Source organism: Phyllobates terribilis, unplaced genomic scaffold (genome assembly GCF_046119375.1).
Source record: "Phyllobates terribilis strain yellow unplaced genomic scaffold, ASM4611937v1 Scaffold_1__5_contigs__length_1240528914, whole genome shotgun sequence".
Classification (NCBI taxonomy): domain Eukaryota; kingdom Metazoa; phylum Chordata; class Amphibia; order Anura; family Dendrobatidae; genus Phyllobates; species Phyllobates terribilis.
In genome coordinates, this window is record NW_027362761.1 from 191,152,506 (window position 1) to 191,296,684 (window position 144,179).

Genomic DNA, 144,179 nt, shown 5'->3' on the forward strand with positions numbered 1-144,179 from the left:
ACAGACATGGGCATGTGGACAAGAATTTGTCTTAGATAGTAGCATACAAAACTATTATTAAGCCTGAAATTCTGAAATGGGGTAAAATGTATTTTACTGATAATACTTTTTTAATTACTTGTTCCATAAAAATTCCCATCTCTTGGGTCCCATAAAACAAAAATCTAAATATTAACTATTTGAAAAAAAGACCCTACCCCACAATTTTTTTTTTTTAAATTGTAATTTTTATTGAAATAAATTTTTACATTTTTACAGGAAAAGAAATAAAATAATTAGCCATCTTAGATTTTTCACCATCATTTATAGATTATCAACCAATCTTATACTATAGTAATACTTTACCATTCAGTTAAACATTTTCAAGTACTGTATATAAAGAGTAAAAGCTTACAAACAGACAAACACACAGATTCAGACAAAAGGAAAGGGGAGGAAATGATGTGGAATGTTATGACCTATTTATATCCATCTCATAGAGGTCATATATTTTACATGGCCCAAAAGGAATCCCAAGGAGACCAAATAAGGTTAAATCTCTCTACAGTATTGTCATTAAGGGCTGCCGGGTACTCAAAGTTCCTGATATCCTTGATACGAAAATATAGATCTAGTTGGGAAGGTGGAGAGGTTTGCTTCCAATGGTAGGCAATCAAACAGTGTGAAATCTAATTATTCTCTTAGATATGGACTCAGGGAAAATATTTAATAGAAAGACCTGAGGATCTAGTGGGACATCTACTCTAAAAACTTGCTTAGTGAGGAGTTGGACTTTCACTCAAAACTGTTTAATCAGAGGGCAGTCCCAAGAAATGTGAAAAATAGAACCTAAAGACAGGACGCAGTGCCATTAAAGGAAAGGAATAGATGGGTCTATTTCATGTAAAAATTCAGGTGTGTGGTACCAGAGATGAATAATTTTGTACTGATTTTCTTTGTATGAAATACAAGATGCAGTCTTAGCTGCTCTGGTCCAAACATTTCTCCAATCTACCACGCTTAGGGTTTTACCCAGATATTCCTCCCACTTGAGCTTATAAGAGTGTCTAGTTAAGGAATCTGTGTCCGAAGCCTGTAGAATATTGTAAATACTAGATATTAAACCTCTTGTTGTTGAACTACTCTTGCACAGTCTTTCGAAGGAGGTAGGAATGGAGGTCTGCAGACTGTGGAATAATGATGAGGCAAAGTGCCTAATCTTAATATATTGAAATAATGTAAGAGAATGGAGAGAGAACTGTGTTTTCAGCTCATCATAGGAATGTAAAATTTGCGTTTTATGGTTGATTATGTCAGTGAAGTTAAACAAGCCAGATTGGGTCCATAACCCTGTCAGTGAGTGGGTTAAACTTTCAGGGAAATTCGGATGGAAAAGAAAGTAAGTAAGAGCGTAATTCGCTGATGCCAGATTGAATTTTTTAGCGCAGACCCTCCATATATTTCTGGTGTGCATCATTAGACCTAATAGGTCTATTGAAGGGAGATTGTACGCCTTATTCCAGATTAGGGAGTTGGGGTGAGTTGGGGCTAACCATAATTTTTCAATCTCCATCCATTTCGTATAGGCAGGTTTAGAAGACCACAATGGGATCATGCGGAGATGCGATACTCAATAATAATGAACAAAGTTAGGTGCCGCTAGGCCTCGCAACTTTTTAACATTACTGACTTTAGAATTCTATGATGTCTTCCTGCCCAAATGAAATTTAAAGCGACTGCTTGGAAAACAAGTACATTTCTGCGTGGGACCGATATGGGTAAAGTCTCAAAAAGATATAAAATTTTTGGGAGAATAGTCCTTTTTAGTGCTGAAATGTGTCCAAATAGTGAGAGAGGGAGTGATTTCCATTTCATCAATAAGGATCGCATTTCTTTATATAGTGGAGGGTAATTGTTCTTGTATCGAGTGGAGTACGAGGTACTACCACACAATTTGGTGTCATTCATGTTCATTTAAAAATTGTAAGATATGTGGTAGGTCTCAAAACAATAGGAGATACCAAGGCCTGGTTATGATGGGCACATAGGGCAATAATCGTTCCTTCTACCAGGCTTCCTACAAATCCGGCATCTTTTTTTGGGATGGTTTTGGGTGGGAGTGGCAGGGACAAGGCAAATAAAATGTCGCTCTGAAAATCTCCTGACATCCTCAGACTCAAAGGTTGCCTCGTGTGCCGTCAAACCAAATAGGATTAATGGCAAGGTGATTATTTATTCAGTGATGTACATAAATAGATGTGAGGCAAATAATATAAATCCAATAAAGTAGAAGCGACATTGATGTATAGAGAACGTTTCGACCCGTCCCGGGTTTTTGTCAAGAGTTGCTGAAATGCAGGACCTGCTGCAATGGCATGGGATGTGCCTGCTTCCCCCACACCAGCATTCTACATTAGGTCTAAAATTTATGCCTCTATACCTACAACTCTGAAATAGCACTCTGCAACGTATGCTATAAATCTTGTACAGCAATCAAATCCAGTCTCAGTGACTTCTGACAAAGATATTTCTACAAGGACTTATTAGGTTAATAACCTACTCCTCTGGCACCTCGTCTACTTTTACTCTTTGAGTGCAGACCAAATTTTTCACGATAAATCAAATAGGAGATACTCGACAATTTTCTCCTGGAACTGGAGGAAAGTGAGTGCACCTTGAGACTTTTTATAGAGAACAAAGCTGTTGTAGGTATAAACCTGAATACAGTAGATTGCTACTTTTTTATACCAGGCCCTGGTCTTTCACATCACCAGATATGGTTGAAACACCTGGTCTGACAGGTCTATACCTCTCATGAATTTATTATAGTCTGTTACACAGACTGTTTTTTACTTGTTGCTGGTGGCGCCGACGTGTCTAACCATCTCAGTTGTGTCCGTATGCAGTGTGGTCGGGATGTAAATGTCTTTTCGGTCATTCCACTTCACTACAAGAACTTGGTGATTTGCAAGTGCAAATGATGCTCCCTTCTCCAAACGTCTGGACACCAACTGTAATGGAAAACCAACTTGGTTTTTAGGGACTGTCCCACATGCCCCTGTATTTGTAGCATGGAGGTATTTATATAAAGTGAAATAATTGTGGTACCCTTTAATGAAGAAATGGCATCATTAGTTCTCAAACAATTTTACCTGGGATACCAATTGTCTGTGGGCAGCTTGAAAGATTTATTTGAAGGTGACTACCTTCATTAATAAGAAATGTGGATGTGTACACCATTGTGCTCTTGATTGTTTTGTATAATTTGATTCCATATTTGGCGCGCTTGGAGGGAATAAATTAGCGGCAGGAAAGGTGGCTCATAAGGGACTCGTCAACTGAAACATTTTGATCTAGGGTACAGGAATTTAAAAATGAAAATTTTAGGAAGGAAATTAGGGATCTTAATTTATTAAAGCGATCATAGTTGGGGGGTTTTCTTGGGGGGCTTGGAAATTTTCACTAAAATTAAGAAATCTCATTAGGGCTTCATAACGGGGTCAGTCATGACAGCTGCAAATACAGGGGTACTGTGCACAGATTTTGTTGCCGAGTAGGAGCGGAGAGTGGCTTTTTTTTATTTATTAAATCCATGTTGAGGTTATTGGCCAATTTTTGTTTTTATTTCAGGGACTTGTGGGGATCTCTGAACGGGAATGGAATGCCGTGGGATTTGGGAAATACAGTATATTGTCTGGCATATCAATTTGTTTGGTAATTATTTGTAAGGTTTCATGGGTGACAAAAATTTGGAAAAACTCAAAGGGGGTAAAATTGGTGACCTCAACTTTTATTCCAGGGGTTGCTAAAAACTGTGGAATTTGTGAGGAAAATGAATTGTTAGAATACCAAAATAAATGGGGGACTGCGGAATTCGGCCTTGCTTCTCACATTTCAACAGTGATGACGCTCTCCGCTACCATAGGGCTTTGGGATTCTGTGGAGGAAGAGGATTCAACACTAGCTTACCGTTCGAGTGGTCACCGAGCAAGTAGAGCTCCAGATAGGAATGCTGCACACTGAGAAAATCACCTTCTACGTGCTTCCCATCCTGTCTCATCCGCTTCTTTTGGGTCTTCTGTGGCTCCACATGCATGAACTTGTCCTTGACTGGAGATCCGGAGGGGTGCTTCGTTGGGGTCAGTCTTGTCATGAGAAGTGTCTTGTACGTGAACGACCAGTCCGGCCGCCTGTGGCACCATCTTCCCTATTGGGATTACAATCTGCCTACTGGTCGTATGCTGACGTCTTCGACAAGAAAGAAGTAGAAACATTACTTCCACATAGGCCGTACGACTGCCATATAGACCAGCTTCTGGGATCCTCACCTCCACGAGGCCATATTTACCCCGTCCCAGGCGGAGACTCTAGCCATGTCCGAGTATGTTAAGGAGAATTTGGCAAGGGGTTTCATTCAGAAGTCCTCTTCTCCAGCTGGAGCCGGCTTCTTCTTTCTAAAGAAGAAGGATGGGACCCTCTGACCTTGCGTTGATTATAGAAGTCTCAGTCAGATCACAGTTCAGAACAAGTATCCGTTGCTATTGATTCTGAAGTTGTTCGACCACATCAGAGGTGCTAGGATCTTTACCAAACTGGATCAGCGAGAAGCATACAATCTAATCCGGGTACGCCGAGGAGATGAATGGAAGATGGCTTTCAACACCCAGGACGGTCATTATGAGTACCGAGTTGTCGTTTGGGCTCTTTCAAGACCTCCACTATGCTTGTGTCATCGTTTACCTGGATGATATCTTGGTCTTCTCTCCAGATCTCCCATCTCATAGGTGGAACGTTCGCTAAGTCCTACAGCGACCCAGAGAGAATCGCCTGTATACTAAATTTAAGAAATGTGTGTTTGAACAAGCTTCTCTGCCTTTCCTTGGTTATATCAACTCTGACACAAGTCTGGAGATGGATCCGCAGAAGGTGTCCTCCATCCTTGAGTGGCCGCACCCTGCCGGTGTTAAAGCTATCCAGCGATTCCTGGGATTTGACAACTACTACCGACAATTCATTCCACATTTTTCATCCTGGACCGCTTTCATCTCCGCTATGATCCGTAAGGGTGCTGATCTGAAGGTATGGTCACCAGAGGCTGAGAACACTTTTCTCTCCCTGAAACAGGCTTCCGCTCCAGTATTACATAGACCAGAAGTGAACAAACAATTTTTTCTGGAGGTAGACACTTCATCTTCTGTGGCTGGAGCAGTTCTCACACAAGTCTCCTTCTGGCCGTATGGTGAACTGTGGTTTCTTCTCCAAGGCCTTCTCTGCCTTGCGGCACGGTGGCGCAGTGGTTAGCACTGCAGCCTTGCAGCGCTGGGGTCCTGGGTTCAAATCCCACCAAGGAAAACATCTGCAAGGAGTGCAAACATGTTCTCCCCGTGTTTGCGTGGGTTTCCTCCGGATTCTCCGGTTTCCTCCCACACTCCAAAGACATACTGATAGGGAATCTAGATTGTGAGCCCCGATGGGGACAGCGACGATAATGTATGTAAAGCTCTGCGGTATATGTTAGCGCTATATAAAAATAAAGATTATTATAAGATTATTATCTGCCCCAGAGCTCTACTACTCCATTGGCGACTAAGAGTTGGCTCTAGAGGAGTGGCAGTACCTTCTTGAGGGAGCAGTCCATCCAGTTGTCATTTATACAGACCACAAGAACCTGGCATATCTGAAGTCCGCGCAAAGACTGAACACACGCCAGGCTAGGTCGTCGTTTTTTTTTGCCTGTTTTGATTTTGTTCTGCATTTCCTGCCAGCTGACAAAAAAATCAAAGCTGATGCACTTTCCCGCTCCTTCCTGCTCTCCGACCAATTCATTATTGAGCCGAAGATGGTTACTGTTTATCTGATAAACCTGTCCCAAATTCCGCCATTGGTGTTAGAATCAGACAAGAGGCTAGTTCTGCTGTGGGGGCACTTCTCCAAGGAGCTCATATCACATCACTACTGATGGCCTACCATGTGTAAGGAAATCATGGAGTTTGGTTCCGCCTGTCTTTCCTGTTCCCGCAACAAAACTCCTAGGCAACTCCCATCTGGGTGACTCCTACCACTTCCTGTGCCCTGGGTGTCTTATCAGCATATTGCCATGAACTTTATTATAGACCTTCCTGTGTCCGCAGGCTGTTCCGTCATATGGGTAGTATTGGATTGCTTCTAAACGATGGCACATTTCACCCCATTGCTGGGCATTCTGTCAACTCTAGAACGTGAGGAAAAATTTATCAAGTACATCTTTCTTCTTCATGGATTCCCTCGCCACATCGTGACTATCCGAGGTGTCCAGTTCATCTTCAGATTCTGGCGAGCTTTGTGTAAGATTCTGAACGTTGTGCTGGATTTCCTGTCTGCATACCACCCTCAATCCAATGGACAGGTAGAGAGATTCAACCAGATTCTGGCCAACTTCCTGCGGCACTTCACAAACGCACAACATGACTATTGGGTCAAGCTCTTACTACAGGCAGAGTTCTCGTATAACAACCACCTAAGTGAGTCTTCTGCACGTTTTCCATTCTTTATTGTTTTTGGGCAACAGCCAGGAATCCCTCTTCCGGTGTCTGCCGTTTCTGGCGCACCAGCAGCCGATGAGCTTACAAAGGATTTCTCAAAGATATGGAAGGACACTAAAGCCACTCTAAAGAAATCGTCTGAGTGTATGAAGAGGCATGCGGACAAGAGACGCTTGGATCCACCTTGTTATCTTCCAGGAGATAAGGTGTGGTTATCTTTTAAGTATAGGTGCTTCTCACAAAATTAGAATATCAAAAAGTTAATTTATTTCAGTTCTTCAATACAAAAAGTGAAACTCATATATTATATAGAGTCATTATGTGTGCACGTTGTGTGTTTGGAAGCCCAGGTACTGGATCTAAATGAGCAGCTGGCAACACTGAGATCCATTGACAATATGGAAAGGAGTCTGCTGCTCACTGAGCAGCTGCTCACTGGGGTAGATGTGGGGGAGGGTGGTAGTAGGGAGCTGCAGGACAGTGAGGCCGCTAGCTGGGTGACAGTTAGAAGGGAGGGAAGAGTGCCAGGGAGGCTAGTCCTGATCTGGCACACCCCAATAAGTTTGCAAAGTTGGCAGATGAGGGGGGTGACGGTACAGGGGTAGCACTGCTGCAGCAAGTCATGTCCCCTGAAAGCCGGAGGAGTGTCAGCTCCAGTAAGGAGGGAAATAGGAGAGCAGGGCAGGCCAGGCAGGTGCTGGTAGTGGGGGACTCAATTATTAGGGGAACAGATAGGGCAATCTGTCACAAAGACAGGGATCGTCGAACAGTGTGCTGCCTACCTGGCGCTCGAGTCCGGCACATTGCTGATCGGGTTGACAGATTATTGGGAGGGGCTGGTGAGGACCCAGCGGTCATGGTGCACATTGGCACAAATGACAAAGTTAGAGGTAGGTGGAAGGTCCTTAAAGATGATTTCAGGGAATTAGGCTGCAAGCTGAAAGCAAAGACCTCCAAGGTGGTATTCTCTGAAATACTACCGGTACCATGTGCCGCGCCAGAGAGGCAACGGGAGATTAGGGAGATAAATAAGTGGCTCAAGAACTGGTATAGGAAGGAGGGATTTGGGTTCCTGGAGACCTGAGCCGACTTCTCAGTTGGCTACAGACTCTACGCTAGGGACCGGCTGCACCTCAATGGGGAGGGTGCAGCTGTGCTGGGGGAGAAAATGGCTAGAAGGTTGGAGGAGGGTATTAATTTTATAGGTGGGGAAAATAGTGCAGATAGTGACCTGGGCACAAATAAAGAAATTGGGGGTGGGGTTAGAACAGTCAATAAAGTAAGAAGGAATAGAGGTACAGAGAGATGCATAAAATGCATGTACACTAATGCCAGAAGCCTCACCAAGAAAATTGAGGAATTAGAATTAATTTTGTTGGAAAATAATTATGACATGGTTTGGATATCTGAGACGTGGCTGGACGAGAGCCATGACTGGGCAGTTAATTTACAGGGCTATAGTCTGTTCAGAAATGACCGTACAAACAAGCGAGGGGGGGGGGGTGTTTATATGTAAAATCATCCTTAAAACTCATCTTGTAGGAGGATATATGTGAATCTAATGGAAATGTAGAGTCCCTGTGCGTGGAGATATGGGGAGGGGGAAAAATAATAAATTACTGATGGAGGTTTGTTATAAGTCTCCAAAAATAATGGAAGCAGCGAAGAATATCCTCGTAAAGCAAATAGATGAAGCAGCGACTCAAGGAGAAGTCATTATTATGGGGGACCCCAACTACCCTGAAATACATTGGGGGACAGAAACCTGTAGTTCAAGCAAAGGTAATAGGTTTTTGACAACTATTAGAGACAATTACCTTTCACAACTGGTTCAGGACCCAACAAGAAGGGGGGCACTGCTAGACCTAATATTAACCAATAGGCCAGACCGCATATCAAATATACGAGTTGGGGGTCACTTGGGTAATAGTGATCACAAAATAATACGTTTTCATGTAACCTTTAATAAGATGTGTTGTAGAGGGGTTACAAGGACACTAAACTTCAGGAAGGCAAATTTCCAACGGTTGAGAGATGATCTTAGTGCAATAAACTGGGACGATATCCTCAGACAAAGCAAATGGGAGACATTTATTAGCATCCAGAATAGGACCTATGCACAATATATACCCTATGGAAATAAACATGCTAGAAATAGGAGGAAACCACTATAGCTAAATAGAGCTGTAAAGAGCGCAATAAGTGACAAAAAGAAAGCATTTAGAGAACTAAAGCAAGTAGGTAGTGATGAGGCATTAAATAAATATAGAAAATTAAATAAATTCTGTAAAAACCAAATCAAGGCAACAAAGATTGAGGCAGAGAGAATCATTGCCAGTGATAGTAAAAATAACCCCAAAATATTCTTTAACTACATAAATAGTAAAAAACTAAAAAATGATAGTGTTGGCCCCCTTAAAAATAGTCTGGGTGAAATGGTGGATGAGGATGAGGAAAAAGCCAATATGCTAAATGATTTTTTTTCAACTGTATTTACACAAGAAAATCGCATGACATAAAACATGATTAGTGATAACAAAAATTCTCCATTAACTGTCACTTGCTTAACCCAGCAGGAAGTACGGCGGCGTCTAAAAATCACTAAAATTGACAAATCCCCGGGCCCGGATGGGATACGCCCGCGAGTACTGCAGGAATTAAGTAACGTCATAGATAGACCATTATTTTTAATCTTTAAAGATTCCATAATAACAGGGTCTGTACCACAGGACTGGCGTATAGCAAATGTGGTGCCAATATTCAAAAAGGGGACAAAAACTGAACTTGGAAATTATAGGCCGGTAAGCTTAACCTCTACTGTGGGTAAAATCCTGGAGGGTTTCCTAAGAGATGCTATAATAGAGTATCTGAAGAAGAAGAACCTCATGACCCAATATCAACATGGGTTTACGAGGGACCGTTCCTGTCAAACTAATCTGATCAGTTTTTATGAGGAGGCAAGTTCTGGACTGGACCAAGGAAATGCAGTGGATGTTGTGTATATGAACTTTTCAAAAGCCTTTGATACGGTTCCACACAAAAGGTTGATGCATAAAATGAGAACAATGGGGATAGGGGAAAATATATGTATGTGGGTTAAGAATTGGCTCAGTGATAGGAAACAAAGGGTGGTTATTAATGGAAAACACTCAGACTGGGTCCTAACAGTGGGGTACCACAGGGGTCAGTATTGGGCCCCCTTCTTTTTAACATATTTATTAATGACCTTGTAGGGGGCATACAGAGTAGTATTTCAATATTTGCAGATGACACTAAACTCTGCAGGGTAATCAATACAGAGGAGGACAATTTTATATTACAGGAGGATCTATGTAAACTAGAAGCTTTGGCTGATAAATGTAAGGTAATGCACTTGGGCAGAGGAAATAAAATGTATAATTATATGCTTAATTGTAAAACACTAGGCAAAACTGTAACTGAAAAAGACCTGGGTGTATTGGTGGACGACAAGCTCACGTTTAGTGGCCAGTGTCAGGCAGCTGCTGCAAAGGCAAATAAAATAATGGGATGCATTAAAAGAGGCATAGATGCTCATGAGGAGAACATAATTTTACCTCTATACAAGTCACTAGTGCGACCACACTTAGAATGCTGTGCACAGTTCTGGTCTCCGGTGTATAAGAAAGACATAGCTGAACTAGAGAGGGTGCAGAGAAGAGCGACCAAGGTTATTAGAGGACTGGGGGGTCTGCAATACCAAGACAGGTTATTACACTTGGGGTTATTTACTGTGGAAAAACGAAGGCTTAGGGGTGATCTTATTACTATGTACAAGTATATGAAGGGACAGTACAAAGATCTGTTTACTGATCTTTTTACTCTGAGGCCAGAGACGGGGACAAGGGGGCATCTTCTACGTCTGGAGGAAAGAAGGTTTAATCATAATCACAGACGGGGATTCTTTACTGTAAGAGCAGTGAGACTATGGAACTCTCTGCCGCATGATGTTGTAATGAGTGATTCACTATTAAAATTTAAGAAGGGCATGGATGCCTTTCTTGAAAAGTATAATATTACAGGTTATATATACTAGATTCCTTGATAGGGCGTTGATCCAGGGAACTAGTCTGATTGTCGTATGGAGTCGGGAAGGAATTTTTTTCCCCAATGTGGAGCTTAGTGTTTGCCACATGTTTTTTTTTTGCCTTCCTCTGGATGAACATGTTAGGCTATGGGTTGAACTAGATGGACTTAGTCTTCCTTCAACTTTAAAAACTATGTTACTATGTTACTATTACAAACAGAGTGATCTATTTCAAGTGTTTATTTCTGTTAATGTTGATGATTATGGCTTACAGCCAATGAAAACATAAAAGTCATTGTGAGGAGCTGCCCGTTTACTAAAGACTATGATACTTTTCCAGCACGGACCACCATTTTCTTCAATATTATTATTGTCTGTTATTAGTGATTTACTTGTTATGTTTTATATAGTTCTGCTTACTTGTCAGTATGTAAGATTCACTTGTAAAATGTCCAGCATTCCACTAATCTCATCTTTATCTCAGGAGTCCATTGTTTCAACAGCCAATAATCTCATTAGTAGAGTGTAGATTGAGACACAGTGGAGCCGTCACCACAGGGGGTCTTGTCTCAGATGAAGGCTTCTAGAATATTCTTCATTGTTTTAGGACCAATAAATGCTTATGGGGAAGGGTGTCAGCACTTCTGACCTGGGAGGGGGCTGACCCCAGGGAAGTAGAGGAGAAACATGTTTTAGTCTAAGAGTTGGTGGAAGGATGCTGGAGGGTTAGGATCTGTGGCTGTGGACCTGGAGCTGATGGATGGATGACTTATGGAGTGTTGAAGATCTGTTATCAACTAAAGTGGATAAACATGCTTCAGTTGTGGATATGTCATTTGGATTTAAACTTTATTGCAGGTCTGCTGCTACTGGATATCTGTGCTTTCATTGTTTTATCTGTCCTCTGGAGGATCATGGACTGTGGCTACAGACTATACTGGCTGGAGATACGGAATCTGTCGGCCAACCAAAAGTTGGGAGACAGTGGGTATCACCTGATACAAAGCCAGTGGAACTACTGATTACAGGTTGAGAACTTAAGGACTGAGAGAACTGTATTTGGCCATTTACTTGGAATTGCTGCATTACCATGGAGGTGATTAATAAAATATTGTTGCATTGTTTTGCCTAGGTGATTACTTACAACCCACAACCTCAGATCTTTACAGTCATTATCTCAGTAAATTAGAATACTTTATAACAACAGCTTGAAAAATGTTTTTAAAATCCAAAACGTTGGCCTACTGAAATGTATGTTCAGTAAATGCACTCAATTACTGCATCAATGCGGCGTGACATGGAGGCGATCAGCCTGTGGCACTACTGAGGTGTTATGGAAGCCCAGGTTGCTTTGATAGCAGCCTTCAGCTTGTGTGTATTGTTGGGTCAGGTGTCTCTCATCTTCCTCTTGACAATACCCCATAGATTCTATATGGGGTTAAGGTCAGGTGAGTTTGCTGGCCCATCAAGCACAGTGATACTGTTGTTTCTAAACCAGGTATTGCTACTTTTGGCAGTGTGAACAGGTGCCAAGTCTTGCTGGAGAATGACATTTCCATCTCCAAAAAGCTTGTCGGCAGAGGGAAGCATGAAGTGCTCTAAAATTTCCTGGTAGACGGCTGTGCTGACTTTGGTCCTGATAAAACACAGTGGACCTACACCAGCAGATGACATGGCTTCCCAAACCATCACTGATTGTGGAAACTTCATACTAGACCTCAAGCAGCTTGGATTGTGACCTCTCCCCTCTTCCTCCAGACTCTGGGACCTTGATTTCCAAATGAAATGCAAAATGTACTTTCATCTGAAAACAACACCTTGGACCAATGAGCAATAGTCCAGGTCTTTTTCTCCTTGGCCCAGGTAAGATGCTTCTGGCGTTGTCTATTGGTCATGAGTGGCTTGACACAAGGAATGCGACACTTGTAGCCCATGTCCTGGATACGTCTGTGTGTGGTGGCTCTTGAAACAATGACTCCAGCAGGTCACTCCTTGTGAATCTCCCCCAAATTTTTGAATGGCCTTCTCTTAACAATCCTTTCAAGGCTGCGGTTATCCTGGTTGCTTGTGCACCTTTTTCTACCACATTTTCCTTCCACTCAACTTTACATTAATATGCTTGGATACAGCACTCTATAAACATCCAGCTTCTTTAGCAATGACCTTTTGTGACTTACCCTCCTTGTGGAGTGTGTCAATGACTGCCTTCTGGACATCTGTCAAGTCAGCAGTCTTCCCCATGATTGTGGAGCCTACTGAAACAGACTAAGGGACCTTTTTAAATGCTTAGGAAGCCTTTGCAGGTGTTTTTTGTTAATTATTCTAAGATAATGACTTTTGTGTTTTCATTGGCTGTAAGCGATAATCATCAACAATAACAGAAATAAACACTTGAATAGATCACTCTGTTTGTAATGGATAGAGACAAACACATTGGTGGCCTCAGAAAGACCTTTTTGAATTAGGGCTACCATCCAAGAACAATTGAGATCCAGATTACAAGAGCCACCAGAATTTCAAGGAATCACCTCCTACATTACAAAGGTAAACAAGAAAGCAACCGGGTGCCTCTAGTAGTCACCTACAATCCAAACCTGGTGGTGCTAAGGGGAGCTGTATGGAAATTACAACCTTTACTACAAAAAGATGCCTGATTACAATACATATTTCCAGACCCTCCACTTCTGTGTTTCAGGCAGCCCCTAAATCTAAGAAGTATCATTGTCAGAAGCTCCCTGTCATCTCAACCAGCTATAGGAACCTTTCCCTGCTACCAGAAAAAAATGTAAAACCTGTCCATTTATAATAACCAGACAAGATGAAGATCCCCAACTCACATAAGGACTACAAGATCCCAGGTACTTTCAGCTGCATCACATCTAATGTGGTGTACTTAATTATATGTAATTAGGATGAACCACAATTTACACAGTTTTAGGCGCTCCCTAAAAACACATCTGTTTAGGGTGGCCTATCACGTTCCCTAATCAAAGTCCTTTTATATTCTCATAGCCCATTCCTTATTTCTCCAAACATAAGTCTCCACCCAACCAAAAAGCACTAGATACTGGCTGGTGATAAGCTCATGCAGCCTCTATCTATCCCTCATCCCCTCAAGATGGCTGGACCATCCTTGTAAATAAGCCATTGTACTTTTTGTCACCCCCACCTCATTGTAGATTGTAAGCTCTTAGGAGCAGGGTCGTCATTATTTTTGCTGTAATTATTGTATTATCTTTAGCTATGTTACTTATGACTGTTGTACATGAACCTGTGAATTGTTAAGCGCTGCTGAATATGTTGGCGCTATATAAATAAAGATTATTATTATTATTATTAATATGTACCAAATGTCCAGCTGGGGGTCTGTATGTAGGGGAGACAGGGCAAAAACTTAAAACAAGGATGAATTCTCATCGCCACACAATAAAAGAAAAAATAATAGATCTACCTGTGACATCTATGAACTATTCCAATATTTACGGCCACAACTGTTTATCCCTCGCCTATAGTAATAGTTCTGCTTTATATCACTTGTCTCATCTATTGCATTATTTCTGTGCCTTGTTGTGTATAAATATGTGACTCTTCTGATTTTGTTACACTATGCCTGATGAAGAGACCTGAGTAGTTTCAAAAGCTTGCAATTTGTTCTCATCCTTTCAGTTAGCCATTAAAAGGTATCCACCACTGAGGACTCTCAAATCTAAATGTGTTTTAATGTAATGTGTCGTGTGTTAAAAGGAGTTGTTCACTACTAAGACAACCCCTTCTTAAACTAAGTTTTTGGCCCCAATAAAATAAAAAAACCTATACTCCCCTCCCGTGGCGGCTTCATTTTAGCAGTGTCGTCACTTGCGGTCCCTGGGCTGTGATGAGGTGGAATGACACATCATGCCATGTGCCCAATCAGCGCTGGCATCACTGTCCCCGCCTTCGGACAAACTGAACATGAAGAAGTCCGGGATCAGCTGCAGCCCTTGCTTCCTCTTTGTGTTCAGTTTGTCCGAAGGCGGAGCGCCAGGCTTCACGTCATTCCACCGCATCACAGTCCAGGGACCGCAAGTGCCAACACCAATGAAACAGAGCAGGCACGGGAGGGGAGTATAGGTTTTTTTTATTGGGGCCAACCATTTAGTTTAAGAAGTGGTTGTCCTAGTAGTGGACAACCCATTTAATATACTGACCAATCGCGGTCTTTCCTGGTTTCCTCTTCTGACAGCTATTTCGTCTTGCTGGATCACATTGGGTTCTTTGTGTGAGCTGGAAGCAGCTTTTATTACATGAGTCTATGAGGTCTCATTCTGATGCTGAAGAGTCAGAAATTCAGTCATGTGAGTGAGAAAAGGACTAGAGTGGTGCTGGGACCCGGCGAAGATGGCGATCCGTGACAATATTATTAACGCACTTTTACTATATTACATACATTTATACAGGTTTAGTTAAAGTACCACTCCGGTGTTTTTTTTTCAGCGCTGAAGTGGTGCTTCTAATCAAAGGTCTCTACACTAACCCTCTATCATCTTGGCCTTTTTTCGGTGGTGCTCCTTTCCCTCGTTGCCATCTTGTGAGAGCAACTTCTGACTGGCTGAAAGTCAGAAGTTACGTCACAAGCTCTCAATGCAAGGCTATGAGAGGCAGAAAGTGGCTCTCCTAAACTTGAATTGAAGAGTGACCTTCGGCTCGCTCCATGCATCACTGGAGCGATCTGACAGGTTACAAACTGCTGGAGACCAACTGGAGCGGTGTGGATAAAAGATGAAATAGTCGGCAGGAAAGGATAAGAGTAGGGGCAGGGACCTGGAGACCTCAGGTGGAGACTGCACTAGACATGGACTGTTCACTTGAGGCCGGCAAGATGCACAAAGGAGATGGAGACTGGAGCGACAGGCGGGATGCACACTGAGGAGAGGGAGGCGGAAGCGGGTGGCAGGATGCGCACTGAGGAGAGGGAGCAGCCGGCAGGATGCATGCTGAGGAGAGGGAGCAGCCGGCAGGATGCATGCTGAGGAGAGGGTGCGGCAGGCGGGATGCATGCTGAGGAGAGGGAGCGGCAGGCGGGATGCACACTGAGGAGAGGGAGGCGGGAGCGGGCGGCAGGATGCATGCTGAGGAGAGGGAGCGGTAGGCAGGATGCACACTGAGGAGAGGGAGGCGGAGAGGTCGGCAGGATGCACGCTGAGGGGAGGGAGGCGAAAGCGGCCAGCAGGATGCGGACTCCAGAAGGCACACTGTGAGAGGAAGATGCACACTGAGGAGGGGAAGAAGTTGGGAGCGGCCGTCAGGATGCACACTGAGGAGGGGAGTGGGAAAGGCTGGCAGGATGCACACTGAGGAGAGGGAGGCGGGGGCGGCAGGCAGGATGCACACTGAGGAGGGGAGGGAGGCAGGATCAGCTGGCAGGATGAGGACTGCAGAATGCAGACTGTGAGAGGAAGATGCACTGAGGAGGGGAGTGGGAAAGGCCGGCAGGATGCATACTGAGGAGAGGGAGGGGAGTGTGAGTGGGGAGGGTGGGAGAGGGAAAGGCCGGCAGGATGCACACTGAGGAGGGGAGCGAGGCGGAAACGGCCGGCAGGGTGCAGACTGCATAATGCACATTGTGAGAGGAAGATGCACGCTGAGGAGGGAAAGAAGTCGGGAGCGGCCAGCAGGATGCACACTGAGGAGGGGAGTGGGAAAGGCTGGCAGGATGCACACTGAGGAGAGGGAGGCCAGAGTGGCAGGCAGGATGCACACTGAGGAGGGGAGGGAGGCAGGATCAGCTGGCAGGATGTGGACTGCAGAATGCAGACTGTGAGAGGAAGATGCACTGAGGAGGGGAGTGGGAAAGGCCGGCAGAATGCATACTGAGGAGAGGGAGGGGAATGTGAATGGGGAGGGTGGGAGAGGGAAAGGCCAGCAGGATGCACACTGAGGAGAGGGAGCTGCCGGCAGGATGCACGCTGAGGAGAGGCGGAGCAGTCGGCAGGATGCACGCTGAGGAGAGGGAGGCGAAAACGACCAGCAGGATGAGGACTCCAGAAGGCACACTGTGAGAGGAAGATGCACACTGAGGAGGGGAAGAAGTTGGGAGCGGCCGGCAGGATGCACACTGAGGAGGGGAGTGGGAAAGGCTGGCAGGATGCACACCGAGGAGAGGGAGGCGGGGGCGGCAGGCAGGATGCACACTGAGGAGGTGAGGGAGGCAGGATCAGCTGGAAGGATGAGGACTGCAGACTGTGAGAGGAAGATGCACTGAGGAGGGGAGTGGGAAAGGCTGGCAGGATGCACACTGAGGAGAGGGAGGCCGGGGCGGCAGGCAGGATGCACACTGAGGAGGGGAGGGAGGCAGGATCAGCTGGCAGGGATGTGGACTGCAGAATGCAGACTGTGAGAGGAAGATGCACTGAGGAGGGGAGAGGGAAAGGCCGGCAGCATGCATACTGAGGAGAGGGAGGGAAGTGTGAGTAGGAAGGGGAGTGTGAGTGGGGAGGGTGGGAGAGGGAAAGGCTGGCAGGTCAGGATGCACACTGAGGAGGGGAGCGAGGCGGAAACGGCCGGCAGGGTGCAGACTGCAGGAAGATGCACGCTGAGGAGGGAAAGAAGTCGGGAGTGGGAAAGGCTGGCAGGATGCACACTGAGGAGGGGAGTGGGAAAGGCTGGCAGGATGCACACTGAGGAGGAGTGGGAGGGGCAGGCAGTGCTGAGGAAGGGGAAGACCGCAGTGGGAAGTCACCAGGAAACCAGGGGGCGGGCTCTGAAGGACGGTTAGGAAACCAAGGGAACGGAATGCTATGTAGGAAGCAGGAGGTGGCCGTTGTCGGCGCTGAGCAGGACGGCGGCACAGCGCTATCACAGACCTGACCGGCAGCAGGTGAGCGGTGCCTGTGCCTGTGTACGGGGCTTGGTGACTGGCTCTTACTCTATACATTGGCTCTTTATTAGCTCCCGCGTACTGTTATGGGTTGTCGGCTTTTACCGCAGTGATGGGAGCCAGTTACCTTTTCATACGTGGCATAGGGTTAGTTATGGATGGTGCACCAGCTGCCTTGGCGATGCCAGTGTACAGTGCATAGCTCTTCCCAACAAATAGATATTTAGATATCATAGATAGGATAAAGATTTTTTTTACTGTCACATTTGAGGAGCCATAACTTTGTTTTCTGTCACTATAGCTATACAAGTACGGTTTCTTATGGTATTGTATTCAGAGGGGTAATCCAGGAGTTTTGTATTTTTTTGAGGTACTTACCTGCCTTGTGTGCCCGGCGCTGAGACAGACACACTGGATAATTTCTTTCATAATAAAATAATTTAGGTTCCATAATTGCTAAACATCTTTTATTAAAATGACTTTCCAGGACTTATGTATTGATGATCTATCCGAGAGCGGATTCTAAACAATGTGGGTAGGTGCGCTATTTTGGCTACATATGTTGTCCGGTCGCCACCAGAGCAAATAACAATTGAAGAAAGAAGAAAAAAAGGGATCCTCGTGGCTTTGTTTAAAAAATCTTGTCTTTATTCCATGCTATTAAAAGATAAGGATATCCAAACAATAAAAAACCGTGCCCATTCTGACGCGTTTCTGGCCGAAGCCCTTAGTCATGTGTGGTTTTTCTTCTTTCTCTATGAATTTCCGGTGGTCTACGGATTTGGATTCAGGCTGAACTATTTAGGAGCAACCGAATTCTATATTACAAGGTGAGGCTTTTCCCTTTTTCCTTTGGTGTCTAAATAACAGTTAGCTTGTGTGTATATACCTGTATATATGTATACTCCTTTTCACTTGTAAAGATCCTTGGAATAAATGGTGCTATAATAATAAATAATCATACCTGGTGTAAAGAGAATAAGCCAAAAAGCAGTCTGCTCACCCAATTGAAGGTCTGATACACGGAGACCGGCTTTACTGTAGAAGACATGATGGAAGGAAAAGGAACAAATTCCAGTGTCAGGCTATGTGCCCACGTTGCGGACCTGAAGCATATTTTTTACGCTTCTCCCTGGCGGGAAAATCGCATGCGGATATTACATGCGGTTTTCCCACCAGGTAGAAGCGTTTGTGAGGCGTCTTTGCATGCATTTCCGCATGCGGGTTATCAAGCACTTCTCCAAGCATCACTTGGAAAAGTGCTTGACAACTTGTTCAGAATGGTAAAAAATAAAAAAATAAACTTTATACTCACCTTCTGATGCATTCTCTGCCCCGTCCGGAAGCTTGAGCGGCTCACGCTGTTGTGTGCAGGACCTGCGGTGACGTCATTGAGTCATGTGGTGGGTCACATGACTCAATGACGTGGCAGGTCCTTCAGACAACAGCGCGACGGAGGGAAAACATCAGAAGATAAGTATAAACTTTATTTTATTCTTTTTTTTACAGGTTCTTTGGTACCCAGGTCTGGATGAGAGTCTCCTCTCATCCAGACTTGGGTACCATCCGCACATTGATTCCGCTGCGCTTCCGCAAAATTAATGAACATGCTGCGGATTTTTGACCGCAGCATATACGCTGTGGAAAAATCCGCAGCATGGGCATTGACATTGCGGAATGCCATTGGGGACCATGGGGTGCGGATATACATGCGTTTTTCAAGCGTTTACGCTGCGGAAATTCCGCAGCATATACGCTTGAAAAACGCTACGTGGGCACACAGCCTCACAATCTTCAGTAAGGCTATGTGCCCACGATGCAGAAATGAAGCAGAAAATTTCTGCAGCATTTCTGCATCTCCCTGGCAGAAAAAATGCATGCAGATTGTGCATGCATTTTTCCTGCAGAATACATGCGGATTGTACATGCGTTTTTCTTGCCGAATACATGCGGAATACATGCGGGTTCACATGCGTTTCCGCATGCAGATTGACAAGCGCGTTCCAGGCGATTAACATCACTTGGAAAGTGCTTGACAACTAGGTCACACTATATAAATCCATGCAAACAGCATGGATTTATATAGTGTGACCGCAAAACAATGTTTTAAATAAAGTTATACTCACCCCCGATGCCCCGGCGTGTGCTGCAGCGCTCGTTCCTGTCTAGTTCCCGGCTGCCGGCATATCGCGAGGCACAGCGCTGAAGGGCCTGCGGTCACATGACTGTGACGTCACCGAAGGTCCTTCAGCGCTGCCGGCATGCAGAGAGAGCCGTCGGAAAGGTGAATATAAACTTTATTTGTTATTTTATTCTTTTTTTCACAGATAGAATGGTACCCAGGTCTGGATGAGAGTCTTCTCTCCTCCAGAACTGGGTACCATCCGCACATTGAATCGCATATTATCCGCATGTACAAATGTACAGACACTGATTCTATGCGTCTCAATGCAAGTCAATGGCGGCGCTTCCACAAAATTAATGAACATGCTGCGGATTTATGAGCGCTGCAGAAACGCTGCGGAAAAATCCGCAGCATGTGCATTGACATTGCGGAATGCCATTGGGGACCATGGGGTGCGGATTACCAAGCGTTTTTGATGCGTTTCCGCTGCGGAAATACACCGTGGGCACGCAGCCTTACAACTACATTTTATTAGGTAAGTGTAAAAAAATCGCAACCGCTGTATAGGAATATCTAGCAAAGACGTTTCTGTAATCATTGCAATGATTAAAGACTGAAGTCTGAAATGTGCTTGCTAGATATTCCTGTACAGGGGTTGCAATTTTTTTTATACTAACCCAGTGTTTCCCAAATCCAAACCTCATGGCCCCCCTATAGATTTTTATGTATTTATTTTACTCACTTATATAGCACTATTAATTCCACAGCGCTTTACAGACATTATCATCACTGTCCCCATTGGGGCTCACAATCTAAGTTCCCTATCAGTATTTCTTTGGAGTGTGGGAGGAAACCAGAAAACCCGGGGGAAACCCACACAAACACAGGGAGAACTTACAAACTCCTTGCAGATGTTGTCCTTGGTGGGATTTGAATCCAGGGCCCCAGTGCTTCAAGGCTGCAGTGCTAACCACTGACCACCGTTTTCAGAATTTCCTTAGTATTGCACATGTGATGTGATTATTATCAAGGCATGAGAAATTGACAAATGATCTCTGAAACATGATCTTTTGGGGGGCTGTGAGAACTAGATTTGGGATGCACTGTACTAACCTAATAAAATGTGGTTTTAAGTGAAGATCCTGATGCTGGAATCCCTTTCTTTTCCATCCATAGTACAGAAAGGTTAACAATATTTTAGCCCGGGACCACCCCTTAATGAGACCCAGACAGCTGATACATGCTGCCCAATTTACAGGCAGCATGTACCAGGCACTGGCTGTATGATCTCAGCTAGGGATGTTGGACTCTGATAGCGCCTGGGGACCGAGTTGTGCTGGAGACTAGTCAGACAGGCTGGTCCCCAGCAACTTTTAAGGCTATATGCACACAAATTTTTTTTACTGTGTTTCCACAGCAGTTTTTCCGCCGTGGAAACGCTGCGAAGATGCTTGTTAATAGGTCTGCCAGCTATAGCAATGGTAAAAACCTCAGCATGACCATTGTGCGGGCGTTTCCACTGCGTATTTGTGCCCATTGACTTGAATTGAACCGCAGCAAATCCGCAGGTATAATATTTATACCTGCGGATTTGCTGTGTTTCAATTAAAACCAATAGCCGCGAATTTGCAATGGAAACGCGGTGCTGGGGGTACCTGGGTCGGGAGAGGAGGACTACTCCTCTCATCTGACCGCCGCACCCGCTGATAACAGTGAGAGCGGGTCAACTGGGGGGAGCAGTAGTCTGCTCTGCCAAGCTGGCGTGCCTGAGGTAGTAGAAAAAAAACCCCACTATACTCACCTGTCCGGCGCCCCCCCCCATTGTCCTCCTAGTCCCCGGCGATGCTCTCCTCCCGGCGGCCGCCGATACACTCCGAGGTGCGAGCTCGCTCCCAGCAGTGTACTGTGCTGCCAGGACCTGCGGTCACGTGAGCGATCAACTGATCGCTCACCTGACCTCACTGTGGGAACATTCTGAAGAATGTTCCCATGGTGGTGAGCTCACCGGGGCTGATGAACCCCTGTGACCTCCTGCACCAGCAAGTATACTGACAGGAGTCATTTTACACCCCTGTCAGTGTACATTGCTGTCTTCTACAGCAGTGACATCAGTGATTGCTTTTTTTTGGTTAAATTTCTGCATTCCAACATGTTCAAATAGTTATTCCCTCTTTTTTTTCGTGATAAGTGGGGCTTCATTTTCTGTAAGTTTTATATTAATTTTTTGTGTGCTAATTTCAAGAAAAATGTAAAGAAAGATAGAAAGTACATGTCTGTTTTTCACTTTTTTTTATGGCCACAAAGGCCCGCTAAAAACATTTTAAACTGCGCTCCGCTTTCCATAATAGATATATTTAGATATTGAACATATTTTAAGGGATTACCTGTAAATTGCTAGGGTCCGATGCTGTGATTCTAAGAAAGCAGCTCCAGAGCCCAGAAATTTCGGTGTCCATTGCTCGGCTATTTCTGACATGTCCATTGACAATGAAGGGAGTGGAGATAGAGCACGCACACCTGTGCTCCACTCAAGATGGGCTTTACAGAGCCTTGTTCTCTAAGCTCCTTCTCAGGATTGCTTGGGGTTTCACAAGTCGGACACCCAGCGATCAGCAATAGTGATGCGCGAGCATGTTCTGTTAACCCTTTCGACAAGCATGCTTGGGTTCTCGAATGTTATGTTTGAGTCACTCCGTATGCATGATTTGATACTGTTTGACAGCTTTAATACATGTGAGGAATGCCTAACAGTCGCAAATCATGCACATGGAGTGACTCAAACATAACATTCGAGCACGCCGAAGATACCCGGAAAACCTCGAGCATGCTCGTAAATCTCGAGTAACGAGCATGCTCGCTCATCACTAATCTGCAAGTTATCTACCTCCAGTTTTAGTTTAACAGGTCTCTCAAATGTGTGTAGATAGGAAGAGACCTGTCAAGTCATCTGTCCAACAAGACTAAGTGTACTTAACTGTTCACAAAAACTTAGGAATTAGGCTGAAGAAAATTGGTAGTAGATGTTCTGTCCTGATGAATCAAAATGTGATATATTTGGCTGTAACAGAAGACAATTCGATCACCAAAGAACTGGAGAGAAGTACAATAATAAGTGTCTGAAGGCAACAGTGAAGCCTGGTGTAGGATCCTTCTAAGTTTGAGTCTGCATTTCAGCAAATGGAGTTGGGGATTTAGTCAAGATTAATGTTGGCATCAATTCTGAGAAATACAGCCAGATACTTATCCATCATAGAATACCATCAATGAGGTAAAATTTATCCTATGCAAATTCAGACGGTCTGGTCCAATGGGTGTCGCAGATGGATGTCCTCTGGGCGAAATGGTTCCGGTAAGCAGGAGCCAGAAAGACTAGTGCCGGCGCATGCTCAGTTAGATTTTAGGCTCTGCCTGCAGTGAGATTTCATTTGGCTATGTGGATGATACATCAACCACAGTGGAGAGTCTACATTTACCGGGGGAGAGGAGGGACTGGTGCTGCTGCAATGACGCCCATCGGACCGGACCAACCAAATTTGCATACCTCACTGGAAAACTTCAAAAGGTTTTTTGGTGATATTTAGGGGAGTTGGGACATAATATACACCTCTCTGGAATGCAGCACAGGCTCTGAGGAAATTGGTGGTATTGGTTCATACACGAAAATACTTGTGACAGGTTCCCTTTAAGAACCATCTTCAGCATAAATAAGAACAAGGAGTCCTGGAAGTGATTTTATGGCCCTGAAGGACCCCTGTTCTTAACCCCTTCACGACATGCACAGTACGTGTACTGCGCATGCCATGTCGCCCCCTTTGGTGCGGGCTCCGGTGCTGAGCCCGCACTTTTCCAGGCACATTACAGCTGATTTATATAGCTGACATGTGCCCGCAACAGGCTTGGGTGGAATCGCGATCCACCTGCGGCTGTTAACTAGTTAAATCCCGCTGTCAGTCTCTGACAGCGGCATTTAACTCGTACTTCCGGGAAGCGCATCGTTGGCTCCGCCCATCTGTGACCACGTCACATGATCGTGGGTCACCGATGGGTTAGCATGACAAACCGGGGTCTGGAAGAGACTGCAATAATACCTTGTTATCTGCGATCTGATGTCGTATTCTAGAGAAATTAACATTTTTCTCAATACATAAATAAGTTGTTAAGATTTATGGGCCGGACACAGATCTCCCCAAGAATCTGCCTCCAGAGCTTATTTTAAATGAAAGGGGGTGTTACCAGTGTGAGTGTAACGTTAATGCCAGTGTACCTGCGTGTTACCTCCCTCTCCTCCCTGCAGGGATGCCGACATACCGCTCTGGCTCCCGGAGGCGTGCTCCCTTGTTCTTAAAGGGGCAGTGCACGCACTTTGGAAATGCCTCCAGCCAATAGCTGGAAGGCATCAAGTATATAAGGCACTCTCCCAAGTAGGGAGGTTGTGAAGACCCAGGATCTTCCGTGGGCGTAACACTACTCAGACAACACAGGGTGCGGGTAAAATAGTGTGGCAATACTTTATTGCACCGCAAAGCGGACAAAAAACAGGTAGGACAGTCACAGCAAATACCCAAGATGGTACAACATTACACAGTCTCACCCTTCCTTCTCCGCCCACCTGGGATAGAACAGCTGTGACGTTGGAGACTTCCAGGGCCGACTACCTCAACCAATGGCCCCCTCCTTCTGGCGGGCCCCCACAGAGAGGAGGTAGCGGCAAGCTTAGGAAGCTAGCAGTCCATCTAGGTACTAGACCCGGAGACCCGAGGGTCCCAACCTGGCCTTTCTGAGAGTGTCCATGGGGCCAAATGACAGGTGGGTCCCAATCTGGCTTTTCCGAATGTCTCCAAGAGTTCCAGACGACGGGTAGGTCCCCCCTGGCAACCCCAAACAACATATTTATGGGGCCAGGTGACTTCTTCGTCCCAACCTGGTCTCCCCAAAAGTATCCATGGCCTCTCTGATGGTTAATGGAGCAGATCCGTATCTTTCCAGGCAGGGCCAATACCCTTAGGCCGGAATCATGTAGAATCCAAATCTGTGTATCTTTAGGTAAAATCCATGCTTCCAAGCTGATGGTCTCAGAGTATGTGTGTCCTCTTGCTTCTCCTTGATTCTCTGCTTGCAGCACTACAGACTTCCCTGTTTATATTTACATCTGTGTAAGGTCATCAATAACAGGTTGGGGGTAGAGGGCAACCTCGTGTCTCATTTTTTTAGCTAATCAATTTACATAGTTGGTATCACAGGGGCTATCGTAAATAAACTTTCAGCTGACTTAGTATAATATGTAATTAGCATAGTAACAAACAACATTGTTCACATAACCGAGACGAGACAGCAATCATGGTTATACAAATACTGGTATGTCCTTTAGAAATACACAAAAATATACAAGTCAATTTAAACACAATAGTGTATTTCTCTTGGCTTAACTAATCACAGAGATGCATTAGCAACGTTGTGCAATCACTGAGTTACCAGGTCCCTGTATCCCGTGTTGTATGAGTCTCAACCTTTTCCTATATCCCTTGTTGTGTGGTACCTGAACCATGAAGCTGCACCGGCGGTACTTGAACCAGCAGCAGTGTTTGTCCTGGTTAGCGTTCCAGAGTCCATACTGTCGAAGCCTGTTCCAAAATCTGAATCCTGTCCTGCCAGAAACTCAGAGTCTGTGTCCGTTCTGCCCGGTGACCCAGAACTAGAGGTGTCTGAACAGTGTCCAAATCCTGTCCTGCAGTGGCTCTGAGCTCGCTTATGCCATCCTGACCCCTGGGGTCAACAGCTGCAGTGTCGGAGACTGCCTAGGAGTGGTACCTGGCGGCTACCTACAGCTCAAGTCTGGCTCCACCATCAGGAGCTCTATCGAAAACCAGGTAGCCGCTTATTTTTATTTATTTTTTTTACTTATCGGATTAATTTATTTTATATCTAGATAGATCAGACTTTTACAAGTGCAGCGCAGCAATACCAAAGATGTGTATTTTTTCTTTATTGTTTTATTTTTAATGCGACAAAAGGGGGGTGACTTGAACTAACTTTTGTGTTTTTTTTAGTGGTTTTTTTTCATAGTTTTAAAACTTTTCTCACTTTTTTTACTGTATTTGTTAGACCCCTTAGTGGACTGGAAGCTGCGATCTTCCGATCACTAGTGCACTGCTATGTGTAGCAGAAATCACAATCTCCTATGAACATTCACAGGAGGATCATAATGACAGGTACGGAGGGTCATCAGCAGATCCCTTGCCCAGCGATCACGTGACAGGTGCACCGATAGCAGCATGAATTATTTGCTTCCGGCTGGCATGTGTTAAATCGTGCTGTCAGTGATTGATAGCGGGATTAAACTGGTTAACAGCCTCTGACAGAGCACTGCTTCATCCGCGGCTGTTAAAGGCACATGATGGTTAATTAACTCCTTTAAAACCTGGGGCATATTAGTGCGCCCCAGACCATCACCCCCGGTTCAGTGAGGGGTCCGGCGCTGAGCCCGCACTGAACCGGGCACATGTCAGTTGATTATTACAGCTGACATGTGCCCGCAACAGCCGTGGGTGAAATCGCAATCCACCCGCGGCTGTTAACCAGTTAAATGCCGATGTCAATCTCTGACAGCGGCATTAGCCCCGCCCGTCGTTGACCCCGTCACATGATCGCGGGTCACCGATGGGTTGTCATGACAACCCAGGGTCTGCAGCAGACCCCTGTGGTTGTCATGTCTCAATTGCTATGAGCGCCACCCAGTGGTTGGCGCTCATAGCAAGTGAGCATTTTTACTGCTTACAGGCGATCTGCTCACCGCCTGTATGCAGTAGAAGCAATCAGACAACTGCTGCTTCTAGTCTCCTATGGAGACTATAGAAGCATGCAGAAAGTGTAAAAAAAAATGTTTTTAAAAATATAAAAAAAATATATAAAAGTTTAAATCACGCCCCCATTCAAAATGAAATAAAAAACAAAAAACCCACATACACATATTTGGTATCGCCGCTTTCAGAATCGCCCAATCTATCAATATAAAAAAAGAATTAATCCGATTGGTAAACGGCGTAACGAGAAAAAAATTCTAAACGCCAGAATTACGTTTTTTTGGTCACCGCAACTGTGCAATAAAATTCAATAACGGGTGATCAAAACATCGGATCTACCCCAAAATGGTATCAATAAAAACGTTAGCTGGGTGCGCAAAAAATAAGCCCTAACCCGGCCCCAGATCCCAAAAAGGGAGACGCTACGGGTCTCAGAAAATGGTACCATTTTTTTTTTTTTTCTTTTACCAAACTTTGGATTTTTTTTTCACCACTTAAATAAAAAATAATCTATACATGTTTGGTATCTACGAACTCGTAATGACCTGGAGAATAAGAATGGCAGGTCAGTTTTAGCATTCAGTGAACGTTGTAAAAAAAAAACAAAAAAACAACTGTGGTATTGCACTTTTTTTGCAATTTCACCACACTTGGAATTTTTTTCCCGTTTTCCAGTACACAATATGGTAAAACCAGTGATGTCGTTCAAAAGTACAACTTATCCCTCAAAACATAAGCCCTCACACGGCCATATTGACCAAAAAATAAAAACACTATGGCTCTGGGAACAAGGGTAGCAAAAAACGGAAAATCCCAAGGTCCTTAAGGGGTTAAATTAGCCATCATGCGCTGGGAATGATGTGGGCTCGCATGCTAAGCTCATATCAAAGGCAAGGACACAACCTCTGTTGTAAATGTACGTCAGAGGTTGTGAAGAGGTTAACAATCAAGTCTGTTTTTCAAGCTTAAATGTAAAGATCTGTGGTTCGTTTTCTATAATGTTTGGAAGAATCTCCCAGCCGAGTTCCTTCAAAGTCTGTGTACACGTGTACCTATAATTGATGCTTCGATACTATTTTGAAGGCAGAGTGGTCATACCAAATATTGAGTTGATTTAGATTTCTCTTTTGTTCATTCACGTTGCATTTTGTTAATTCATAAAAATAAAGCAAATACTACAATTTTATAAATCCTTCTTAGTTTGCAGTGTTTTTTTTTCCACACCTGCCTAAAACAGTATTAAAGTGCTGCAATGCCCTATATAGTTGTTCAAAAAGTATAACATTACAAACATGTAGGGCATTTGTAGCCATGTTATGCCAGTACTAGTCACCGTGCTCTGAGTAAGGCTATTGTGACAGAGTCACTGGTATGATTTATGTGGGGAGGTATGTGTCGCACAGGGTGCTAGCCTGTGTGAACTGAAACCAATAACTTTCTGCCAGCATGTTATATGCTGGTGGGTTAACTCACTTAAAGGGTGTGGTTTTAGGGGACTGACATTGAGATGGGAGGGATGTCATTTCCCATACCTCCACCTCAGGGTGTGGCTGAGCAACATTTAAATGTTCAGTCCTGTTTTTTTTTTTTTTTGTGTGTTGTGTTCGGAGAGGCAAGGTCTCCAGACTGGACAGCCATAGCTCAGGAGGGAGCTGAAGCAAACCGCACACACATATATGGACTCTGCTACAGTTTATCTTTTGTTTTGTTATTTTGCTGGAGTGCAGAGCTTTATGCTGTTAATAAAGCTCGCAAAGAAAACCCGGCTTCCTGCTTCCACTTCCGGAAGTGGCCAGCGAGTCGTCCTACCACAGTTGGTGTGAGAGTGCTGGCAAGATTCCAGGAACACGTGTACCTGCCACAGAGACCGTTGGATGTCCTGGGTGAAGGCCGCCAGCCAGCCAGAGAAGTCCGGCAGCATGGAGGAGCTCATTAAGCACCTGGTACAGAGCCAACAAAAGATGCACCAGCTGCTCTTGCAGAGCCAGCAGCAGCATCAGGAGACAACCAAACTGTTGATGCAACAGATCCAGTTGCAGCAAAAGTTGCAGCAGCTGCACCAGCAGAAGCAACAAAAGCACCAGCAGGAGCAGCAACAGCAGATACAGCTTCTGGCGGATGCCATCCAGGGCAGAGCAACCGCCCCACCCCCTGGGCCGACTAATGACTTCCACGTCAGGAAGGTGGTAAGACGGGCCATGCAGAAGATGACCCCCGGGGATGATGTAGAAGCCTTTCTGACAGTCTTTGAGAGGGTGGCTGATCGGGAGAGACTTCCACCAGAACAGTGGGCAGTGATTTTGGCGCCATATTTGTCGAGTGAACCCCAAAAGGCATATTACGACTTGGCACTGCAGGATGCCAAAGAATACGCCAACCTAAAGACAGAGATCTTAGCACGTTTGGGAGTGAATATGGCGGTGAGAGCCCAATGAGTCCACCACTGGGCGTATGTCAGCGACAAACCCCCTCGCTCGCAGATGTTTGACCTACTGCATCTCGTTTAGAAGTGGTTGCAGCCAGAGTCCTTCACTCCAGCCTAGATGGTTGAGCGGGTGGTGATTGATAGATTCGTTCACTGCCTTCCCAAATCGGTACAGACTTGGGTTGCCCAAGGCGATCACCTGAACACAGATGACTTCATCGGCCTGGTAGAGAGGTATCAGGTGGTTGAGAAATCCCTCGGGAAACCGAATATAGTCACTTCTCTGTACTGGGATACCCAAAAGGGGGCAGGTTCACCAGAGAAGGGGTCTAGAGCCACCACTGGGGGGCGTCCCACTCCCACTGAAGGTGCCACAAGGACTGTTAAAGATATAGTCTGTTGGCAGTGTCACAACCCTGGACACGTAGCCGCCCAGTGTCATATGTCCCCTGAGCCCATGGACTGCAGCCTAGGATGACGGGGTTCCTATTATGCTTATCCAGCCTGCAGTGCGAACTGTCGACCCGGCGAGGGGCCGCAGGCTTGTGCCGTATCCATTAATGGAGTAAAGGTGCTTGAACTGTTGGACTCTGGGAGTCTGGTGACTTTAATCAGAGCTACCCTTCCCCACCAGTTGATCCATTCCAAAACTGTGGGTGTTCGGTGCATCCATGGCGACGCCAAGGACTATCCTGTGGCCACAGTGACAGTGGGAACAGACTGTGGCGCCCAGTCCCACAAGGTCGGGGTAGTTAAGGACCTGATACATCCTGTCATACTGGGCCGTGATTTTTCTTTATTTTGGGACTTGTGGGGGAAGGGAACCGGACTAAATAGCATGGGAAAAAGCCAGGTCCCTGAGAAGAACCCCTGACGAAGTCTTAAGTGGATGAGTTCCCACTGTGCTTCCTTGCCGTCGATGAGGGCGAGATGTTGACTGAGGAAGCTGACCTCCCTGAGTTAGATGTGTCTGGAGAAAACTTTGGGACTACTCAAGTTCGGGACCTGACCTTTAAAGGGGGCGTTTGACCAGATTACTATATGTAATTGGGTTGCCCAAGAGCTGGGGGCCGATACCAGCTTCCCCCACTTTGCAGTTCAGGGGGAGTTGCTGTATCGGGTGGCTAAACTAAGGGGCGGTGAGACAGTGGAACAGCTGTTAGTGCCAGGACCATACCGAAGGAGGGTACTGGATATGGCACACTCGCATATTCTGGGGGGACACCTAGGGGTGGAAAAAACTCAGGAGAGAATAGTGAGGAGGTTTTATTGGCCAGGATGTTATCAGGAGATCTTAAACTATTGTAAGTCCTGCCCCACCTGCCAGATAACCGCGCCCACCTCCCACTTCCGTAGCCCCTTAGTTCCACTACCTGTGATAGAAGTTCCCTTTGAGAGGATTGCCATGGACCTCGTGGGCCCCTTAGTTAAATCGGCCCGGGACCACCAATATATTTTGGTCATCATGGATTATGCGACCCGATACCCTGAAGTGGTACCCTTAAGGAACTCGTCCAGTAGGAGCATAGCTTGGGAACTTGTTCACATCTTTGCCAGGAACGGCCTGTCAAAGGAAATCCTGACGGACCAAGGAACCCCATTCATGAGCAAGGTGATGAAGGAGCTGTGTAAAGTTCTTCGAATTACCCAGCTGCGAACCTCCCTTTACCATCCGCAGACCGATGGCCTGGTAGAGCGCTTTAATAAAACTCTGAAAGCAATGCTCAAAAAGGTCGTAGAGAAGAATGGTCGAGACTGGGACTACCTGCTTTCGTTTCTACTGTTTTCCATCAGGGAAGTTCCCCAAGCCTCCACTGGCTTCTCTCCCTTTGAGCTTCTATATGGCCGGCATCCAAGGGGTCTCCTAGATATCACCAAGGAAACCTGGGAGGCCGAGGTCACCCCCCACCGGAGCATCAGCGAACATGTCGCCCAGTTACAGGAGAGAATGGCAAAAGTGATGCCCATCGTGAAGGAACATCTCCTCCGGGCGCAGGAAGCCCAGGCGAGGGTGTATAACCGGTTGGCAAAGCTGAGACAGTTCCAGCCTGGGGATTGCGTTCTGGTTCATTCCCACTGTCGAAAGTAAATTCCTGGCCAAGTGGCAAGGCCCATATGAGGTGGTGTAGAAACTCAGTGAAATGAACTACCGAGTCCACCAGCCTGGCCGAAGAAAGCCGCACCATGTATACCATGTGAACTTGCTCAAGCCGTGGCGGGACCGGGAACCTGTGGAAACTCCTTGCCTGGGAGCCGCTCCTGAAGGCAAGGTGGAAGAGGTCACTATAGCAGAGACTCTATCGCTGGCCCAGAAGCAACAATGTCGAGAACTGCTACAGCGAAATCGGGAGTTGTTCTCAGAGTTGCCGGGGCATACTCAGGTGGTAGAGCATGATGTACTGACAGAGCCACATGTAACAGCGAATCTGAAGCCGTACCGGATTCCAGAAGCACACCGGAAGGTGATCTCCGACGAGGTAAAGAGGATGCTAGACCTTGGGGTGATAGAGGAGTCAAAGAGTGAGTGGTCGAGCCCAATCGTCCTCGTGCCAAAACCCAATGGAGAGTGGAGATTTTGTAATGACTACCGATGGCTGAATGAGGTGTCCAAGGGTGACGCGTACCCGATGCCCCGCGTCTACGAACTCATCGAGAGGCTTGGACTGGCAAGGTACATCAACACTCTTGACCTGACAAAGGGATACTGGCAGATCCCCATGTCCCAGACGGCCAAGGAGAAGACTGCTTTCTCAACACCTGATGGGTGCTTTCAACATACTCAGATGCCGTTCGGGCTACAGGGGGCCCCAGCCACCTTCCAGAGGGCTATGGATCGGATCCTAGCTCCACATAAGAAGTATGCCGCAGCCTATCTTGACGACATTGTAGTCTTTAGCCAAGACTGGGCTAGTCATTTACCTAAGCTACAGGCTGTTCTGGATGCTCTAAGGAAGACGGGATTTGCTATAAATCCGAAAAAATGTGCCGTCGGAAAAGAGGAGGCCAAGTACTTGGGCTATGTCGTTGGAAGAGGCAAAATATAGCTGCAAGTAAATAAAGTGGAGGCAATCCAGACCTGGTCGAAACTGCTCTCCAAGAAGCAAATGAGGGCGTTCCTGGGAATGGTGGGATATTACGGGCTGTTTATCCCAAATTTTGCCATGATGGCCGCGCCACTGACGGATTTCCTAAGAGGCACCTGATCAACCATGGTGAAGTGGACGGAGGAAACAGAGACCGCTTTTCAACTGTTGAAGTCAGCACTGTGTAAACAGCTGGTCCTGGTCGCACCAGACTTCAAGAAAGAGTGCTTCAGATGCTTCAGAGGTTGGTCATACTCTCTCAAAAGATAAATTTGGAAGAGCATCCCATTCTCTGAGCCGGAACCTTTCATCCTGTGAGAAAAATTATGCAATAGTAGAAAAAGAGTGTTTAGCCGTAAAGTGAGCCGTAGATACACTAAGATACTACCTTCTAGGCCGGAAGTTTAAGTTGGTGTCAGACCATGCACCGTTGAGATGGTTAAGGGAAAAAAGGGGTAAAAATGGCAGGGTAACTAGATGGTTCCTAGCTCTTCAGGACTTCAACTTTCACGTAGAGCATAGGCCTGGGAGGTTACACGGGAATGCTGATGCCCTTTCTAGAATTCCCTGTCTGGTATCGGAAGGTGACCAAACCCCCGGCTTTGGGCAGTGGGGGGGAATATGTGACAGAGTCACTTGTATGATTCATGAGGGGAGGTATGTGTCACACAGGTTGCTAGCCTGTGTGAACTGAAACCAATAACTTTCTGCCAGCATGTTATATGCTGGTGGGTTAACTCACTTAAAGGGCGTGTTTTTTGGGGGAATGACATTGAGATGGGAACGACGTCATTACCCATACCTCCACCATAGGGTGTGGCTGAGCAACGTTTAAATGTTCAGACCTGTTTTTTTTACTGTGTGTTGTGTTTGGAGAGGCAAGGTCTCCAGACTGGACAGCCGTAGCTCAGGAGGGAGCTGAAGGCTGGACATAACCTGTGTGGGCAAACCGCACACATATATATGGACTCTGCTACAGTTTATCTTTTGTTTTGTTGTTTTGCCAAGTAAGACTGTGTTTATTTTGCCAGAGTGCAGAGCTTTATGCTGTTAATAAAGCCCGCAAAGAAAACCCGGGTTCCTGAGTCTATTTCTGGAAGTGGCCGAGCGAGTCTTCCTACCACACTATGTTCACACATATGTGTATTGCTGTGTATTTTGCAGAAGATTTTTATGCAAATTTTCAGCTGCGTCTTGTAGTACCAGCAAAGTGTATGAGAAACCAAAATTCTTTGTTCAAACATGTTGCTTTTTTGTTTGCTGCGTATTTTCTGCCTTGCTTGCGTATTTGGAAAATAGAGCATGTCACTTTTTGTCAGCATTTTTGCAGCATTTTTTCACCCATAGGAAGTACTGGGTGGTGAAAAAAACGCTGCAAATGCGCACAAAAAGCGCAGCAAAAAACACAACATGTGTGAACATAGCCTAAGGCTGCGTGCCCACAAAGCATTTTCCAAGCGTTTATGCTGCGGAATTTATGCAGCGTAAACGCTTGGCAAACGCTTGGTAATCCGTCCCCCATGGTCCCCAATGACAAGCCGCAATGTCAATGCCCATGCTGCGCTCAAAAATCTGCAGCATGTCCATTAATTTTGCGGACACGCAGCGTAATCGCCGCCATGGACCGCGTGACATCCGCATCACTACATGTGCACACGCAGATATCACACGGTTCAATGTGCGGATGGTACCCAGGTCTGGAGGAGAGAAGACTCTCATCCAGACCTGGGTACCATAGAAACTGTAAAAAAAAGAATTTAAAATAAAAAATAAAGATTATATTTACCTTCCGATGTCCTCCCGGTGTTTTCTCTGCTGCGTCCGGTCTCTTGCACTGCTTGTGGTGTTGTGAAGGACCTGCCATGACGTCATTGAGTCATGTGACCTGGCACATGACTCATTGACGTCACCGCAGGTCCTTCACACCACCGCGAGCAGTGCAAGAGACCGGACGCAGCAGACAAAACACCGGGAGGACATCGGAAGGTAAATATAATCTTTATTTTTTATTTTTTACCATTCCTATTCTTTTTTTTTAACTAACTTGGTCACGCTACTATAAATCCATGCCGGTTAAATGGATTTATATAGTGTGAACAAGTTGTCAAGCACTTTCCAAGTGATGCTAAAATCGCTTGGAAAAGCGCTTGATAACCCGCATGCAGAAATGCATTCAAAAACGCTTGACAAACGCTTCTACCTGGCGGGAAAAACGCATGTAAAAACCGTCACTTGTGCCACCAGTAAGCACAACACTTTCATTCATGTCAAAACAAACAGAATGTGTTACTAGTGCTCTCCCTAGTTTTAACTTCTTGATCCTGTGGTGATCTGCACTGAATGATGTCTTTCCAGAAAAAGTGTCTCTAACTAACTCTGTTAGTCCCACAGTTCAGGGACATCATTCTTCTGTCCTATCCTGCAGATTCAGAGTGTTCATGAAGCATGATACGCCTCATCAAAAATAAGGATACCTTACAGCTTGAGAAGCAAGTCAATTGCGATAACATTATGTTGGTGTTTAAAAATAAATTTTTCTTAAAATTGTAATTCAACAGAAAGTTGAAATTTATGTTTTGGATTTTAATTTATGTAATTTTTTTTGTTACACAGAGTAATATAAATGAAAAGATGATTGATTCTGTAAGAATACGCCTTCACGGAGCCATGGACTTCAGATCACATTATGACTACTTGTGTGTCTTACAAGACTCTGTTCCATTACAAGCTATAAAAGCCAATCTCCGACGGGGAGCTCTCAGCTTTAATGCAGATAGAGTAAAATCATCAGATTGGCCGCCCATTCTTAATACTCTGAAAATCAACAAGAGCTTGACTTGTGTGGCTATTAAAAGCTGCCATCAACCTGGACTTGGAGAGACAGGTTGGTGAAACCTCTTTTTAGAAAGTTTATAGAAGCAACATTACGTGTTGCTTTAGTTTGTTGTCTTTTTACAAGGAAATTGATTTGGGAATAAGTACAACTAAAGTTTGTTCAAGTAGCTATTAGATTCACTTGAATTGTATTTTTGTATTCTACACCTGATGATTTGTTTATGACAAAGCCAAGCCATCTATCTATATAATTGTCTTATCCCGTCTGTCTGTCTATCCGTCTGTCTGTCTGTCTGTCCTGGAAATCCCGGGTCGCTGATTGGTCCGGCCGCGGGCAATCAGCGACGCGGCATTTCAGAAAAACATGGCGGCCGTTAGCGGCTCATGTGCGGCACGGAGGTCAGCGGCGATGCAGCCGGGAGATGCAGCCGGCTGCTCGCAGCATAAGTCCCCCGACCGCAGGCGCCGCTGACCTACATGCGGCTATCGTCGGGAGATCAGCGGCTACGGCCGCTTATCTCCCGAGGACAAGTGTGACGCCCCTCCCCTCCTCTCCCCTCCTCTCCTCTCCCCTCCCCTCCCCTCCATCAGGACCCCGGCACCCGGCATCATACTTACCCCTCCTCACCCCTCCTCTCCCCTCCCCTCCCCTCCCCTCCCCTCCTCTCCCCTCCCCTCCCCTCCTCTCCCCTCCCCTCCCCTCCTCTCCCCTCCTCTCCTCTCCCCTCCTCTCCCGTCCCTCCCCCCGCTCGATCAGGACCCCGGCACCCGCGTCATACTTACCCCTCCCCGTGCCTCCGCTGCAGCTCCTGTGTCTTCCGCTGATGCTCGGTGACGTCTTTCAGCAGCAGAAGGGAAGGAAGGGAGACACAGATCCATTACTAGTGGGTAGGCGGAGCCCCATAGGATAGTTCACCTCAGATTTATAAAAAGTGACGACCGGCCCCTCCAGCTTAGGCTCCTCCTACTCCCATGTTCCTCAGTTTTAAATTTGAGGTTGCCTTTGCAGCTCCTCAGAAGATTTTATTATTTTTATCTGGAGACCTGGACCCCCCGTGGTCTAGAGGTCTCAGGGGGTCTCAGCGCTGCTGGGACCCCTGACCCTCCCCTGGCGGATCTGCGTACCCCCTAAGGAGGTCCCCGCAGAACCCTGCTGGCCCCGGGGGATACAGGGTTCTTCCTGGCGGAGACGCACACCGCTCTTGTGGGGTCCCTGCGTGCTCCGCCGTGGGGGGGAGCAAGGGCCACGGCGCCACACATCCCTGGGGGTCCCTGTGGCGCTCAGCTGGGTAAGTGCTCTTATGGAGTGCTTTCAGCGGCTGCGGCGGCAGCCGCTGTCACTGTATATGTGTTTTTGTGGTGACTGCTGTTTTTTTCTGCTTGCAGGGATTTCTCCTCTGCATGCAGCGCTTGATCCTCGGCGGGCAGGGGAGCGGGGACGGAGGATTCGCGCGCTCTGTTCATATTCGGCGGGGGGCGTGGCTTAACGTCTCTCTGCTGCCAGTTTGTGAAAGGAAGTGCCGGGAAAGCGCACGCTGGAGATGCCCCAGCCCCTTCTTCTTCCGGCCAGCGTCCATCCTCGTGCTGCGGCTCCTACTCCCTGCTCCCCGCTCTCATCACACCGAGAAGAGCAGTTTCTACGCCAGCTGGTGAGTCTCTCCTGCCTTATAGGCAGAAAGTTCCTTCTACAGCGCAGAGCACTTTCCTTATGTCCTAGCTGACAGGGTGTGCTGTATACGGCGCTGCTTCTTCACATGCTGAGATGGCTCTGACACACACCTCACAAAAAGGGTAGTGTGGATCAGTAGCGTTAACCCCTTCTGAACGGGGTCTGGCCCATCAGGCTGTTAACCCTCTCTGGAGGTGCACCCTTCTGGGATCTGAGGGTGCTTCTCTCTAGTGTGTCAGGTTAACTTTTGCTCTGCAGGCCACTGGGGTAGCTTTTCTCCTTCTAGGAGGAGCTTTAACGCTTCAGTGCCGGGTGATTTTTTGTGCAAGAACAGGCTGTGATAGTGGAATTTACACATCCTTGGTCACTGCACGCATTGTAAGGTTATTACCGCCTTATCCACGACGCTCGCAACTGTGTGGGGGCATGTCGGATCAGGGACCAGGGGGCGCGGACCTCTCTCCCGGTCCGCTTCAGGATCGGTCATGCGTATCTGATACGCCGGGGTCTTCAACGGCATCAGGTTCGACGCTAGTTGGGGGTCTCAGTGATGTTAAGGTGGAGGCGCTCACTCGCTCCATTGACAGTCTGTCTGACCTCCTGGGTCATTGGGTCTCTACTAAGTCCCAACCGACGTCTAGAAGCAAGAAGCGTCTGAGGCCTGTGGCGGCGCCGTCTCCTCCGCGCAGTGCGTCGGAGGCTTCAGAATCGCCGACAGACTCTTCTGGTGAGATCTCCGATTCTGATGAAGAGAATCGGCGGGGTCGCTCTGCTTCACTTTCGGGCCGCGTGGACGCTTTTGTTGAAGCTATATGGGAAGCGTTACAACTGTCAGAAGAGGTGACGGAGCGCCCTGGCAAATCGGCCCGACTGTATCAGGAGTCGCGTCGGGCTCGCTCGACGCTGCCGATGCACGAGGAACTTAACAAGGCGGTGGAGAAAGAACGGCTGTGTCCGGATAAACGTTTCCAAGGGGCGCGGTTGTTTGATGCCCTGTATCCCTGTTCCACGGAAACGATCACTAATTGGGTCCCCTCTCCTGAAGTGGATGTGCCATTGTCTCAGCTGAGCAAATCCTCTTTGCTTCCTGTTAAAGGGAAGGCGAGTCTCCAGGACCCGCTGGACAGAAGGACGGAGTCAGCGGCAAAGTCCATCTATGAGGCTGCGAGGCACGGATTCTGAGCAGCCTTGGGGGCCATGCGGGCTGGTGAGGCTTCACTGCGGTGGTTGGATCAGCTGCGGACGGCATGGCAAGATGGAACTCCGCTGTTTGAAGTGGAAAGGCTCTTCCAGCTCTTGGAAGAAGCGGCCCGATATGGCAGGGACGCAGTGCTGGATACTACTTCGGTGATGTCCAGGGCTCAATCCTCGGCCGTCTCTGTCAAGAGAGCACTGTGGCTTAAACAGTGGACCGGTGACGCAGTATCCAAACAGGGTTTGCTGAGTCTGGCGTACAAGGGAGGTCAGCTGTTTGGTTCGGACCTCACGGAGCTGATTGCTAAAGCCAAGGCCAAAGATACGGCCTTGCCGCAGCGAAAGGCAGCGGTTACTACGTCCGGCAGGTCAAGTGCCGGTAGTGGTCGTCGGTCCTTTCGGCCCCGGGGTCGGTTCGGTCAGCCTTCTTGGAGATCGGATCGTCCCTCGCCTTCCGGAAAGAAGTCCTCCCAGAAATCCCGTACTCCCTGGAAACAACATTTCCGTCAGGACAAGCGGGAGGTTGACAAAAAGCCCGCTAAGGCGGACTGACACCAGGAACCCTCTCGAGGGCTCTCGGGTGGGAGGTCGTCTTCTACAATTCGGGTCTATTTGGGCGTCACACGTATCGGACGCCTGGGTGACATGGGTTATGTCGGAAGGTTATTTCATAGTTTCATTCTCGACCCCCGGACAGGTGTCGTCAGTCACGCATCCCGTCCGAGCCCAAGCTAGCTGCCGCTCTGCTGCAGGAGGTCGACTCTCTTCTGCAGCAGGGTGTGGTGATTCCGGTTCCGCCGGAGGACAAGGGAAGGGGGTTTTACTCCAACCTTTTTGTGGTTCCCAAAAAGGAGGACAAGTTTCGCCCTATTCTGGACCTCAAAGATTTGCATGTCCGGACCCGAAAATTCCGTATGGAGTCTCTTCGCTCCGTCGTGGCGGTCCTGACGCAGCACGATTTTTTGGTGTCGATCGACATCCGCGACGCCTATTTACATGTCCCTATCGGCAGGGCTCACCAGCGCTTCCTGCGGTTCGCCATAGGTCAGGCCCATTACCAGTTTGTGGCCCTACCATTCGGGTTGGCCTCGGCGCCCAGGGTTTTTACAAAGATTCTGGCGCCGCTCTTGGCGCTCCTTCGAAAGCAAGGAGTTACGATTCTCCCCTACCTGGACGACCTGTTGATTGTGTCATCCACAGCGGAGTAGGCGGTAACGGCTCGCGATCTCTCCCTTCAGCACCTGGAGGTCTTCGGGTGGCTGGTCAATTGGAAGAAGTCGTCTTTGGAGCCGTCGCAGTCCATCCTGTTCTTGGGGATGCATTTCGACACGGTCCGAGCGGTGGTGTCCCTGCCTCCGGACAAACAAGCGAACCTTCGACACCATGTACAGGTTATGAGGTCGGCGATGGCAATGCCCCTTCGGAAGTGTATGCGCCTTCTGGGTCTGATGGTGGCAGCAATGGAAGCGGTACCTTTTGCACAATTTCATTCCCGGGGTCTCCAAAATCTTATTCTGACCCGTTGGGACCGATCGCCGGCTTCGCTAGATCGCTGTGTCGGTATCTCCCGCAGGGTGCGAGAGTCTCTTGGATGGTGGTTACATCCGGAGGCTTTATCCCTGGGTAAATCCTTCCTCCTCCCACGGTGGTCGGTCATTACCACCGATGCCAGCCTGACTGGCTGGGGGGGGGGTTTGGAACGATCTCTGGGTTCAGGGGGTCTGGTCGTCAGAGGAGTCGTCTCTGCCGATCAACATCCTGGAGTTGAGGGCGATTTTTCTCTGCCTCCGACATTGGACGATCCCCTTGAGCGGTCTGCCGGTCCGGATTCAAACGGACAATGCGACAGCGGTCGCGTATATCAACCATCAGGGCGGGACGAGGAGTTCCAGACTCATGATGGAGGTCTCTCGGATCCTGGTATGGGCCGAGTCCAGCGTCCCAGCCATCTCCGCGATTCACATCCCAGGAGTGCTGAATATCACGGCGGACTTCCTCAGTCGCGAGCAGGTGGATCCCGGAGAATGGAGTCTTCATCCGGAAGTTTTTACACTGCTGTGCTCCCGTTGGGGGACTCCCCAGGTGGACTTGATGGCATCCAGGCTGAACGCCAGGATTCCGACGTTTATGTCCAGGTACAGGGACCCGGAGGCTGTGGCGGTAGATGCTCTGGTGGCCCCGTGGGACCAGTTCGAGCTGATCTACGTGTTTCCGCCGGTATCCTTGCTTCCTCTGGTCATCCGGCAGATCAAACTCGAACGGATTCCGGCAATTTTGGTGGCGCCGGATTGGCCGCGGAGGGCGTGGTATTCAACGCTGGTGTCTCTTCTGGCGGCGCCTCCGTTTCCACTGCCTCTTCGCCCGGACCTGTTATCCCAAGGGCCCATTCGTCATCCGGACCAGAAGTCGCTTCGTTTGACGGCGTGGCACTTGAGACCGAGATCTTGACCCGTCGTGGGTTTTCGGCCGAGGTCATTGCCACCTTACGGGCGGCCAGAGGTCCAGCTACGACCAGGATTTATCACAGAACTTGGGAGGCCTTCTATTCATGGTGTTCTGGATCGTCAAGGAACCCGAGGGTTTTTTCCATTCCCAACTTCTTGGCTTTTCTGCAATGTGGTTTGTCCAAGGGTCTGGCGGTTGGTACCTTGCGGGGTCAGGTATCTGCACTATCTGTGCTTTTTCGGAAGGCTATTGCCTCGCGCAGGGATGTGCGCTCGTTTTTTCGCGGGGTTGCACGTCAGTTTCCGCCTCGGAGGGCGTTTGTGGCTCCTTGGCGGCTCAATCTAGTCTTGGAGGCTCTTCAGCATGGACCGTTTGAGCCTATGGATTCAACTACGCTTTACTTACTTTCTTGGAAGGTGGCCTTCCTGGTGGCGGTCACCTCCTTGAGAAGGGTTTCTGAGTTGGCGGCACTGTCTTGCTCGCCCCCTTTTCTGGAGTTCCACCCGGATCGAGTGGTGCTTCGTACCCGTTGCGATTTTTTGCCTAAAGTGGTGTCGCGTTTCCACGTCAATCAGGACATCATGTTGCCCTCCCTCTGTCCGAATCCGAAAAGTCCAAAGGAGCGAGCCTTGCACTCGTTGGATTTGGTGCGGGCTTTGAAGTTCTATCTGTCAATCACGCAAGGGTTTCGGAAGTCGGACTCTCTTTTTGTGATTCCTGCTGGTCGTCGGCGTGGTCAACGGGCCTCCAAGGACACTATAGCTCGGTGGATACGTTCGGCTATCCTGGAAGCGTACCGGCTCAGGGGCGAGCCTTGTCCGGTTAAGGTTCGAGCTCATTCCACGAGAGCTGTTGGTTCGTTGTGGGCTTTTCATCAGGGGGCCTCGGCAGCGCAGCTCTGCCGGGCGGCTACCTGGCGCTCCTTTCACACTTTTACTAAATTTTATAAAGTGGACGTGAGTGCTTCCGCCGATGCGGCCTTGAGAAGCATGGTCCTGCAGGCGGCGGTGGTTTAGGTTATCTCTTTATCTAGTTTCGGCGCTTGTTGCGCGCTTGACTAAGTTGTTGGGGTATTGGCGATTCTGCCACTGTTTCCCACCCTTGAGTTCTGGACTGCTTTGGGACGTCCCACTAGTAATGAATCTGTGTCTCCTGTAAAATGCTTTTCAGCGAAGGAAGGAAGGGAGACACAGCACCCTCCCAGGGCAGAAGTGCATTATTGTTTTTCCAGATGCGGCGCGACTCCTCTCTGATGGCGGTCATCGGGACTGGGGTCGACGCGCTAGGGCTCTGTTCCAGCATTGCCAGCTCATCGCAGTTGTCAGGTCCAGTGAGTAGTGCCTGGGACTGTGTGTTCTTTCTGTTATATGCATAACCTGTTCTCTCACATTTCTGATGTTTCAGAAGGGGTTGTGTTGTTCCGCTGGTGTTATCTGCTCTTCCTTAGCTTGTGTACGAACTGAGGAACATGGGAGTAGGAGGAGCCTAAGCTGGAGGGGCCGGTCGTCACTTTTTATAAATCTGAGGTGAACTATCCTATGGGGCTCCGCCTACCCACTAGTAATGATCCTGTGTCTCCCTTCCTTCCTTCGCTGAAAAGGATTTTACAGGTAAGGTCTTACCAAAATCCGTCTTTACACCGCGCTCTCTCCTGATCGGTCAAAGCGCACAGCGTGAAGATGCCGGCTGCTCTCGAGTCCAGAGAAGCAGTGAGGTGAGTATTGGATTTTTTTTTTTTTGTATTGGGCTATAGGGGACCTGCATGGGGCACTATGGGGGGATGGGACATCCTGCATGGGGTATTATATAGGGGGGATGTGACAGCCTGCATGGGGCATTATATGGGGGGAGAGGTGACATCCTGTATGGGCCATTATATGGGGGGAGAGGTGACATCCTACATGGGACATTATATGGGGGGAGAGGTGACATCCTACATGGGACATTATATGGGGGAGAGGTGACATCCTGCATGGGGGAGAGGTGACATCCTACATGGGGCATTATATGGGGGAGAGGTGACATCCTGCATGGGGTATTATATAGGGGGGATGTGACAGCCTGCATGGGGCATTATATGGGGGGAGAGGTGACATCCTACATGGGGCATTATATGGGGGAACAAGTGACATCCTGCATGGGGTATTATATAGGGGGGATGTGACTTCCTGCATGGGGCATTATAAAGGAGGGTCGGAAGACATGCTAGAATACCCGATGCGTTAGAATCGGGCCACCATCTAGTTTTGTTTAGAATTTCTAAAGGCAAGGTGACCAATTTTTCAACCTGTGCCAGACATATAACATCAGTGTTTGGAGATGTGTCCTCCCTATTCCAAAATATTCTGCAACACATAAATAGTCCAAAAATGGGGTGTTGAAGATAGACTTTTGTAGTATTGCTGAAATGGGGAGGATGTTATCGGAAAAGCAGACTTGGGAAGGGAGTGACTTCGTAAGTGACACATCGCTGCTCTCAGACTGGGTAGCAAAATTCTGCTGACATTCCCTTTAATGGCAATGATTTAATTATTTAATAAAATTAGATAGTACAATTTTCCTGTTTTCTGAAAATTATCAGTAAATAAAAACACTTTTTATTCTAATAGTTCTGTTGTTTAGCAGATTCTGATAAATATGGAGTCCACTTTCGAAGACGAATCCCACCTATTCGGTCAAAAGACATGACTTTCCAACTTTGTAGGGCAATTGCAGCTTGTTTGACTGTGTCAAGTTCTTTAAAAGAGTTGGAGTTGCATGGACTTCCTTTACGGGAAAGAGATTTAGTAACCTTAGCAAAGGCAAGTATTAACTGGCTTAACATTTAAAATGTGGCTTTCTCCTAGTAGTTCAGTGACGGCTAAGGCTGGGCAATATGGACTAAAAAATAAAAATATATATTTTTTCATAATTGAAGGGAATCTGTCAGCAGGATCAACCCTCCTAAGCTGTCTATATGGGCATAGAAAACTGAATAAAATGATACCATGATATCTGTGAACTTATGTCTTGTTCCAGAGAAATCCACAGTTTCTTAATATTAAGCCGTTAAGAACTATGGATCTCCCTCAGAATTTGCCACCAGAGCTTTTTTAAATAAGGGCTATTATTACCACTGTGAAACATATAACTAACACAGTACAGTAGAACTTAAACTTTGTCATTACAAACAAGTTAGCAGCAGCAGCTCTGCTGTATTGCAGCACTGGCTGCCTGTGAGGTGGAAGCTTAAACACTGAGAAGAAATCTGCAAGTGTGTTTAATGCTGTAATGTGTCAGATATAATCACACACAGCTCTGCAGTGAGATCAGGAGAGCTGAGATCGGCCATTACACATCACACTGGTAATGCCCCCTTATATTTAAAATAATCTCTGGAGGCAGATACCCATGCAGATCATTGTCCGGCTCATAGCCTGGAACAGTTCATTTACATATAAAAAATGTGGATTTCTCTGGAATAAGACATCAGACATCAGATTACTGATATCATTTTATTCAAATTCCTATGACTTGTATGCCCATATAGATGGCTTAGGAGGGTTAATCCTACTGACAGATGCCCTTTGAGGATCATTCTCAATTTATGTCCCAAGAATATAATACCATTCACATTTTATAATAAAAATCTGTATAGTCTTTTGCATCCTCCCCTGCCCATGAGATGTGGTATGATCAGACCATGTTTCATACACGGTCAGACACTGCCATTACACAGGGGCACATTTATAAGATTATCTCAGCACAGGAACATTTTATTTAAACACATCCAATTGTGGAAGTTATTATTATTCCAAGATCTATCAATTAAAACTAACTGTCGTTCGTGGGAAAATCCCTTTAAATATTTATGTTTACTTAGGCCCCAATTTATTAAGACTGGCTTTTTATTCGCCAGTCTTAATGGGGGGCGTGCAGGAATTGGATGTGCTGACTTTCTTTGTGAGTAAAAGATTTCTTTAGGAGGCGCACTTCAGAAATGTTTTTCTGTAAGAAATTTTGCATTGCAAAAAATGTGACTTTCGAAGTATTTTACACAAGTTTTCTGGCGTAAACACTTTGATGAATAGGGGCCTTAGGTTCTAGGTTTGTGGTCCACAGCTTGTTACCTGTCAGATGCATGTTTGTAAGGGCTAGTACGGCTCAAGCTGAGTGCATTACAACAAAACATCTGATCACACCTGGACCAATGTTAGTCTATAGGGTCATGCACATGTCAGATTTTTTTTTTCCTCTGACAGTCTGTCTGAATTTGATCCGATACTCGGATCGCACTTGGCCATGCAAGTCAATGAGTGCATGGAAATCATTGGATTGCAGTAGGATGACATCTGAGTGCAGTCCGATTTCTGCACACTGACACAATGGAGAAGATGGAGAAATTTTGTTCTCCATCTTCTCCTCAGTGTGCTCCGATTTTCTCATCCGAGAGAATCGGATCACTTTATGCTGACTCTGATCCAACTCTGATCACAATGTCATTTGCATAATCTGCCCAATTCTCTTGGATGAGAGAATCTATGGCTTTCTGCACAAGCTCTAACTGAAAGTGATTGGTGATAAACAGTCAGGCTAATGGGTCCGAGCACCTGCAATAGTTTATGTAAAGTCATTGAACTGCCAGCGTTCATCACCAGCACCATGTCATGCTCTCTGGCCACCTCCACACTTTGCTACTTGTACTGTTTTCTTCCTTCCCTCCACTCCAATATTATTCCTGCCTGCATGCAATAGGCGGCATGCAGGCCTCTTGCTGTAACAGAGTGTTTCTTCCTTCTGTGTTATGAAAAGTAGCCCTGTACTCATCTATGATGACCTAAGGCCCTAAAAATGGACAGAGGTTTTCTTCATGAGACAAAGTATAACTCCTTGTTGGCATTGACCAAATATCACAAAAGTGTAGGAATATTTATATACATTAGATTGTTGGGTTTCTTATTCTTACAAGCTATAATCAAACCGAAAACTGTTTGAAAGTTTCATACAAATTTAATGTGTTAACAAGTTAATTATACTTATTATTTCTGTATATAATCATGTTTTAAGCTTGTTTTTTCAAGTGACTTGTTTTTTACTAAGGGCTTAGCTGCCTCGTCATCATTGGAGAGCTTAGCTTTACCATATTGTTCAGGTGGAGATGAAGGCCTGAAAAGTAAGTACATGAAGTAGATCTATCTGTTCTATCTTTGTCCTATGTGAAAGTATTTCAGTAAGCATTAGTCTCTTGTTACACACTTTCTTTTGCCATATTTTAGAAGACTCATTATTGTTGTGTCATCATATTTTTTTGTTTAGGAATACTGAATTCTGAATAAATAAAATCAGATATCATGTAAACCAGTGTGACTAGAGGCTAGCTACAAAATGTGAGCTCTTGATGCATATCCTGCATACTAGTTAGTGATTTCCAAGTCTATCTTTATTAATGAGCTAGAGACATTCCTATTCTGATAAATCTTTAACAGCCTTAGGCAATTTTGTATACACATTTAGTTTATGTGCACTATATATTCCCAGTGCATATGATTAATTAGTCTATAGACCTACTAAAAGAGTATATATGGACAGGTCAATAGGGTTTTACGTTGGGCCAACATGTTGGCCAGAATTTTAAAAAAGATTTCTGATGCGGATTTGCAGTTTAAACTGCCATGGTTCCCAGGGCAGTGGAGTCGGAGCCCATTTTGGTGGAGTCGGTATAAAATGGTCCGACTCCTAACATATATAATAAATTGGGTACAGTAGTTCAATGCAGTTTGTGGAGAATATTTTTTCATAAGAATTTGGGAAAGTTATGAAATGTCCTATTCCTGATCTAAGGGTCTAGACTTTTAGCGGAGATTAATCTGTGCTACAGTAAATTTATCACTTAAACATGAGCCATGTATGAGGGAGTCTGAGTTGGAGTCGGTGTCATGGAAATTGAGAAGTTGGAGTCGGAGTTTTGGCTTACCGACTCCACAGCCCTGATGGTTCCATGCCTGGATTAGCACAATTTATTTAGACTAATCCATGTATGGCTAACTTCCATGGTTTCCAGGCAGAATTAGTATGGAAATCACTTCAGTAAAGTATGTTTTACATATCTGACATTTATGGTTCAAGTATAGGCCATGATGTCTGGATCGGCCACCTGATCCGAACTCAACAGCCTGGCATATACAGTACCTATGAGTCTGTTGCATTTGGCTTCGGAGACGAGATGTCAGCCAGTACAGATGTCACTTATTGAAGAGATTTTGATATCTGCTGCTGTAAAATCTGAGGACGTATGTATGAATTGCCCATTTTCACTTGTTTGTGACCGATTTTTCCACACAAATTTCGACTTGGAATATACTCTGAAATCTGTGTAAACTTTGTCAATTAACACTAATTCTAGTAAGACTATTTTGAAAAGCTAAGTAAGGGAAGCATATTAAATGCTGTCGGCTACATGCAGAAAATGTTCTCATGTGACCTTTTTTTTCCCTTGGATGAAGTCATATTGACTATAAAAAGACAGGCTCTGTGCTGATTACTGGTTATATCAATTAGCATGTACAACGCTGTCTTTGTTAACTGTCAAGCTTTTTCTTTATTGACACTTGATGTTACACTTATCAGGAAAAAATGTAACTATACAGTTTGCAAAGCAATAGACAGTGAGTCATTAATTCCCATCAGAATTTACTTTATTGACTTGCTTCTTTTAGTTTGAGGGTCTTATTTCTACTGTATTCTTGGTTGCCATGGAGAATAGAAGAGTTTAAATTTAAAATTGTATTTTTGAATCTGTAACGCCTTCTACAATCAGCTGTTATGTTGTGCTCCAATATGTTAATGAACATTCAATGTAGCAATCACTCTTTATATAACAGCTGTTTCTGATTTATGCACTCCTTATCTTATGACTCTAAATCAATGGTGTACAACCTTTTCTCGTACGAGGGCCACATTGATATGTTGAATCACACGCAAGGGCCTCAATAAAACTTAGAGGGTTATTACCATCTGAGACTTTTCCAGAATATCTAAATTATTTTCTATAAATGCCTGATGGCTAGAAGTCCAGATAGTGGAACCTGCTCCTATGAGAATAATATGATTCACCTTTACTCATAGTTAGTATTTAGGAGAGGGGGTCGCCATGTGTGAATGTGGCTCTCCCCATTGTTTTTATGGCATTTAAAATTTACAATGTAGAGAGCCACAAGCATAAATGGCCACCTGTAAAAATCACATACATCTTTTGGAGTAACAAAGAGGGGTTAAGGGGGCCCATTCCCGTTGAATTTATGGGGGGCACAAAGATGGCTATTTGCCATGCCACTTCTCTTTTTTTTTTAAATGGAAACTACATGCAAACAGCCACACACAGGCAAGCGTCTGTTCGGAATTTTGTGGTATCAACAAGACTCTGGAAAGACTGATGACGTTGTGTTTTTATTCTTTACGATATGTGTGTAGTATTTTTATTCATTGAATTATGTTCTGTCCATACAGTAATTTGCAAAAGTGTGAAAAATTCGCCAACAATCAAAGTAATAGATTTTACTGGGTGTAATCTGACATGGCATGGAGCTGAATGGATAGCAAGTATTGTAAAGGTATTTAAAAGATTTGAAACATTGCAATATGCATAGACGATATATGCAGCATGATGTTTTGTTCATAAGTTATGCATATAGTCTCAAACGGGGTCATTTTTTGTCTTTTAAATGTATTATAACTTAGACATTTATCGCCCCGTATTTTGCTTACATTAAAGGGAATCTACCAGTAGGGTCAACCCTCTTAAGCCCTCTATATGAGCAAGTAGGTAATAGAAAGCTGAATGATACTTTGATATCTGTGATCCGATGTCTTATTCCACTGAAATCCATGTATTTCTTCTATGTAATAGATCTGTTCCAGACTATGGGCCGGACACTGATCTGCATGAGAATCTGCCTCCAGAGCTTATCTATAATATACTTACCTTGTAATGTCTTCACATCCTGTTCCGTCCAGATGTGTCTGGATCCCAGAATTCCAAACGGCGGACGTTGGTCCACCGCCATATTGGGACACCCAAGTGATGGGTGTCTCAATATGGAAACCACTGGTGGTACCAGCCTCTTGCGCGGTACCACCAGCGTAACACCGTCGCCAACACGCCGCCGCCGGGATCAGCCGAATGATTCACTGACCGCCGCCATCTTTGTACAGGTGGAGCGCATGCGCGGTTTTAATGTGACCGCCGCTATCTGCCTGCACAAAGATGGCGGCGATCTGATTTACTGCGTGGGGAGACAGCTCAAACGAGAGAACACATGAGGGAGGAAGACAGCACAGGGGTGGAGAGAGAGAGCAAACAAGGGGGAAAGCACATGGGGTACACAGGTCAAAGAAGAGATCACATGAGAGGAGAAGATAACACAGGGGTGGAGAGAGAGAGCAGACAAGGGGGGAAAGCACATAGGGTACACAGGTCAAAGAAGAGATCACATGAGAGGAGAAGGCAGCAGATGGGGGGGGGGAGAGCACAGGGGGGAGACAGCTCAAACGGGACACCACAGGAAGGAGATAGACAGCAGACAAGGGGGATAGCACATGGGGTAGACAAGTCAAAGAAGAGAGCACAGATGGGGGAAGTCAGCACATGGGGGGAAAGAGAGAGTGGGTAGGTGGGTGAGCACATGGGGGGGGGGTGAGATTCTCAGCGCTGCAAAGCCTGGCCCCATCGTGACATTACCGCCCTCCCGATACAAGAGCATCAGGCCTCAATCTAGTTTTAAATAAAAGGGGACATTACCAGTGTGAGACATGTAACAGCTCTGCTGTATTGCAACAATATTATAACCCTGTCTGCCTGTGAGATGGAAGCTGAGAGGAACCTGCAGATGTGTCAGTTAGGCCACGGCCCCACTATCAGTATTTGGTCAGTATTTTTTCTCAGGAGTGGGGGAGCCAAAACCAGGTGAGGAACAATCAGAGAAAAGGTATAATAGAAACAAGTGCACCACTTCTGTATTTACAGTTATATGAAAAAGTTTGGGCACCCCTATTAATCTTAAGCTTAATGTTTTATAAAAATTGGTGTTTTTGCAACAGCTATTTCAGTTTGATATATGTAATAACTGTTGGACACAGTAATGTTTCTGCCTTGAAATGAGGTTTATTGTACTAACAGAAAATGTGCAATCTGCATTCAAACAAAATTTGACAGGTGCATAAGTATGGGCACCTCACCAGAAAAGTGACATTAACCCCTTCCCGACCCGTGTCACACCGTTTGTGACATGGAAAACAGTTCGTTCCCGACCCATGTCACAGCGTCTGTGACATGGAGGGAAAGACCCCCTGCAGCGCCTGCGAGCGGGGTCGCTCAGGTGTCACAGTTGCTACTGCAACTGGACATCCTGAAGTCGACCCCCCGGGGGGTGGATTAACCCCCCCGTGCCTGGGACCCCTCCGATTGGCTGTTTCATTTTCACTTTTAATGAAACTGCCAATCGGTATGAATTAAATATTTCACCAATGAAAATTGGTGTAATATTTAAATCTGGGCATGGCCTGATGCTTACAGCATCAGCCATTGGCTGGGGGGAGTGTCACCTCTGTCCCCCCCTCCCCCCAGATCTGATTGGGGGGCTAGCGTCACATGGATACTAGCCCCAATCAGATGTGAAGGGAGTTTTTAATGATGGCCGCAACTGCCCGTCCATGGATCGGGTGCCGGCCGTTGTGGACCCTCTGCTGCTGCCTCCTGTGGACCCTCTGCTGCTGCCCCCCCGTGGACCCTCTGCAGCTGCCCCCCCGTGGATCGCCTGCTGCCGCCGCTGATCGCCTGCTGCCGCCGCTGATCTGCATCAGGTAGTATTGCCCCCGCTCCCCCCCGACCCCCCCTCCACTCCACCCCCGACCCCCCCCCCACTTTCATACCTGCACCCCGACCTCCGCTCCCTCTGCTCCCTCTCCCACGTCTTCATCCACCGGCTGCTGCTCTCCTTCTGACAGCCGGTGGACTGTGATCACAGCAGCAGCAGGCTCAGTGTAAATGCCCTGCTCCTGTGATCAAACCCACCATCCCCCAGTCCCAGTGATATCACACCCCACCTCCCAATAATCACCCCTCCCCCCAGTGTTCACCCCCCCTGTCCCCAGTGTTCACCCCCCCTGTCCCCAGTGTTCACCCCCCCTGTCCCCAGTGTTCACCCCCCCTGTCCCCAGTGTTCACCCCCCCCTGTCCCCAGTGTTCACCCCCCCTGTCCCCAGTGTTCACCCATCCCAGTGATCATCCCCCCCCCCCCGCAAACCCAGTGATCACCCCCCTTGCTGCTGCCGGCTCCTGCCCCAGTGATCACCCCCCTTGCTGCTGCCGGCTCCTGCCCCAGTGATCACCCCCCTTGCTGCTGCCGGCTCCTGCCCCAGTGATCACCCCCCTTGCTGCAGCTGCTGGCTCCTCCATCTCTTCAGCCCCCCCCTACGCCTGACAGCCCCGTACGCCTGACAGCCCCCGTACGCCTGACAGCCCCCGTACGCCTGACAGCCCCCGTACGCCTGACAGCCCCCGTACGCCTGACAGCCCCCGTACGCCTGACAGCCCCCGTACACCTGACAGCCCCGTACGCCTGACAGCCCCGTACGCCTGACAGCCCCCTACGCCTGACAGCCCCCACACGTGACTGCAGAAGGTTACACCAAGCACACACACACACACACACACGTACACTCACACTATAGTAAAGTTTCGATTTTTTTTTTTTTTTTTTTTTTTTTTACACACACACACAGCACACAAAATGTCCCGCCCGTCCCACTCATCCCAGTCTAGGGCGTACTCAGCTTAGTAGGCTATGTCAGGTTGGTGTGTGTGTTGTAGTGTGTGTGTGTGTGTGTGTGTGGTGTATACACTACAATATACCACACCACAGACCAACCTGACATACACTACACAATGGTGTCCACTAACAAATTGGAACCATGTTGCGTTTGGAGAGTCCCTGTGTGCCCAAACATTAGAGCTCCCCAACAAGTGACCCCATTTTGGAAACTAGACCCCCCAAGGCACCTATCTAGATGCATAGTGAGCACTTGAAACCCCCAGGTGCTTCACAAATTGATTCATAAAAATGAAAAAGTGGAAAAAAAAACACTTTTTTATTTTTACGGATTAATTTGTGAAGGACCTGGGGGTTCCAAGTGCTCACTATGCATCTAGATAGGTGCCTTGGGGGGTCTAGTTTCCAAAATGGGGTCACTTGTGGGGGAGCTCCAATGTTTGGCCACACAGCGGCTCTCCAAACGCAACATGGTGTCTTCTAACAATTTGAGCCGACAATTTGTTAGCGGACACCATGTTGCTTTTGGAGAGCCGCTGTGTGCCCAAACATTGGAGCTCCCCCACAAGTGACCCCATTTTGGAAACTAGACCCCCCAAGGCACCTATCTAGATGCATAGTGAGCACTTGGAACCCCCAGGTGCTTCACAAATTGAGTCATAAAAATGAAAAAGTGGAAAAAAAAACACTTTTTTATTTTTACGGATTAATTTGTGAAGGACCTGGGGGTTCCAAGTGCTCACTATGTATCTAGATAGGTGCCTTGGGGGGTCTAGTTTCCAAAATGGGGTCACTTGTGGGGGAGCTCCAATGTTTGGCCACACAGCGGCTCTCCAAACGAAACATGGTGTCTTCTAACAATTTGAGCCGACAATTTGTTAGCGGACACCATGTTGCTTTTGGAGAGCCGCTGTGTGCCCAAACATTGGAGCTCCCCCACAAGTGACCCCATTTTGGAAACTAGACCCCCCAAGGCACCTATCTAGATGCATAGTGAGCACTTGGAACCCCCAGGTGCTTCACAAATTAATTCATAAAAATGAAAAAGTGGAAAAAAAAACACTTTTTTATTGTTACGGATTAATTTGTGAATGACCTGGGGGTTCCAAGTGCTCACTATGCATCTAGATAGGTGCCTTGGGGGGTCTAGTTTCCAAAATGGGGTCACTTGTGGGGGAGCTCCAATGTTTGGCCACACAGCGGCTCTCCAAACGCGACATGGTGTCCGCTAACAAATTGAATGGAAAATCGGCTCAAATTGTTAGCGGACACCATGTTGCGTTTGGAGAGCCCCTAATGTGCCTAAACAGTGGAGCTCCCCCACAAGTGACCCCATTTTGGAAACTAGACCCCCCAAGGCACCTATCTAGATGCATAGTGAGCACTTGAAACCCCCAGGTGCTTCACAAAATGATCTGTGAAAACAAAAAAGTACTTTTTTTTTCACAAAAATTTTCTTTTAGCCTAAATTTTTTAATTTTCACATGGGTAACAGGATAAAATGCATCCTAAAATGTATTGGTCAATTTCTCCTGAGTACACTGATACCTCATATGTGGTCATAAACCACTGTTTGGGCACATGGCAGGGCTCAGAAGAGAAGGAGCGCAATTTGACTTTTGGAGCTAATTTTCCATTCAAAAAGTAAAATGGCGCTCCTTCCCTTCTGAGCCCTGCCGTGTGCCCAAACAGTGGTTTATGACCACATATGAGGTATCAGTGTACTAAGGAGAAACTGACCAACAAATTTTAGGATGCATTTTATCCTGTTACCCATGTGAAAATTAAAAAATTTAGGCTAAAAGAAAATTTTTGTTAGAAAAATAAAAATGTTCATTTTTTTCTTCCATGTGGCTTTAGTTCCTGTGATGCACCTGAAGGGTTAATAATCTTCTTGAATGTAGTTTTGAGTAGCTTGAGGGGTGCAGTTTTTGGAATGGTGTCACTTTTGGGTGTTTTCTGTCATGTACACCCCTCAAAGGGACTTCAAATGTGATGTGGTCACTAAAAAAAATGGCTTTGCAAATTTTGCTGGAAAAAAGAAAATTTGCTGATGAACTTTGAACCCTTCTAACTTCCTACCAAAAATTTTTTTTTTTCCAAAATTGTGCTGATGTAAAGTAGACATGTGGGAAATGTTATTTATTAACTATTTTGTGTCACATCACTCTCTAGTTTAGCAGAATAAAAATTCAAAATTTGAAAATTGCAAAATTTTCAAAATTTTTCCCATATTTTTGATTTTTTCACAAATAAACGCAAATATTATCGACCTAAATTTAATACTAACATGAAGCCCAATATGTCACGAAAAAACAATCTCAGAATCGCTAGGATCCGTTGAAGTGTTCCAGAGTTTTTACTTCGTAAAGGGACACTGGTCAGAATTGACAAAAATGCCAAGGTCTTTAGGGTCAAAATAGGCTGGGTCCTGAAGGGGTTAATATTTAGTAGATCCTCCTTTTGCAAAAATAACAGCCTCTAGTCGCTTCCTGTAGCTTTTAATGATTTCCTGGATCCTGGATGAAGGTATTTTTGACCATTCCTCTTTGCAAAACAATTCCAGTTCAGTTAAGTTTGATGGTCACCGAGCATGGACAGCCCTCTTCAAATGATCCCACAGATGTTCAATGATATTCAGGTCTGGGGACTGGGATGGCCATTCCAGAACATTGTAATTGTTCCTCTGCATGAATGCCTGAGTAGATTTGGAGCGGTGTTTTGGATCATTGTCTTGCTGAAAGATCCATCCCCTGTGTAACTTCAACTTTGTCACTGATTCTTGAACATTATTGTCAAGAATCTGCTGATACTGAGTGGAATCCATGCGTCCCTCAACTTTAACAAGATTCCCGGTGCCACACAGCCCCAAAGCATGATGGAACCTCCACCAAATTTTACTGTGGGTAGCAAGTGTTTTTCTTGGAATGCTGTGTTTTTTTGCCGCCATGCATAACGCTTTTTTGTATGACCAAACAACTCAATCTTGGTTTCATCAGTCCACAGGACCTTCTTCCAAAAAGAAATTGGCTTCTCCAAATGTGCTTTTGCATACCTCAGCCGACTCTGTTTGTGGTGTGCTTGCAGAAATGGCTTCTTTCGCATGACTCTTCCATACAGCTTCTCCTTGTGCAAAGTGCGTTGTATAGTTGACCGATGCACAGTGACACCATCTGCAGCAAGTTGATGCTGCAGCTCTCTGGAGGTGGTCTGAGGATTGTCCTTGACTGATCTCACCATTCTTCTTCTCTGCTTTTCTGATGTTTTTCTTGGCCTGCCACTTCTTGCCTTAACAAGAACTGTCCCTGTGTTCTTCCATTTCCTTACTATGTTCCTCACAGTGGAAACTGACAGGTTAAATCTCTGAGACAGCTTTTTGTATCCTTCCCCTGAACAACTATGTTGAATAATCTTTGTTTTCAGATCATTTGACAGTTGTTTTGAGGAGCCCATGATGCCACTCTTCAGAGGAGATTCAAACAGGAGAACAACTTGCAAGTGGCCACTTTAAGTAGCTTTTCTCATGATTGCATACACCTGGCTATGAAGTTCAAAGCTCAATGAGGTTACAAAACCAAAAAAAGTGCTTTAGTAAGTCAGTAAAAAGTAGGTAGGAGTATTTAAAACAAGAAAATGATAAGGGTGCCCATACTTATGCACCTGTCAAATTTTGTTTGAATGCAGATTGCACATTTTCTGTTAGTACAATAAACCTCATTTCAAGGCAGAAACATTACTGTGTCCAACAGTTATTACATATATCAAACTGAAATATCTGTTGCAAAAACACCAATTTTTATAAAACATTAAGTTTATGATTAATAGGGGTGCCCAAGCTTTTTCATATAACTGTATCACCCAATCCTGGTTTTGGCTCCCACTCCTGAAAAAAATACAGCCCGAACCGAATACTGACCAAGTACTGATAGTGGGACCGTGGCCTTATAGTCACACACAGTTCTGCACTGAGCTCAGGAGAGCAGAGAGCAGCCATTACATGTCTCACACTGGTAACTCCTCCTTTTATTTAAAATAAGCTCTTTAGACAAATTCTCATGGAGATCAGTGTCCGGCCATAGTCTGGAACAACTCATTTACATATTTAAAAAACGTGGATTTCTCTGGAATAAGACATCGGATCGCAAATATCAAGGTATCATTTTATTCAGCTTCCTATGACCTGCATATGGCTTAGGAGGGTTAATCCTACTGATTTCTTTTAAGCAAATCTGAATAAATTCTGCCAATACTATTCCCTTAACCCCTTTATGACCTTTGATGTACCCATACGTCATGGTCATATAGGGGTTCCCGACCTTTGATGTATGGGTATGTCATGGCGATAGTGCAAGGCACAGGAACTCGTCTTAAGTTATATCCAAAGCCCGGCTGCCTCCCGTGTCTCCCAGCCATCTAAATGCTGTGGTATCGATTTGGAGCATTTAGAAGGCTGTGGAGGAGCCCTCCTTCCAACCGGCGCCCCCGTGACATCACGATCATTGCCATGGCAATCAGAGGTAGTTATGACGCTTCCGGGTCAGCCAGCTACAGCAAGCCTTTTAGACCATGCCAGGAGCATGGTCTAAAGGCTTCTGTCAGTGTCTCACTAATGGTTATAATACATTGCAATGCATTATACCAGCGATTAGAGTAATAAAAGTTAAAGTTCCATAGAGGGACTAAGTAAAAAAGTTAAAAAAAAAAAGTGAAAAATATTTTTAAAAAATGACAAAATAAAGCACAAAAAAAGAAAAAAATATATTATACCAATAAATACACATTTATGTAAAAAAAAAAAAAAAAAAGTACACACATTCGGTATTGCCGCTTCTGGAACGACCCGACCTATAAAACTGTCACACTAGATAACCCCTTCAGTGAACTCTGTAAAAAATAAAAATAAATAAATAGATAAATAAAAAAACATGGCAAGAAACTATGCTTCTTCATCATACCGCTGAACAAAAAGTGTAGTAAAATACAATCAAAAAGTTGAATGGAAATAAAAATGGTATTGTTGAAAACGTTATCTTGTCCTGCAAAAAACAAGCCGCCATACAGCTCTGACAGCTGAAAAATAAAAGGTATAGCTCTCAGAATGTAGCAATTCAAAAATAATTATTTTTTTCAATAAAAGTTTTTGTGTAAACGCAGCAAAACATAAAGAAATTATATAACTGTGGTATTGCTGTAATCAAATTGACCCGAAGAATAAATCTGTCTTATCACTTTTTCCACACAGTGAACGTCAAAAAAAAAACAAAAAACATAAAACAATTCCTGAATTGCTGGATTTTGTTCATTCTGCCTCCCAAAAATCATAATAAAAAGCAATCAAAAAATGCTATGTACCCTAAAATGGTACCAATAAAAATGTCGGCATAAGTCTGTTGGCAGAGATATGGAAAAATTATAGCTCTCAAATATGCCGATGCAAAAATGTTATTTCTCGGCGCTGATTAATCCTGCGCTCTACGCTGAGTGCTTACACCGCGGTTTCCGTATAAATTTCTGAAATGCATGATTCAGATGGAAGATTCCCTATAATGAGGCAGATGGAGGCACTGTGGACACCGTCTGGCCTATGATCCCGCGGTGTCCGTCTTTTTATTAGGCATGCCCACAGTTTTGTCCACCTCTAAAAAGATGGACACCGCTGAACAGAGGCCAGACGGAGTAGAGAGTAGTAACTCTGCTGCTTCATTATAGTGAATGGGCCCCTTGGGGGTTTCATCTGAATCGCGTCACTTGGAGATTTAGGTGGAAACCTCGATGTAAAAGCTCAGTGTAGAGCACAAAATAAATGTGATCCAAAATGTAATGTAAAATATTCTCAACAAAAGCTTCAACTCAATCCACACAAAAAAGCAAGTCCTCTCTCAGGTCCATCATTTGTTAACAGAGATATAGGTGGCTTCCACATTACTGGTAGTACAAAGCGTCTGGAAAAGCGCAATGGCTCCTCACTCCCCAAAACAAATCCAGTGAATTCTGCTCTCCAAATTCCCAAAATACAAATCCAAAACCCTGGCACTGCAATGTACAGGCACTACTTAAAAGGCAGATTTGCAATTTTTAATCAGCAACATCCATTACTGCTTGTTTCTGGAAAACACACATGGAGTCAAAATCATCACTACACCTAGATACATTCCCAGAGGGGTGTGATTTCCAAAATGGGGTAACTTGAGAGGGGATTCTGCTGTTTTGGCATGTCAGGGGCTTTTCAGATGTGACGTGGCATCCACAATTTGTTCCAGCCAAAATTGCGCTCCAAAATTCAATTAGCACTCCTTCCCCACCAAACCCTACCGTGTCCCAAACAGTAGGGTATCTATGTACTCAGGAGAAATCGCACAACATATTTTGGGGTCTATTTTCTCCTGTTATCCTTGTGAAAAGAAAAAATATGCTGCTAAAGCAACATATTGTATTCTTTCATTTTCACATCTCAACATTATAAAACTCTGTGAAGCACCTGTGGGTTCAAGGTGCTCACCACACCTCTAGATAAGTTCCTTGAGGGGTGTAGTTTCCAAAATGGTGTCAATTGTGGGGGTTTCCACTATTTAGGCACATCAGGGGCTCTCCAAATGGGACAAGGCTTCCCCTATCTGTTTCAGCCAATTTTGCACCAAAAAAGTTGAAGGATGTTACTTCCCTTCCGAGCCCTGCCATGTACCCAAAAAGTAGTTTTCTACCACATGTGGGGTATCTGTGTATTCAGGAGAAACTGCACAACAAATTGTATCGTCGATTTCTCCTATTATCCTTTTGAAAATGTAAAATTTGTGGCTAAATCAATATTTTAGTGGGGAAAAGTAAAATTTTTATTTTTTCTTTCCACATTGCTTTAATTCTGATGAAGCCCCTAAAGTGTTAATACATTTCTTGAATGTGGTTTCAAACACTTTGAGGGATGCAGTTTTTAAAATGGTGTCACTTTTAGGTATTTTCTGTCACATAGGGCACTGAAAGTCACATCAAAAAGGATATGGTCAGTAAAAAAAATTGTTTTTGTATATTTTGGTGGAAAACGAGACCTTGCTGATAAACTTTTAACCTTCTAACTTCCCAATAAAAAAAAAAAAAATTGTTTCATAAATGATGCTGATGTAAAGTAGACACGGTGTAAATGTTATTTATTATCTATTTTGTGTGGTATTACCATCTGTTTTAAGGGTCATAAAAATTCAAAGTTTGGAAATTGCAAAATTTTCACTTTTTTTTTTTTGTCAAATTTTCTATATCTTCATAAATAAACGCAAATCATATCGACCTAAATTTACCACTAATATAAACTACAACATGCCACTAAAAAATTGCAGAATCACTGAGATATGTTGAAACGTTCCAGAGTTACTACCTCATAAAGTGACACTGGTCAGAATTGAAAAAATTGGCCTGGTCACGAAGGTGAAATCAGGCTTGTGATGAAGGGCTTAATTCACATCCCTATGTCCTGCGTAACAACAAGACTGAATGTCTCATCAGAAATCACCTATTGTTTAAATTTGGTTTTGGTGTTAAATGTATTCTTTATTTGTTTTTGATAATGTTTTTCACATACAGATATAAAATATATATATATATATATATATATATATATATATAATCATATATTTATCAAAACTAAAAATGAGAAATCTTGCATTTTTCACACTGGCCATTGGGGCTTTTTTTTTTAGACACTAACTTCCTGTGTCAGTATATCCACATGTACTTTATCAGCAATGAACAGATACCGGTCCTATGTTATAAATTGATGCATTCAATGAGGTCATTGTGAAGAGAGGGGTGCAGGGTCAGCTGTGGCATCACCTATTATGCATGTTAGATCTCGTGTTATCAGCTGTGTATAGAGGTGTTATCAGTCATTGTAATTCTGCCTCTGATGGGAAACTGCTGAAAACTCTCCCTGAGGCTGTGTGCCCACGTAGCGTTTTTCAAGCGTTTATGCTGCGGAATTTCCGCAGCGTAAACGCTTGTTAAACGCTAGGTAATCCGCACCCCATGGTCCCCAAGGGGATTCCGCATGTTCTATGAACATGCTGCGGATTTTTCCGCAGCGTTTATGCTGCGTACAAAAATCCGCAGCATGTCATTTAATTTTGCGGAAGCGCAGCCATTGACTTGCATTGAAACGCATAGAAACCGCGACAGTACATTTGTACAAGCGGCTTCTATGCGTCTCTATGTGCGGATGGTACCCAGTTCTGGAGGAGAGGAGACTCTCATCCAGACCTGGGTACCATTGTACCTGTAAAAAAAGAATAAAATAACAAATAAAGTTATATTCACCTGTCCGGCGGCTTCTCTCTGAATGCCAGCATCGCTTGAGGACCTGCGGTGACGTCACAGTCATGTGACCGCAGGCCCTTCACCGCTCTGTCTCGCGATATGCCGGCAGCCAGGAACCAGACAGGAACGAGCGCTGCAGCACACGCCGGGGCATCGGGGGTGAGTATAGCTTTATTTGTTTTAATTTTTACGGTCACACTGTATAAATCCATGCCGTTTGCATGGATTTATACAGTGTGACCTAGTTGTCAAGCACTTTCCAAGTGATGCTATCGCCTGGAAAGCGCTTGTCAATCTGCATGCGGAAACGCATGTGAATCCGCATGTGGATCCGCATGTATTCTGCAGGTAAAACACATGCACAATCTGCATGCGTTTTTTCTGCCAGGGAGATGCAGAAATTTTCTGCTTCATTTCTGCATCGTGGGCACATAGCCTGAAACAACAAGAATTATGAGTCTCAAATGCGAAATATTCCCAGTAGCTTGTAAAAAGATAGTCATATGAAAAAAAGCCATTGCCAAAAAATAAATTCTGTTCATTTTGTTTATTTTTTGTATAACAGCATTTTGTTCTTTAAGCATCAGGCAACAAGAAGGCATAGTGAGGCTTGGGCTGAAAGCTTGCGATATAGACGACCTGACCTTGACTGCATGACGGGGTTGAGACGAATCTCCTTGAACTGCAATACGCTAATCGGAGACCAGGGAGCAAAGGCTATAGCAGATATTCTTGTAGAGGACCTGTGGTTGAAAGGTATGAGAAATGAATATTTCACATGTCAACAGGTTTAACCATAAAAATTAATTATATTTTGCTAAAAACTCAGCTACAGGAGAAATCAGGGGAAATTAGCTCTGATATAATGAATGATCACTAGGCAGCACGGTGGCTCAGTGGTTAGCTTTGCAGCGCTGGGGTCCTGGGTTCAAATCCCACCAAGGACAAGATCTGCAAGGAGTTTGTATGTTCTCCCTGTGTTTGCGTTGGTTTCCTCTGGGTTCTCTGGTTTCCTCCCACACTCCAAAGACATAGGGATAGGAAATTTAGATTGTTAGCCCCCAATGGAGACAGCGATGATAATGTCTGTAAATTGTCTGAATTGTAAAGTGCTGTGGAATATGTTGGCACTATATAAATTAAAAGATTATTATTATCAGTTAGTATTGCGCACGGTGTTGTTAGATCCTAGTAGCAGTGGTCTGGTACCTTCGTTCCTACAATAAAGGGTTGTGTTTGGGATTCAAAATAAAAAAAAAAGATTCTAAGCAAAATTTGCACAAAACTTCACATTTCAACTACCGTATCCTCAGACAGCCCACATATGTAATTAAAATGTACTTTGCAAACAACTGTAAGATGTACATCAAATATGTCTGCATTCACAAGTGCGTAAGCTCAAGAAATAGCCAACATAGTCTACAAATTGTATCAGGAAGCTGCTCCTTAGTTCAGCAGACTCGCAGTCAGGCCAGGGCTTCTGGCCATCATGCAGTTGCTGATTCATGCTCCCTGTACCATGTACATAATGAATCAGAGACCGGCTCCATTATTGTATCCATGTATGTTTCACACACAGAGTTTCAGAGAAACATTCCCCTTCTAACATCTAAAGTGTCCGTTAAAAAAAAAAAAAAACTAGGAGAGAAAATCCCATATACTTACCTCGCAGACTGGTGCAACTCCTGCAATGTCTCGGCTGTGTCATCTGGCAGTCACGTGACATGAACATTGTCATGAGACTGCAGGGATAGCACAGTGCCGACATTGCAGGAGTGGCGCCGGTGTGATAAGTTTCTAATTTTTTTTTTATTACATTAAGGATCGTCAGCTGTTAAGAAAGGGCTGTTTAAAAGACTTACTTAGGATCATGTGGTTAGCATGACTAGTACAAGATGTGGCTTCCCTGTCCCGCTGCTCTTGACGGACAGGTCTTTCCCTTGTCAATCTAGGGGAGTGGTGCATGGTGAAGCCACTAGGGATCTTGGACTAGTCACATAATCTCCGGCCAGCTTTTTAAAATATGCTTTTTCTGAAATGACTCAGTGTTTGAGTGAAATGTACATAGCTGCAATAACCAAGCCGATCTCTATCAGTTTGGGCAGCATAAAACAGTTGACAGGTTCCCTTTAACTGTACCTGCATTAAAGATGCTATCTGGGACTATTTATTTATTTTACTCTGGGCCTAAGAGCTAACAGGCAGGTAGTTGCTACCTACTTGTGCTTGACGCCAATCTTCATCAGCATAGTGTGGTCATAGACCGATTGCTGGCGATTCTGTGGCTTCCGCTGATGTCGCATCGACAGAGCAGTGGCTTCTCTTCAGCTCTGTTGATGGGGCATGATCGCCGACATCATGAGGACTGAAAGCCGGCTTCCTGAGCCTAACTGCTGGGAGCCGACTGTCAACCAGCATGACACCAGCATTCACGCCCTGTTGACAAATGCAGCCTGGAAGAGGAAGAGCTGGTCTATTGATGTGAAGCAGCTGAATCTCTGGCAGGAGCAGTGATAACCACTCTGTGCCGGGTGGAACAGGTAGGTAGTTAGTTATGAGTCAGTTCGTTTTTAGGCCCATAGTAAAAAAAAAAAAAAAAAAAAAAAAGTTCTGGAGAAACTTTTTTAACCCCTTAACGGCCGCCGATGCACATTAAAACGGCGGCCTTATTCCCTCATTGCCATTTTAAAACCGCGATTGGGAATAAGGCTAGACAGCCCAAAAAAAAAAAACACGCAGGGATTGCCCGCCATGCATGGGTAATTCCTTCATGTTTTGTTTTGGGTGTCTAACAGCCGCAAAACATGCGAGGCAAGCATGTCACTCGAGGACCCGCGATACCCGATGCAAACCCAAGTAGCGAGCACTGTTGCTCAACTCTAATGACAACCTTAGGTTGACATATGGAATAAGTTATCACTTTCTGTGTAATACCTTTTGGGTTCAAAATCCTCATTATACACCTGGATAAAATCCTTGAGGGGTGTAGTTTCCAAAATGGGGTAATTTGTGGGGGGTTTCTGCTGTGCCTTAGGGACCCTGCAAATGCGATGTGGTGCCTTCAGTGTATTTCATCCAATTTGTGTTAAAAATTTCAAATATTCAAATTGACAGAACTTTTTGACTACATTTGGGGTCCACTTCTTGGTGTTGCCTCTTGCAAAAATGAAAAATTTGGGGCTGAAGCAAGAACTTTTGCAATATGACAACCTAATGTTATCAGATTTTGTGTTGTACCTGTAAGTTCAAAATGCTCACTGTACCCCTGGATAAAATCCTTGAGGGGTCACTTGTGGGGGTTTTCCACTGTTTAGGCACATCAGGGGCTCTCCAAACGCGGCATGGCATCCGCCCTCGATCCAGCCAATTTTGCGTTCAAAAAGTCAAACTGAGCTCCTTCCCTTCCGAGCCCTGCTGTGCGCCCAAACAGTAGTTTTTCCCCACATATGGGGTATCTGCATGCTCAGGAGAAATTGCATAACAAATTTTGTGGTCTATTTTCTCTTGTTACAATTGTGAAAATAAAAAAGTTTGGGTCTAAAGTAAAATTTTTGTGAAAAAAAGTTAAATGTTCATTTTTTCCTTCCACGTTGCTTCAGTTCCTGTGAAGCACCTGAAGGGTTAATAAACTTCTTGAATGTGGTTTTGAGCACCTTGGGGGAAGCAGTTTTAGAATGATATAATTTTTGGGTATTTTGTGTCATATAGACCCTTCTAAGTCACTTCAGATGTGACGTGGTCCCTAAAATAAATGGTTTTGTTGGAAAAATGAGAAATCGCTGGTCAACATTTAACCCTTCTAACTTCCTAACAAAAAAAAAATTATGTTTCAAAAATTTTGCTGATGTAAAGTAGACATGTGGGAAATGTTATTTATGAACTATTTTTTGTAACATAACTCTCTGGTTAAAGGGCATAAAAATGAAAAGTTCGAAAATTGTGAAATTTCCAATTTTTTCGCAAATAAACGCATATCGAACAAATTTTACCATTTCATGAAGTACAATCTCAGAATCACTGGGATGAGTGACACTGGTCATAATTGTAAAATTTGGCCTGGTCATGAAGGTGAAAATTGGCTCCGTCACTAAGGGGTTAAGGCTGCTAGAAAACAATAGACCAAATCCTCTTTCAATCTGTTAATAAAATATATCATTGAGTTGTCATATTTTTTCTTCCTCTCTAGCATTAGACATGCGGCAGTGTGGAATTTCCAGTGAGGGTGCAAAAGCATTTCTTCATGCATTGCAATCTAACACAACACTGATGGTCTTGGATATAAGAAAGAATCCACTTATTGGTATGGATCAGCTTTATTTTGCTTACAGGATTATCTTCCGTTCCTCAGCCAGCCTGACTTCCTGGTTGTTTGACAGTTCAGGCTAACAGCGCCACCACGTTGCTGACAAACACACACGCACCTGGAGTTGCCGAAGGAGGTTAGCAGCACAGATTGGGAGCTAACATGTATGCTCCATAGTGTGTGCTAATATTGCTAATATGAACTGTGCATATTTTCCCATTACTACAGTACAGCTGCTGGGGTGGTCTTGGCAATGAGCTGTAAACAATAAAAGAGAAAAAAAGCATATTAGGAGAACGGGGGATAATTCAATCGGGAAGTAATTTTAATTGTATAATGTGCTGAGTTTTATTTTGAACTGTGTTTTAGAAAACCATGTGAATGTTAATCCAAATGTTATCCTTATAAAGCTGTACATTTATCTTCACAAATCAAAGCATCTAACATAAACTCTTCAAGGCTAGTGTAAATTCAGCTTTTATTTAATAGAATTGCTTTATGCTTATTTTATGTGTATATTGGCTGTAGCTGAAAATGATATTGTCACAATTTTTTCTTTTCCTCTAGACCATTCGATGCTCAAGACTGTTATTGAAAGAGTACTTTTGAATTCCCATGACACAAATTCTGAGGTATGTTTCCATGTTGTACAGTACATTGCAAAGGACTTAAGACCCCATAACCGCTGATATCAACAGGTTCAGCAAACAGTCTAATGCGTATAGAGGCCCTGGGACAAATGATTGTCAAGGGGGGTAAAAGGGAACCTGTCACGTCCTTTGCTATTAAACTGCCACCAGTGTCTTGTTAGAGATGCACAGTGCATCGCTAACATGTTTATCTCAAGCAAAATGACCCACTGCTTGGCACAAAAATCACTTTTTATATTTGATGATTGCCCCCGCATACTTTCTGGTTTAGTCATATGGGTGGGCGGCTCTAGATTTCAGTCATAGTCAATCAAATGCGTTTTGAAATTTTCCATGCCCATCGTATGAGCATTCCTTCTCATCATTGCTCCTTACGTCACCGCAATCTTCCAGCAGATCTCATCCTTCTGCAATGACGCTCAGCTTTCTGGGAATGCGCACTGAATCTGGGTGTACGTCCGAGCTTCACATCCTATGTGCGCATGCTCCGGAGCTGCTGAGCGTCAGTGGCCACATGACAGTTTGTGAGCGCGCAAGCTATGCGTGCCTGTCTTCCTGCTCACCGCACTGATGCTCAGCAGCTCCGAAGCATGCGCACTTAGGATATGAATCTGGAACGTACACTCAGTGTCATTGCACAAGGAGCGGGATCTGCTGGGTGATTGCGATGACGTAGGGAGCAGTGATGAGAAGGAATGCTAATACGATGGCCATGGAGGATTTCAAAACACATTTGATTGACCATGACTGAAAAGCTAGAGCTGCCCACCCCTATGCATAAACCAGAAGGTATGTGGGGGCAATCATCAAAGTGTAAAAAGTGATTTTACTACTGGGTCGTTTTGCTTGAGATAAGCATGTTAGTGATGCAATGTACATCACTAACAAGACTCTGGGGGCAGTTTAATAGCAATAAAGGACGTGACAGGTTCCCTTTAAGGATTCCGCATGTCTGATTTTGGACTGCCAATCTTTTTACTGTCCCTGAGATGAGACGCTGCCAGATATGTCTAGCAGCGCCTCTCATAGAGAACACAGGAGCGCTCCTGTGTATGGGACGAGATTAGCTGCCAGCCAAACCATCGGCTGAACCATGGTTTGGCCGCCAACCTTATAGAGTGTCTGGGGGGGCAATCATCCTAAACGCACGTCAAAATCCACAATAAGACTACCTAAAAAGGCACAAGCTGAAGGTTTTACAATGGCCCTCACATCTGAACATCATTGAAAATCTGTGGCTAGACCTCAAAATAGAAGTGCACAGAACTGGAAGAATGGATGAAAATCCCTCAAACGAGAACTGAAAGACTCTTGGCTGGCTGCAAAAAGCGTTTGTGTAACATACCTGGCGGCGTCCTTGCATAGTGGTCCATCTCCCACTGTGCAAGAGCGCGCACTTGATCTCCTGTCCAGAATGTCTCTCTGGCTTCCCTCCATGCTGTCTGTTTGTGTCTGTTTCTGCTGCTTAAGGGCGGCGCCCGATCACTTCCTGCTTTTTGTACCTGCTGTGGGTCACACCCCTTGTGCGTCCTCAGCCTATTGCTGTCTGTCACCTGGTATATAGCTCAGCTGCTCCCATCTATCCCTGCCTGAGCATAGTGTTTCATTCAGTGTGTGCTTGCACTCTGAAGGTGCCAGGTCCCGTTCTGTGTTCTCTTGTCTGCCTATCCTGGAGGCTGTATTTCCAGGCCTGTCTGAACACGCTCCTAGCCTGTTCCTCCTGCCTTCTAGGGGCCGATTACCTAGACCCGTTCCTGTATCTTGTCTGACCTGTCTGAACACGCTCCTAGCCTGTTCCTCCTGCCTTCTAGGGGCCGATTACCTAGACCTGCTCCTGTGTCTTGTCTGTCCTGTCTGAACACGCACCTTGCCTGTTCGTCCTGCCTCTCTGGGGGCCGTATTCCCAGACCCGCTCCTGTATTCCGCTGCAGTGTCGGTCTCCTCCGTACACTCAGTTCCAGTCTGAACTCTCTCCTATCCTTTACCTGTTTTGCCTCTATGTCCGTTCCCTTCCTTTTTCTGCAGAGTCTGAACTCGTACCTAACTCCTGCTTGTTGTCTCTGTACTCCTGTTTGTGAGTTTGTGGTCCACTCGCTACTTCTCTGCTAGTACCCTGTGGGTGTCTGGCTCTGCCTTTCCCTTCCTGTCTGTTCCGTGTGAACAGAGCCCTGTCCCCCCCTACTCAGCCTAGCCTGCTCTGACTCCTTTGCCCTCTGCTCCGGCAGTCCTGTCCTGCCCTGCTTCTGCCCACTGCTCCGGCAGTCCTGTCCTGCCCTGCTTCTGCCCGCTGCTCCGGCAGTCCTGTCCTGCCCTGCTTCTGCCCGCTGCTCCGGCAGTCCTGTCCTGCCCTGCTTCTGCCCGCTGCTCCGGCAGTCCTGTCCTGCCCTGCTTCTGCCCGCTGCTCCGGCAGTCCTGTCCTGCCCTGCTTCTGCCCGCTGCTCCGGCAGTCCTGTCCTGCCCTGCTTCTGCCCGCTGCTCCGGCAGTCCTGTCCTGCCCTGCTTCTGCCCGCTGCTCCGGCAGTCCTGTCCTGCCCTGCTTCTGCCCGCTGCTCCGGCAGTCCTGTCCTGCCCTGCTTGTGCTCGCTGCTCCTGCAGCCCCGTCCTGCTCTGTTCTTGCCCACCGCTTCGGGCGTTCCCTCTCTGCTGTGGTTGTCTACCGCATCTGCGGTTCTGTGACCCAGGGTCTTAACCTTTCTGTGCTCCAGCCCGTCCTTTCGGCCAGTACCTCCCTGCCTGCATACTCGCCTGTATCCACCCATCTGCATACCTGCCGTGTTTGCTTATATCCACCAGTCTGTGCCAGCCTAACCTGCCTGTTCCTGAGTCCCAGTGTGTACTGGGTCCTATCCCGCCTGTGTTCCTACCTGCTAGTGCCTCCCTGTCTGCACTCTAGCTGTGCTTGCCTGTACCCCTCTACCTGTATTGTTCCTGAGTCCCAGTGTGTACTGGGTCCTATCCCGCCTGTGTTCCTACCTGCTAGTGCCTCCCTGTCTGCACTCTAGCTGCGCTTGCCTTTACCCGCCTGCCTGCATACCAGTCGTGCCTGCCTATACCCTCCAGTCTGTGCGCCAGCCTAACCAGCCTGATCCAGTAATCCCTGTGTGGGTCAACCCCCGTGTCCGGAGTTTGACCTGGAGTAGCACCTGGTCCCTCTGCCCGGTTTCTCCCTGGTGCACTGGCGTCGTATGCCGTCGTGCCATCTTGGTCGGATCGGCCAGATACTTAGTCACGCCCCTCCAGGCACTCTCCGGTTCATGGTCCAGTGGAATCACTACAATCACACGCACACGCCGCTCAGCCCGGGCGTGTGCATAACAGCTTGCAGGCTGTGATACTTCCAAAAGGGGGTACTACTAGGTACTAACAATGCAGGGTACCCAAACTTTTGCATCGGCCCATTTTCCTCTTTGTAATTTTTGAAAATATTGTATATCACAAATATGTTATATGAAAATATATATACAGTATATATATCACCAACCATTCACATTTAATTTAGGTGTATTCGTATAAATGGCCCACCCTGTGTATATATGTGTGCGTGTATATATACAGTACAGACCAAAAGTTTGGACACACCTTATCATTTAAAGATTTTTCTGTATTTTCATGACTTTGAAAATTGTACATTCACACTGAAGGCATCAAAACTATGAATTAACACGTGGAATTATATACTTAACAAAAAAGTGTGAAACAACTGAAAATATGTCTTATATTCTAGGTCCTTCAAAGTAGCCACCTTTTGCTTTGATGACTGCTTTGCACACTCTTGGCATTCTCTTGATGAGCTTCAAGAGGTAGTCACCGGAAATGGTCTTCCAACAATCTTGAAGGAGTTTCCAGAGATGCTTAGCACTTGTTGGCCCTTTTGCCTTCACTCTGCGGTCCAGCTCACCCCAAACCATCTCGATTGGGTTCAGTTCTGGTGACTGTGGAGGCCAGGTCATCTGGCATAACACCCCATCACTCTCCTTCTTGGTCAAATAGCCCTTACACAGCCTGGAGGTGTGTTTGGGGTCATTGTCCTGTTGAAAAATAAATGATAATCCAACTAAACGCAAACCGGATGGAATAGCATGCCGCTACAAGATGCTGTGGTAGCCATGCTGGTTCAATATGCCTTAAATTTTGAATAAATCCCCAACAGTGTCACCAGCAAAGCACCCCTACACCATCACACCTCCTCCTCCATGCTTCACGGTGGGAACCAGGCATGTAGAGTCCATCCTTTCACCTTTTCTGCGTCGCACAAAGACACGGTGGTTGGAACCAAAGATCTCAAATTTGGACTCATCAGACCAAAGCACAGATTTCCACTGGTCTAATGTCCATTCATTGTGTTCTTTAGCCCAAACAAGTCTCTTCTGCTTGTTGCCTGTCCTTAGCAGTGGTTTCCTAGCAGCTATTTTACCATGAAGGCCTGCTGCACAAAGTCTCCTCTTAAAAGTTGATGAAGAGATGTGTCTGCTGCTAGAACTCTGTGTGGCATTGAGCTGGTCTCTAATCTGAGCTGCTGTTAACCTGCGATTTCTGAGGCTGGTGACTCGGATAAACTTATCCTCAGAAGCAGAGGTGACTCTTGGTCTTCCTTTCCTGGGGTGGTCCTCATGTGAGCCAGTTTCTTTGTAGCGCTTGATGGTTTTTGCAACTGCACTTGGGGACACTTTCAAAGTTTTCCCAATTTTTCGCACTGACTGACCTTCATTTCTTAAAGTAATGATGGCCACTCGTTTTTCTTTACTTAGCTGCTTTTTTTTTGTCATAATACAAATTCTAACAGTCTATTCAGTAGGACTATCAGCTGTGTATCCACCTGACTTCTGCACAACACAACTGATGGTCCCAACCCCATTTATAAGGCAAGAAATCCCACTTATTTAACCTGACAGGGCACACCTGTGAAGTGAAAACCATTTCCGGTGACTACCTCTTGAAGCTCATCAAGAGAATGCCAAGAGTGTGCAAAGCAGTCATCAAAGCAAAAGGTGGCTACTTTGAAGAACCTAGAATATAAGACATGTTTTCAGTTGTTTCACACTTTTTTGTTAAGTATATAATTCTACATGTGTTAGTTTTGATGCCTTCAGTGTGAATGTACAATTTTCAAAGTCATGAAAGGTGAGTCCAAACTTTTGGTCTGTACTGTGTGTGTGTATAATATATATATTATATCTTTTCCAGATGGGTGGTAACCATGGTGGCCATTTTGAAGTCGGCCATTTTTGGATCCAACTTTATTTTTTTCAATGGGAAGAGGGTCAAGTGACACATGAAACTTATTGAAAATTTCATAAGAAAAACAATGGTGTGCTTGGTTTTAACGTAGCTTTATTCTTTCATGAGTTTTTTACAAGTTTATGACCACTTATAAAATGTGTTCAAAGTGCTGCCCATTGTGTTGGATTGTTAATGCAACCCTCTTCTCCCACTGATAGCAACAACGCTGAAGAAATGCTAGCACAGGCTTCCAGTATCCGTTGTTTCAGTGTGTCAAGAGTGGGATAAGAGGGTTGCAGGAAGAGGAAGTTGATATCACCAACCATTCCCATTTAACTTAGGTGTATCCGTATAAATGGCCCACCCAGTATATATAAAGCTCTGGCAAAAATTGAGACCACTGCAAAGTTTTCATGATCTCTGATTTTTCTCTTCATAGGTATATTTTTGAGTAAAATGTACATTGTTGTTTTATTCTATAAGCTACTGACAACATGTCTCCGAAATTCAAAGCTAAAAATTTTGTATTTATTTGCAGCAAATGAGAAATCGTCAAAATAATAAAAAAGAAACCGTGCTTTCAAACCTCAAATAATGCAAAGAAAACAAGTTCTTATTCATTTAGAAATAACAATACTCGTGTTTTAACTCTGGAAGAGTTCAGAAATCAATATTTGGTGGAATATCCATGATTTTTAAACACATCTTTCATGCGTCTTGGCATGCTTTCCACCAGTCTTTCACACTGCTTTTGGGTGACCTTATGCCACTCCTGGCACAAAAATGTAAGCAGTTCTTCTTTGTTTGATGGCTTGTGACTATCCATCTTCCTCTTGATTACATTCCAGAGGTTTTCAGTGGGGTTCAGGTCTGGAGATTGGGCTGGCCACGACAGGGTCTTGATGTGGTGCTACTTCATCCACACATTGATTGACCTAGCTGTGTGGCATGGGGCATTGTCCTGCTGGAATAAAGTCCTCAGAGTTGGGGAACATTGCCTGAGCAGAAGGAAGCAAGTGTTTTTCAAAGATAACCTTGTATGCGGCTTGATTCATACGTCCTTCGCAAAGATTAACCTGCCCAATTCCAGCCTTGCTGAAGCATCCCCAGATCATCACCGATTCTCCACCAAATTTCACAGTGGGTGCAAGACACTGTGGCTTGTATGACTCTCAAGGTCTCCGTCTCTCCATTAGATGACCAGGTGTTGGGCAAAGCTGAAAATTAGACTCATCAGAGAAGATTACCTTACTCCAGTCCTCTATGGTCCAATCCTTATGGTCTTTGGCAAACTTCAGCCTGGCTCTCCTTTGCTTCTCATTGATGAAGGGCTTTTTTATAGCTTTACATGACTTGAGGCCTGCCTCTAGGAGCCTGTTACGAAGTGTTCTTGTCGTGAACTTCCCCCCAGCTGCCATTTGCCATTCCTTTTGTAGGTCACTTGATGTCATCCTGCGGTTGCTGAGTGACATTCGAATAAGATGACTGTCATCCCGGTCAGTGGAGAGTCGCTTTCGCCCTCTACCGGTCTGTAGCTTTGTTGCCCCCAATGTCTGCTGCTTGACCTTGTTGTAATGGACTGCCGTCTTCGAAATTTTAAGGATGGAGGCAACATGACGCTCACTGTATCCCTCTGCTAGTAAAGCCAGAATTGAGCCCTTTTCCTCACTCAAGACTTTTCTTTTCAACTCCATTGGCATGGTTAAGTTATTTTTTTCATTCAAATTACTGTTGGGCTATTCCTAGCACTTGTTTTGCCATCCAGCTTGTCCTATTGCAAGAGGATTGTGAAGACCACACAGTGTTTTTTACACTTTCCCTCGTTACATAAGATTTGGTTCAGGAGATCACCTAATCAGAATCACATTAAGTAGAATGAGGTGTTCTTTGGTTGGAATTCAACTGACACTGGAATGGAATGGCTGTCAGACATGTAGAGATGGTGATTTTTAGAAAACTGCAGTGGTCTATATAATATATATATAATTGTTTTTGCCTAAAATACATAGGAAATCTTTAACTTTAGGCCTTTTAGAGATCATTTCATCTTCAACTTACTTAACTGTTCACAATAACAGTAATTTTGACCAGGGGTGCCCAAACTTTTACATGCCACTGTAGGTTTTAAACGTGTTTGCATTGCATTAAGGCACGAGGTCTATTACTGTATCATATCTTGGCTCTTCTTACATTGATGTTACTGTGCTCCAGGCGTGCACAGGACGTGCCTGATCTGCATGACTGGGAAATATAGGTAAGCTATTTTCAAGTTTACAGCCCTCTTTTAGAAGGGTTAGCTTGTAAAGAGACCCCCTCATCATTTGGAATATTAGAGCATATAGATATAATTGAGATGATATCTCTTACATAATAGTTTAATATATTAAGGTAAAAGTACCTTTTATTTTAATGTTTTTCCTGACACCAGGACATCACACATTTAATTATTGAGGTTAGCACTGAATATAATGTTCCTTGTATAACTTCCTCAGACTGTACAAGTTTGGGGCATGGAAACACAGTTATAATGAACATTTTGTTGATTTTGGATCCTGCTAGAGCTATGATGACTGGCTTTGCTTAAAAGAAAATGCATGCTTTTGTTTTGGCTTTTGGAGGTTGATTATGTTACCGTTATCATCCGTTCCCATCAAACAAGGCTGAACAAGGGGATTTATTTCTACAGATTTCATATTCCTTAACCTGTGGGGATTTGGGAAAAGGATTCTTGTTGCTAAACCTTACAATACACTGCATGTTACTTGATACTATAAAAGGATATGAGTGTTGAGTAGAAATAAGACAAGATTTTAGGCTTATTTAGGCCATTATTGGTATATTTTAAAGGGAACCTGACAGACTATTCGTGCTTCCCAATCCATGGGCTGAATGAATCAGACACTGACTGCATTACTGCAGCCATGTATGTTTCACTCTGAAAGGCTGCACGTGGGGAAAAGTCAACCAGAGACCTTGCATCTCGGATGACTAGTCCAAAGACGGTCCTTGACTGCTTCTCCCTATCGCACTACCCATGACTGACAGATCTCTTCATTTGTGTGAGTATTATGAGAGACCTGTCAGTATAGGCGAGCAAGGAGGGGAGAAGAAGCTAGGGCCTGCCTCGAACTAGTCACCTGAGACGCATGATCCTTAACCAGCTTTTTAAACATTTTCTTTGAAACGCCGCAGCAATTCAGAAGTATAACATACACTGCAGTGATGCAGCCATTGCCTGTTTCATGCTTTTCTTGGTTCAGGAAGCATGAATTGGCTATCCAGTTCTCTTTAAGTCGCATATCAAGTCAATTAAAAATAAATAAATAAAAATCACGAACAGTTGAATCTCAGCCCCCTCTCCTACCCATTTAAAATAAAGAGGTGAAAAATAAATAAATACAATATACATATGTGTATGTATGTATGTATGTATGTATGTATGTGTATATATACACTGCTAAAAAAAATAAAGGGAACACTTAAACAACAGAATATAACTCCAAGTAAATCAAACTTTTGTGAAATCAAACTGTCCACTTAGGAAGCAACACTGATTGACAATCAATTTCACATGCTGTTGTGCAAATGGAATAGACAATAGATGGAAACTATTGGCAATTATCAAGACACCCTCAATAAAGGAGTGGTTCTGCAGGTGGGGACCACAGACCACATCTCAGTACCAATGCTTTCTGGCTGATGTTTTGGTCACTTTTGAATGTTGGTTGTGCTTTCACACTCATGGTAGCATGAGACAGACTCTACAACCCACAGAAGTTGCTCAGGTAGTGCCGGTCATCCAGGATGGCACATCAATGCGAGCTGTGGCCAGAAGGTTTGCTGTGTCTGTCAGCGTAGTGTCCAGAGGCTGGAGGCGCTACCAGGAGACAGGCCAGTTCACCAGGAGACATGGAAGGGGCGGTAGGAGGGCAACAACCCAGCAGCAGGACCGCTACCTCCGCCTTTGTGCAAGGAGGAACAGGAGGAGCACTGCCAGAGCCCTGCAAAATGACCTCCAGCAGGCCACAAATGTGCATGTGTCTGCAGAAACGGTTAGAAACCGACTCAATGAGGGTGGTATGAGAGCCTGATGTCCACAGATGGGGGTTGTGCTCACAGCCCAACACCGTGCAGGACGCTTGGCATTTGGCACAGAACACCAGGATTGGCAATGTCGCCACTGGCGCCCTGTGTTCTTCACAGATGAAAGCAGGTTCACACTCAGCACATGTGACAGACGTGACAGAGTCTGGAGACGCCGTGAAGAGCGATCTGCTGCATTCAACATCCTTCAGCATGACCGGTTTGGCAGTGGGTCAGTAATGGTGTGGGGTGGCGTTTCTTTGGCGGGCCGCACTACCCTCCATGTGCTTGCCAGAGGTAGTCTGACTGCCATTAGGTACCGAGATGAGATCCTCAGACCCCGTGTGAGACCATATGCTGGTGTGGTTGGCCCTGGGTTCCTCCTAATGCAGGACAATGCCAGACCTCATGTGGCTGGAGTGTGTCAGCAGTTCCTGCAAGATGAAGGCATTGAAGCTATGAACTTGCCTGCCCGTTCCCCAGACCTGAATCTGATTGAGCACATCTGGGACATCATGTCTCTCTCCATCCACCAACAGACTGTCCAGGAGTTGGTGGATGCTTTAGTCCAGGTCTGGGAGGAGATCCCACAGGAGACCATCCGCAACCTCATCAGGAGCATGCCCAGGCATTGTAGGGAGGTCATACAGGCACGTGGAGGCCACACACAATACTGAGCCTCATTTTGACTTGTTTTAAGGACATTACATCAAAGTTGGATCAGCCTGTAGTGTGTTTTTCACTTTAATTTAGGGGGTGACTCCAAATCCAGGCCTCCATTGGTTAATAAATTTGATTTCCATTGATGATTTTTGTGTGATTTTTGTTGTCAGCACATTCAACTTTGTACAGAACAAAGTATTCAATGAGAATATTTCATTCATTCAGATCTAGGATGTGTTATTTGAGTGTTCCCTTTATTTTTTTGAGCAGTGTACATATATATATTTTATAATTTAATATGTATTATATAAATATTCTTATGTTGCCAGGTTATTTTTACCGCACAGTGAACGCCATAAAAAGAAAACCCCAAAAAACAGTTGCGGAATTGCAATTTTTTTGCAATTTCACCGCTCTTGGAATTTGTTTACCATTTTCCAGTACATCAAATAGTAAAATGGATAGTGGCATTGAAAAGTACAACTCATCCCGCAAAAAAATAAGACTTCCTATGGCTACAGTGCTGCTCAGCATTATTGACACCCCTTCATTTTTTTCATTAGACTGTACAATATCTTCAGAAATAAAAGAAAATGTACCAAAGTTATGTCCTCAGCATTTTTTAATTAGTGGTCCAAAGTAACACAACAATAAAACATTGTTTTTCAGCTTCCATATTGAAATTTCAAAGAAAAAACAGAATAAACAGCATTTGCAGCAATAAAGGCACCCCTAATTAATGGATGAGCTCAGCGTTGTAGGCATCAACCATCGCATAGGTTTCGGAGATCCAGCAAGCCCATCAGCCTGGGCAAATGAATTGAATATACCAGAAAATAAGCGGACGTCTCCGGAAAAATCTTGGCAACTTTATTACATTTTCAGTAAAATCAGGTCACAAACAGGACAGTGCTCTGGTGTTGACGTGATTTGACTTTAGCAGTCTTAATCGTTACGCATTGTGCATTTTGTCTTGGAAGAACGTCCAGAAAAGGTCACATAAATCACTGTCAGTCTTCTGTTTTTAATAGTACAAGTGGTTTACATCACCATGTTCAAAGGAAGGGTCAAAAATGAAGCGGTCAGCAGCATTACGAAATGGACTAAAAGGAAAAAGTACAATCCGCATTGGTATGTATGTATGTACTTGTAAATGTAAAGACATGTATCATTTCAGTCAATAAAATAACACTTGTTGTTAAAAGGGATATTTAATTTATAGCATATTGTTATTATATACTGTGCCTTGCTGATATTTGGTTTGGTGATACTTGTGGTCACACTAATTTTGAAGACAAACGTTAGAGGCTTCTTAAGCATTTTCACTGTTTAGAGCTATTGGCATCCAAGGAGACAAATCTGAAAGATTCTTTTATTTTAGCTATTGGAAGACCTCTCAGAAGTCAGACCCCCCATTGATTAGCAAGTAACCACATGTCCTGGCAACTTGCTATTGCTATGAGTGGAGAACCCCCTTTGAAGCATTATTGACTTGTGCCAGCATACATAATAATAAAACACATACAGTATATGTGGTACACAATGGATTGCTGATTTGTAGACCAAGAAGGCTAGTAATTGCTATGGATGTAGCATCAAGGGGCCATTGCTGTGTTTTGTTTATGCCATTTTTATTTTTTTTAGTTGCTTGTTTTTACAGTTTCTTTATTTGCTTTGACATTTTTGCTACAGTAATATGGAGACATTCAGGTAAGATTAGGTAATAATTCAGTCACCTGTCATACAGTTTCCATTAATAATTACGGTGCACTGGCATCTACAAAAACCCTTCCATTTCATTAGCAGGAGAAGATTCATTGAATGTATGCCTGAAACATCATTGCATAATTTGTCATACAGCTCTACAAGGTTCTACATTGTGTTTTCAATGAATTGTCTAGGACTGTTTTATAAGCTATTTTGTCAAGTCTAAAATCTACAATAACGGGAGAGGAATACCCAAAGGTGTTTTCCACTTAATGAAAGTGGACACCGAACGCTCTTATATTCCTAAAACAAGAAATAGAGCAGGTAACTACCCTACTGGGTCCAGCACCTGCTTCCCGCTGGTCTAGATGTTTTGACATCAGCGGTGATGTCACATCGACAGCGCATATCACTGCTTAAACCAGTCACTGATCTCAGCGGCTCGTGCCGTCCACCTCAGTCAAGCCACTGAGCTCATTGGTGTGCTGCAGCGGTAATGTTCGCAGTTGACCTGTCGTCACCGCTGCAGTCAAAACGCCAAGCCATGAGCAGCAGTGGAGAGCCGACGTTACTCGGGGAGGGGGCGAGTACCTCTGTTTGTTGTTTTAAGTATGTAAGAACATTTGGTGTCCTATTTTCTTAAAGTGGAATACTCGATTAACATTTCTTTTCAAATTATCCACAGGTTTGGCTGCTAAAAAAACATTTGCTCCTGGAAGAAAATATGCACCCAAGGAACTGTATGCTCCTGAACCAAAGACGCCAGGAGAGCAAGGTTTCCTTCCTTGGAGAACTGCAGAGAGAGCAAACCGACACAGGTATTATACAGTGTTTGGGGGAGAATTATTCAGTTAAATGCACTAGAATTCTTTCATGACTTGCATCCATATTTATTTTGTGTTTTACACACTTTCTAGACTTTGTCCCACAAAGAAACGTGATTACACTAAAAGTGGGGGTATGTTCCGTTTTTTTAAAGGGGCATTGGCTAAATGTGACAGTGTGGCAAAAATTGTACCCTCGTTTTGGTACAAATTTCGGATACAAAGTAATTCAAAGAATAGTTGGTATAAACCTACACTAGTCAGACTAAAAGTTTACCAAGCGGCATGAACCACTGTGATAAATCTGGCACATAAAACATTCTAGTGTAAGTGTGCATGCTCTAAAAATCAGAAATCGATAAATCTGTCCCAGTTTGTTTAAAACATGGGTTGTCCAATATATTGACACTGAAGGTGTTAGGATTTAGAATATAAAAGAACATAATGGCCCTCTAGAAGAAGGGAGATGACTATAGCATTGGCCCTCTGGCAACTCCACGTATTTTTGTGGTAATGCTATGGGTTGGGTCATGAGGTAGAGTCTTGGGTCAAACACTAAGCTCATCTATAGCTACATTGCATCTGTTGTGCTGGACAAACTTTAACCACTTTCCAACCGGGCAATTTTCCGTTTTTCTACTTTCGTTCTTTTCCCCTTCTTCCAAGAGCCATAACTTTTTTTTATTTTTCCACACACAAAGTCTTGAGGGCTTGTTTCTTGCATGAGAATTTACCATTCAATATACTGACAAACTGGAAAAAACTTTAAGTATGATAAAATTACATAAAAAAGCAATTCTGCAATTGTTTTTATGCCATTCATTAATCAGAAAAAATGACCTGATAAAATTATTCTCCAGGTCAGTACAACTCCGGTGATATCAAACATTTGTAGTTTTCTTTTTTTTTTTTTAGAAGTAATGAAAAACATTTTTTCTGAAATTAATAAACAAAAAATTTGCTTGCCACCATTTTTTCAGACCCGTAAGTGACTTTTATTTGTTTACCATCAGATGTATGAAGTTTTGTGAGGGCTTATTTCCTGATAGGCGACTTTTTATGTTTTCATTAGCCCATTACTGACATTGTCAGTATTAGTACATCCCTGTGCCCTGGGCCTATTGGGCCAAGTATGTACTATTACGCACAATGTGATCGCGCCCGCACCGAAGCTGTGCGGGGCGATCGCCGCCAGGTGTCAGCTGATTCTCACAGCTGACACCCGGTACTATATACCAGGAACGGTCCGGCACCGCTCCCAGCACATTAACCCCCAAAATGCTGTCGATCTATTGCAGCATTTCTGGGGCAGGCAGCGGTAAGAGCGCCCCTCTTATCTTGGATTGGGACCCCATGCGCACAGTGCGGGTTCCCGATTTGTTGCCATGGTGACCTGATGTCGTCATGACGACACCCGGCTCACCAGACATCAGCAAGTTAGATAGATCGTGTTCAGTACACGATCTATCTAACTTGTGCCTGCAGGGCTGACAGCCTGCATAGCATAGGGGATGCTGCTGCATCTCTATGCTATGCAAACGATCAGCCTGCAAAAAATGAAAGTCCTATAGTGGGACAAAGTGTAAAAGTAAAAAAACAGTGTAAGAAAGTGGGGAAAAAATTTTTTTTTGTAAAAATATGAAAAAATAATCAAAAAAAAATACTGTACCCATAAATAAATATTATGGGAAAAAAAACAATAAAAGTACACATATTTGGTATCGCCGCGTCCAGAATGACCTGACCTATAAAACTGTCCCACTAGTTAACCCCTTTAGTGAACATGGTAAAAAATAAATAAATAAACGAAGCAAAAAACTATGCTTTATCATACCACCAAATAAAAAATCGAATCAAATGCGATCAAAAAGACGAATGTAAATAAACATGGTACCGCTGAAAACGTCATCTTGTCCTGCAAAAAACAAGCCGTCATACAGCTCCATCAGCTGAAAAATAAAGTTATAGCTCTCAGAATAAAGCGATACAAAAAAAAAAATTTCTATAAAAGTTTTTATTGTGTAAAAGCGCCAAAACTTAAAAAAACTATATAAATGTAGTATCGCTGTAAACGTACTGACCCGAAGAATAAAGCTGCCTTATCAACTTTACCACACGCGGAATGGCATAAAAAAAAAACAATTCCTGAATTGTTGATTTGTGTTTATTCTGCCTCCCAAAAAGCGGAATAGAAAGCGATCAAAAAATTTAATTTGCCCGAAAATGGTACCAATAAAAACGTCAACTTGTTCCGCAAAAAACAAGCCCTTACATGACTCTGTCGGCCGAAATAAGGAAAAATGATTTCAAAAACTAGTCTTTGCAAAAAAAAAGCGTCTTTTAATGTGTGACAGCTGCCAAACAATTAATTAATCTTGTATTTTGATTGGAGTTTTACAAACAATTTACGGCAATGTTTTAAAGGTCAAGGGCTATGTGTGTGTGTGTGTGTGTGTATAGATAGATAGATTGATATTTGTGCGCATGTGTTGTAATGCAGCGGCTTGCGGCATTACTGTAATGGTCCAGGGTGTGTTCTGGCTGACCATGTACCTCTCCCTCAGAAGGACTGATCACATGACTGTGACATCATTGCAGGTCCTGTGTGCACTGAAGGACTGATCTCATGACTGACATCATTGCAGGTCCTGTGTGCACTGAAAGATATATAAATCCTGGTGCTTTTGAAACAGTGTGTGAAAGGCATGATGCCTGTTCCCCGTGTGTGGGACACCGTTAGCCTGGAGAGGCTTAGTGAGGCCTGGTGAAGCCTGGTGAAGCCTGAAAGGCAGAGGCTGGATCCTTGTGTGTAAGAGATGCCAGTAGCCTTGGAGGGCAAGAGGCTTGGAAGACAAGAGTCCTGAAAGGCAGAGGCTGGATCCCTGTGTGTGTAAGAAATGCCAGTAGCCTTGGAAGGTACGAGGGCTGGAGACCCCCATCTGGGAAGCCGTAAAGCCACAGCTGTGGCAGAACAAATCTGATGGAAACCGCTAGACCCGGCAAAAGGTGAAAGCGGTGCGTTATATGGACATTGATATAGTTACTTTGCTGAAGGCTGGAACTGGAGCCAAGTGGGCCTGTCTGCCACTTCAAAGGCTCTTGGATGTTATGTGTGTAAACATGCCGGTGAGCCACTGAGATGGACTGTGTCATAAACGGCTAGATTTCATGGTACTGGAAAACGTTGCAGGTGTGCTTTAATTGACCCGGTGAAGCGAGTGTTCCCCAGGATGATGACTAGCGCTGCCTTACAGTGTGTATACATAAATACATACCACATTTTTCGGACTAGAAGACGCATCTAGGTTTTAGAGGAGGAAAATTTTTTTTTTCTAAAGCAAAAAATGTGGTCATGATGCACTGTTATGGGGGAGGGGGTCAGCTGCTGACACTGTTATAGGGGTAATGTCCCCCAATTCTGTATCTATATCCCCCATTGTGATATATATAGCCTCCCATTCCTGTTCCTGGTATACATCGTCCCCCATCCCCATCCTGGTATACATGGTCCCCCGTCCTGGTATGCATGGTACCCCATCCCCGTCCTGGTATGCATGGCACCCCCATCCTGGTATGCATGGCACCCCCATCCTCATCCTGATATGCATGACACTCCAATCCTCATCACCGTGCACACAAAAAAAAATAAACTATTCTACTCACCTTCCTTTGCTCTTCTCCAGCGCTGTGTCCTGTTCTGCTGCCAGCAGCGTGTGAGCCGCGCATGACGTCACTGTCAAGCGCCCTCACACGCTGAGATGAGCTGCCGGAATAGTCACTGCTCCCCATGCCGGGACAATGGACGTGGGGAGCAGTGATAATAGCGGGCACACGTGATCTCCAGCTGCTGCAGGAAGCCGGTGGCTGCTGCTGACACTGTGTGCGCTATTAAGGAGAATGAATATTCAGTGCTTCCCCTGCCCATGAGCATTGGGATCACTGAATGTTCATTTTCTTTAGCAGTGGGCACAGTGCTAGCTGCAGCAGGCGGCTCCTGCCCCCTGTGTCCCACTCTTCCGCAGCTGCTGCTCCCCACCAACCCACCATCCACAGCCACATTTGGACAATAAGACCCACCCCCCCACTTTCCTCCAAAATTTTGGAGGAAAAAAGTGCGTCTTATAGTCCGAAAAATACGGTACATACATAAATTCATTCATTATTTTTTTCTATATTTTTTACATTTTTTTTTTTTAGTTTGTTTTAAATTTATTTTTTAGTCTCTTTAGGGGTCATGAACCTGCAATAGTTTGATTGTTTAGGCTAGGTTCACTCTAGCGTATTGCACAGTTCGTATATGGACCACAGTGCTCGGAGTGACCATGGGTTTTCTGATCTGAACGTACAGCCTCATAATTATAATAATAATAATCATTTTTTATATAGCGCCAACATATTCCGCAGCACTTTACAATTAAGTAGGGACATGTACAGACAATAAAAAAAATACGATGTATCACATTTCAACAGTTACAACAGCTTGCAATCTATATGATATAACTATATAACTATCATAGACGCATATGAGAAGAATGTCTTGGTGCCAGACAGGGCATTGCAGTTCATACTTATACAGACCATGAAATACCGTCTTGTAGCCTTATACTACATACTATAGTTCTACTGAATTGCATTATATTGTAAAAAATCATATGATTTGCAGCCACAGGTTAATGTTCACAGGAGTACTGTAATGTCTGGTATGGGGGTCATCAACAAATGTCAGGCTGCCATAGCACCCTACGATTGGAATGGTGTGCCTCCTGGTTCGCGCACATTATTTTACGCTGTCAGAGATCGACAGCAGCATTTAAGAGGAGCCGAGCTCCACCCACTGCTGTTAGAGGCAAATGATGGCTGAATAACAAAGCCATCATCTGCCAGGAAAAATGCAAGATCGGCTTCTGAGCCTGCTCCAAAGACAGGGACTTGACATATGTCTAGAAAGGGGTTATAGGCGACCTGTCTTAAAGGGAATGCAGTGCTAAAGCAAAACTTCAGCGCCATTTTTGTGATTGGAATTGTCTTTGAAAACCAAAAATTTCCTGTGTTGCTGTTTTTGTTAAAATCTTGCTGTCCAGCATGTATGGCTCGGTTTTTATTCTGCGCTAATTTGACGTTTTTTTTTTCCTCCCCCAGAGAAGTGTCTCCATACTCTCCACCTGCTCAGGTAAAGTATTGGTTTGTTTGTTTGCACACACTCAAATAGTTTTATTCTTAATTTCCTAACATTTGTCAGGATAAATTGAGGACCAGCTTTGCACCTAAGAAGCCCATGCTAGGTGATACTGTTAAAGTCGCTACCTAAGGTCTCATTCAGACCTCAGTGAATTTTCACTTTTGCAAAAATAAGGTACACGTATCATCTGTGTTTTGGATCTGAGTTTCATCAGTGTTTGATCAGTGTGTTAGTTTTTAACATCAGTGTTTCATCAGTGATTTTCTAAGCTTCAAAGCTTCTCTTATCCATTACAATGTTAATCATGGACAGCTCACAGATCGCACATGGATGCCATATGTGTGCTGTCCTTGATTTTAATGGAATCATAAATTTGTATGGCTAATTTTCATCCGTGACATGGATGAAAAAGAAACGAGTCTTCTTGATGGACATTTAAACAGCTCAATAGATGTTAATGGGACTACAATGGATAGAAAAAACAGACGTCTGAATAAGGCCTTACAAGAGTGTGACTGCCAGAGCAGTTCAGTACACTGTGTGCACAATTATTGGGCAAATTGTATTTTTGATGATTAATGTTATTATTGAACAAATGCAGAGCTGTCGGTCAATCCAAAAGGTTAATAAACCTGAATAGTTTAAAAAGTAAAAGTGAGATTTTGTCTTAAGAGAATATCTATATGTGCAGAATTATTATGCAACTAAATGAAAAATGTACCTTTTCCCATCTCAATTGTTTCTTTACATCTGTTACACTAAGAATAATAATCAAACTACTCAAAATGTATAAAAATAAATTTCTGACATTTCAAAAAAAATATCCGTGACCAGTTCTGGAATATGACAGTACTGGAGGATAATGGTTTCCTGGTCGGTTCACCTTTGATTCTTCTCAGAACTTTGGCAGTTACACTACTTGGACAACTCCTTGTCATACCCCACGCTTGGCCCCAATAAAATAAAAAGCTTATACTCGCCTCCCATGCCGGCGCCGTTCCAGTGGTGTCCGCACACGCGGTTCCGGAGCTCACGCGCAGCTGTTGTAACACGTGAGTCCAGAGCCCAATCAGCACTGGCATCACTGTCCCCACCTTCAGACATATTGAATGTGAAGAGGAAGTCAGATTAGCTGTAGCCCTGGCTTCCTCTTCATGTTCAATTCGACAGAAGGTGGAGACAGTGATGCCATCGATGATTGGGCGCCAGGGTCACTTGTCACAACAACTGTACGGGAGCCCCAGGACCGCGAGTTTAGACACCGCTGGAACGGCGCCAGCATAGGAGGTGAGTATAAGATTTTTTTATTTTATCGGGGCCAAACATTTAGATCAAGAAGGGGTTGTCCTAGTAGTGGACAACCCCTTTTAAGGTGTCTTTTTTTCTCGACACGTTTTTTGCGACCCTGTTGACAATTTGCAACAAAAGCTTTGATAGTTCTGTGATCGCCCCAATATCTTAGCAATTTCAAGAGTGCTGCATCCCTCTATAAGACTTGTAACAATTTGTGACTTTTGTTAGTCAAATAAATCTCTCTCTCTTGGCCCATTTTGCCTGAAGAGAACAAGCTGCCTAATAATTCTGCACACCTACGACCACACCCTACCTCCCTACAAAAATGCACATCACTTGATATGCTTCATCCAAGCAGTTGGAAAATCTGCAAAAAAATGATGATACCGTCAAAATACTCATTTGTGTAATAATTCTGCACACAGTATATATTTGGCATATTGCAGCACCGTGTATGCCTGCATACTATTTTTGTCTTTTGCCATATGGATTCTTCTTTTATGCAAATGAATGGCATCACATCTAAAACTGTGTCACTTGTCATAAAGTAGATATTCTGTTATGTTACGTGTGGGAGTTCTCCTCCTCCCCTTTTTTATTTATTTATTTTATTTACTTTGTTGAAATTATAGAAAAGTTATTTTTATCAATTGTGGAAGTCGTAAGAGTACGTGCACACGGTCAGGAGCCGCAGCATTCTTATGCAGCGTCAAACCCGCAGCAGACAGCTGTTACAGCATAGTGGATGGGATTTTTAGAAATCCCATGTTCACTATGTGTCTCCGTGCACCTGCGGATCACCCGCGGACACGGACATGCGGCGCGTCTTTCCAGACCCACAGCATGTCATTTTCTCTTGCGGAGTCGCTAGTGTCTGCAAGAGAAATTAGATCAGTACAATGTATTGAATGCGGTGAATCTGCTTGATTCAATGAACACATGCAGCTTCATCTGCGTTCAGATAACGCAGCTCTTTGGACACAGCATAAAGTATACTGCGTTCAAAGCGCTGACAGTACGGATCGTGTGCACATATCCTAAGAGCATGTTACACCAATTACCTGCTCTGCAGCATGATAACACTGCACCATGGAATCTATAGTGCCCTAAAAATAAAAAATAATACCAACAAGTCCTATTTAGTCTGCTGGCTACATGTATTGAGCTATCAGCAGAAAGTTTCTAGTATTTTTGTATCCATCAAGAATATCATGTTGATAAATGCTGTCCACTAGAGGGCAGCATCACTACACTGAGTACAATGTGTGATATACATCCTGCTGACTGAGATATGTGATTGTTTTGTATATATAGATATATAAACTGTACTTATATGAATGTGTATGTCTATATACATATAAATGTCAGTGTTTTTTATGTATGTATGTACAGTTGAAACCAGAAGTTTACATACACTATATGAAAAGACACATATGCATGTTTTTCTCAAAATCTGACATGAAATCAGAATAAACCTTTCTCGTTTTAGGTCAATTAGGATTACCATAATTTTTAATATTTGCCAAATGCCAGAATAATGAGAGAGAGAGAATGTTTTAAGGCATTTTTATTACTTACTGCAAAGTCAAAAGTTTACATACACTTCATTAATATTTGGTACCATTGCCCTTAAACTAAATGACTTGGGTCAAACGTTTGGGATATCCTTCCACAAGCTTCTCACAATAGTTGGTTGGAATTTGGGCCCTTTCCTCCTGACAAAACTGGTGTAACTGATCCAGGTTTGTAGGTCGCCTTGCTCGCACCTGACTTTTCAGCTTTGCCCTTAAATTTTCAATAGGATTGAGATCAGGGCTTTGTGACCGATGGCCACTCTAAAACATTGACTTTATTATCCTTAAGCCACTTTGTTACCGTTTTGGCAGCATTGTCCATTTGGAAGACCCATTTCCGCCCAAGCTTTAACTTCCTGGCTGATGTCTTGAGATGTTGCTTCAGTATTGTCGCATAATCTTTATTTCTCGTGATGCCATCTATTTTGTGAAGTGCACCAGTCCCTCCTGCAGAAAAACAACCCCACAATGTGATGCTGCCACCCCCGTGTTTCACAGTTGGGATGGTGTTCTTAGTCTTCTCCCTTTTCCCTCCAAACGTAACGATGGTCATTATGCCCAAAAAGTTCAATCTTAGTTTCATCAGACCTCAGGACATGTCTCCAACAATAAAGATCTGTGTTCCTGTGTGCATTTGCAAACATTAATCTGGCTTTTTTATGTTTCTTTTGGTGTAATGGCTTCTTCCTGGCAGAGTGGCCCTTCATCCCATGTTGATACAGTACTCGTTTCACTGTGGATATTTACACAATCTTACCAGCTTCCGCCATCATCTTCACAAGGTCTTTTGCTTTTGTCCTTTGGTTGATATGCACATGTCAGACCAAAGCACGTTCATCTCTGGGACACAGAACCCATCTCCTTCCTTAGCGGTATGAAGCGGTGTGATGGCTGGACATTCCTATCTCTTTGTGTACTTGCGTATAATTGTTTGTACAGATGAACGAGGCACCTTCAGGTATCTTGAAATTGTACCCAAGGATGAGCCAGACTTGTGCAAGTCCACAATTCTCTTCCTGATATCTTGGCTGATTTCTTTAGACTTTCCCATGATGCTACACAAAGAAGCAGTGTGTTTCAGGTGTGCATTAACTCAAATGTTGTCAAAAAAACTATCAGAAGCTTCCATACACATGACATCATCATATGGGCAGTCCAGAATTGTTTAAAGACATAGTAATCTTAGTGTATGTAAACTTTTGACTTTGCAGTAAAAAATAAAAATGCCTTAAAACATTCTCTCTTTCTAATTATTCTGGCATTTGGCAGATATTAAAAACGATAGTAATCCTAATTGATTTAAAACGGGAAAGGTTTTTTCTTATTTCATGTCAGATATTAAGAAAAACATGCATGTGTGTCCTTTTATATGGTGTATGTAAACTTCTGGTTTCAAGTGTGTGTGTGTGTGTGTGTATGTATATATACACTGCTCAAAAAAATAAAGGGAACACTTAAACAACAGAATATAACTCCAAGTAAATCAAACTTCTGTGAAATCAAACTGTCCACTTAGGAAGCAACACTGATTGACAATCAATTTCACATGCTGTTGTGCAAATGGAATAGACAATAGATGGAAATTATTGGCAATTATCAAGACACACTCAATAAAGGAGTGGTTCTGCAGGTGGGGACCACAGACCACATCTCAGTACCAATGCTTTTTAGCTGATGTTTTGGTCACTTTTGAATGATGGTTATGCTTTCACACTCGTGGTAGCATGACACGGACACTACAACCCACAGAAGTTGTTCAGGTAGTGCAGCTCATCCAGGATGGCACATCAATGCGAGCTGTGGCAAGAAGGTTTGCTGTGTCTGTCAGCGTAGTGTCCAGAGGCTGGAGGCGCTACCAGGAGACAGGCCAGTACACCAGGAGACATGGAGGGGGCTGTAGGAGGGCAACAACCCAGCAGCAGGACCGCTACCTCCGCCTTTGTGCAAGGAGGAACAGGAGGAGCACTGCCAGAGCCCTGCAAAATGACCTCCAGCAGGCCACAAATGTGCATGTGTCTGCACAAACCGACTCCATGAAGGTGGTGTGAGGGCCCGACGTCCACAGATAGGGGTTGTGCTCACAGCCCAATACCATGCAGGACGCTTGGCATTTTCCACAGAACACCAGGATTGGCAAAGTCGCCACTGGCACCCTGTGCTCTTCATAGATGAAAGCAGGTTCACACTGAGCACATGTGACAGACGTGACAGAATCTGGAGACGCCGTGGAGAGCAATCTGCTGCCTGCAGCATCCTTCAGCATGACCGGTTTGGCAGTGGGTCAGTAATGGTGTGGGGTGGCATTTCTTTGGAGGACCGCACAGCCCTCCATGTGCTCAGCAGAGGTAGCCTGACTACCATTAGGTACCGAGATGAGATCCTCAGACCCCTTGTGAGACCATATGTTGGTGCGGTTGGCCCTGGGTTCCTCCTAATGCAGGACAATGCCAGACCTCATGTGGCTGGAGGGTGTCAGCACTTCCTGCAAGATGAAGGCATTGAAGCTATGGACTGGCCCGCCCGCTCCCCAGACCTGAATCCGATTGAGCACATCTGGGACATCATGTCTCGCTGCAACCACCAACGTCACGTTGCACCACAGACTATCCAGGAGTTGGCGGATGCTTTAGTCCAGGTCTGGGAGGAGATCCCACAGGAGACCATCCGCAACCTCATCAGGAGCATGCCGAGGCGTTGTAGGGAGGTCATACAGGCATGTGGAGGCCACACACAATACTGAGCCTCATTTTGACTTGTTTTAAGGACATTACATCAAAGTTGGATCAGCCTGTAGTGTGTTTTTCCACTTTAATTTTGGGGGTGACTCCAAATCCAGGCCTCCATTGGTTAATAAATTTGATTTCCATTGAATATTTTTGTGTGATTTTGTTGTCAGCACATTCAACTTTGTACAGAACAAAAGTATTCAATGAGAATATTTCATTCATTCAGATCTAGGATGTGTTATTTCAGTGTTCCCTTTATTTTCTTGAGCAGTGTATATAATAGAATGCCATCTTTTTCTAAATCGCTGTATTTGAAATACATATGTATCTAACTAAGTACATTAGGTAACAACTGTCACCTGTCATTAGAGAGGTACTCCAATAAAGGACTCTGTGCAGAGTGAAAGCACCTCGGACACTGATTCGGAGATTTCAGCAGAACTGCTTATACAAGAACCTGCCGTGTGTGAAATTATTGGAAAAGGCAGCATGAAAAACTACAAGCGCTTACAGGTAACATCCAGAATAGTGTCACTGCTTTTGCAGTAATTTACTGTACTTGTTTAGAAAGTAGAAACTATTCCCTATGGCTCATAGCCACCGATTCAGTTCCAGCTGTCAAACTTTCAAAGTAAGTTTAAATGAGGGAAGTGACCTGAACCAATTGTTTCTCTCCATTTAAATCTAGAGGTGACCACATCACAAGCAGGTTTTAATGTACTGACTAAAATATATTTACATTTTTTTTCTTTGGGAGCATACAAAAGGCATATGTGCCAGGGTAGAGTGTCCTTTTGTCCTGTGTTTATTCCTATTTCAGCAGCAGAAGGGAAGGAAGGGAGACACAGATCCATTACTAGTGGGTAGGCGGAGCCCCACAGGATAGTTCACCTCAGATTTATAAAAAGTGACGACTGACCCCTCCAGCTTAGGCTCCTCCTACTCCCATGTTCCTCAGTTTTAAATTTGAGGTCGCAGAGGATAGTCGCTGCCTTTGCAGCTCCTCAGAAGATTTTATTATTTTTATCTGGAGACCTGGACCCCCCGTGGTCTAGAGGTCTCAGCGCTGCTGGGACCCCTGACCCTCCCCTGGCGGATCTGCGTACCCCCTAAGGAGGTCCCCGCAGAACCCTGCTGGCCCCGGGGGATACAGGGCGCTCCCTGGCGGAGACGCACACCGCTCTTATGGGGTCCCTGCGTGCTCCGCCGTGTGGGGGAGCAAGGGCCACGGCGCCACACATCCCTGGGGGTCCCTGTGGCGCTCAGCTGGGTAAGTGCTCTTATTGAGATCCTTCAGCGGCTGCTGCGGCAGCCGCTGTCACTGTATATGTGTTTTTGTGGTGACTGCTGTTTTTTTCTGCTTGCAGGGATTTCTCCTCTGCATGCAGCGCTTGATCCTCGGCGGGCAGGGGAGCGGGGACGGAGGATTCGCGCGCTCTGTTCATTTTCGGCGGGGGGCGTGGCTTAACGTCTCTGCTGCCAGTTTGTGAAAGGAAGTGCCGGGAAAGCGCGCGCTGGAGATGCCCCAGCCCCTTCTTCTTCCGGCTAGCGTCCATCCTCGTGCTGCGGCTCCTACTCCCTGCTCCCCGCTCTCATCACACCGGGAAGAGCAGTTTTCTACGCCAGCTGGTGAGTCTCTCCTGCCTTATAGGCAGAAAGTTCCTTCTACAGCGCAGAGCACTTTCCTTATGTCCTAGGCTGACAGGGTGTGCTGTATACGGCGCTGCTTCTTCACATGCTGAGATGGCTCTGACACACACCTCACAAAAAGGGTAGTGTGGATCAGTAGCGTTAACCCCTTCTGAATGGGGTCTGGCCCATCAGGCTGTTAACCCTCTCTGGAGGTGCACCCTTCTGGGATCAGAGGGTGATTCTCTCTAGTGTGTCAGGTTGACTTTTGCTCTGCAGGTCACTGGGGTAGCTTTTCTCCTTCTAGGAGGAGCTTTAACCCTTCAGTGCCGGGTGATTTTTTGTGCAAGAACAGGCTGTGATAGTGGAATTTACACATCCTTGGTCACTGCACCCATTGTAAGGTTATTACCGCCTTATCCGCGACGCTCGCAACTGTGTGGGGGCATGTCGGATCAGGGACCAGGGGGCGCGGACCTCTCTCCCGGTCCGCTTCAGGATCAGTCACGCGTATCTGATACGCCGGGGTCTTCAACGGCGTCAGGTTCGACGCTAGTTGGGGGTCTCAGTGATGTTAAGGTGGAGGCGCTCACTCGCTCCATTGACAGTCTGTCTGACCTCCTGGGTCATTGGGTCTCTACTAAGTCCCAACCGACGTCTAGAAGCAAGAAGCATCTCAGGCCTGTGGCGGCGCCGTCTCCTCCGCGCAGTGCGTCGGAGGCTTCAGAATCGCCGACAGACTCTTCTGGTGAGATCTCCGATTCTGATGAAGAGAATCGGCGGGGTCGCTCTGCTTCGCTTTCGGGCCGCGTGGACGCTTTTGTTGAAGCTATGCGGCGAAGCGTTACAACTGTCTGAAGAGGTGACGGAGCGCCCTGGCAAATCGGCCCGGCTGTATCAGGAGTCGCGTCAGGCTCGCTCGACGCTGCCGATGCACGAGGAACTTAACAAGGCGGTGGAGAAAGAACGGCTGTGTCCGGATAAACGTTTCCAAGGGGCGCGGTTGTTTGATGCCCTATATCCCTGTTCCACGGAAACGATCACTAATTGGGTCTCCTCTCCTGAAGTGGATGTGCCATTGTCTCAGCTGAGCAAATCCTCTTTGCTTCCTGTTAAAGGGAAGGCGAGTCTCCAGGACCCGCTGGACAGAAGGACGGAGTCAGCGGCAAAGTCCATCTATGAGGCTGCGGGTCATGGATTCCGAGCGGCCTTGAGGGCCATGCGGGCTGGTGAGGCTTCACTGCGGTGGTTGGATCAGCTGCGGACGGCATGGAAAGATGGAACTCCGCTGTTTGAAGTGGAAAGGCTCTTCCAGCTCTTGGAAGAAGCGGCCCGATATGGCAGGGACGCAGTGCTGGATACTACTGCGGTGATGTCCAGGGCTCAATCCTCGGCCGTCTCTGTCAGGAGAGCACTGTGGCTTAAACAGTGGACCGGTGACGCAGTATCCAAACAGGGTTTGCTGAGTCTGGCATACAAGGGAGGTCAGCTGTTTGGTTCGGACCTCACGGAGCTGATTGCTAAAGCCAAGGCCAAAGATACGGCCTTGCCGCAACGAAAGGCAGCGGTTACTACGTCCGGCAGGTCAAGTGCCGGTAGTGGTCGTCGGTCCTTTCGGCCCCGGGGTCAGTTCGGTCAGCCTTCTTGGAGATCGGATCGTCCCTCGCCTTCCGGAAAGAAGTCCTCCCAGAAATCCCGTACTCCCTGGAAACAACATTTCCGTCAGGACAAGCGGGAGGTTGACAAAAAGCCCGCTAAGGCGGACTGACGCCAGGAACCCTCTCAAGGGCTCTCGGGTGGGAGGTCGTCTTCTACAATTCGGGTCTATTTGGGTGTCACACGTATCGAACGCCTGGGTGACGCGGGTTATGTCGGAAGGTTATTTCATAGAGTTTCATTCTCGACCCCCGGACAGGTTTCGTCAGTCGCGCATCCCGTCCGAGCCCAAGCTAGCTGCCGCTCTGCTGCAGGAGGTCGACTCTCTTCTGCAGCAGGGTGTGGTGATTCCGGTTCCGCCGGAGGACAAGGGAAGGGGGTTTTACTCCAACCTTTTTGTGGTTCCCAAAAAGGAGGACAAGTTTCGCCCTATTCTGGACCTCAAAGATTTGCATGTCCGGACCCGAAAATTCCGTATGGAGTCTCTTCGCTCCGTCGTGGCGGTCCTGTCGCAGCACGATTTTTTGGTGTCGATCGACATCCGCGACGCCTATTTACATGTCCCTATCAGCAGGGCTCACCAGCGCTTCCTGCGGTTCGCCATAGGTCAGGCCCATTACCAGTTTGTGGCCCTACGATTCGGGTTGGCCTCGGCGCCCAGGGTTTTTACAAAGATTCTGGCGCCGCTCATGGCGCTCCTTCGAAAGCAAGGAGTTACAATTCTCCCCTACCTGGACGACCTGTTGATTGTGTCATCCACAGCGGAGGAGGCGGTAACAGCTCGCGATCTCTCCCTTCAGCACCTGGAGGTCTTCGGGTGGCTGGTCAGTTGGAAAAAGTCGTCTTTGGAGCCGTCGCAGTCAATCCTGTTCTTGGGGATGCATTTCGACACGGTCCGAGCGGTGGTGTCCCTGCCTCCGGACAAACAAGCGAACCTTCGACACCATGTACAGGTTATGAGGTCGGCGATGGCAATGCCCCTTCGGAAGTGTATGCGCCTTCTGGGTCTGATGGTGGCAGCAATGGAAGCGGTACCTTTTGCACAATTTCATTCCCGGGGTCTCCAAAATCTTATTCTGACCCGTTGGGACCGATCGCCGGCTTCGCTAGATCGCTGTGTCGGTATCTCCCGCAGGGTGCGAGAGTCTCTTGGATGGTGGTTACGTCCGGAGGCTTTATCCCTGGGGAAATCCTTCCTCCTCCCACGGTGGTCGATCATTACCACCGATGCCAGCCTGACTGGCTGGGGGGGGTTTGGAACGATCTCTGGGTTCAGGGGGTCTGGTCGTCAGAGGAGTCGTCTCTGCCGATCAACATCCTGGAGTTGAGGGCGATTTTTCTCTTCCTCCGACATTGGACGATCCCCTTGAGCGGTCTGCCGGTCCGGATTCAAACGGACAATGCGACAGCGGTTGCGTATATCAACCATCAGGGCGGGACGAGGAGTTCCAGACTCATGATGGAGGTCTCTCGGATCCTGGTATGGGCCGAGTCCAGCGTCCCAGCCATCTCCGCGATTCACATCCCAGGAGTGCTGAATATCACAGCGGACTTCCTCAGTCGCGAGCAGGTGGATCCCGGAGAATGGAGTCTTCATCCGGAAGATTTTACACTGCTGTGCTCCTGTTGGGGGACTCCCCAGGTGGACTTGATGGCATCCAGGCTGAACGCCAGGATTCCGACGTTTATGTCCAGGTACAGGGACCCGGAGGCTGTGGCGGTAAACGCCCTGGTGGCCCCATGGGACCAGTTCGAGCTGATCTACGTGTTTCCGCCGGTATCCTTGCTTCCTCTGGTCATTCGGCGGATCAAACTCGAACGGATTCCGGCAGTTTTGGTGGCGCCGGATTGGCCGCGGAGGGCGTGGTATTCAACGCTGGTGTCTTTTCTGGCGGCGCCTCCGTTTCCACTGCCTCTTCGCCCGGACCTGTTATCCCAAGGGCCCATTCGTCATCCGGACCTGAAGTCGCTTCGTTTGACGGCGTGGCACTTGAGACCGAGATCTTGACCCATCGTGGGTTTTCGGCCGAGGTCATTGCCACCTTACGGGCGGCCAGAGGTCCAGCTACGACCAGGATTTATCACAGAACTTGGGAGGCCTTCTATTCATGGTGTTCTGGATCATCAAGGAACCCGAGGGTTTTTTCCATTCCCAACTTCTTGGCTTTTCTGCAATGTGGTTTGTCCAAGGGTCTGGCGGTTGGTACCTTGCGGGGTCAGGTATCTGCACTATCTGTGCTTTTTCGGAAGGCTATTGCCTCGCGCAGGGATGTGCGCTCGTTTTTTCGCGGGGTTGCACGTCAGTTTCCGCCTCGTAGGGCGTTTGTGGCTCCTTGGCGGCTCAATCTAGTCTTGGAGGCTCTTCAGCATGGACCGTTTGAGCCTATGGATTCAACTACGCTTTACTTACTTTCTTGGAAGGTGGCCTTCCTGGTGGCGGTCACCTCCTTGAGAAGGGTTTCTGAGTTGGCGGCACTGTCTTGCTCGCCCCCTTTTCTGGAGTTCCACCCGGATCGAGTGGTGCTTCGTACCCGTGGCGATTTTTTGCCTAAAGTGGTGTTGCGTTTCCACGTCAATCAGGACATCGTGTTGCCCTCCCTCTGTCCGAATCCGAAAAGTCCAAAGGAGCGAGCCTTGCACTCGTTGGATTTGGTGCGGGCTTTGAAGTTCTATCTGTCAATCACGCAAGGGTTTCGGAAGTCGGACTCTCTTTTTGGGATTCCTGCTGGTCGTCGGCGTGGTCAGCGGGCCTCCAAGGACACTATAGCTCGGTGGATACGTTCGGCTATCCTGGAAGCATACCGGCTCAGGGGCGAGCCTTGTCCGGTTAAGGTTCGAGCTCATTCCATGAGAGCTGTTGGTTCGTCGTGGGCTTTTCATCAGGGGGCCTCGGCAGCGCAGCTCTGCCGGGCGGCTACCTGGCGCTCCGTTCACACTTTTACTAAATTTTATAAAGTGGACGTGAGTGCTTCCGCCGATGCGGCCTTGGGACGCAGGGTCCTGCAGGCGGCCGTGGTTTAGGTTATCTCTTTATCTAGTTTCGGCGCTTGTTGCGTGCTTGACTAAGTTGTTGGGGTATTGGCGATTCTGCCACTGTTTCCCACCCTTGAGTTCTGGACTGCTTTGGGACATCCCACTAGTAATGGATCTGTGTCTCCCTTCCTTCCCTTCTGCTGCTGAAAGACTTATTTTGGTAAGACCTTACCTGTAAAATCCTTTTCAGCGAAGGAAGGAAGGGAGACACAGCACCCTCCCAGGGCAGAAGTGCATTATTGTTTTTCCAGATGCGGCGCGACTCCTCTCTGATGGCGGTCATCGGGACTGGGGTCTGCGCGCTAGGGCTCTGTTCCAGCATTGCCTGCTCATCGCAGTTGTCAGGTCCAGTGAGTAGTGCCTGGGACTGTGTGTTCTTTCTGTTATATGCATAACCTGTTCTCTCGCATTTCTGAATTTTCGGAAGGGGTTGTGTTGTTCTGCTGGTGTTGTCTGCTCTTCCTTAGCTTGTGTACGAACTGAGGAACATGGGAGTAGGAGGAGCCTAAGCTGGAGGGGCCGGTCGTCACTTTTTATAAATCTGAGGTGACTATCCTATGGGGCTCCACCTACCCACTAGTAATGATCCTGTGTCTCCCTTCCTTCCTTCGCTGAAAAGGATTTTACAGGTAAGGTCTTACCAAAATCCGTCTTTTTGGTGTATAGATTATAGTAGTCCAGTAATCTATTCTACACTGCGGTATGCAGGTAAAGAAACATGGATCAGAGAATATACTTTTTTGTTTGGTTTTAAATAAAAACCTAAGCGTGATGTATGCTACTAAATGACAATATAGAAGACTGGTGTACACCTGTGCTACTCCTGTCTTGACACTGCGTACAGTACACGGTGCCAAATTCATTAAGAGACGCATAAGACTTCATAAATTTGGCACTTTTAGTAAGTGGCATGCTCTGCGCAAGAAATGCTGCTTCAGTCAGGCATAGAAACCATGCCCCTCCCCTCCTCCTCAAGCTCCACCCATTTTGGCGGAACTGATCCAAAGTAGCATGAAGGTGCCAAAAGTCGAAAAACATTTTGCTAGTTTTCAAAGCTTTTACACCAATTTTGTGACGTAAAAGGGGCCCCACAATGTGAATGCACCTTAATTTGTGTGATGATTTTATCTGGCTTGCAGCTGTCCTGAATTACAGTGTCAAGTAAGGTCAAACGCAGAAAGTAAATTGTGGTCCCAGATCTCAAGCCCTTAACTGTAGGAAGTACATCACCAATATACTGTACTTGCGATTTAATAACTGCTTTCAGTGTAAAAACTGTCTAAAGTGTTGTCTCCTGTTGACAGGTTGCGTTGCAGGAATGCCAAGTGAGGTTGGAGGAGGAAAGAAAAACCAGATTAAAAGCTGATGACAGAATAATGGAGGTAATCAAGTAATGTATTTAGTCCAGTTATAACTTTAATGATGTCCATGAATAGAAGCTGTTACGTGGATGCAATGAGAATAAATGCATGTGCTTTCACATTGTCCATCTCCTGTCTATTACCATCTGTTGTATTTAATAAATTGATGAAGTAGTGGAAGGCGAAACACATGCAGACTCGATGGGTGTTTTTTGTTTTTTTTAAGAGAGGTCAGGAATACCCAGCTACCCATGTTACTTTACTAATTTGAGAGTAATCTCGTTCCATGCTCTGTCCTCACAGACCGTGTACTAGACATGGCACCATATTGTCTGCAGGGTTCCTTTTATTACACTGTTTTCATTCTGTAAGATGAACTACTTTTTAAAAATGGAAATTGTATTTAAAGGGGTTGGCCGCTTTAGCATCAGTTTAACAAATGTTTTGAGGGCACTTAGTCATATCTAATTATTCCTCCTTCCTATGTGAAGAGCTGTCTGCTTCTTTACAGACTGCACAGCACTCCTGTTCTCAAAATGCCATGTGATCAGCCATGGCCATGGAAAAAGGAAAAGAAAAGCTGCTATTCATTTGGAGGCTTGTTGAAAGATCTGGTCAGTGTCCTCCATCAGCTGCCATTTTGAGAGCAGAAAACTGTGCAGTGTGTGAGGAAGGCTTTATTAACAAGTAAGTGATCCTTCAGGAAGGAGGAGAATCAGTAATATTTAGTATGTGCTACAAAATCATATCCCCAATGCATTTGTACATTTATTAACCCCTTAACAATCTGTGAAGTTTATTTTCATCATAGGTAGTGTATTGAGCAGGCTCATGATCTATGCTCACTCCATATCAAGCAGCTGCTGGCTGTGTTTCCTTGTTCAGGTCCATTAATACTGCAAGTTTATTGTGGAGCGTTCCTAGGAACATCACAATTCCTGGTAGCGCATCTTTCTGGAACTGGATCGCCCTGTGTAAACAGGCTAATAATAAACTGCTGATGAGCAAACGAGCAACTGATCGTCAATCATTTAGTGCCATGGTCCACCTATGTAACGAACCTGTACACAGCCAGCATCTGCCTGTAACAGCAGCGACCGGAGCTACCTTCTAGAGAGCCGATGAGTTACCATGGCAGTCGGGAGCCTTCTATCTTTGTTCTCCTCTGAAGCCCAGCCTCAGGAAAATGTCAGTTACACTATATTGAGGAAATTAGAGTTGGAACCAGCTCAACGCACTGGAGTAATTAAAAATTCACAAAATCTTAATTGGAAATCCTTTAAAAATAAAATTGCTGAAAAAATACACTATATGCTGCAATAAGTTTGTGTTTGAGTATATAGTATGAGCAATCAAACAGCAATTGCAGGTTCAAGTCCCCTAAAAGAACTTAAAAATGTCCAAGTATGGTGAAATTGCAATAAATGCAATTCTGACATTAATTTTTGGGAATTGTTTTCACAGTGTACATTGTGTGGGAAAAATGACTTAGCAATATGATTCTCCTCATTTGTATTGCTATACCAAACTTGTCCAGTTTTTTTATTATTTTAGTGGTGGAAAAGAAAAACTAGGAGTGTGCGTTTTTGATTGTCGCCATTTTCTGAGACTCACAACCATTTTCATTTTTTCACTTGATAGAACTGTGTGAGGGATTGGTTGGGTTTCAACAGAGCCCTGTAAGGTAGTGGCAGGCATGGAGGTCTTCAATAGACCTTCGGCTGTCATATCAACCCATCGGTGCACCCCGATCACGTCATGGGACAATGGCGCACCCCCATGCCACTGCACTGTTAATGCCGCTGTCAGAATTTGACAGCAGCATTTAACAGATTAACAAAGGCGGGTCCTGGCTTTAACACACAGCCATTATTTGCCAGGTATGGGGTGAGCTCACCCTCTTAAGCTCGCTCCATACACTATACACTACTGACTTGAGCCATATATGAATGTCGGATGTCAATAAGGGGTTAAAAGCTGCTACATTTGTGTGTTAGAACAGTGTTGCTAAACATGACATCTCTTATTACACTATGAAGTTTTCATCCCAGTCCTGTAGTCTCTCACATGGGGAAAAAGTAGCTTTTAGGATATTCTCATATTCATGCTGGAAAATCTATAGAATGAAAAGGTTTCTGTACAAAAAGAATATCTCCTATTGTGGTCATGCAAAGTAGTTGGATAGTACAGGATGTATATTTAATAAAATTGTTTATTTGCCTGGCAGAAAATCACATATGATTTAAGCTATAAAAGCTTATTAGAGCAATGTTAGTAATAATATTTCCATAAAGACAAAAGTTCCTGTTTCTACCATTTTATTTGTTCTAGTTGGAAGTTGAAAATACTCGTTTACGACAAATAAATCGAACCCTTTCTGAGACACTTGAAGCACGAAATGTAACTTCTGTATTCCTTGAGGATGATGGTGTTCTTGACAGCATTGAAAAATCATTCAACAAATTCCACGCTTTCCTGGATCTTTTAAAAGACGCTGGGTAAGTAGAAAACACAAGGGGAAAACACAAAATGAAAATAGTATCTAAAGAAATACTGCGCATTGAGGGAAGATACATTTCCCTAGAATCCAGTCAAATGTATCTTAAAGCACCACTCCAGCATTTTTTTTTATATTTAGCTCTGGAGTGGTGCTTAAAATCCAAGTCCTCTGCCCCCTGTCTGATACTCGCCTTCCAGCATTTTCATCTGTGTTGGCCCCATTCCGATCCATCTCCTGCAGTTTGTGACCTGCCGGCTGCTCCAGTGTTTCATGGAGCAAGCCGGAGGTCACTAATCAATGTCAGACTTGCATTGATAGCCTGAGATGTAGCTTCTCACTTCCGGCCACTCAAAAGCTGCGTTCACAAGATGGTGCCGCATGACCGTACCAGCGCTGCAGTATTGATGAAGACGCCAGAGGTTGAGTATATGACCAGGGGTTGGGGACTTGCGTTTAAAGCGCCACTACAGCGGTGAAAAAATACAAACGCTGGAATGGTGCTTTAACCCCTTAACGACATGTGCCGTTCATGTACTGCACATGGCGTGTCTCTCCCTTTGGCGCTGGCTCCAGCGAAGAGCCTGCACCTTTCCGGGGACATGACAGCTGATCTGATAAGCTGTCATGTGCCCCCAAGAGCCGCGGAAGGAAGGACGTCACTTGTCCCACCCATCGGCGCCCGTGTCACATGACCTACGGTTGTCATTGCCCAGCGGTTAGCGCTCATAGTAAGTGAGCATTTCTGCTACACACAGGCGGTCTGATGATGATGATCAGAACATTGCAGCTTCTAGTCTCCCATAGAGATTATTGAAGCAGGTAAAAAAAAAAAAAAAAAAAAAAAAAAAAAAAAAAAGTTTTTTAAAAAATGAAAAAAGATATAAAAGTTTAAATCACCCGCCTTTTGCTCCATTGAAAATAAAACAATAAAAAAAATCAAATATGCACATATTTGGTATCGCTGCTTTCAGAATTGCCCGATCTATCAATGTAAAAAAATTTAATCTGATCAGTAAACGGCGTAATGATAAAAAAAGCAAAATGCCAGAATTACGTTTTTTTGGTCGCTGCAACATTGCAATAAAATGCAATAATGGGCGATCAAAACATTGTATCTACCCCAAAATGGTATCAATAAAAACATCAGCTCAGCGCTAAAAAAATAAGCCCTCACCTGGCCCCAGATCCCAGAAAATGGAGACGCTATAGGACTCAGAAAACAGTGCCTTTTTTTTTTTCAAAACAAACTTTGGATTTTTTTTTCACCTCTTAAATAAAAAAAAAACCTCTACATGTTTGGTATCTGCAAATTTGTAATGACCTGGGGAATCATAATGGCAGGTCAGTTTTATCATGTAGCGAACCTGGTAAAAAAAACAACAACAAAAAAACATCTGTGGAATTGGATTTTTTTCCAGTTTCACCGCATTTGCATTTTTTTTTCACATTTTCCAGTACTCTATATGGTAAAACCAATGGTGTTGTTCAAAAGTACAACTTGTCCCGCAAAAAATAAGCCCTCACATGGCTATATTGATGGAAAAATTTAAAAGTTATGGCAAAAAATGGAAACTGGCCCGGGGGTGAAGGGGTTAAGGCTCCAGGGAATGTTGGCCTTCGCTAGAAAGACCCGACTTTCCAAAAGTAGACTTTTTGGAAAAACTGGAAAAAGGGCATAGAGCCAGATTGGGGAATACTAAGCCAGATTACCCAATCCCCAGCTCATCTTTTACGAGGACTAGGCAGCTAGTAAATTATCTGCACCAACAGCATTTTTACCTGAAACACTTTGTAATAGGTATGTTAGGCCAACCCTATCGACATGTCATAACTTATATTCATTTCTCACATTCACAGTAAATCTATATTGAGACTATAACGTTGTGCATAGAGATGGACATTTATGTTACCTCTAGCTTAGTGTCACATATTTTATTGTTTATTGCTAGTATATTAATTTACATTTTCTTTCCATAAGGCAGTCTTCCAATGGGTCGTTGTTTCTGGCTTTATCAAGAATTTAAAGAGTAACCATCGTTTTATTTGTTTCCCCATAAATCAATAGTACATATAAGATATATTACAATGATTGTTATTTTTGTCAGAGAAATCCGCTTCTTTCTCCTTCTGGACATAAAATCTGTCTTCAGTGAATACAAATATTCAAATTTTCCCATTACAGAGATAGGTGGTGACAGTTGGTGCTCATACAGTTCTATGGAGAACTGTAACTGTAGTTTCAGGAGAACTTGCAGGGACATGTATGTCTGCCTCTCGCTCCTCCCTAATCCACTCTCCATAAATTTTAAAAACACCAACTGTCATCTCCTTTCTCATAATGGGAAAATCTTTCTTTACTGATTTACAGATTTCACCCATTAATAGAGAGTGAAAGATCAATTCAGGAGGATAAAGTAGCAGATTTCTCTGATAACATTTATTACAGAGTTGCTTATTTTCATGTGTATTATTCATGTCTGAAATAAAAATTAAAGCACCACTCCAGCGTCTTTTATTTTTAAAACTGCTAGAGTGGACTTTGCCTCATAATTACCAGTTGCTGTCTTTTTTCTGTTCTCGGCACCGCTCCGATCCAGTTTGTGACCTGCTGGATCATTCCAGCTGGACGATCCGGATGTCACTACAAAATCTAAGTCTATGAGAGCCAGAACGAGGCTGTCATAGACTTACATTAAAAGGGTTGTCCACTACTTTTACATTGATGCCCTATCAGTAGGATAGGGCATCAATGTATGATCGGCCGATCATCGGCTGCGGCGGCCGCCGGCCGGAAGTGCTGACCTGCGGGGCTCCGCCGTCAAGTGGTAGTGGCCGCCGCAGTGTACTGCAGATCCGCCTCCCGTTCAATTGAATAGGAGGCGGATGTACAGTACACCGCGACGGCCACTACCACTTGATGGCGGAGCCCCGCAGGTGAGCACTTCCGGCCGGCGGCCGGCCGCAGCGATAACAGCTGATCGGTGGGGGTGCCACGTGTGGGACCCCGGCCAATGATACATTGACGCCCTATCCATAGGATAGGGCGTCAATGTAAAAGTAGTGGACAACTTCTTTAAGAACTTGTGACCATTACCTCTGACTGCCGGTCACAAGATGGCGGCGCGGGACCAGAGCGGCGCCAGGAACAGCTGAAGATGGCGGCTGGTATGTATAATACTAGGGTCAGGGACCTTACGTTAGTGGCACAACTCCAGTGCTGAAATAAAAATAAACGCTGGAGTGGTGCTTTAAAACAACGGTTAATTTTTAAAACTAAGAAAAGGTTATTTTCTTATCTGTGTACGTAACGCATTAGGTCACAACATCTGTTGTTTCTTTTTAAAAGAAGACCGATGTGATTCATGTGCCTATTTATCGTATATTTTTTCCCAAATTGAAAACTTCATAGTAACTAATGCATCTCTCCATGAGAGGTAATATTTCACTTTAAAACTGGAGACAGTACATGGAAAATGTGGAGGAACTGAAATAGATGTTTGGGTGGTTAGTGTGTGCTGGAGAGCGCTGCCAGGTAAACGCTTGGCTGCAGGATCCACCTGAGAAGCCCTACTCTTCTTTATTGTTTTACATTCCACCTAATTATGATATTCATTAACTCTGTTGGGTAACAGGCCTGGTGGCTGCTAACAGCTTGCCAGGTCTTCCATGTAATCTGTATAAATGAATGTTTGATGTCTCTAGTGGAAAGTGTTACTAATGCAAAATATGCTTATTCTCAGAACATTGGCAAATCTAGAAAAAGACTGTAAACAAGATCAGATATTTCACATTCCAAATAGAATTTCATATGCTCTTTCTGCTGAAAAGTATTTGGTTTAGAATACACCCGAATATTATTTATTTTTTATTTGTCTAAGTTATGTTCCTTAGGACACATACACAGTGGATTTTTTTTTAGCTGGAAATGTCATTCACACACAGCTGAGAAATTCTCCAACATAAATCAACCAGTATAATCCGCGCATATTTTATCCATGGATTGCAATGCTAAAGGTGAAATGTGCAGCAAATCCGCAGAAGATTTTATACTGTGGAAATTGCAAAGCAGATATGACTTGTGGGAACATACCCTATATGTCACTGATGTTTAGCATACCTTTAGCAGGAAAATGGCAGTTTTCCTAGTATCTATACCTACTTTACTTCTGTATTGTTAAGCAAGTTTATACATAGAACATAGTCTGCTAAATGGCTGAATATGGATCATTATTTCTATCGTCAGAGTGTTTTATACAGCAAATAGGGCTCCATACCAGTAAATGTGTTCCATTGTAAAATATTTTTACTGATTTTTGAATCTCTACTTGATATTCTAAGTTCGATAACGTATACCATTCAAGGTTACTTTTTGTATCGGTTTTCATCTCCTTTTTTTTTTTCCATATATTTTTCTGCCACCTTTACATATAGGCCAGTACAATACCATTATATAGTAGTTTTTGTTATGTAATATACTATGGGCCCGATTTGCGCAAATAGTTTCCAGAATTCTCATGTAAAATTATTTGAAATGTTGCAAAATTTTGCGTAACTCATAGTTACCCAACAATTTTTTGGGGAATTTTGAGGTTTTAATGTTAAATCCGCCTAATTTTTGCTAAACAAATGAAATTTAGCAGAGAGGTAGTGTGGGCAATCAAAGGCATCATAATTTACACCACAATAGTTGCATTAAATCATGATAGAAATGTGATTCAGTTTCAGACTGGCACACGACAGCTGAAAGAAGCACCAAATTCACTAAGAAGAGCATGCCTTTCTCCAGAGCACTTTTCATCAAGACTGGCATGCAAAATGCACTTTGGAGCATTTTTTTGGTACTTTGTAGGCTCTTCAATTCCCTGTGATGGGGACCAGGTCCTGAGATGATCATTGATCACTCAAAAGACTGCTCAGAAGTGGGTAGCTCAGGAGGCAAAAGTGCCCACCTCTTGCCTGATCTGCATACAGGCCCAATAGAAAGTCTATTGTTCTATACTCAGCTTAGGCATTAAAGTGAGCCCTTCTGCCTTCTGATCCACTTAATTCTGAGCAGTCTTTTGCATGATCAGTGGGAGTGTTGGAACCCTGCCCCTTCCCCCCCACCTATCTAAAAAGAATTTAAGGACCTACAAAATACAAAATGTTCTACAAAATGTAGTTACACTTTAAAGGGAATTTCATCCCCCAAACTATTTATATGCACATGTAGGTTTTTAAAAGACAAGTCCAGCAATACATTTGAATTGACCAGTGGATTCCCGCATTACTGAGAAATCAGCATTTGAAGAGCTATTTGTAGATCTGAACCCTCTGTCACTTCAGCTCTATTCAACACCCTCTCCACCTCCTTCTGCTTTTTTGAAATCCTCTATGCTATGAGAGGTGGCACTGTGTTGTAAATAGAGCTATGGAGTAATAGAGGCTTCAGATCTACAAATAGTCCTTCAACTGCATTTGCATATCAATTTAAACATTGATTTCTCAGTAAGGGAGAAACACACTGGCCATTTAAAGGGTGTGCTGTAATTGTCTTTGAAAGAGCTACATGCAAAAAGTTTGGGATGTGAAATCCGGATGACAGATTCCTTTTAAGGTCCTCATACACATTATATAGCTGTTGGATGATTGATCATTCAACTGACCGCTTTCTCCCGACACCTTTATACACAGGAATGCTCAGCACTCCTATAGTCTCTATGAGAGAGCCACTGCCAGCGGAGTCTGGCAGTGACTTTTCAGCAGAGAAGAAATTAATTAACTGCTGAGATTCGGCAGGCTAGTTCCTTCTACATTCTTACATCATCTGTCGGGAGAGAGTTGGGAGGCAACCTTAGACATAGGCTGACAGCCAATCCTGCTAATATTGGTGGGTCTAACAGACTTAAGTCTAATGTGCATGGGCCCTGTATCCTATCCTTTATTTTAATCATCCTTATAATCTATTGGAAATCTTTTGTCTGTTTGTTTTTCCTTTTGCCATTTAGTCACTGATGAACAAATTGCTAGGCTTAGTATTAATGTTTATGATTACCTTATTTTTTGGATTATAAGTCGCACTTTTTGTATCCCAAATTTGGTGGCAACATGGGGGTGCGTCTTGTAATTCGAATTTCTGCTTACCGGGTGGAGCGGGGTCCCAGGAGGCAGGGTTGCTTCTGCAGGAAGGCGGCGGCAGGAGTGGGGCGACGTTGCGGGCCCCGGGCTGTGAGGAGGGGGTGTTTGGCAGTGCGAGGCTGAGTCCCCGCACTTTCCTTCCTTTTCACTGCAGTGGACTTTGGGAAAATTGCCGCCGGAGCCTCACGCAGTTGGAGATCTCAGCTCCTGAGATCTCTTCTCCCGAGATCTCCCTCTCAATCTGCGCAAGTGCAGCCTCTGGCGACCATATTACCAGGGTCCACTGCAGTGAAAAGGATGGAAAGTGCTTGGACTCCCGAAATTTTGTAAAAGCCTGGGTCCCGTCACAGCCTCGCACCGCAGAACACCCTCTCCTGCGAGCCCGGGGTCCACAACATCGACTGACTCCTGCTGTCGCCAACTTCCTGCGGCTGTGACCCTGCCTCCTGGGACCTCGCTCCACCGCAGTCGCCGCCCTCACCCTCAGGTAGGCTACCGGAAAAGCGGACTATAAGACGTACCACCATTTTAGTAAAACACGAGGGTCAGTCAATAAGTAATGCCTCCTATTTTTTTTTCTCCTTAAATAAGGTAGTTATGTTAAATATTCGAATTTGGCACAATTCCTCAAACCTTCTTCTCCAATCAACAGCAATTGCAACTTCCTGCACCAACAGGTGGCAGGACTGTATCCGTTTGCAAAATGGCTGACATCGATGTTCGTATTAGGCTGTGTGCCCACGATGCTTTTTTAATGCGTTTCCGCAGCGTTTTTTGCAGCTGCGGAAACGCATTAAAAATGCATGGTAGAAGGGCAGCAATGTTCCCCAATGATAATCCGCATGTGCTGTGCACATGCTGCGGAAATTTCCGCTGCGGATTATCATTGCGGAAAAAAACGCAGCACTACCAATTATTTTGCGGAAGTGCTGTGTCTTCGCCGCCATTGACTTGCATTAGACCGCATGGATTACGCATCACTGTATATGTAGATGCGTAATCCAAGCGTTCTAATGTGCGGATGGTACCCGGGTGTAGAGGAGAGGAGAGTCTCATCCACACCCAGGTACCATAGAACCTGTAAAAAAAGAATAAAATAAAAATAAATGTATACTTACCTTCTGTCGGCCCGCTTTGCTCCTGCTTGCTTCCCGGCACTTTGCAGTGAATTGAAGGACCTGCGCTGACGTCAGAGTCATGTGACGGGTCACACGACGCTGACGTCGGCAGGTCTTTCAATTCACTGCTGCCAGCAGCCGGGACCGAGCGAAACAAGCCAGCGCGGGCCATCGGAGGGTAAGTATATATTTATTTTTACCACTCTCTCGGGTCACACTATATACAGCTATATGAAAAAGTTTGAGCATCCCTATTAATCTTAAGCTTAATGTTTTATAAAAAATTGGTGTTTTTGCAACAGCTATTTCAGTTTGATATATGTAATAACTGTTGGACACAGTAATGTTTCTGAGTTGAAATGAGGTTTATTGTACTTACAGAAAATGTGCAATCTGCATTCAAACAAAATTTGACAGGTGCATAAGTATGGGCACCCTTATCATTTTCTTGTTTTAAATACTCCTACCTACTTTTTACTGACTTACTAAAGCACTTTTTTTGGTTTTGTAACCTCATTGAGCTTTGAACTTCAGAGCCAGGTGTATGCAATCATGAGAAAAGCTACTTAAAGTGGCCACTTGCCAGTTGTTCTCCTGTTTGAATCTCCTCTGAAGAGTGGCATCATGGGCTCCTCAAAACAACTGTCAAATGATCTGAAAACAATGATTATTCAACATAGTTGTTCAGGGGAAGGATACAAAAAGCTGTCTCAGCGATTTAACCTGTCAGTTTCCACTGTGAGGAACATAGTAAGGAAATGGAAGAACACAGGGACAGTTCTTGTTAAGGCCAGAAGTGGCAGGCGAAGAAAAACATCAGAAAGGCAGAGAAGAAGAATGGTGAGATCAGTCAAGGACAATCCTCAGACCACCTCCAGAGAGCTGCAGCATCAACTTGCTGCAGATAGTGTCACTGTGCATCGGTCAACTGTACAACGCACTTTGCACAAGGAGAAGCTTTTTGGGAGAGTGATGCGAAAGAAGCAGTTTCTGCAAGCACGCCACAAACAGAGTCGGCTGAGGTATGCAAAAGCTCATTTGGAGAACCCAATTTATTTTTGGAAGAAGGTCCTGTGGACTAATGAAACCAAGATTGAGTTGTTTGGTCATACAAAAAGGCGTTATGCATGGCGTCAAAAAAACACAGCATTCCAAGAAAAACACTTGCTACCCACAATAAAATTTGGTGGAGGTTCCATCATGCTTTGGGGCTGTGTGGCCAATGCCGGCACCGGGAATCTTGTTAAAGTTGAGGGACGCATGGATTCCACTCAGTATCAGCAGATTCTTGACAATAATGTTCAAGAATCAGTGATAAAGTTGAAGTTACGCAGGGGATGGATCTTTCAGCAAGACAATGATCCAAAACACTGCTCCAAATCTACTCAGGCATTCATGCAGAGGAACAATTACAATGTTCTGGAATGGCCATCCCAGTCCCCAGACCTGAATATCATTGAACATCTGTGGGATCATTTGAAGAGGGCTGTCCATGCTCGGCGACCATCAAACTTAACTGAACTGGAATTGTTTTGTAAAGAGGAATGGTCAAAAATACCTTCATCCAGGATCCAGGAACTCATTAAAAGCTACAGGAAGCGACTAGAGGCTGTTATTTTTGCAAAAGGAGGATCTACTAAATATTAATGTCACTTTTCTGGTGAGGTGCCCATACTTATGCACCTGTCAAATTTTGTTTGAATGCAGATTGCACATTTTCTGTTAGTACAATAAACCTCATTTCAAGGCAGAAACATTACTGTGTCCAACAGTTATTACATATATCAAACTGAAATAGCTGTTGCAAAAACACCAAGTTGTATAAAACAATAAGATTAATAGGGGTGCCCAAACTTTTTCATATAAATGTAAATCCATGCTGTTTGCATGGATTTATATAGTGTGACCTAGTTGTCACAAGCACTTTCCAAGGTGATTCTAATCGCTTGGAAAGCGCTTGTCTATCCACATGCGGAAATGTCAGTGAATAACGCTCCATTTCCGCATGTCCCTGGCAGGAAAACGCATGTACAATCCGCATGCGTTCTTTTCTGCCAGGGAGATGCAGAAACGCTCAGGAAAAAATCCTGAGCATTTCTGCATCGTGGGCACATAGCCTAAGACAACTTTCTGTGATTGAATTCTTGCATGCAGAAGGTGAAACGCCCATTCGAATTCATGAGAGACTGAAAAATGTGTACGGTGATGCAACAGTGGATGTCAGTACTGTTAGACGATGGGTTCGTCGCTGTAACACAGCTGAAGGGCCATCACCGTTGGCTGACAAAATGCGGAGTGGCAGGCCAGTAACCGCAGTGACTCCAAGCAACATTCAGCGAGTCGATGACATCATTCGTGGTGACCGCCGGGTGACTGCAGATGAATTGTGTGGCATTATCTGCCTCAGTAAAGGCAGTGTGATGAAAATTATTGGACAACTGGGATACAGAAAAGTTTGTGCACGGTGGGTCCCAAGAATGCTTTTTACAATGCTGGAATACATGCCCTTGTTAAACGGTGGATCAAGACTGTGGAGATGGATGGAGATTATATTGAAAAGTGACAAATTAATCGTTAATGTTGTGGTTTTCAACCTATGTAATTGCATTTGAATTTCTTGCCAATTAAAAGGAGAAAAAAAATATAGGAGGCATTACTTATTGACTGACCCTCGTACTTTTTTCCTATTTTCCTCCACAATATTTGGGGTGCGTCTTATGGTTCATGCGTTTTATAATCCGCAAAATTCGATATTTATTTGACAGAATCTGCTGCATATACTACATGTGTGCCCATATTATTTTAGTACTATGCTACACTTCATAATGCCTGGTGTGAATAAACATCTTCAAGATACAGACCTAAAGCTTTAGATGTGAGATTCTTTTTTTTTGACATATCGAAGCATTCAAATTGCCAAAAACCAGAACCTCTGCATCCTACCTAGATCATATAGTGACCATTATGTGCATGTATGTGGGAATATCTATGTGTTTGGTGGCTTGAATCCAAAGAGAGGTCTCTATGAAAAGACTGCACCTGACAAATCAGAAGGGGCAGGTTATTCTCAGAATCAGTACGTACCTTCAGATGATCACATCTCAGCTAATACATGTATGGGAGAAAGGGATATTTTTAAATTTTTCATTTACAATTTCTTTTCTTGATATAAATGAATCGTGATCATATTGCAGCTCAATATTTGCATCTACAAATGCTAACCATTGAGTTGTTCTCCTTTAAGGTTGGGGCAGCTTGCTAGTTTGGCTGGTATTGATCAGTCAGACTTTGCCATACCAGGGGATCCTCAGTTGTCTTCAACAATTGGAAGAGCTCAACAACCTTCATCTGAGGTATTCGATAACCTTCAAAGAACCTACTTGGTTAAGCAGGTAATTATCCACTACGGACAGTCAGTTTGCCATTATTAATTGCACCAGTTATATTTATTTGAATGGAGCTGAGAATTGAAATCAATGTGTAGCAGCCACTGCCGAATACTGCAGAATGGAATGATGCTGGCTGTACATTGCTTATAACAGCTGATAGGTGAGGATGCCAGGTGTTGGACTTTCACCAATCTGATATTGATGATCTATCAAAAGGATATGTCATCAGTATATTATGAGCGGACACCCCCTTTAATGTTTGTTGTTAAATAACAGCTAGCTTTTAGAGTATCCATGTAATGAACTGAATGGCTTATTTGTCATTTGGATTTTATACTATATTGTATCCCAGATATACAGTACAGACCAAAAGTTTGGACACACCTTCTCATTTAAAGATTTTTCTGTATTTTCATGACTATGAAAATTGTACATTCACACTGAAGGCATCAAAACTATGAATTAACACATGTGGAATTATATACTTAACAAAAAAGTGTGAAACAACTGAAAATATGTCTTATATTCTAGGTTCTTCAAAGTAGCCACCTTTTGCTTTGATGACTGCTTTGCACACTCTTGGCCGCGATCATTACGGGGGCTCCAGTGCCTGCGGGCCGCATTAAGCAGCCACAGGGGCCGCATGTTTGAGACTCCTGTTGTAGAGGGTCGAATACCGTGATGACTGGTTCCCTTTAAACTTGTGTTTTAGGATTTATTGTATCTAATTTTCTTGTAGCTACTAATATCAGTTTTTCTGAAAAAATTTCATTTTGAGCAAACCTTCTTGAAGGTGGTGCTGTGTATAAAGTGCATAGTGGTATCTGGCCTATGTACTAGGTCTCTAATATATAATTATGGGGGTTTAATATGGTTTATTTTTTATTTAGGAATGTAGGTTTTGTCAAATATGTGACAATTGTCCTGGTTGCCAGAGGCACAAAATGTCCAAAACCTCTGGCAGAAAAAGGATTAACTCTTTATAAGCAGCCGTGTCTCCTTCTTGCAGATTAACCTTTTAGAAGCAGCTATAGCCTCCTCCTTTATCTAGGCTGTATAATATACAGGGACATCTTATTACATGCCTGATGAATAACAATATTGAGCATGAAGTTCAGGCTCCTGGTGGGGGAAGTAAGGAAACTTTTCACTTAATTTGTGTTTTGCTGATTCACTGCTCATTTGGATGCACTGATAAATGAATTCACAATTTCTATGATTTTCTTTTGATTAATTTATTGAGATCACAAATATGGTAGTAACACGGTTCTCCTATTGTGCTCTACCCCCAAATGAGTTGAAAAAGAAAATGATGAAAAGGGCCAAATCCTGCGCAATCCGAGAGAACAAGGCTCCACTCTATTTAGCAGTATAGACTCAGCCTTCCACCTTACCTCTCCACAGTTGGTACCTCCTACAGAAGAGATTTCGTGCCCACTATGTAGAGTGAGGAAAGTCATTGGATTTGTTAATGACATGCAGTAGAGCATAGTTTTATAATTTCTACTGCTTTCAGTTTGATATTTTTCTCATAAGTGACAGGTCCATTTAAAAAATAAATATATAGTGTATGCAAAATACTAAGCTAACGTTGTGTAAAATGAATAATATTGTTTTGCTTTATTTTATGTTTGAATTTGTGTCGTTTTTAGGCTGACCGAAAAAATAAAGAAATTGATTCATTAGAGATCTCATATACTGTGGATGCAACAGCTAACAATCCACCTTGTGCATCTGATAAAATTCATGCCACCAGTGAGAAGAGCAAAGAAGACATAAAAGTGGGTTTTGATGATTCTATAAAGGATGTAGAGGCGCGCAGGAGCAGCAGGATTGCTTCTGAACAGCAAAGTACCAAAGATGCTGACGTTTTAAAAAAATCCAACCTGTCTGACTATAAAAGGACTGATAGCGATAGCTTGGCATCAGATTCTAGCAAAAGTAGAAAAAGTCATGCCAGTAGTAGTTCTAAGGAGTCTGCTCGCGATAAGCATCAAAAACACTCAAAAAGAAGCCTCTCAAAAGGGACAAGCAGAGAACATCCAGATGACTTGGAGAAACAAAATAGTTACAAAACTTCACTTTTTTCTGATGCCAGTATAGAATCAGAAATCCCAGAAAACTTTAACTCTGTAGAGAGCAAACACACTGGGTCAAATTAGAGCGCTCAGTTCTTGCATGATGCCGAGCCCAAAAAAATGCAACACTACTGTGGAGCTTCTGAGATTCATACATCGGGTACTTGCATAGTTACCAACAATATGACTGAAATTTGTGTTTAGCTGCAGAAACATTACAGGTTTGAAAAGAACTTAACATTTCCATGTTTCTCTTTGCAAACATGTCATATAATATAAAACTGTGAAAGGTAGTGCTTACAGGAAAAGCTATCAAACTGATTAGACAAACTTTTATAAGTTGCTGTGAGAATATTTATACTCCAAATTTGAGTGACATTGTGTACATTTTTGTTTTTCCTATATTAATTTTTTTAATGTCCTATTTTATAATTAACTGCAGCGAAATAAAACCACTTTTATCATTATGGATTTGTCGTGTTTATTTAATGCCTGTTATGAGAAGTATACCCTTCATGAAATTTTCACTGCTTAACCCCTTCATGCCATTTTCCGTTGTTTTTGTCTTCGTTTTATCCTCCCCTTCTTCCAAAAACCATAGCTTTTTTATTTTTCTGTCAAAATAGCCATATGAGGGCTTGTTTTGTACTTTAGAATGATACCATTAATTTTATATGATGCACTGGAAAGCGAGAAAAACATTTCAAGTGAGTTGAAATTGCAAAAAAAGTGCAACTTCACAATTGTTTTTTTTATTTACCATGTCCACTATATGGTAAAATTGATCTGGTAATATGATTCTCCAGGTCAGTACGAGTACGCAGATGCCAAACATAAGTTCTTTTTTTTTTTTTTATAAGTGGTGAAAAAAATTTGGAAATTCATAAAAAAAAAAAAGAAAACATAATGATTCCATTTTTCGGGATCTGGGGCTGGGTGAGGGCTTGTTTTTTGCACCCTGAGCAGTCGTTTTTACTGATACCATTTTAGGGTAGATACAATGTTTACATTTTTTGATCACCTCTTACTGCATTTTATTGCAGTGTTGCAGCGGCACAAAAAAAGCGTAATTCTGGCGTTTCGATTTTTCTTCTCATTACGCAGTTTACCGAAAGGATTAATTTATTTCATATTTTCATAGATCAGACTTTTACAAGCGCAGTGATACCAAACGTGTATTTTTTTTTTTATTATTTTAATTTATAATGGGACAAAAGAGGGGTGATTTGAGCTTTTTTTTCATATTTTTCTTTAAACCTTTTTTTTTTTTGCCAGGTCAGCTTTAGCATATAGTGAACATGGTGAATAAAAAAAAACAAACAGAAAACAATTGTGGAATTGCACTAGTTTTTTGGAATCTCACTGCACTTGGATTTTTTTCCCTCATTTTCCAGTACACTATATGGTAGAATGAATGGTGTTATTCAAAAGTACAACTTCGCCCAGAAAAAACAAGCCCTCATATTAACAGAAAAAAAAAAAAGTTATGGTTCTTGGAAAAAGGGGCGGAGAAAATTATAATGGAAAATTGCCCGGGTGTGATTTTATTTTAAACTTTTTACTGTATTAAATAGTCCCTTTAGGGGACTTTGAAGCTGCGATCATCTGATTGCTTGTGCTATACATAGAAGTGCCTCAGGACTGCTTTGTATAGCAAAAATCACGGTCTCCTATGAATGCTAGCTAAACGCTGGCTTATACAGGAGGATCGTAATGACAGGCATGGGGGTCTTCAGCAGACCACCCGGTTGTCAGGACAATTCATTGACGCCCCGTGATCACGTCATGGAGGCGCCGATGGGTGGGTGGAATGATGCGCCCTCCCTGCCAGCACTTATAATGGTGCACCTCTGGCCAGTGCGTGTTAAATCCCGCTATCAGAGATTGACAGCAGGATTTAACATGTTAACCGCTCCGCTCCAACCACGGCTGTTGAAGACGCATGATGGCTGATTAATTCAGCCGTCATGTGTGGGGAAAAATGCTGGCTCGGCATGCACCCCCACATCAAAATCAGGAAGCCGGCATATGAAGTATCTGCAGGCTTTGACTGGCCCACAGTAGAACAGAAGAATCCTCCGGTGGGCCCCTGTGCAGGACTGGGCCACTACCCTCTTATATGAGCAGTACTTGGCACTATATACTTGAATTACCATGTACAGACAAAGGCAGCATTTTATTCATTTAACAATCTACCCAGTTCATTGTTACATAAATTTGTGATCGAGAATAAAGTCACATTTGCATGTAGCTGAAAAGTGGAACTGTGGAGTTGGTTACTAGTGGGCCCTTGACACCCCAGTCCAACACTGAGTACCGGTACGTCATACGCCAGTAAGTAGTTAACCCCTTTCTGGCCCAGGGCGTAGTAATACGTATCTGTGCCCTGGGCCTTATGGGCCTGATACGTATTAATACACCCTGGCAATTTCGCCCGCACACAAGCGGTGCGGGCGAGATCGCCGCCGGGTGTCAGCTGATTGTTACAGCTGACACCCGGTGCTATGTGCAGGGAGTGGTCCCGCACCGCTCCCGGCACATTAACCCCCGAAATGCTGCGATCAAAATCGATTGCGGCATTCCGGTGGCAAGAGGAGGTAAGCGCGATACTTACCTTCTCTGCTGGCGTCTGAGTCCGGTCCCGGATGTTGCCATGGTGACCCAACGTCATCATGACAACATCCGGGACACCAGGAAGCAGGAAGTTGCTTTGGTCATGCGCAGTGCACGCCCAAAGCAACTTCTCCCTGTGCAGCGCTGACAGGCTGCATGGCATAGGGAGCTGCTGCTCTCTACGCCATACAGCCGATCAGGCTGCAAAAAGTCCCATAGTGGGACAATGTGAACAAGTAATAAAAATGTCAAAAAGTGAAAAAAAAAATTTTTTTTTTAAATTGTAAAAATATAAAAAAAAATAAAAAATATATTGTACCCATAAATAAATAATCTTATGAAAAAAACAAAACAATAAAAGTACACATATTTGGTATCGCCGCGTCTGGAACGACCTGACCTATAAAACTGTCCTGCTAGTTAACCCCTTTAGTGAACACGATTAAAAAAAAAAAAAAAACGAAACATAAAACTATGTTTTATCATCATATCGCCAAACAAAAAATGGAATAAAACGCGATCAAAAAGACGAATGTAAATAAAAATGGTACCACTGAAAACGTCATCTTGTCCCGCAAAAAACAAGCCGCCATGCAGCTCCAACGGCCGAAAAATAAAAAAGTTATAGCTCTCAGAACAAAGCAATGCAAAAACAATTCTTTTTTCTATAAAATAGTTTTTGTGTAAAAGCGCCAAGATATAAAAAAAATATATAAATGTAGTGCCACTATAAACGTACTGACCCAAAGAATAAAGCTACCTTATCAATTTTACCACACGCAGAATGGCATAAAAAAAACTTAAAAAACTAATTCCTAAACTGTTGGTTTTTGTTTATTCTGCCTTCTAAAAATCAGAATAGAAAGCGATCAAAAAATGTCACGTGCCTGAAAATGGTACCAATAAAAATGTCAACTCGTCCCGCAAAAAAACAAGCCGCCACATGACTGTCGGCCGAAATATGGAAAAATTATGCCTTTCAAAATATGGCGATGTAAAAACTAGTCTGCAAAAAAATGCGTCTTTTAGTGTGTGACAGCTGTCGATCATAAAAATCCGATATGAATCTGGCATCGATGTAATCACACCGACCCGAAGAATAAAGTCGTCTAATCACTTATACCGCACGAGGAACGGCATCAAAAATAAACTTTAGGGTTAGGGTTGTGCTAGGGTTAGGGTTGTGCTAGGGTTTGGGTTAGGGTTGTGCTAGGGTTTGGGTTGGGGTTGTGCTAGGGTTAGGGTTGTGCTAGGGTTAGGGTTGTGCTAGGGTTTGGGTTAGGGTTGTGTTAGGGTATGGGTTAGGGTTGTGTTAGGGTTGGGGCTGGGCTAGGGTTAGGGTTGGGCTAGGGTTTGGGTTAGGGTTAGGCTAGGGTTAGAGTTGGACAAGGGTTGGGCTAGGGTTATAGGGTTGGGCAAAGGTTAGGGTTGGGGTTGGGATTTTTTCAGAAGTAAAGAAAAAAAAATGACGATATGGCGACTAATGTTGAGCGCAAAGTGCTCGCTACTTGAGTTTGCATCGGGTGCTCGGGTATGCACCGAGTATAGTGGGTGCTCGAGTCTCCGGCCCAAATGTTTTGCAGCTGTTATACAGCCAAAAAAACCTTGCGGGGATTGCCTGCCATGCACGAGCGATCCCCGCATGTTTTTTTTTAGGTGTCTAATAACCGTGAAACATGCGGGTGGGGACACGAGCATGTCACTCGAGCACCCGCGATACTTGGTGCATACCTGAGCACCCGATGCAAACTCAAATAGTGAGCACTTGCACTCAAGACTAATGACAACTTATTCAATATGATGACCTAATGTTATCAAATTCTGTGTCGTACCTCTGGGTTCAAAATGTTCACTATACCCCTTGATAAAATCCTTGAAGGGTGTAGTTTCCAAAATGGGGTCACTTGTGGGGGGTTTCCACTATTTAGGCACATCAGGGGCTCTCCAAAGGCGACATGGCATCCGCTCTCTATTCCAGCCAATTTTGTGTTCAAAAAGTCACACAGTGCTCCTTCCCTTCTGAACTCTGCCGTGCGCCCAAACACTGTATTTTCCCCACATATAGGGTATTGGCGTACTCAGGAAAAATTGCACAACAGTTTTTGGGGCCCATTTTCTCCTCTTACCCTTGTGAAAATAAAAAAATTGGGTCTAAAAGATGATAATTTTTGTGGAAAAAGTTTGATTTTTTTTTATTTTCACAGCTCCATGTTATAAACTTCTGTAAAACACTTGGGGGTTCAGGGTGCTCACCACACATCTAGATAAGTTCCCTGAGGGGTCTAATTTCCAAAATGGTGTCACTTGTGGGGGGTTTCTACTGTTTAGGCACATCCGCTAATTATTCAAGCAAATTTTACATTCAAAAAGTCAAATGGTACTCCTTCCCTTCCTAACCCTGCCGTATGCCCAAGAAGTAGTTTTCCCCCACATATGGGGTATCTGCCTACTCAGGAGAAATTGCACAACAAACTGCATGGTGCAATTTCTCCTGTTACCCTTATGAAAATGCAAAATTGGGGGCTGAAAAACATTTTTGTGGGAAAAATGTGAAAATTTTATTTTTACGGCTCAATGTTATAAACTTCTGTGAAGCACCTGGGGGTTCAGGGTGCTCACCACACATCTAGATAAGTTTCCTAAGGGGTCTAGTTTCCAAAATGGGGTCACTTGTGGGGGGTTTCCACTGTTTAGGCACATCAGGGGCTCCCCAAACGCAACATGGCGTCCGCTAATTATTCAAGCAAATTTTACATTCAAAAAGTCAAATGGCGCTCCTTCCATTCCGAACCCTGCTGTGCGCCCAAACAGTGTTTTTTCCTTACATATGGGGTATCTGCGTGCTCAGGGGAAAATGCATAACAAATTTTGGGGGTCCATTTTTTCCTGTTACCCCTGCGAAAATAAAAAAAATTGGGTCTAAAGTAACATTTTTGTGAAAAAAGTTAAATGTTTCCACATTCCAAAAATTCCTGTGAAGAACCTGAAGGGTTAATAAACTTCTTGAATGTGGTTTTGAGCACCTTGAGGGGTGCAGTTTTTAGAATGGTGTCACTTTTGGGTATTTTCTGTCATAAAGGCCCTTCAAAGTCACTTCAAATGTGATGTGGCCCCTAAAAAAAATGGTGTTGTATAAATGAGAAATCGCTGGTCAACTTTTAACCCTTATAGCCCCCTACTAAAAAAAAAATGTTGGTTCCAAAATTGTGCTGATGTAAAGTAGACATGTGGGAAATGTTATTTATTAACTATTTTGTGTAACATATCTCTCTGATTTAAGGGCATAAAAATTAAAATTTTGAAAATTGCGAAATTTTCAAAATTTTCCGATTTTTTTCACAAATAAGCGCAAGTGATATCGAAGAAATTTTACCACAATCATGAAGTACAATATGTCACGAAAAAAACAGTCTCAGAATCAGGGGGATCCGTTGAAGCGTTACAGAGTAATTACCTCATAAAGTGACGGTGGTCCGAATTGTAAAAATTGGCCTGGTCATTAACGTGCAAACCACCCTCGGGGGTAAAGGGGTTAACCCCTTAACAACATTTGACGTACTAATACACGTCTGTGCCCTGGGACTTAAGAGCCAGACCCGTATTAGTACGTCATATCTTTAATGCGACACCGCGACTTAAGTCGCAGTGACAGCATTAAAGTTACGGTGCCATCCTACCTCTCGGTAGATGGAGTCATCATCCCGGGGGCTGTCGCCGCCCCCCCCCGCACCAGCGATCGCTGTGATTGGCTGTTCAAATCTGAACAGCCAATCACAGCATTTCTCACTGTTTCCGGCAATGTGATTGCCGGAAACAGTGATCTGCAGCCTAGGATCGGTGCTCCTAAGAGCACCGATCCTAGGCTGTTGCTAGGACACCCCAGCCCTGGCCCCAGACTGCTATGATCGGTGCGATCGCCGATCACATCGATCGCACCGATCGTAGCGCGACCGCGCGGTGACAGGGCGGTCATGGGGCGGTGACCGGCTTGTGACCTGCCTGTCACCGCCCCATGACCCCCTGTAATGTGATTCAAGCCCCCAGACTGCTGTGATTGGAGCGATCGATGATGACATCGATCGCTCCAATCAGAGTACCTGAATACAGGTGACCGGCGGTCACAGGGAAGTGTCACCTCTCTGTGACCCCCTGTGGTGCGTGCTCTGCTCCAGCCTTGTCTGATTGGTGCAATCAGTGTCACCAATCAGATGGCTGGGGCACAACATGCACCACAGGGGGTCACAGAGAGGTGACACCTCCCTGTGACCGCCTGGTCGCCTGTATTCAGGTACTCTGATTGGAGCGATCAATGTCATCAATGATTGCTCCAATCAGATTACCTCCACCTGTCACCACCCCATCATCACCCTGTGACCGCCCTGCAGACCCTCACACTTGGTGAGGATTTCTACAGAGTGGTCACATCTGATGTGTCTGTGCTGGGCCTTCTAGTGCCACAGAATATTCTGTGACACCACAAGACCATCTTCTCACTGTTCCAGTCGCTGCTGCTGCTGCCGCTGCTCCTGGATCTTCTGTTCCAGCGTCCTGGATCTTCTGCTCCAGCTCCTGGATCTTCTGCTCCTGACCTGCTGTGATTCCTGCTTCAGAGCCTGCTGCTGATTCTGCAGAGAAGACTTTGGTAAGTCTGTTCTCCCCTCATCCACCCCAATCCCCCCTCCCCCCTCTTTTTACCCCCCCCCCCCCTTACCTTTTTTTCTGCGTCCTGCAGCGGTCTCCAGCTCTGGTCCGAGTTTCCAGCTCTGCTCCTGGTCACTAGCGCCGGGCTCCTGGTCACCAGCGCCGGGCTCCCGGTGTCCTGCTCTGGGTCTTCTGTTCCAGTCCTGCTGACCCTTTGGTAAGTCCATCTCTGATCTCCCCTCATCCACCCCAATCCCCCTCTTCCCACTCCCCTGTCTTTTTACCCCTCTTCCCACTCCCCTGTCTTTTTACCCCCCTTCCCACCCCAATCCGCCTCACCCCAGTGTCCCTGTTAATTCTTTTGGTTCTGATCTCCAGCTCCAGTACCAGTCTCCTGCACCGGGCTCCTGGTCTCCTGCTCCGGGCTCCTGCGCTGGGCTCCTGGTCTCCTGCGCTGGGCTCCTGGTCTCCTGCGCTGGGCTCCTGGTCTCCTTACCTGGGCTCCTGCGCCGGGCTCCTGGTCACCAGCGCCGGGCTCCTGGTCACCAGCGCCGGGCTCCTGGTCTCCTGCTCCGGGCTCCTGGTCTCCTGCTCCGGGCTCCTGGTCTCCTGCTCCGGGTTCCTGGTCTCCTGCTCCGGGCTCCCGGGCTCCTGCTCTGGGTCTTCTGTTCCAGTCCTGCTGACCCTTTGGTAAGTCCATCTCTGATCTCCCCTCATCCACCCCAATCCCCCTCTTCCCACTCCCCTGTCTTTTTACCCCTCTTCCCACTCCCCTGTCTTTTTACCCCCCTTCCCACCCCACTCCGCCTCACCCCAGTGTCCCTGTTAATTCTTTTGCTTCTGATCTCCAGCTCCAGTACCAGTCTCCTGCTCTGGGCTCCTGCTCCGGGCTCCCGGTCTCCTGCTCCGGGCTCCCGGTCTCCTGCTCCGGTCTCCTGCTCCGGGCTCCCGGTCACCAGCGCCGGGCTCCCGGTCACCAGCGCCGGGCTCCTGCTCCGGGCTCCCGGTCCTGAAAGAAGAACAGAGAGGACTTTGGTAAGTAATCTCCCCTCATCCAACCCAATTCCCCTCTTCCCACTCCCCACACATTTGTGCGCACATCCAGCAGCCGCCGAGTATTGATCGGTGGCATAGTTCACCAATCCACACTCGTGCTCGCTGTTTGCACCACATACAGTATTTCCCTTTTCCACACACTCCAAATAAAGTACTGACACACACACACTCTCAATAAAGTATTGACACACACACACCACATACATAACAAACAATGTCCTGCTCATCCCAAACTCAGTATTCAGCGGAGGAGGCATACGCTATTCTTGCCTCCGACACTGACAGTGAGGGTGAGGATCCCACATTTCTTTGTTTTTCCGACTCCTCGTCGTCTTCCTCCTTCTCTTCTTCCTCCTCTTCCTCAGGTTCTGCTGGCCCGCCCCGCCGTCGTCGCAGGAGAGATGTTCCAGCGCCCCCCACTACTGAGCCTATATGGACTTCGCCCCCCGAAAATTATGAGCCGCTGATTCCTGATTTCGTAGCGGAATCAGGAATCAAGTTTGACACCACCGGCCTCACAGAAATAGACTTTTTCAAAGTCTTTTTCTCTGAGGATTTTATAAACCTCCTGGTGGGCCAAACTAATTTATACTCTCATCAATTTTTAGAACAAAACCCCCCTTCATCATTTTCTAACTGGTCTCTTGTAGACGCAGTAGAAATGATGAAGTTTTGGGGCCTAGTCCTTCTTATGGGGATCTTGAAGAAGCCCGAGCTTCGGCAATACTGGAGTGTTGACGTTTTGTATAACACTCCAGTGTTCCGAATGGTCATGCCCCGGACACGCTTTCAGGCCGTCTACAAGTTCTTGCATTACCAAGATAATGCAAGGTGTCCTGCACGCGATGACCCGAACTTTGATCGTCTTTTCAAAGTTCGGCCGGTCATCGAACACTTCAACAACAAGTTTGGTGAAGTGTACGTGCCCCAAAGGGACATCTGTGTGGATGAGTCCTTAATTTCTTTTAAGGGGCGGCTTGGATTCCGGCAGTACCTGCCCAGTAAGAGGGCAAGGTACGGGATCAAGCTGTATAAACTTTGTGAGAGTACCTCAGGATACACTCACAAGTTTAGAGTTTATGAAGGGAAGGACTCCCGGATTGAACCCCCTGAATGCCCCCCTGTTCTGGGAGTGAGTGGGAAAATTGTGTGGGACTTGGTGCACCCACTGCTTGATAAAGGTTATCACCTCTACGTGGATAACTTTTATACAAGTATCCCGCTCTTCCAGTCCCTCTCTGCGCGACGTACCGCAGCCTGCGGTACTGTCCGCAAAATTCAGAAAGGCCTCCCAAAGACGCTAATTGGGCAGCTGCTCAGAAGGGGTGAGAGCAGAGCCCAATGTAGCGACCACCTGTTGATGGTCAAGTACAAGGACAAAAGGGATGTCCTTTTCTTGACCACCATACATGGTGATGGCAGCACACTCAGCACTGTACGAGGTTCCACTACACAGGTCGTCAAACCAGACTGTGTAGTGGGGTACAACAAGTACATGGGGGGAGTTGATCTCTCTGATCAAGTCCTCCAGCCATACAGTGCTTTGAGAAAGTCCAGAGTGTGGTACAAGAAGCTGGCCGTGCACATTGTACAGATGGCAATGCACAATGCTTTCCTTCTGTCACAATGTGCAGGCCAGACTTCTGCGTCGTATCTTCAGTTTCAGGAAACAGTTATCAAGGCCCTGATATTTGGCAGCGGTGACAGAGCGGGCCCCAGTACTTCTGGAATTGAAGGACCGAGAATTGGACCAGGCCAGCATTTCCCAGGGCAGATCCCTCACAGCAGAAAAAAAGGAAAGTCACAAAAGAGGTGCCGAGTGTGTTATAAAAGTGGAATACACAAGGACACCATTTATCAATGTGACACCTGCCCTGACAAACCTGGCCTGTGTATGAAAGACTGCTTCAAAAGGTACCATACTTCGATGGACTATTGAATTAATTTCTGACGTATGACAACCTGACGAACACTACACAGCTGACGTAGTGTTCGTCAGGTTCTCATACGTCAGTTGTGTAGTGTTCGTCAGATTGTCCTACACAACTGATGTACAACACTACATTACAAAATTCAAAATTCAACTAACTACCAAAAAGGGGCACTTGTTAGGCATTTCACTGTTTAGGCACATCAGGGGCTCTGAGAACATGACATGACGCCCGCAGAGCATTCCATCAAAGTCTGCGTTCAAAAGCGTCACTCCTTCCCTTCCGAGCCCTTACATTCGCCCAAACAGTAGTTTTTTCCAACACATGGGGTATATGCGTACTCAGGAGAAATTGCACAACAACTTATGGGGTGCAATTTCTCCTGGCACCCTTGTGAAAATATTTTTTTTTTGCATTTTTGTGGAAAAAATGTTGTTTTTTTTATTTTCACAAGTCAACATTATGATTTTCTGTGAAGCACCTGGGGGTTCAATGGGCTCACCACACATCTATATAAGTTCCCTGGGGGGTCTAGTTTCCAAAATGGGGTCACTTGTGGGGGAGCTCCAATGTTTAGACACACAGAGGCTCTCCAAACGCAACATGGTGTCCCCTAACAAATTGGAACCATGTCGCGTTTTGAGAGCTCCTGTGTGTCTAAACATTGGAGCTCCCCCACAAGTGACCCCATTTTGGAAACTAGACCCCCCAAGGCACCTATCTAGATGCATAGTGAGCACTTGGAACCCCCAGGTGCTTCACAAATTGATCCATAAATCTGAAAAAGTGTTTTTTTTTCACTTTTTCTTTTTTACGAATCAATTTGTGAAGCACCTGGGGGTTCCAAGTGCTCACTATGCATCTAGATAGGTGCCTTGGGGGGTCTAGTTTCCAAAATGGGGTCACTTGTGGGGGAGCTCCAAGGTTTGGGCACACAGGGGCTCTCCAAACGCAACATGGTGTCCGCTAACAATTTGAGCCGATTTTCCATTCAATTTGTTAGCGGACACCATGTTGCGTTTGGAGAGTCCCTGTGTGCCCAAACATTGGAGCTCCCCCACAAGTGACCCCATTTTGGAAACTAGACCCTCCAAGGCACCTATCTAGATGCATAGTGAGCACTTGGAACCCCCAGGTGCTTCACAAATTGATTCGAAAAAATGAAAAAGTGTTGTTTTTTTTTCACTTTTTCATTTTTACGAATCAATTTGTGAAGCACCTGGGGGTTCCAAGTGCTCACTATGCATCTAGATAGGTGCCTTGGGAGGTCTAGTTTCCAAAATGGGGTCACTTGTGGGGGAGCTCCACTATTTGGGCACACAGGGGCTCTCCAAACTCAACATGGTGTCCGCTAATTATTCAAGCAAATTTTACAATCAAAAAGTCAAATGGCGCTCCTTCCCTTCCGAGCCCTGCCGTGCGCCCAAACAGTGTTTTTTCCCCACATGTGGGGTATCTGCATGCCCAGGGGAAATTGCACATTTTTTCTTGTTACCCCTGTGAAAATAAATAAAATTGGGTCTAAAGTAACATTTTTGTGAAAAAAAGTTAGATGTTCATTTTTTTCTTCCACATTCCAAAAATTCCTGTGAAGTACCTGAAGGGTTAATAAAGTTCTTGAATGTGGTTTTGAGCACCTTGAGGGGTGCAGTTTTTAGAATGGTGTCACTTTTGGGTATTTTCTGTCACAAAAACACCTCTCAAAGTGACTTCAAATGTGATGTGGTCCCTAAAAAAATGGTTTTGTAAATTTTGTTGGAAAAATGAGAAATCGCTGGTCAACTTTTAACCCTTATAGCTTCCTAACAAAAAAAAATTTTGGTTCCAAAATTGTGCTGATGTAAAGTAGACATGTGGGAAATGTTATTTATTAACTATTTTGTGTGACATATCTCTCTGATTTAAGGGCATAAAAATTCAAAGTTTGAAAATTGCAATATTTTCAAAATTTTCGCCAAATTTCCATTTTTTTCACAAATAAACGCAAGTGATATCGAAGAAATTTTACCACAATCATTAAGTACAATATGTCACGAAAAAACATTCTCAGAATCAGGGGGATCCGTTGAAGCGTTCCAGAGTAATTACCTCATAAAGTGACAGTGGTCAGAATTGTAAAAATTGGCCTGGTCATTAACGTGCAAACCACCCTCGGGGCTTAAGGGGTTAAAGCATAATTGTCATTTTAATTTTTATTTCATAAATCAATAGTACACATTAAAATAAGCAACTTTCTAATATATATTATCAGAAAAAAATGTTTCTTTCTCTTCCAAAATTGATCAGTTATCAAAATTCTCACTTCTTAGGTAAAATCTGTACACAGTAAAGACATTAACCGGTTCAGGACCGCCCACTGTACATAAACGTCGGCGCTGCCCGGGCTCTGTGCAGCGCCGACGTTTAAAAACGGTGGGTGGTCCCGCAGCGCTCAGGACCCCCAGGGTCCTGCTAGCGCTGCGGTACCGGTTCAGAGCGATAGCTCTGACATGTGGCATCATGGGGACCTGAATGGATCAGGTCCCCATGATGCTAACCTGTTCCTATCTTCTAGATGCCGCGATCCATAGCGATCGCGGCATTTAAAAGATAGTAACAGCTGGTGGTCGGCGATCGGGACCCCCCACATACCTCAGGAGCGGCGGGGATCCTGGTGCTGTGACCTCTGACATCATTGAGACCTGATTGGCTCAGGTCTCGATGATGTCAGCGTCACACCAGCCAATCAGAGAGATCACCAGGGAAGTTTGTTTTAGCAACAAACTTTCCCGGGCGATCTGCCTGATAAATACACTGTTTCTCCTCCGATCTCAGTGAGAGAGCAGAGGAGAAACAGTGTGACAAGAGCTGTGTCAGCCTTGCCACTGTGAAAGTAAAAAAAATAAAATAAAAAAGAAAGTAAGAGTTAGGGTTAGTGAGTCTGTCAGATCAGTCAGTCCTGTCAGATCAGTCCTGTCAGATCTAACAGTCAATCAGTCCTGTCAGATCTATCAGTCAGTCAGTCCTGTCAGATCAGTCAGTCAGTCCTGTCAGATCTATCAGTCAGTCAGTCCTGTCAGATCAGTCAGTCCTGTCAGATCTGTCAGATCAGTCAGTCCTGTCAGATCTGTCAGTCAGTCAGTCCTGTCAGATCAGTCAGTCAGTCCTGTCAGATCTGTCAGTCCTGTCAGATCTGTCAGTCAGTCAGTCCTGTCAGATCTGTCAGTCCTGTCAGATCAGTCCTGTCAGATCAGTCCTGTCAGATCAGTCCTGTCAGATCAGTCCAGTCAGTCAGTCCTGTCAGATCTGTCAGTCAGTCAGTCCTGTCAGATCTGTCAGTCAGTCAGTCCTGTCAGATCAGTCAGTCAGTCCTGTCAGATCAGTCAGTCCTGTCAGATCAGTCAGTCCTGCCAGGTCAGTCAGTCCTGTCAGATCAGTCCCGTCCGTTCAGTCCGGTCCATTCAGTCCAGTCAAAAAATCTAAAAATAAAATGGCCCGTCAGACTTATACCGCAGAGGAGGTGTATGCCCTGCTGTGTTCTGACACTGATGACAGCGCAATCTCAGATGGAGATGTGGATTTTGAGGGCTTTAGTAGCGGCGACACTGAGAGCTCAGAAATGAGCAGTGATTCTGGTCCATCCTCAAGCCCAAGGACCAGTACAACAATAGGGGCAAATAGCGCTACTGGAGAAACGTCTCCAAATCAGGGAACACTGCCCAGTACAAGCGCTGTCCCTGCTACTAGTGAATTGGCGCACGCCAGTGTACAAGGGGCTTTGCCACATGATCTAGCATTTCCCAGATGGGAGGCTTCGCATTCGGCTGCTCCATTCAGCCCTGATTTCAACGCCACTCCTGGTATAAATGTGGAGGTGGAAGATTTTGGACCAATTCATTTTTTTAATTTGTTTTTTACAGACAGCTTGCTAGAGCATATTGTCGTGCAAACAAATTTATATGCATCCCAATTCATAAGCCAGAATCCCCGATCTTACTATGCTAGGGCAAATTTATGGACACCAACTAATGTCCCGGAAATAAAAAAATTTTTAGGACTTACATTTGCCATGGGGCTTGTTAAAAAACCGAGCATTCGATCCTACTGGTCCAACCACCCTGTTCAAGCCACCCCTATGTTTTCAGTCATTCTGCCTAGGACCCGTTATGAAATGCTCATGCGGTTTTGGCATTTTAACGACAATAGTCAATGCCTGCCCAGAAATGCCCCAGAACATGACAGGTTATATAAAATTAGACCCATCATTGAAAGTTTGTCAGAAAAATTCTTACGCCTCTACACCCCAACACAAAATATTTCTATAGATGAGTCCCTTGTAAAATTCAAAGGAAGACTGCACCTCAAGCAATTTATCCCATCTAAAAGGGCAAGGTTTGGAATAAAGATCTATAAAATGTGCGAAAGTTCAACCGGATACACATCCGCTTTCCGCATATATGAGGGGAAAGATAGCCAACTAAACCCACCAGGATGCCCTACTTATCTGGGGACATCTGCAAAAATTGTTTGGGAGCTGATAAGTCCATTTTTTCAAAAAGGCTACAATCTATATGTGGACAATTATTACACCAGCATACCCCTATTTAAAAGTCTGGTTGAACACAACATCGGGGCTTGTGGGACCATCCGTAAAAACCGTCAGGGGTTTCCACAACCATTGGTCAACCAAAAGTTCCAAAAGGGGCAGTCAGGGGCTGTACGCAACGGAGAGCTGCTTGCCCTGAAATATAGGGATAAGAGGGATATTTTTGTCCTCAGCTCGATCCACACAGATGCCACAAGGGCCACTGTAGAACTAGGATCCACCACTCCGAAGCAAAAACCTGTGTCAGTCATTGACTACAACAAACACATGGGGGGTGTGGACCTTGCAGACCAGGTTCTACAGCCATACCAGGTATCAAGAAAGTCCTATACCTGGTATAAAAAGTTGGTTATCTATTTGTTTCAGGTGGCCACATACAATTCTTTTGTGTTGTACAAAAAAGCAGGAAATTCAGATCCTTTTCTTGATTATCAAGAAAAGGTAATTGAAAATCTTGTCTTTCAAAGTGTTAGCCCCGCTCATCCATTAGAATCTGAGGATGTGAAAAGACTCACTGAGCGACATTTTATTGCACTTATTCCAGCAACGGAAACAAGAAGGAACCCCCAGAAAAGATGTCGTGTATGTACTAAGAGAGGAATGAGGCGTGATACCCGCTACTATTGCCCACAATGCCCATCATTGCCAGCCTTATGCGTCACTGACTGCTTTAAAATCTACCACACAGAACCACGTTTTTAAACTGTAAAAATGTATCCCAATTTGTCATTCAAACATTTGGTTCATTTAGTGAATGACATATTCGAGTAGAGCTCACTTAATTTCCAGGGGGGGTTCTCCAGAATCTAAACCTTCCATTGCGTGCTTATTTCTGGAAATCATCCATCGAGTTAAAATGGTCACTAAACCCACAGATGAATTCCCAGAGGGGTGTCATTTCCAAAATGGGGTCACTTCAGGGGGGATTCTTTAGCTCTGGTACTCTGAAAAGTGCCAGAACAGCATAATCCCCCCTGAAGTGACCCCATTATGGAAATGACACCTCTGTGGGAATTCATCTATGGGTTTAGTGACCATTTACCTATTTATTTTCCCACCACTAGATTAATTTATACAGAGGAGTAGATTGTAAAATTCGGTCACTTGTTGTGGGTTTCCTCTGTTTAGGCACCTCAGGGGCTCTCCAAATGCAACATGGCGTCCGCTATCCATTCCAGTCAAATTTCCATTCCAAAAGTCAAATGGCGCTCCTTACCTTCCGAGCCATGCCGTGCACCCAAACAGTGGCTTTGCACCACATATGGGGTATCAGCGTGCTCAGGAGAAATTGCACAACACATTTTGGGGTCCATTTTTTCTGGCTGCCCTTGTGAAAATTAAAAATTTGAGGCTAAAGTAGCAGTTTTGTGTTAAAAATGTGTCTTTTTATTTTCACCCTTCAACATTATAAAATTGTGTGAAGCCCCTGGGGGTTCAAGGTGCTCACCACACATTTAGATAAGTTCCTTGAGGGGTCTAGTTTCCAAAATGGGGTGACTTGTTGGGGGTTTCCTCTGTTTAGGCACCTCAGGGGCTCTCCAAATGCAACATGGCGTCCGCTATCGATTCCAGTCAAATTTCCATTCCAAAAGTCAAATGGCGCTCCTTACCTTCCGAGCCATGCCGTGCGCCCAAACAGTGGCTTTGCACCACATATGGGGTATCAGCGTGCTCAGGAGAAATTGCACAACACATTTTGGGGTCCACTTTTTCTGGCTGCCCTTGTGAAAATTAAAAATTTGAGGTTAAAGTAGCAGTTTTGTGAAAAAAAGTTAAATGTTCATTGTTTTCTTCCACATTCCAAAAATTCCTGTGAAGCACCTGAAGGGTTAATAAACTTCTTGAATGTGGTTTTGAGCACCTTGAGGGGTGCAGTTTTTAGAATGGTATCACTTTTGTGTATTTTCTGTCATAAAGGCTCCTCAAAGTCACTTCAAATAAGATGTGGTCCCTAAAAAAATGTTTTTGCAAATTTTGTTGTAAAAATGAGAAATCGCTGGTCAACTTTTAACCCTTATAGCTTCCTAACAGAAAAAAATTTTGGTTCCAAAATTGTGCTAATGTGAAGTAGACATGTGGGAAATGTTATTCATTAACTATTTTGTGTGATATATCTCTCTGATTAAAGGGCATGAAAATTCAAAGCTTGAAAATTGCAAAATTTTCAAAATTTTCACCAAATTTCCGATTTTTTCACAAATAAACGCAAGTTATATCGAAGAAATTTTACCACTATCATGAAGTACAATATGTCACAAAAAAACAATCTCAGAATCAGGGGGATCCGTTGAAGCGTTCCAGAGTAATTACCTCATAAAGTGACAGTGGTCAGAATTGAAAAAATTGGCCTGGTCACGAAGGCAAAAACAGGCTCTGGCGCGAAGTGGTTAATGAGATTGGAGATGGTAGTTGCTACGGATACAATTCTATGTAAATAGGAGGAGCTAGAGACTCTCCCTTTTATCTAGATCACATATGTCAAAATCTGGCCTGCAGGGTGAGTATATTTCGCCCACCCGGCATCTCACTTTCACCGGGCATCTCACCCAGCGGTCTCTCCCTCTCCCATCACTCACCCTCTGCGTCTGACGTCTCAGCGCAGCGGACGTGATGACGTCATTACAACACGCCCGCTGTATCTAGAGGTGCAGACAATCTGAAGACACCATAAACAAAGCGGAGCAGCAGGGGAACGGGCACAGGTGAGTATTTTTTTAGTTTTTTAATGCGTGGCCTATTATACTGTATGGAGGATTATGTGTGGCCATTATACTGTATGGAGGACTTTGTGGGGCCATTATACTGTGTAGAGCACTATATGGACCCATTATACTGTCTGGAGCACTTTTTGTGGCCATTATACTGTATGGAGGGCTGTGTGGGGATTACAGTTGGAGAATCATAATGTGATGGGGTCACCATTCTTTTTTGGGTGGATTTAGGGAGGAGGGTACAGTAGAGTCATCATATCGTGAATGTGGAGGGTACTCTGAAGGAATTCACTATGGGGTTATCATACTGTGTTTGGGGAGCACTTTTGTTTGCATCATACTTTATCTGCATTATTCAAGGTTTTTATCCTTTGTTATTACTTATTTAAATTAGGCCATTGGGCCATCTGTTTTTATTGCTCTTACATAACATTATTATTTCAATATTTTATTCTAAGATATATTAATTATAATGTACTTTGTTCGTGGGACAACCTCTTTAAATTTGTTTCCATATGAAAAAGTTCATTTTTATATTTCATAATAAAAACTTCCTCAATGGCAGACATTTTTTAATAGATATCAAGGTTGGCCCGCAGTCTTGTCCAAGCTTTGGCCCTTTGTGTATTTGAGTTTGACATCCCTGATCTAGATAATCCAATTAGTAGCAACTGCGATCTCCTATCTCAGTAATGGGAAAGTCTGTGTTCACTTGACACATGTCAAGGATGCCCGCTATCTCCTTTAACCCCTTTACCCCCGAGGGTGGTTTGCACGTTAATGACTAGGCCAATTTTTACAATTCGGACCACTGTCACTTTGAGGTAAGAATTCTGGAATGCTTCAATGGATCCCACTGATTCTGAGATTGTTTTTTCATGTCATATTGTACTTCATGTACTTCATGACAGTGGTAAAATTTCTTCGATATGACTTTGTGAACAAATCAGAAATTTGGCAAAAATTTAGCAATTTTCAAACTTTGAATTTTCATGCCCTTAAATCAAAGAGCTATGTCACACAAAATGGTTAATAAATAACCCCCAAAAAATTGGGAAATGTTATGAAGTTATAAGGGTTAAAAGTTGACCAGCGATTTCTCATTTTTCCAACAAAATTTACAAAACCATTTTTTTTAGGGACCACATCACATTTGAAGTGACTTTGAGGGGCCTTTATCACAGAAAATACCCAAAAGTGACACTATTCTAAAAACTGCAGCCCTCAAGGTGCTCAAAACCACATCCAAGAAGTTTATTAACCCTTCAGGTGCTTCACAGGAATTTTTTTAATGTGGAAGAAAACAATGAACATTTACCTTTTTTTTTCACAAAAATTTTACTTTAGACCCATTTTTTTTTTATTTTTGCAAGGGCAACAAGAAAAAATGGACCCCAAAATGTATTTTGCAATTTCTCCTGAGCATGCTGATACCCCATATGTAGGGGAAAACCATTGTTTGGGCGCACGGCAGGGTTCGGAAGGGAAGAAGCGCCATTTGACTTCTTGAATGTAAAATTTGCTTGAATAATTATAATATTAATTATAATAATAATAAGGGTTCCAGAGCTAAGTTGAAGAGGAGGGGGGACAACGGACAACCCTGTCTCGTTCTCTTCTCAAGGGGAAAGGGAGTGGACAAGAAACCCGGGGTGTATACCTGAGCCCTTGGGGACGAATATAAATTGCGTATATGTAATTAAAGAAGTGGCCTGTTAATGACATTTTTGCTAAGACCTTGTATAGCCACTCCCAGTTTATATTATCAAAGGCCTTTTCCGCGTCCAATGAAACAATCGCTGGGGAGCCTTTTGAGTTAGATGAGGAGTGGATTTTATCCAGTACCAATAGTACTTTTCTGATATTCAGCATGGCAGAGCGACCTTTTACAAAACCTGCCTGGGCGGTAGATATAAGATGGGGTAAAATGGAGGCCAGTCTGTCGGCCATTATTTTAGATATGATCTTAATGGCGGTATTGATGAGAGAGATTGGTCTGTACGAGCTGGGGGATAACGGGTCTTGGTCTGGTTTTAGTAACAATTTAATGTATGCCATGTTTGCAGAAGGAAAAATGGGATCGCCTTGAGATATTTTGTTGATGGATTCCAATAATGGGGAGATTTCCTCCCTTAAAGATTTGAAAAATTCATTTATGTATCCATCTGGGTCGGGTGCTTTATTTGGTTTTAGTTTCTTAATTATACTCGTGAACGCTTCCAAAGAGAGGTTTGTTCAATATAGATTTTTGTTCCTCTGAGAAGGGCAGCTTGACCCTATCTAAAAGTGTAACTGAGGAGAGAGGGGTTTGTTTTGGATTCTTGTAAAGGTCCTTAGAAAAAGAACCTAATATCTCATTTATTGTTTAGGGTTGGTGTGAATTTCCCCGCTGGTACTTTTTAATTGAAAAATTCCCTGTGGTTTTCTCATCCCTCTAGCCAAATTAGCTAACATCCGCCCTGATTTATTACCGAATCTATAAAAATAAACTTCTAATTTAGATAGCTGAAATTTTTCCCTCAAATCTGCGTATTGATTGAACTCCGCTTGTTTTTGCGACCAGTGGTTTTTATTTATGGTGGATGGGTCAAGTAAAAATTTTGTGTAGGCTTGTTTTAAGTCAGTAGAGAGTTCACCATATTTTTTAGAACTTTTTTTTGTGGGGAAAATGTATACGCCAAAATTTTCGCCGATTCCCATAGTAACATATAATCATTTTGGTGTGCCAAGTTGTCCGACATGAATTCTTGCCACCATAATTTGAGAGAGAAGATGAAAGAGTCATCTTTACAAAAGTAATTGGGGAATCTCCATAAAAAGTCTGAGCCTCGTGGGAAAACCTTCGATAATTCCAAAATTACTGGAGCATGGTCTGAAATAGCAATGGTATCGATGTGTACAGAGATCAATTTGGCTAGCAGGGAGGGGGAGACAAATATATAGTCAATTCGAGACCAGGAATCATTGGCGTGTGAGAAATGTGTATACTCTTTATTGCTATGATTAAGGAATCCCCATGAATCGACTAGCTGACAGGTGGACATAAGAGGCTACAGCGCCTTGTCATGTGTAGTTGTTAATTAGATGGTGCCTGTAATATTTTTCCTATCTTCATGTACTGATACTACTGAATTAAAGTCACCACCTACTATTTTATTAGAATTGGGGTCGAGCAAAAGTCTAGTTTCCAATTGTTTGAAAAAGGATTTATTCCCTACATTAGGTGCATAGACATTATAAATGGATAAAAGCCCAGAGTTTTAGGCTTTTTTAGCCTTTTGCTTGTTCCTGTCCCTATCAAGGATAGGAAGGACTACCTCCTGGTGGTGCTGTCATGATGGACTCCTGGAAACAGAATTACCGTAAGGACTAATTCCCCCTCTTCCTACCAAAAGAGATGCAGAAATAGTACAGAAATTTGTGCACCAAATATTTAAGGTGTGCACATACACTAATAGCTGCGTGACTTCAGTGTCACATTAAGTCACAGACAAATCGCACATGTTTTGTAGCAGAGCAAAGTCGTGCCGACCTGGCCTTTGGCTGTGTCCACCTGTAGTGGCCCAGAACTGGCACAGCCTGTGACACTCTGATGTCTTCAGTGCATTCCTGCACACTCACTTAACCCTCCGTCACATACAATAGGCCTGACAGGCACATCTCTTTTATTTGGCGGGAGTTTTGAAATGTTTGTATTTCAGAGTTATTAGTTTTATGTTAAGTAAATGGGGTTTTTTTGCACCTGATTATGTGTAGTCTCTTTTATTACATCCCTATGAAGGTCACTGATCACTTTTAGAGCACTGAAATTGCAAACATTAGATATTATAGGTATTTTTCTAGCCTGCGCCTGACAGTCACATTGTATGTGAACTTGTTAGAACCGATATTGTATGTGATGGAGGGTTAAGTGACTGTGTAGGAAAGCAGTGAGAGGACCACAACAGCACAGGGCTGCGGCAGTTTTTGGCTACAAAGCGGCTGCATATCCAAACATCACTGAATAAAAATTAAAATGCATTTTCTAGTATGTACTTTACTATTGCAAATGCAGAAAAGAGAAGTCACCTTTATAGCAGAATTACGTGAATGAATGTGCATACAGATCTTTTTTTTCTACTTTTACAATCTTTAACATTATGCTTAGTTTTGCTGGAAATAAAATGTAACCTTTAGACAACAAGTAGTATCACACGCTTAATAGGTAGTGTGTTGGGTTCACGTAGTTCATGCCTGTCTATGCACATTTTATTGACTGCTTTATTTCCTCTATGATAAATAAAGGCTACATTCACACATCCGTGCTACACTTTGTAGTGCTGTCCGTTTTTTTTCTTGAGATTGCACACTGCCCCATAGAGTTTCATTGATCCATTCACAAACAAGCTTTATCAGTTTTAAAAGCAGATCCGTGTCTGTGGTCCGTGAGAGTGAGAGCATGTCCTACTCTCCTCTTTTTTTTTTTTTTTGCAGATAAGACCAGGCCATTAAGTTCTATAGGGATCGCTGAAATAGATAAAACACTGAAGACATACTTTGAACTCCAACTTTCCATCCTAGTTTCATACGTTTCTAAAGGGAATCTGTCAGTAGGAGCGACCCTCCAAAGCCGTCCATATGGGCATGTAGGTCACAAATATTTGATTAAAATGATACCTTGATATCTGTGATCCAATGTCTTACTCCAGTGAAATCCACATTTTTATTAAATGTAAATGAGCTGTTAAGATCAATGGGATGGACACAGATCTCCCTGAAAATCTGCCTCCAGAGCTTATATTTTAGTCGCTTCAGGCTACGGAGCGGCTAAAACAATTTACCTGACCATTCCTCAGGCGCTTTACACTTGGAAGCTGCCACTATCATATGTATAAAATAAAAAAGCAGATGGCGGCAGAATCATGACAAAAATGTTAATAAAGACACCAAAGAAGACACTTAAAGGGGTTTTCCCACGAATAAAAGTTCATTTTAATCAATAGTTCTTGGAATGATAATAAGTTCCACAATTGAATGTATTTAAATAAAAGTTCCTGTGCTGAGATAATCTTATAAATGTTCCCCTGTGTAATGGCTGTATGGAACATGGTCTGATCATACCACAGCTCCTGGGCAGGGGGAGTAAAAGAGAAGATACAGACATTACAACAGGGGATTGCAGCGGATTCTTTCTTTGAAGTAAACCATTTCTTAAAAACAGGCAGTGAAATGTTATATGAATAAAGAGAAAATTTCAGCTCACCCCTGAGATGTAAACCCAGTCTGGCATGGAGCACGGAGTCCTCACTGCTGCACAGCGCCTGGGTCAATGAGGAAGTGAAGATGGATCCAGCTCAACACACCGGGCAATTGATTAAAATTCAACAATCTTTATTGGCAAATCCTTTTAAAAATTTGTAGAAAAAAAAAAAAATGGACATCTCAGACAACAAAGCATATATTATGGGGTGGTGTGTATAAAAAATGCCATATTCTTTTCGAGTAAAAAAAAAACTCTTGAACACTGGCTATGAAAAAGAACGTTCTGAACTGGACTTAAGTATACTAACAAATAATCATGGATACAAAAGACACATGAAAACAATCAAGAAAAAAATACCAATCACAGAGAAGACTAGACTGAATATATGAAAAGAAAAAGGAGGAAGCAAAACAAAAATGTACCCTGGAAAAACTGAATGAGAAATATGTAATGCAATACATATGAACAACTATGTGTATACATATGAGGAAGTCCTAGAGAAAACCTGTACAAGTAAGAGCAGAAAATATCCCAAAAGAGAAAGGGAGAAAAAAAAAATCACACAACCTGCAGGCGATAAATATGTGTATGAATACATTTTCAATAAACATTAACTGCAGAAAACTCAAAAAAATAAATAAAAAAAATAAAATATATATTTTTTTGTTTTATCCTCTCTCTGTCTTCTCCCTTTTGGACTCCGTATTACGTTTTTGATAGTATAACATAATTTCTTGTCTGAGATTAAGCCCTGATGGAGCATAAGTGTTAAGAGAAAAATCAATAAACCAAAAATAAATAAATAAATAGATCTCCTTTTTCTCCTTTCTCTCTTTCCTTTCTCTCTTTCCTTTCAGGGCTCAATATTATGCTTTTAATAATGTAACATAATTTCTCATCTGAGATTAAGCCCTGATGGAGCATATGTGTTCAGAGAAAATATCCAGAAAGCTTCTTTGTTGCGGACCGCATCAGTATGACTACCGCCTCTAACATGTTTCGGTATTTGTTCTATCGCGTATACACGCAGACCAATTTTACTGCAATTATCACATTCCACAAAATGTTTTGAGATATTAGAGATGTTCCTATCTGTGGGCTCTTCAATGTCATAAAGGTGCTCCCTGATTCTAAATTTGAGCTTACGGATAGTTGAACCAACATATTTGAGGTTACAGATTGTGCATTCCGCAACATAAACTACGTGATCACTATTGCAGTTCAAGAAGCTTTTTATACTGAATTTTTCACTCTGATCGTAATTGTAAAAATGATTGGTTTTGAACGACACTGTGCAGGTTTTGCACGGAGTTTGTCCACACTTAAAATAACCCTTTACTGACAACCATGTTAGAGATGTGGGTTTTTTGTGATGGTTAACATGCAAGCTAGGTGATAATACATTTCCTAGCGTTTTTGCTTTCCTTGGCACTATTCTTACTCCATCTTTTAAGATGTTTGTAATGACGGGATCATCTTGCAAAATGTGTAGATTGCGTCGCACTATCTGGGAAATGGACCTAAAATACGGACTATGGGTAAGAACCAAAACTGGCAAGCTGTTTTTTTTATTTGATTTCATCCTAGTTTTATTAATTAAGTCCGTCCTATTCCTAGTGTTTGCAATCTGTTGTGTTCTGTTTAGGCTCCAATTGGGATAGTGTCGATCAGAAAGGCGCTGTCTGATAGTCCTGGATATGTCAAAGCTTGCACTGGAGCTGCAATTCCGCTTAGCTCTAATAAATTCACCCACAGGAACAGCTTTTGGTTACATGAAAAGGATGGAATGAACGAGCATCCAAAATTGTATTACCTGCTGAAGGTTTTCGGTAAGTTTTAGTTACAATTGTGCAATTATTGACACCAATAATGCACCAAATCCAGGAATACCATTTTTTCACCATGATGACTATGTGTGAAATGCAAGTTAAACTGGTTGTCATTAAGGTAAGAGATGAAATTTGGGATCTCTGATACCGCCCCCTCCCAAACTATGATCATATCATCTATATACCTAGCATATAGTTTTATTGAAGATGAGATTGGATTATGGATAGCATACATAAAACACTCTTCCCACCATGTCATAGTCAAATTGGCTACGGATGGTGAGAATTTGGCTCCCAATCGCTAATTTGCAAAAAGAACTTTCCATTAAACATAAAATAATTATGGCAGAGTAGAAATGAGAGCACATTTTCTATATACTCTTTAAGTTCAGGTGTGTAAGAACTGTACCTGTCCAGGTGGTATTAGACAGCCATTATAGCTATGTGTTGGGGAATGCTGGTGTAAAGAGAAGAAGCATCATAAGAAACCCAGGTGTATCTGTGGTACCATTTGAAATCTTGAAACTTACGTAAGAGATCACGAGAATCCTGTAAAAAACCCGGTATTCTTTGTACCAATGATTATAAGGCACTATCTAGCCATGCGCCCAAATGCTCATTTAATGAGCCTATTCCTGACACTATTGGTCTTATAGAAATAGGTTTATGTGTTTTAGGCAGCGCATGGATGATAGGAATAATGGGTGATGTTACTTCAAGGAATTACGTTTCTTTTTTTGTCAGAATACCCAAAGAAAAACCTTCATCAATTACTTTTTTATTTTTTTCTGCAAAAAATAAAGTAGGGTCACTAGCAAGTGGTAAATAAGTTTTACTGTCCTGTAAGTGCGACTCTATAGCAGCCACATAATCAATATCATTCATGACCACTACAGAGCCGCCCTTATTGGACACTCTTATAACCATATTTTTATTTTTCATTAGGTTTTTCAATGCAGTACTTTCATCTTTAGTTAAATTAGGTCTTTTCTTCTGAATAGATGTTTCACAGAGATTCTTTAGATCTCTGGTAACAATATCCTGGAATCTATCCATTGCAGATGTTCTACTTTAAACTGGATAAAAATCCAGATTCTTTGTAAGAAAATCAGTCACTCTATTGGTCAGAGAGGCATTCTGAGAGGGATTTAATTCTTTTAGATGAAATAAAGCCTGTTCACAAAAATCAAGATTCTTAAAATCATTGGTAATGATTAAAGAAAGGCTTATAACCTCAGGCTCTTCTGACCAAAAGTGATTTTTGATGGTTAAATCCCGAATGAATTTGTTTATATCCTTAACAGTATTGAAAATATCCAGTCTATGCTCAAAAGGAGCAAAGTTCATTCCCTTAGAGAGAAGACTATGCTCAGCAGTTGACGTTTGATGAGATGACAGATTTATAACATTCATTGTCGTTTGCTCTGACTCCGTAGTAACCTGTCTGATGGTAGTTTGCGTCCCTTTCTTCTACCGCGTTTTTTGCCGGCCGCGGATTTTTGAAGTAGCTAAATTGAGGACTAATAGTCGGAGTCTCACAATTAGATTCATCTGCTAACACATCATGTCATAATCGCAGTAAAATTGGTCTGCGTGTATACGCGATAGAACAAATACCGAAGCATGTTAGAGGCGGTAGTCATACTGATGCGATCCGCAACAAAGAAGCTTTCTGGATATTTTCTCTGAACACATATGCTCCATCAGGGCTTAATCTCAGATGAGAAATTATGTTACATTATTAAAATGTAGGAAAGAGAAAAAGGAGATCTATTTATTTATTTATTTATTTTTTGTTTATTCATTTTTCTCTTAACACATATGCTCCATCAGGGCTTAATCTCAGATGAGAAATTATGTTATACTATCAAAAACGTAATACTGAGTCCAAAAGGAAGAAGACAGAGAGAGGATAAAACAAAAAAAAATTATTTTATTTTTATTTATTTTTTATTTTTTGAGTTTTCTGCAGTTAATGTTTATTGAAACTTTATTCATGCACATATTTATCGCCTGCAGGTTGTGTGTTTTTGTTTGTTTTTTCTCCCTTTCTCTTATGGGATATTTTCTGTATGTATACATGTATACGTACATAGTTGTTTGTATGTATTGTATTACATATTTCTCATTCAGTTTTTCCAGGGTACATTTTTGTTTTGCTTCCACCTTTTTCTTTTCATATATTCAGTCTAGGCTTCTCTGTGATTGGTATTTTCTCGATTGTTTTCATGTGTCTTTTGTATCCATGATTATTTGTTAGTATACTAAAGTCCAGTTCAGAACGTTCTTTTTCATAGCCAGTGTTCAAGAGTTTTTTTTACTCGAAACACATATGCCATTTTTTATACACACCACCCCATAATATATGCTTTGTCGTCTGAGATGTCCATTTTTTTTTTTTTCTACAAATTTTTAAAAGGATTTGCCAATAAAGATTGTTGAATTTTAATCAATTGCCCGGTGTGTTGAGCTGGATCCATCTTCACTTCCTCAGTGAAATGTTATACCTCAGAAAAAGAATCAGCTGTGATCCCCTGCTGTAATGTCTGTATCTTCTCTTTTGCTTCCTCCCCTGCCCAGGAGATGTGGTATGATCAGACCGTGTTCTGTACATGGTCAGACACAGCCATTACACAGTACACAGCAGGGGCACATTTATAAGATTATCTCAGCACAGGAACATTTTATTTAAACACATCCAATTGTGGAAGTTATTATTATTCCAAGATCTGTTGATTAAAATGAATTTTGTTCGTGGGAAAACCCCTTTAAGGACAAACACCTTCTGTGCTTTTCTGAAGCGTCTCATGCATCAAAAATTATGCTATAAGACGCCATGTCACATACCCTAAAGAGGTGCTAATAAGTGTAAAGGAGCCCTTACTCTGAATTAAATATTTTTTTTTAAGATGACTGCTACCAATAAATATTTCTAGAAAAACAGCTAAATCACTGAAAAATTGCACGGTCTCACATTGAAACCATGTCGGGCAAAGTCGCTTGCAACTTTTGACCCAAAATCCAAAATGGTTGGACAAGGTCACAAGTCGCATTAATAAGCATGAGATATTGCTCTACGACAATAGGCCGCATGTTGCTTGTGGTACTGTGACCAGTCTACGTGGCCTAAACTTGCTACTATGGCCTGCAGCATCTCCAGATTGTTTCCCATCGAGCACATCTGAGACGTCCTTGGTCAGAAATTACATAGAGAGCATTCAGCAGTGAGTCTTCATGATTTGCATGCCTAAGTACACTCAGCGTGGCAGAACATTCCTCAGATAACAATTAATAACCTCATTGATGGCATGCAAAGGAGTGTAAGCGTGTGTGTATTTCTGCATGTGGGGCTCATACTCTATTCTGAATAAATTTCTGTTTTTTCATTATTTGTTGAAATGATGAGGATTTTAAACAATCATGGCCGAAAGTGTTTGCACTAATGATGATTGAGTATGTTTCATTAACTCTTTCGGCGAGAACGCTCTGCATGTGTCACGGCTGTCTAACAGCCGTGACACTTGCCGGCGCGGCGACAGTAAAAGAAATGCCGAGCACACAAAAATACTCAGCGAGCACCCGAGCGTGCTCGCTGAAAGAGTTAATGAAACATAATTGATCATCACTATTTGGCACCTATGAAATTGTTCCAGAAAATGAAGAAAGTCTCCAAATTATTGTAATTACTAATGTTTTGTTAAACACATTTATTTCTTTCGTGTGTATTGGAACAACACAAAAAAACGGAGAAAAAAGGGCAAATTCAACATAATTTCACACAAACCCCCAAAAATGGGCCGAACAAGATTGTTGGCACCCTCAACTTAATCTTTGGAATAATTAACTGCAATCAATTGCTTCCTATAACCATCAACAAGCTTCTTACACCTCTCAACTGGAATTTTGGACCACTCTTCATTTACAAACTGCTCCAGGTCTCTCATATTTGAAGGGTACCTTCTCCCAACATCAATTTTAAGATCTCTCCACGGGTGTTCAAGGGGATTTAGATCCGGACCCAATGCTGTCCACTTCAGAACTCTCCAGCGCTTTGTTTCCTTTCATTTCTGGGTGCTTTTTGAAGTATGTTTGGGGTCATTGTCCTGCTGGAAGACCCATGACCTAGGACGCAAACCCAGGTTTCTGACACTGGGCACTACATTGCGACCCAAAATCTTTTGGTTTTCTTCAGATTTAATGATGCCTTAAATACAGTCAAGGCACTTAATGCCAGAGGCAGCAAAAGAACCCCAAAACATCTTTGAACCTCCACAATATTTGACTGTAGGTACTGTGTTCTTTTCTTTGTAGGCCTCATTCTGTTTTTGGTAAGCAGTAGAATCATGTGCTTTACCAAAAAGCTCTATCTAGGGTTCATCTGTCCAAAAGACGCTTTCCCAGAAGGATTTTGTCTGTGTCAGCAGTGCGGTCCTCCTGGATTTGCTGCCATAGCTTTTCATTTCATTCAAATGTTGATGCCGCACAGGTTGAATTTATTTGAAACTTGATTGGGCTTCTTATCCACCATTCAGACTATCCTGCATTGCAACCTTTCATCAATTGTTCTCTGTTGTCCATGTCCAGGGAGATTAACTACAGTGCCATGAGTTGTAAACTTCTTGATTATGTTGCGCACTGTGGACAAAGGAACATTAAGATCTCTGAAGATAGACACTTGTAACTTCGATATTCTTGATATTTGATTCTCAAGTCCTCAGACAGTTCTCTTCTCCTTTTTCTGTTCTCCATGCTTAGTGTGGCACACACAGACACACAATGCAAAGATTAAGTCAACTTCTCCCCTTTTTATCTGGTTTCAGATGTGATTTTCATATTGTCCTCACCTGTTACTTACTTGAAACAAAGTTGTTTACCCGCAATTTTGGAAAAGTTGCCAATAATTTTTTTCCAGACCCTTTTTGGGGTTTTGTGTGAAATTATGTCCAATTTGCCTTATTTTCTGTTCCAATACACACAAAGGAAATAAACGTGCATAACAAAACACGTGTAATTGCAATAATTTTCTTGGACAAATTTTTCATTTCCCGGAACAGTTTCAAGGGTGCCAACACTTTCGGCCAAGACTGTAATAGATACATACAGTGGCTTGCGAAAGTATTCACCCCTTGGCATTTTATGTGTTTTACTACCTCACAACCTGGATGCAGCAAACCGATATAATAAAGATGGCGGCAAAACATATGCAAAATACTGATGAGACAACCACTCTCAACCTACCAGTTCACTTATTATATGGATTTGCTGCATCCTGGTAGTGCATTAGTTCTTAGACCTGGGCAGGTAAACACTGCTGCCCTTTCTTGCTGTGTTAATATTTGAATTTTTTGGTGAATTCTAATTCTTCTTACTGTGACTTTGCTTTTATTTTTTTTGTTGGAAAGTGAACCTCCGTCCCAGTCTCAAATCACTGACAGACTGAAACTTTTCGCACCATCCGTCTTCCCCTCGACTCGGACCATTTTCCCTGTCCCTGCTGCCAAAAACATGGTGTTCTTGGGTTGATGAGCTGTTTTGGTTTGGCGCCAGACATAGCATTTACCTTGGTGGCAAAAAAGTTTACTTTTGGGCTCATCTGACTACAGCACCTTCCTACATATATTTGAGGAGTCTCCCACATGTCTTTTGCCAAACTGAAAACAAGCCTTACAATTTCTGTGTGTAAGTAAAGGCTTTTTTCTGCCCACTCTTCCATAAAGGCCACCTCTATGGAGTGCATGGCTTTTTGTTTTCGTATGGACAGATACTCCAGTCTCTGTTTGGGAACTCTGCAGATCTGCAGCAGTTACCTTTGGTCATTATGCTGTCTCTCTGATTAATGCTCTCCTTGGCCAGGCTGAAAGTTTTGGTGGGCAGCACTCTCTTGGCAGGTTTGTTGTGGTACCATGTTCTTTCAATTTGATGATAATGGATTTGATGGTGCTCCTTGGGATCATCAGAGATTGGGATTTTTTTCTATAGCCCAGCACGGACTTGTAAATCTCAACAACTTTGTCCCTGACTTGTTTGGAGATTGCCTTGGTCTTAATGGTGTTGTTTGTTTAGTGGTACCTCCTGCATAATTATGTTACAGCCTCTGTGAACTTCCTGAAAAGGTGTTTATATACTGACAGACCATGTGATACTTAGATTGCAAACAAGTAGACTTCCTTTCACTAAGCATGTGACTTATGAAAGTAATTGCTTGCACCAGATTTTTTATGGGTTTTATCGCAAATGGGGTGAATAAATATGCACATGCCAATTTTTAGTTATTTGATTCCATAAATCTAATTTATGCCTATATTTTTCTCACTTCACCTCACTAACTTAGACTGTTTAGTGCTGATGCATCACAAACAAATTGGATTACAAAAATATTTATACACAGGTGGTAATGTAACAAAATAGGTAAAAATCCAAGGGGGTGAATACTTTTACAAGCCACTGTATATATGTGTGTTGAGGGTAAGGTCCTGCCTCTCAACATACAGGCTGTTGCTGGATGTGTATGACAGCTCACTGTGCCTTCACTGACCTTCCTCCTATTTTACCTAGCCCCGCACTACTAGATGCATTATGTAAAATAGGAGGCAGGTCAGTGAAGGCACAGTGAGGTGTCATAAGAGCATACAGATGAATATGTAAGTAGAGCACCATGTAGAGCCCACCTTACAGGCCGCCCTGGAGCACGAGCATATCATTATCTCAAAACTGAAAGTAAAGATTACACAAGAACCACAGGATGGATTTCATCAACCAAGGTATCATATTAATCAGTGCAATATCGCCCACAGTGTATGTGTTTTCCTGAGCACAATCCCGCTGACAGGTGAGCTTCAAATGTTTCAGGTCACAAAACAAAGTTAAATATTTGATAAAGATAACACAAGTATACACAAAATGCAGTTTTTAAATGAAGGTCTTTATTACAGAAAAAAGAAATCCAAACCTTACAGGGCCCTGTGTGAAATAGTAATTGCCCCCTAAACCTAATAACTGATTGGGCCACTCTTAGCAGGAACAACTGAAATCAAGCGTTTGAGATAACTGGCAATGAGTCTTTTACAATGCTCTGGAGGAATTTTGGCCCACTCATCTTTGCAAAATTGTTTTAATTCAACCACATTTGAGGATTTCTGAGCATGATCCACCTTTTTAAGATCACACCACAGCATCTCAATCGGATTAAGGACAGGACTTTGACTAGGCCACTCCAAAGTCTTAATTTTGTTTTTCTTAAGTCATTCAGAGGTGGGCTTTCTGGTGTGTTTTGGATCATTGTCCTGCTGCATAATCCAAGTGTCCTTCAGCTTGAAGTCACGAACATATGGCTGGACATTCTCCTTCCGGATTTTTTGGTAGACAGCAGAATTCATGGTTCCTTTTACCACAGCAAGTCTTCCAGGTCCTGAAGCAGCAAAACAGCCCAAGACCATCACACTACCACCACCATATTTTACTGTTGGTATGATGTTCCTTTTCTGAAATGCTTTGTTACTTCTACACCAGATGTAACGGGACATACACCTTCCAAAAAAGTTTGTCTCGTCAGTCCACAGAGTATTCTCCCAAAAGTCTTGGCGATCATCAAGATGTTTTCTGGCAAAACTGAGATGAGCTTTTATGTTCTTTTTGCTCAGCAGTGGTTTTCGTCTTGGAACTCTGCCATGCATGCCATTTTTTGCCCAGGCTCTTTCTTATGGTGAAGTCATGAACACTGACCATAACTGAGGCAAGTGAGGCCTGCAGTTCTTTGGATGTTGTTGTGCAGTCTTTTGTGACCTCTTAGATTTGTCATCGTTGCCCTCTTGGGGTAATTTTGGTTGACCGGCCACTCCTGGTAAGGTTCACCACTGTTCCATGTTCTAGATAACGAGTTAACCATCCCCAGAGGTACCTTGCTGGCCAATGTCTATGTGTCTGATGGAAAAGTCCTGCCTAGAATAGACTTCACGTTACAGCCAGATAGGAGTTCGGCCTGGACTTATGCCATAGACGTCCACCAAAGGCTGGCTCTAACAGTGGAGTGGAAAGGGCGGACGATAATGGACCTGATAGGGGTGGACCGCCGAACCTTGACTCCAGTACAACAAAAGCTTCTAGAAAAAACTCTGTGGGAATTTCAAGAGACATTTTCAAGACATGATGAAGACTTCGGATGTGCTACCGCCATTAAGCACGAAATCCCAACTGGTGATGCTACGCCAATTCGAGAAAGACACTGGCAAATTCCCCCAAAGATGTATCAGGAGGTGAAAGATATGGTGGCAAGCATGTTAGCGAATCGGGTGATCCAGGAGAGTCAAAATCCTTGGGCTGCTCCAGTGGTCTTGGTGTGGAAGAAAGACGGGTCCCTCTGGTTCTGTGTGGATTGCCGAAAATTGAATGCCCAGACTGTCCGAGATGCCTATCCTCTTCCGTGGATTGAAGAGTTGTTATCCACCCTGAGTAGTGCAAAGTTCTTCTCAACTCCTGACCTGGCCAGTGGGTTCTAGCAGGTATCGATGGCAGAGAGGGACAAGGCAAAGACGGCCTTCATTTTACCCATGGGACTGTGAGTTTAACAGGATGCCGTTTGGCCTGTCAAATGCCCCAGGGACATTCCAACGGTTGATGGAACATTGTTTGGGTGACCTCAACTTCGAGTCAGTATTGATATACTTGGACAATGTGGTGGTGTTTGGGGCCTCCTTTGAGGATCACGTGCAGAAGCTGCGACAAGTCCTGGGGCGATTGCGAGATCACGGCCTCAAGATCAAACCCAGGAAGTGCCAACTGTTTCAACATCGGATAGAGTACTTGGGACATGTGATCACCTCAGAGGGGGTGCAGCCTGCTACCAGCAAGGTAGAAGCAGTCCAAAAGTGGCCTCGGCCGACTACCCTCCGGGAATTGCGGTTTTTACCCAAATTCGCCCATTTGGCTGGCTCACTAAACGAGCTACAGAGGGGCATGATGGGGGGCCCAAGAATCAATCCATCAAGTGGGGACCACAGCAGCATGAGGCATTTGAAGCGTTGAAGAAGGCCCTGACCAGTGCTCCAGTCCTGGCGTATGCGCGGTTTGATACTCCATTTTTGTTGTACACTGACAGGAGTCTACATGGACTGGGGGCTGTGCTATCTCCAGTCCAAGATGGACATGAGAGGGTTATTGCTTACGGCAGCCGATCCCTGAGAGAGTCGGGGCGCAATCCTGACAACTATAGCTCCTTTAAGTTAGAGGTTTTGTCACTAGTGTGGGCCATGACTGAAAAATTTTCAGAGTATCTGAAGTGACTGTAATGACAGATAATAATCCATTAGTGCATCTGGAAAATGCTAAATTGGGGGCTCTGGAACAAAGATGGTCGGCTCGCCTTTCCATGTACCAATATCACATCCGG

At 44.2% G+C, this 144,179-nt stretch overlaps 1 protein-coding gene across 6 annotated transcripts; it reads left to right on the forward strand.

Moving 5' to 3' along the window:
* Positions 1-16,439: 16,439 nt before the first annotated feature.
* Positions 16,440-110,623, forward strand: CEP78 (centrosomal protein 78). 6 transcript variants are annotated; one of them, XM_073670826.1, is made up of 18 exons: positions 16,440-16,579; positions 18,193-18,231; positions 34,448-34,718; positions 42,600-42,778; positions 45,057-45,129; positions 47,463-47,566; positions 59,665-59,839; positions 63,270-63,383; positions 63,954-64,018; positions 75,034-75,133; positions 75,695-75,712; positions 76,395-76,527; positions 81,673-81,703; positions 87,675-87,818; positions 94,928-95,005; positions 97,316-97,482; positions 107,964-108,111; positions 109,761-110,623. In XM_073670826.1, exons 3-18 carry the CDS (start codon positions 34,466-34,468, stop codon positions 110,268-110,270), a joined length of 2,292 nt encoding a protein of 763 aa, XP_073526927.1. In that variant the 5' UTR covers positions 16,440-16,579; positions 18,193-18,231; positions 34,448-34,465; the 3' UTR covers positions 110,271-110,623. The 6 variants fall into 6 exon arrangements, with proteins under 6 accessions (XP_073526927.1, XP_073526919.1, XP_073526951.1 ...); XM_073670818.1 differs by lacking the exon at positions 16,440-16,579 and adding an exon at positions 17,006-17,401; XM_073670833.1 differs by lacking the exon at positions 16,440-16,579 and adding an exon at positions 17,007-17,401 and having other exon boundaries at positions 42,603-42,778.
* Positions 110,624-144,179: the final 33,556 nt, after the last annotated feature.

Excerpts from the sequence above, each read along its gene's own strand:
- CEP78 (XM_073670826.1), top strand. The coding sequence starts at position 34,466 with ATGATTGATTCTGTAAGAATACGCCTTCACGGAGCCATGGACTTCAGA. Across the intron at positions 34,719-42,599 it reads ACCTGGACTTGGAGAGACAG|CAGATTCTGATAAATATGGA; the intron begins GTTGGTGAAACC and ends TCTGTTGTTTAG. Across the intron at positions 63,384-63,953 it reads AAGAAAGAATCCACTTATTG|ACCATTCGATGCTCAAGACT; the intron begins GTATGGATCAGC and ends CTTTTCCTCTAG.